General features: G+C 48.9%; 8 protein-coding genes and 1 non-coding gene across 22 annotated transcripts in view; 6 read left to right on the top strand and 3 right to left on the bottom strand.

The window, feature by feature from the left end:
• Positions 1-10,430: 10,430 nt before the first annotated feature.
• On the top strand, positions 10,431-25,404 carry Vwa5b2 (von Willebrand factor A domain containing 5B2). Of its 4 annotated transcripts, none has more exons than XM_070029710.1 (21): positions 10,431-10,590; positions 11,146-11,221; positions 12,072-12,228; positions 12,312-12,482; positions 14,873-15,092; positions 15,273-15,430; positions 15,976-16,107; positions 17,000-17,124; positions 17,471-17,626; positions 18,344-18,454; positions 18,542-18,750; positions 18,834-18,945; positions 19,428-19,613; positions 20,100-20,271; positions 20,360-20,673; positions 21,053-21,242; positions 21,338-21,685; positions 23,879-24,016; positions 24,101-24,181; positions 24,284-24,483; positions 24,571-25,404. In XM_070029710.1, the coding sequence occupies exons 1-21, from the start codon at positions 10,547-10,549 to the stop codon at positions 25,114-25,116; spliced, it is 3,846 nt and encodes a 1,281-aa protein (XP_069885811.1). In that variant the 5' UTR covers positions 10,431-10,546; the 3' UTR covers positions 25,117-25,404. The 4 variants fall into 4 exon arrangements, with proteins under 4 accessions (XP_069885811.1, XP_069885812.1, XP_069885810.1 ...); XM_070029711.1 differs by having other exon boundaries at positions 10,584-10,590; positions 11,146-11,688; XM_070029709.1 differs by lacking the exons at positions 10,431-10,590; positions 11,146-11,221 and having other exon boundaries at positions 11,856-12,228.
• Positions 25,405-25,477: 73 nt separating this feature from the next.
• Alg3 (ALG3 alpha-1,3- mannosyltransferase) lies at positions 25,478-33,181 on the bottom strand. Of its 2 annotated transcripts, none has more exons than XM_070029713.1 (9): positions 32,968-33,181; positions 28,987-29,086; positions 28,746-28,893; positions 28,453-28,613; positions 27,639-27,759; positions 27,083-27,288; positions 26,853-26,930; positions 25,885-26,028; positions 25,478-25,722 (listed from the first exon to the last, which is right to left on the bottom strand). In XM_070029713.1, the coding sequence occupies exons 1-9, from the start codon at positions 33,161-33,163 to the stop codon at positions 25,560-25,562; spliced, it is 1,317 nt and encodes a 438-aa protein (XP_069885814.1). In that variant the 5' UTR covers positions 33,164-33,181; the 3' UTR covers positions 25,478-25,559. The 2 variants fall into 2 exon arrangements, with proteins under 2 accessions (XP_069885814.1, XP_069885815.1); XM_070029714.1 differs by having other exon boundaries at positions 33,005-33,169.
• Positions 33,182-33,823: 642 nt separating this feature from the next.
• Positions 33,824-77,555, top strand: Ece2 (endothelin converting enzyme 2). Of its 4 annotated transcripts, XM_070029718.1 has the most exons (20): positions 33,824-34,050; positions 42,995-43,278; positions 59,800-59,886; positions 60,240-60,375; positions 60,562-60,777; positions 61,198-61,322; positions 61,429-61,575; positions 61,721-61,786; positions 68,605-68,793; positions 69,451-69,593; positions 69,943-70,057; positions 71,827-71,937; positions 73,970-74,068; positions 74,164-74,241; positions 74,728-74,831; positions 75,016-75,126; positions 75,259-75,326; positions 75,514-75,704; positions 75,819-75,914; positions 76,523-77,555. In XM_070029718.1, exons 1-20 carry the CDS (start codon positions 33,855-33,857, stop codon positions 76,697-76,699), a joined length of 2,739 nt encoding a protein of 912 aa, XP_069885819.1. In that variant the 5' UTR covers positions 33,824-33,854; the 3' UTR covers positions 76,700-77,555. The 4 variants fall into 4 exon arrangements, with proteins under 4 accessions (XP_069885819.1, XP_069885818.1, XP_069885817.1 ...); XM_070029716.1 differs by lacking the exons at positions 33,824-34,050; positions 42,995-43,278 and adding an exon at positions 58,862-58,875; XM_070029715.1 differs by lacking the exons at positions 33,824-34,050; positions 42,995-43,278 and adding an exon at positions 59,506-59,555.
• Positions 44,780-47,116, bottom strand: Camk2n2 (calcium/calmodulin dependent protein kinase II inhibitor 2). Its single transcript, XM_070029719.1, has 2 exons — positions 46,693-47,116; positions 44,780-45,807 (listed from the first exon to the last, which is right to left on the bottom strand). Exons 1-2 carry the CDS (start codon positions 46,859-46,861, stop codon positions 45,737-45,739), a joined length of 240 nt encoding a protein of 79 aa, XP_069885820.1. The 5' UTR covers positions 46,862-47,116; the 3' UTR covers positions 44,780-45,736.
• A 5,859-nt stretch (positions 77,556-83,414) lies between the features above and the next one.
• On the top strand, positions 83,415-95,471 carry Psmd2 (proteasome 26S subunit ubiquitin receptor, non-ATPase 2). Its single transcript, XM_070029721.1, has 21 exons — positions 83,415-83,615; positions 84,075-84,131; positions 84,435-84,599; positions 85,693-85,814; positions 85,995-86,219; positions 86,760-86,918; positions 87,078-87,222; positions 87,398-87,458; positions 89,157-89,303; positions 89,471-89,577; positions 89,781-89,908; positions 90,133-90,220; positions 91,559-91,721; positions 92,132-92,233; positions 92,417-92,562; positions 93,006-93,089; positions 93,500-93,668; positions 93,768-93,862; positions 94,291-94,417; positions 94,901-95,019; positions 95,131-95,471. Exons 1-21 carry the CDS (start codon positions 83,481-83,483, stop codon positions 95,311-95,313), a joined length of 2,727 nt encoding a protein of 908 aa, XP_069885822.1. The 5' UTR covers positions 83,415-83,480; the 3' UTR covers positions 95,314-95,471.
• Positions 95,472-100,504: 5,033 nt separating this feature from the next.
• On the top strand, positions 100,505-121,468 carry Eif4g1 (eukaryotic translation initiation factor 4 gamma 1). 5 transcript variants are annotated; one of them, XM_070029722.1, is made up of 34 exons: positions 100,518-100,627; positions 101,425-101,481; positions 101,710-101,803; positions 102,109-102,195; positions 102,697-102,717; positions 103,293-103,469; positions 103,675-103,774; positions 105,008-105,120; positions 105,949-106,041; positions 106,245-106,311; positions 106,610-107,440; positions 107,664-107,752; positions 107,843-108,029; positions 108,114-108,247; positions 108,357-108,515; positions 108,674-108,862; positions 109,059-109,256; positions 109,453-109,599; positions 110,514-110,750; positions 110,880-110,984; positions 111,065-111,224; positions 111,438-111,538; positions 111,957-112,059; positions 112,887-112,989; positions 113,182-113,408; positions 113,567-113,685; positions 113,805-113,977; positions 116,093-116,218; positions 116,353-116,434; positions 117,428-117,526; positions 117,633-117,767; positions 117,894-117,975; positions 118,112-118,252; positions 120,838-121,468. In XM_070029722.1, the coding sequence occupies exons 3-34, from the start codon at positions 101,744-101,746 to the stop codon at positions 121,020-121,022; spliced, it is 4,830 nt and encodes a 1,609-aa protein (XP_069885823.1). In that variant the 5' UTR covers positions 100,518-100,627; positions 101,425-101,481; positions 101,710-101,743; the 3' UTR covers positions 121,023-121,468. The 5 variants fall into 5 exon arrangements, with proteins under 5 accessions (XP_069885826.1, XP_069885827.1, XP_069885823.1 ...); XM_070029724.1 differs by having other exon boundaries at positions 108,677-108,862; XM_070029725.1 differs by lacking the exon at positions 102,697-102,717 and having other exon boundaries at positions 100,505-100,627.
• On the top strand, positions 111,287-111,362 carry LOC138832705 (small nucleolar RNA SNORD66). The gene has a single exon (XR_011373645.1). It is a non-coding gene; the product is annotated as a small nucleolar RNA SNORD66 (small nucleolar RNA).
• A 561-nt stretch (positions 121,469-122,029) lies between the features above and the next one.
• Positions 122,030-131,874, top strand: Fam131a (family with sequence similarity 131 member A). 2 transcript variants are annotated; one of them, XM_070029730.1, is made up of 7 exons: positions 122,030-122,159; positions 123,493-123,553; positions 124,558-124,700; positions 127,034-127,127; positions 127,586-127,768; positions 127,905-128,021; positions 130,135-131,874. In XM_070029730.1, the coding sequence occupies exons 4-7, from the start codon at positions 127,058-127,060 to the stop codon at positions 130,608-130,610; spliced, it is 846 nt and encodes a 281-aa protein (XP_069885831.1). In that variant the 5' UTR covers positions 122,030-122,159; positions 123,493-123,553; positions 124,558-124,700; positions 127,034-127,057; the 3' UTR covers positions 130,611-131,874. The 2 variants fall into 2 exon arrangements, with proteins under 2 accessions (XP_069885831.1, XP_069885830.1); XM_070029729.1 differs by lacking the exons at positions 122,030-122,159; positions 123,493-123,553 and adding an exon at positions 123,691-123,900.
• A 22-nt stretch (positions 131,875-131,896) lies between these two features.
• The window catches only part of Clcn2 (chloride voltage-gated channel 2), a 15,537-nt gene continuing 11,939 nt past the window's right edge, over positions 131,897-135,494 (bottom strand). For both annotated transcript variants that reach the window (XM_070029728.1, XM_070029727.1), the window contains 2 exons: positions 132,461-132,547; positions 131,897-132,339 (listed from right to left, as the gene is read on the bottom strand). In XM_070029728.1, coding sequence (XP_069885829.1) covers positions 132,145-132,339; positions 132,461-132,547 — 282 coding nt within the window. In that variant the 3' untranslated portion in view covers positions 131,897-132,144. The remainder of the gene's footprint in view (positions 132,340-132,460; positions 132,548-135,494) is intronic.

A 135,494-nucleotide genomic window follows, 5' to 3' on the forward strand; every position in this document is an offset into this window, starting at 1 on the left:
GACAGTGCCCAGGCCCAGAGTTCAGGCCCCAGGACTGACCAAAAAAAAAAAAAGACTCTCACAGACTTTCCTACTCACATCTCAGACTCCTGTGTAGCTAGGATTACAGGAAAGAGCCACCAGTATCCAGGTATGTTCTTAATTTTAAGGATCATTTTATATCAAAGAGGCCCACACTAAGGCCCTTATGAGGTCACATACAGCATGCTGTTCAATCATGGCTGACTGTGAGGATACAGGAATATACTTTAGAGCTCAGAAAGTCCAAGAGGGAGGTAGAAAATGGCATCCTTTAAGAACTACTCTGGGTTCCACATTCCTACCTCATCTGTAGCTCACCCCCAAAGGAAGATTCAATGGTGGTGTCACTCCCCAGTACCACTATGGCAGTTTCTGTGAAACTGAAATATTACCAGCTCTCCACTTACCTAGCTTCAGCAGGTCGACCCTGGATCCATGCACCCAACCCATAGTAAGAAAAAAAAAGAGGCCCACGCTTACTACAAACCCTTGCAGGTATGTAGTTTTCACAATTCAGAATATTTTCAATTTTAGAAAGTGCATACAATAATACTCTAATGAAATACTGGAATCTGGAACAGTACCCTCCTATAGAAACACAGTTGGCAGTGCAAGGCGACAATCTAGGAGGAGGAGGAAACAGGAGGATCTCAAGTTCAAGACCAACTTGGGCTACACATTTGACCTCCAGGTGCCAGTGGCTCACGTCTGTAATCCTAGATAATCATGAGGCTGAGATTTGAGGATCAGAGTTCGAAGCTAATTCAGGGAAGAAAGCCGCTAAAATTCTTTTTTTTTTGGGGGGGGGGTCCAGTCATGGGGCCTGAACTTTTGAGCCTGGGTGCTGTCCCTCAGCTCTTCAGCTCAAGGCTAGCGCTCTACCACTTGAGCCACAGAGCCACTTCTGGCTTTTTTCTTTTTGCTTATGTGGTGCTGAGGAATCAAACCCAGGGCCTCAGGCATGCAAGGCAAGCACTCTACCACTGAGCCACCTTCCCAGCCCCGCCCCTAAAATTCTTTTTTTTTTTTTGGGTCCAGTTGTGGGGCCTGAACTCTGGGCCTGAGCACTGTCCCTCAGCTCTTCAGCTCAAGGCTAGTGCCCTACCACTTGAGCCACAGCGCCACTTCCGGCTTTTTTCTTTTTGCTTATGTGGTGCTGAGGAATCGGACCCAGGGCCTTAGGCATGCAAGGCAAGTGCTCTACCACTGAGCCAACTTCCCAGCTCCCCTAAAATTCTTTAACTACCAAAAAAGCCAGAAGTAGAGCTGTGACTCAAGGGCTAGAGTGCTAGCCTTTAGCACAAAAGTTAAGAGACAGTTCCCTGAGTTCAAGCCCCATGATCAGCACAAAAAAATAAATACAAGCCGGGCGCTGGTGGCTCACGCCTGTAATCCTAGCTACTCAGCAGGCTGAGATCTGAGGATCGCGGTTCAAAGCCAGCCCGGGCAGGAAAGACCATGAGACTCCTATCTCCAATAAACCACCAGAAAACTGGAAGTGGCGCTGTAGCTCAAGTGGTAGAGCGCTCGCCTTGAGCTGTAAGAGCTGAGGGACAGCGCCCAGGCCCAGAGTTCAAGCCCCACCACCGACAAAAAAAAAATAAATAAAATAAATAAATAAATAAATACAAAAAATAAAACAGACAAAAGTAAATAGACAAAAAGTAACACATATAACTCAACAGCAAAATAGAAGGATATTCTGAGTAAATGGGTAACTATACTTATATAACACTCAATGAGTATTGTCCTAAAGCTTACTAATCTCTGAATTTCAGAGATTTTGTATTTTTTTGTTTTGTTTATAGTTCATTCATTAAGAAGGATTATAGATCAATAGTTGTGCCCTTTTTTTTCTTTTTTCATACTCAGTTGATGCTCTACCATCTTTTTTTTTTTTTTGTCAGTTGTGGGGCTTGAACTCTGGGCCTGTGCATTGTCCCTCAACAATTCAGCTCAAGGCTAGTGCTCTACCACTTGAGCCACAGCACCACTTCCAGTTTTCCGGACATTTATTGGAGATAAGAGTCTCAGAGACTTTCCTACCCAAGCTGGCTTTGAACCATGATCCTCAGATCTCAGCCTCCTGAGTAGCTATGATTACAGGCGTGAGCACCGGCGCCCGGCTTGTTTTGTTAATTGTTGGGAATTAAACCCAGGTCTTATACAAGCTAGGCAAGCATTTTACTGATAAAGCTATACCCCTAGCAGATCTCTTGTTTTTTTAAGGCACGTGTGTGTGCATGTGTGTATGTATATATGAGGCTTGAACTCAGGGCCTCAAGCTTGCTCAGCTGGTGTTCTACCACATAAGTCATACTGTTTTAATAGTCATTCTACTTTAAGAAATATATGTGTCAGGGGCTAATGGCTCATACCTGTAATTCTAGCTACTCGGGAGGCTGAGATTTGAGAACCGCAGGTCAAAGTCAGCTCAGGCAGGAAAGCCCATGAGACTCTTATCTCAAATTAACCACCAGAAAACCAAAAGTGGCGCTGTGGCTCAAAGTGGTAGAGCACTAGCCTTGAGTGAAATAACTCAGGGACAGCACCCAGGCCTTGACTTCAAGCCCCACAACCACCAAAAAAATAAATATATGTTTGCAGTTGTGATGGTGTACATCTGCCAGTGCTCAGAAGACAGAAGCAGGAGTTTGAGAAGAGCCTACTCTATATAGTCAATTTCAGGCCAATCTGGATTATATAACAGACCTTGTTTCCAAGAAAGAAAAAAAAGGGGGTTAGAAAGGATATGTTGCCAGTTCATTGAACCTCACACAGACTCTCACAGTATCTAGTTATTTGAGCCTAGGAGCTCATATTCCCCTGAGGGTCTTAGCTACTCTGGCTAATGGAACTATTGGTAACTCTAAAGGTTGTGTCATCTCAGCCCATGGCATTCCTGGAGAATAAAAGGAAAGTGCAAGGAAAGAGCCCTAAAGCAAAGAGCCTCATGCCCCACATGACAGGGGGGACTTTTACTTTCCATTAAATATCCAGTAAGACTTTATGTCCCTACAGGGCACTGGTGGCTCATTCCTATAATTCTAGCTACTCAGGGGGGGCTGAGATCTGAGGATCTTATCTCCAATTAACCAACAAAAAACTGGAAGTGGAGAAGTAGCTTGAGTTGTAGAGCACCAGCCCAGAGTGAAAAACCAAGCAAAAGTACAAAGCCCACCACTAAGTACCAGCAGAAGTAAAAGAAGGAGGAGGAGGAGAAGGAAGATGAGAGGAGGAGGGAGGAAGGAGGAGGAGGAGAAGGGGAAAAAGGTGGAGGAGGAGGAGACGGAGGAGGAAGAGGAGGGGGAGGAGGAGGGGGAGGAAGAAGAGGAAGAGGAAGAAGAGGAGGAGAGAAGAAGTCTTACCTCTGTGATCCTTGCTCCTCAGGAGACTGTGAACAGAAGATCATAATTCAAAGCCAGCCTGCTTCCTGATCAGGGAAGCCTTTCTTCTGGGCCTGGTGCCAGTGGCTCACACCTGTAATCCTAGCTACTCAGGAGGCTGAAATCTAAGGACCAAAGTTCAAAGCCATCCTGGGCAGATAAATCTGAGAAATTCTTATCTTCAATTAACTAACAAAAAAGCAGGAAGTAGAGGTGCAGCTCAAGTGATACAGGGCCTGCCTTGAGAGGACAAAGCCAAGCCCTAGCAGCAAGAGGCCCCGAGCTCCAGCCCTAGTGCCAGCATAAGTAAACAAACAAATAAATTGCCAGGACTGGAGGTGTGGCACAAGTAGTAGAGTGCCAGCCTTGAGCAGAAAAAGATAAGCAAGAATTCAAGGCACACACACACAGAGAACCAAATACCATGATTTTGTCATATGTGGAAGATAGACCTAAATGACATACATACATGGACACGGACATATACATGTATGTGTATGTGAATGTGTATGTATGTGTGAACACACAAACACCATTCTAACTATCAAACTATTTCAGAGGATTAAGGGCAGGAGACAGGAAAAATGAAGGAAATTGACTAATATCAAAACAAATCATAATCCTGCATGCATAAGAAACTTCAAGGAAAGCTGTTGGTCATTAGAGACTTAGGCAAACATGGGAAAGGGAAAGCAATAGAGAGGGCTATGCTGAGCAAAACATAATTATGCACATCTAAACTACCACAGTGAAACTTTGTGGTGTAATTAGTGTACTCTAAGGGAAAAAAAGAATGACAAGAAAGTAAAACAGGCTCAGATGGGGGAAGTGGGCACTAGTGGGAGAAGGAAGGGTTAATGGGGGAGGGAGGGAGTGAATGATGACAAATATGGTTGAAGCATTTTTTCTGGTCATGGGGCCTGAACTCTGGGCCTGGGCCCTGTCCCTCAGCTCAAGGCTAGTGCTACTCCCGGCTTTTTCTGTGTATGTAGTGCTGAGGAATCGAACCCAGGGCCTCATGCATGCAAGGCAAGCACTCTACCACTGAGCTACCTTCCCAGCCCGGTCGAAGTAGTTTTGATTGCATGTATGAAAACTGAATAATGAAACCTGGTGAAATTATTTTAATAATTATGAAGGGATAAGGGAGAGTAAAGGAGGGGATTGAACTGGATACATTGTATATATATATATATATATATATATATATATATATATATATATATATATATATGTGGAAATCTCACAACAAAACATTCCCTTAGCCAGTGCTAGAATTCTAGCTACTCAGGAGACTGAGATCTGAGAATTGTGGTTCAAACCCAGCCCAATCAGGGAAGTCCATGAGACTCTGTCTCCAATTAACCACTCAAAATCTGGAAGTGAAGCTATGGCTCAAAGTGGTATAGTACTAGCTTTGAGCAAGAGCTCAGAGTCCAGGTCCTGAGTTCAAGTTCCACGATTGGTGCGCGCGCACACCGCACACACACACACACACACACACACACACACACACACACACACACACACACACACACACACACACACACACACACACACACACACACACACACTGCCTTGTATAATGTATAAAAAAAGAAAACAGGGGCTGGGAATGTAGCCTAGTGGTAGAGTGCTTGCCTAGCATGCATGAAGCCCTGGGTTTGAGTCCTTAGTACTATATCAACAGAAAAAGCCAAAAGTGGTGCTGTGGCTCAAGTGGTAGAGTGCTAGTCTTGAGCAAATGAAGCTCAGGGACAGTGCCCAGGCCCTGAGTTCCAGCCCTAGGACTGGCAAAAAACAAAAAACCAAACAAACAAAAAAAACCCAGGGCTGGGAAGATGGCTCAGTGGTAGAGCGCTTGCCTTGCATGCATGAGGCCCTAGGTTCGATTCCTCAGCACCACATAAGCAAAAAAGAAAAAAGCCGGAAGTGGCGCTGTGGCTCAAGTGGTAGAGTGCTAGCTTTGAGCTGAAGAGCCGAGGGACAGCGCCCAGGCCCAGAGTTCAGGCCCCATGACCAAAAAAAAAACAAACCCAACAGGGGGTGGGTGGCGGGGGGGGGGGGGGGGGGGGGGGGGGGGGAATGGGAAGGGAAGGGATGGGAAGGGGAAACAAAGGAGGAGGCTACAATGCTTGATAAGAAATGTACTCATGCCGGGTGCTGGTGGCTCCTGAGATCTGAGGATCGCGGTTCAAAGCCAGCCTGGGCAGGAGAGACTGTGAGACTCCTATCTCCAATAAACCACCAGAAAACCGGAAGTGGCGCTGTAGCTCAAGTGGTAGAGTGCTTGCCTTGAGCTGAAGAGCTGAGGGACAGTACCCAGGCCCAGAGTTCAAGCCCCACAACTGCCCAAAAAAAAAAAAAAAAAAAAAAAAGAAATGTACTCATTATCTTGCCCATGTAATTGTAACCACTCTGTACAGTATTAAAAAATGAAAACAAAAAAATGAGGCATGGATGGCTCCAGTGGTAGTGTTGTAAGGTAAATAATCTCAGAAGCCACATTTTAAAATATAGAATATTGGAGTCTTTATTATCCAGTTAACAGGCTGCAGGCCGCCAGTTGTTGTAAGCATTATGCCCACCTTTGGTCCTCAGACCTGAGCTCCTCCCTGGCCAGGAGTTCCCACCATATAGCTGGCCCCTCCCTCTCTCCGCCCAGACCCTGCTGTTACCTATAGCAGAGGCTGCCAAGTGCTCTCTCTCCAGGGGGGAATATGGCTCCTCTAATAAACTTGTAATAATCTTTCTCCTGTGCCTGCCTGCCTCCGAGTGGTCCCCTGGCATGGGTGTGATGGATCCTTTCATGGATCCTTTCAGTTGTTACAAAGGCCTGCAGCATGCAAATACACATATCACAGCTAGGAAACATGCTGAAGAGGAAAAAAATAACAAAAACAATACCAACAATCCAATTCAGCTGCAATGGAGAGCTGAATTGGGACACCATGAGCCAAGAGATGAGCCAGGACACAGGACACAGGACAGGATCACAGAGACACATGTGATGGTGTGTGTGTGTGTGATGGTGTGTGTGTGTGTGCGTGTGTGTGTGTGTGTGTGTGTGTGTGTGTGTGTGTGTGTGTGTTGGTGGCTAGGCTGGTCCAGGCCTAAATAGGTCAGCACAGGGAGCAGATCTTCAGGAAATTCCCAGTCCCAAGCACTGGACTGACAGATTCAGTAACCTATCAGCAAGTGCCTGCCTTTGCCTCTAGGGGTCTGAGCACTCTCATTACCTGGGAGGCAGGTGATGGGGGGAGGGGGGGGGAGTCCTTCCCCCAGCATGAAGACAAGATGCTAGACCCTATAATCCACCATGTGGCCAATATGGTGCCAGCCAGACCTGACCTTCTGACTTCAGTAGAGCACATGATCCTAAATTCAAACCTCCATACACCATTCCACCATGTGTGAAGTAATACCAGAGAGGCTGAAGCAAGAGGATCATGAGTTCAAGGACAGACTAGACTACATTCAAAAAAATGAATGAGTCAAAGAGTTCTGGGACCAGACCCTCTGAATTCAACATCTTAACTCTACCACTTTAACAGTTTGTGATGAGCTATCATAGCTCTTAACTTTTTTTTGGGGGGGGGTCCAGTTGTGGGGCCTGAACTTTGGGCCTGGGCGCTGTCCCTCAGCTCTTTAGCTCAAGGCTAGCGCTCTACCACTTGAGCCACAGCGCCACTTCCAGATTTTTTTCTTTTTGCTTATGTGGTGCTGAGGAATTGAACCCAGGGCCTCATGCATGCAAGGCAAGCGCTCTACCACTGAGCCACCTTCCCAGCCCAGCTCTTACTTCTTAATGTGATGTTTTTGTTTTTATTTTTAATATTGGCACAAAGCATGCACTCTATTTTTATTTTTTATCTTTTGGTCCGGTCGTGGGCCTGAACTCTGAGCCTGAGCGCTGTCCCTCAGCTCTGCAGCTCAAGACTAGCGCCCTGCCACTTGAGCCACAGCGCCACTTCCAGCTTTTTTTTCTGCTTATGTGGTGCTAAGGAATCAAACCCAGGGCCTCAGGCATGCAAGGCAAGCGCTTTACCACTGAGCTACCCCCGCATGCACTCTATTATACCTCAGCTCCTGTTTAGATGTGTGTGTGTGTGTGTGTGTGTGTGTGTGCTGATCCTTAGGCTTGAACTCAGGCCTAGGTGCTGTGCCTGAGCTTTTGTGGTCAAGCCTAGTGCTCTACCACTTGAGCCACAGCTCTACTTTTGGGGTTTTTTTGGCAGTTAATTGAGGATAAGAGTCTGACATTCCTGCCTGGGCTGGCTTTGAACCACTATCCTTAGATCTCAGCCTCCTGAATAGCGAGGACTACAGGTGTCAGCCACCAGCACCTGGCTTCCTTATTTAGCTTATTAAGTGAGGTAATCCATACTCACTCCAGTGCTTAGCCCATCATAGGCACTCTACAAATCTTAACCAAGAGAAGAAAACACATAGTCCTGGGGCTGGGAAGTTGGCTCAGTGGTAGAGCGCTTGCCTTGCATGCATGAGGCCCTGGGTTTGATTCCTCAGCACCACATAAGCAAAAAGAAAAAAGCTGGAAGTGGCGCTGTGGCTCAAGTGGTAGAGTGCTGGCCTTGAGCTGAAGAGCTGAGGGACAGCGCCCAGGCCCAGAGTCAGGCCCCACGGCCGGACCCCCCCAAAAAAATAAAAACAAAAACAAAAAAAACACATAGTCCCAGCAGTAGTCCTAGGTATTTGGAAGGAGATCAGGGGATAAGGGTTCAAGACCAGCATGGGAAAAAAAAAAGTGAGACTCTAGTTCAAAAAATGGCTGGGGGAGGAGATGGTACAAGCTACAGAGATAAGCTTGAGGCTCAGGGTTCAATCTCTAGTATGGGGGGGGGGGTTAGAGAGAGAAGGAGAGAACGAAAGAGGTGGAGGGAGGGAGGAGAAGGAGAGAGAAACAGAGGAAAACACATTCTTACCTGTAAATGTCCTTAGTCCCCCTGGCTCTCACCTTTTTTCATTTGAACTACTTACTGCAGCAGCCTTCAGAGAGACAGGCCCTCTCACCATTTCATAACCTGATGGTCTCTGCCTGAATCTTCCCTGCCTCCCTACAACATAGGAGGTAATGTAAATACCTCCCCACCCCCATGGTGCCCTCCTGTGAGCTCCAGTTAAAAGCTTTTATAACAACCATTACGCCTTTGTAATGTAGCACTTATCTCAATCTACTATGACTGTGTTTGACTTGCCTTTTCATTATACTGGAAACAAGTCCTTTCAGCTCTCTATCCCACTACTCCTCACACTCTGGCTAGCGCTAGCACAGAATTCACCTTAAGATCTCCAAGCCACGATTGCTGTGGACGCAGCTCTCCTCTACCTCCCAGAACACCTGGCTCCTATGACCTCAGGGACTCTGTGTTTCCCTCTCTTCCAAGAGCCTTTTTGTTTGCCCTATCAAAAACAGCATCTCTCCCTGTGTGCCCCATGCCACCCCCAAAAAACAGCCCCTCTGTTTTGCTTCTCTGCCTTGTTTTTCCTACCCCAAGGCCTTCTTAGCACTTGAGTCAGATAAGGTAGCTGTCCTGCAGCCCGCTCTAGGCCTCCTGTGTAGCTTCAGCTAAGATTAGCTTTCCCACAGGATGTCAGGAGCACTCCAGCTGCTTAGCACAGTGTGGCTTCTAGAAATGTGTGTGTGTGTGTGTGTGTGTGTGTGTGTGTGTGTGTGTGTGTGTGTGTGTGTGTGTGTGTGTGTGTGTGTGTGTGTGTGTGTTGTCTCAGAGAGACTCCACCTTTCAGGGAGACTTAGATGGAAGCTCCACCCAGGAGCCATGGCAGGGCAGGGCCTTTTCTTCTCTTTCATTTGAGTGTTTGAGGCTCCCTGTGACAGCTCCTTGCAACCTAGTATTTGGCCTAGTTCATTTGCAGAAGGGCAGAACCTAGCACCTGGTGGAGGTGGCCACTGCTTTGACATCCACAGGTGAGGAGACCTCCTTGGGTCTTTGGAGCCAGCGCTAGTCCTGCCTGAGGGCTAGATTGTCTTGAGGGAACCATCAGGCCATTTCTTTCACCTCAGTGTTGAGTCTGGGTGTTAGTTCCGCCAGAAAGGAAGGGACAAGCTGATGGTCTCATGGCTCAGACAATATGGAAACAGAGTGAGGTCAGCTGAAGCTCCCTATGGACTCCATCAGTGTGATAGTGTCTATGCTGTCACAGACACAGTGTCTATGCTCTATTACTATCCTTGTGCTTTTCTACCCTGAAGTTTCCTGGGAAAAGGCCAAGCCATCTCTAGCTCTGTGGCACTAAGTGGTTGAGATTGAGGGCTCAGGTGCTCAGAGGCAGAGGATCCCCTGAGGCCAGTGTGGTGATGGTGATTGGGATCAGAAGGGACCAGTTAATGGGTAGAAGCCCATTCTGCCTTGGCTACACACACGCCCCCTACAGAATCTGAATGGAGCTTCTGTAAGAAGATTGTAGGGGTGGTCCCCAGACATGCTCACCTCTGGCTTCCCCAGGGTCCTCAGATTCAGGGGGGTCCTGGGGGAGAGGTCTTAGGACTTTCTTGATCTTTCTTAAACGTTTTTTTTTTTAATTTTTTTGGGGGGTCTCGTCATGGGGCCTGAACTCTGGGCCTGGGTGCTGTCCCTCAGCTCTTCAGCTCAAGGCTAGCGTTCTACCACTTGAGCCACAGTGCCACTTCCGGCAAATCTTTTTGCTTATGTGGTGCTGAGGAAATGAACCCAGGGCCTCATGCATGCAAGGCAAGCGCTCTGCCACTGAGCCACCTTCCCAGCCCCTTAAACGTTTTTTTGTTTTTGTTTTTTTTTTTTAATTACCTTACAGTAATTATACTGAGGGAGATTTTGTTAAGATTTTCTTTTGCAGTGGCACATTGTCAAACACATGAAAATTCTGCCAACACAAGGGATGTGTTGTGTAAGCACGGATGCTTTCTCCTGAAGAGCTGCAGGGCGGTAATGTTCCCAGCAGCGGCAGGAGCAGTCTGCAGCCCTGAGAAGGCTGGAGTCTTAGCTCTTAAGGACCACAGCAAGGAAGAAACCCGGGGCTGTGGCTGCAGGGCGCCAGCCTCCCCCTCTCCCGCCGCCCGCAGCACGGCAGTGATGGCAGGGCGGGCTCTGCCTCCGGAGTGAGAGGAAACCATTGCAGAGATGCGGAGCCTCAGCTCGCAGCAGTCACAAGACCAGAGTCTGCGGTAAGTCAGGGGCACTTTGCAAAAAGAAGGAGGCTGGCTTCTTGGGGGGAAGGGTCTACGGTGCGGAGGCGCTGGGTTTGGCGGCAGGGAGGAGGATGGGTCAGTGCAAGGATGGAAAGCCTTACTCCAGGCGGAGGGCGAGGTGGGCTGCGCACCGGGGTGGGCTGCGCACCGGGGTGGGAAGCCTGTGTTCCGGGAACTGCAGACTGAGCAGCTCTGCGGCGCTCCGCCGCGGGATGCCTCCTCGGCCGAAGCATGAGAGGGGCGGGGCCTCGGAGGCCCCCCACCGCACCGCTGGGGGTTGTGCGGCGGCAGGGACGCGGTCCCTGCACTGCGGTGTCCTGCCTGGCTCGGCGGCGGCGGAGGCTGGCGCGGAGGCGGGACCGCGCCCGAAGACGGGGAGCGGCAGCCCCGCCGCAGCGGCGGGCGTGGCCGAGGCGGGCTGGAGGGGCGGCCTCTCGGAGCAGGGGCGGGATCACCCACCGCACGGCCGGAGCCCGGGCTCCTCGGAGCTCACAGCCACCGCAGCGGGCGTCCCGATCCCGCGCCCCGCAGGTGCCCCGAGCGCCGGGACCGTACCACGCACGCCCTCGTCCAGTCTCGACGCCCCGAACTCCGCGCGGAAGCGACGGTGAGGCTGGGGCTGCCCGCAGGGAGGGAGACGAGCCTGGCTCGGCCCGCAGCATCCCGGGTGGAGACGGCGGCGGCGGCGGCCCCCACCTCCAGATCAGCTCTGCCAGGGTGGGGAGAGACGTGAGGGGCCGAGCGCCAACTCCCGGACCCCGACGCCTCTCCCGGTCTGCCCTCCCCACCCCCTCCGCCCCTCTCTTGGCTTCTCTTTCTCCTCCTTCCTACCCCAACCTCTCCAACCGGGTCTGCGTCCCTCTCAGCCACCGGGTCAGATTGGGTAGCCGAGAGCGGCTGCGCTCGGCCCAGACCCCCGCCTCCCTCCACCCTCGCGGTCCCGGCTGGGTTGGGGGCGCCTGGAAGCGTGCTGGCCTTCCCAACCTCGGCTCCCCCACCCGAGGCACGTCCCGTGGACCCACCCGCGCCACTTCCGACAGCTGGCAGCCGCGGGGAGCCCCGGGGGGCCGGCAGGTACAAGGGTGGCGGGGAGGCCCGGGCGCGGGCGATGGAACAGCTGTGGCCCCCTCCACCCCCGGGGGAGCGGGCGGCGGGGCTGCGGGGCGCCGCGGGCGCCGTTAATCATTAACCCTCCGCTTGCCGGGCCCTCGCGCGGCCGGGAGCTGCGCTCCGCCCCGGCTTCCCGGGTAACGGGCGAGGATGCCCCCCTCGCAATGCCTGCACCTCCTTTTTTAATCTCCCCCTCGCCACCTGTCGTCCTGGGGGAAGCCCCGGGCTCAGCCTGGCGGCCCGCAGCGCCCGTCCGAGTTAGGATCTGGAAAGTGGTTTTCAGGGGTACGGGGTGGGGCGCCCCGATCCGTGCTGCACTTCGGCTCACGAAGCCCCTGGCCCCGCAGGCCCGGCCTCCCGGCACCATGCCCGGCCTCTACTGCCCCTCCAGCTGGACGCCGCTGCCGCTCACCGACTCCTGGGTGCGGGCCTGCGCCAACGGACCGTGCCTCAGCCTGCGGGCCAGGCTCACCTACCGCAACCCACAGCCGCAGCCCGTGGACGGTGAGGCCGGGCGCGCTGGGCGGGAGGGCACGGCTGGGGCCGGGCGGCCTGCGACGCTGCCTTCTGCCCGCCCCTCCCCGCAGGCGTGTTCGTGTACCCGCTGGCCGAGGCCGAGGTGGTGTCGGGCTTCGAGGCCGAGGCCGCTGGACGGCGCGTCTCCTTCCAGCTGCAGAGCCGGCGCCGCTCGCAGGCCGCCTGCTGTCGCGCCCTGGGCCCCGCGCTGGGGACCCCGACGCCGCGCCGCTGCGCTCAGGGTGAGCCCCGCGCCGCGCCCCGCCCCGCAGCTCGGCCCCGCCCCTCCTGGCCCCGCCCCGCCGCCCTCCGGGCACGGATTTTTTTTTTTTTTGTTTTCTTTTCTCTTTCATTCATTGATTCCTCCCAACTGTCGTGGACTGGCATCTGGCCCGAGGTTCCCCGCCAGGGAGACAGCAGGCAGCTCATAGCTTGTCTGGCACTACTGGGCCCTTACCGCCCAAGCCACCATAGTCTCTCCTGGGTGGGGCAAAAGGGCCAACACACACACACACACACACACACACACACACACACACACACGTGCACCTAAGTCCCCTGCAGCCCCTCATCTTTTAGAATCTGCACTTTTTCAGCTAGACTCCACGTGGACTGGCTAACTTCTGGATCTAGTGTAAACTTGATGGGTTATTACCCTAGGACCTCATTCCCCAGTCACCCCCAAACAACACACACACACACACACACACACACACACACACACACACACACACACACACACAGAGCCTCACTATAGGTCTCTTTACACCTCCCTGCTCTATTTTCTCAGGGTGTAGCTAGTACTTTTTGTGGGTGGGTGGATACCGGTATTGGAGCTTGAACTCAGAACCGAGCTCTGTACTCAAGCTCTTCTTGTTCAAGGCTGGAACTGTACCACTTTAGCCACACACAGCTCCACTTTGGGCTTTTTGGTAGTTAATCCGAGATAAGAGTATCACAGATTTTTCTGTGCCCAGGCTGGCTTCAAACTGTGATCCTCATATTTCAGCCTCCTGAGTAGCAAGGATTTACAAGCCTGTTTGTTTTTGCCCTTTAAGATCCACTCAAATGACACTCCTTGGGAAACTCTCCTTTATTCCTCCACAAACACTTTCCTTGTTTTCCTAGCATTTTTGCCACCAAATTATAGCACTTATTAAGAGGAATAATTGTCATGGGTCTGCATGTCTGTCTCTCCCTCTGAAGCATTGGCTCCTAAGCTTATGACTGGATTTTGTGTCCCTGCATGTCACACAGAACCTGGCCCAGGGTCCTGGGAATACTGCAGCTTGTGCTTTGTGCTTTTATTCATCCATTATTCATTTGACTCTTGCCCAGGGGTCTTAACATCCCTAAGAGGACAGAATCTAGTAGTGTCAAAAATTGAATTAAGCCTAGCAGGTGATTGGTTAGAGGCAAAAATGAATTGTGGGCTCAGGCCTCAAGAATGTATTTTATGGAGGGGGAGCCAAAAGTTGAGTTAAAGAAAGGTAAGACTAGATGAAGTAAAAAGTAGAGGTGATGGTATGAGCAAAGGTTTGTAAGTAGGTTATACTGGCTAATGGTAATGCAATACTTCGTGTTTGTGGTGATTTGTTTTTTGCAGAGCTCAGGCACTGGTATAAGCCACATTTGAATCCAGGAGAGATAAATAATGTGTGTTGTCTATGTTCTTTTTAATAATAACAGCCACTTATATGTTGGGTGTGTTGCAGACCTTATTTATTCTCCTATGTTGAGATAGAGTTAGTATGATTCCCATTTTGTGGAGAAGGAAATGGAGGCTCCTAAGAGTATTGATGGTCTCCAAAGACACAATTAGCAATCACAGAACTGAGACAATCTACTGTATCAGGTCTTAGTTGGCTGGGGTGGAAGCCCCTTTTTTGTTTCCTTCTTTCCTTGCCCTTTACCTTACTTCCCCCCTTCATTTATTCAGCAAGTTTCTTGATAGGATAAGCAGATGATTTTGTGAGGAAATAAGGTAAGATGGGTCTGTAAAGGTGGTCTGGGGCCCCGACTCCTTAGGTAGCAGTGGTGATGGCTACTGACTCTATCAATCCTTAAATAAACCTACAATGTAAATGAAGTGTGTGCTTGTGCACAGATGTAGTTTTATGTCCTCTAGCCTACTTCCAAGAAGATTGCTACCGAGGCCTCTTGGGGTAGAAACCTCTGGAGCCACCCTAGTAGACACGGGGGAGTCGCTGGCCATTCATGAGCAGGGGATCTGTGAGCTGAGTGGATCCCAGGCCAGAGGGAGGTGTCAGCCTGTGAGGGAAGAGTCCTTTAAGATGACGGTGCTCCAAGATGGAGAGAGGGAAAGAGTCAGGGAAAGAGGGAGAACATTTGGGTCCCTTCAGATCCTTGGAAATGGATATGCTCCCTTTTCTTCAGTCTTCCCTTAGCCATGATGTCACTGTACCCTTGCCCGAAAACAACCAGAACCTGCCTCTCCCACCATCATCCGCCTCCTACCCCCATCTTGTATCACCAATGCTCTAGCCAAGGTCCTGCCAGCCATGCAAAGTCCCACTTGCCCAGGCTTTCTTCCTCAGTGCCCGCTCTCACCTCTGTCTTCCCAAGCCCCTCTGTTGCCAGCCCTTCTAACCTCTTTTCTCACTTATCACAGGTCACCTTGTCTTGGATCTGGCCCAGGCCCGGTCCACGCTGGTGCTGCCCACCGGCCTTATCGCTGCAGCTGGCACCATGACAGTGACTCTGTGCAGCAGCCAGGAGCTGCCCTCCAGGCCTGATGGGGTATTGCGTGTGGCTCTGCCCACTGTGCTCACCCCACTGGCCCCCTCAGGCCCTCCAGGGCCCCTCAGGCCTCCGGGGCTCTGTGACGACAGGTTGGGCCTATGGTGATTCTCTTCGTCCCTCCCTCGGCTTCTCTGGGTCTAGTGCGGGTGAGGGGGCTTTGGCAAGATGCCCTGGGGGATGGACAGGGTGAGAAAGGGTGGAGGCCAGTCAGCCAGAGGGGTTAGGGATTTTCATAGTGGCCTGGTGACCCTCCTCATGCTCCCTTCCAGCCCCACCAGCTGCTTCGGGGTAGGCAGCCCTCAGGAGGAAGGGCTGGCCTGGGAGGAGCCAGCTGTCCCTCCGGATGTGTTCTCAGGCCCTGCCCGCTGCCCTGCCCCATATACCTTCTCCTTTGAGATGCTGGTGACCGGCCCATGCCTGCTGGCAGGTGGGTGCATCTAGCCTGGCCTGACCTACCCCTGGTCTGACTTACCCTTCCCAGTGTAGTAGACTGGGAAAAAATTCAAGTCTCAGGGATGAGAGGAACAGAGGACAAAGGGAAGACAAGGATCTAAGTCTTAGGAACTTCAAATCTAATAGTGAGAGTATCCCCTACCCACTTCTACACCTCCCATGTCAGTATTACATAGTTTATATCTCAAATATTGGCAAGAGAGATACTTATGATGGGACCAGTCCTAGTGATGAATGGGATTATCTTTGTGCAAGAGCTTGGGGAGGATGCTGATTGGTTGATCTGTAACCCTTTTGCTAGCTGGGAACAGTGCTGGGAACAACCCATCTCAATCCTTGAAAGCAGACAGCTCCTCCCTCAGTCAGCTGACCCAACAGACCAGAATCAGAGCTGAGACGCACCATCCATGGTCCCTTTCTGTAGCCATTGACATGTGGGAAGACAGGCGGTTTATGTTCTTAGTGCTGGTTTGAAGGTCTTAGTTTGAGTGAATGACCATCCCCCTCCCTGTCCTTCAGGCCTGGAGAGCCCCTCTCACGCCCTGCGAGCAGATGCCCCTCCTCATGCCAGCTCTGCGACTACCATCTGTGTCACGCTGGCAGAGAGCCACCGATGTGACCGGACCTTGGAGATCCTGCTGTATCCCAGTGGTGAGAGACTGAGGCACACAAATGGGCCCACTCTAACTTGCTTAGAACAGTTTATTTATTTATTTATTTATTTATTTGGGTCCAGTAGTGGGGCCTGAACTCTGGGCCTGGGCGCTGTCCCTCAGCTCTTCAGCTCAAGGCTAGCACTCTACTACTTGAGCCACAGTACCACTTCCGGCTTTTTTTTTCTGCTTATGTAGTGCTGAGGAATCGAACCCAGGGCCTTATGCATACAAGGCAAGCGCTCTATCACTGAGCCACCTTCCCAGCCCCTAGAACAGTTTTCAAGTATAGATTCTGGGTCTCAGGGGAGATGGATGAGAGTGGGCCCTGTAGCACAGGGAGGCTGTAGGATCCTCTGAAGACAGGGGCTAGTTCCAAGTATGGTAGAGCACACCTGTAATCCAAGCTACTAGGATGGAAGACATTAGAGGAGCTTGGTTTGAGACAAAAATACAAAATCTAGCTGAGTGCCAGTGGCTTGTGCCTGTAATTCTAGCTACTCAGGAGGCTGATATCTGAGGATCAGGTTAGGAAGGCAGCCTGAGCAGGGAAGTCTTTATAAGAGTCTTATCTTCAATTAACCACTAAAATACTCAACATAGAATGGTGCTTGAAGCAGTAGAGTGCTAGGCTTGAGTGCAAAAGCTACAGAACAGCACCCAGGCCCTGAGTTCAAGCCCTAGTACCAGAACAAAAAAGAAAGAAAGAAAGTACAAAAGCTTATCTGAAAACCAAACTAACATTAAAAGGCTGGAGGCATGGTGTAAGTGCTAGAATCTCCTGAATTGAAACCTCAGTTCTATCAGGAAAAGAAGAGAGACAGAGGGAGTGAATAGTCAGGACCCAGAGGCTGGGATTCCCCTGATAGAGCTGTTTTCCCACTTCTCAGAGCCCCATCAGCCACATTTGATGCTGGAGGCTGGCAGCCTGAGTTCAGCAGAATATGAGGCCCGGGTGAGAGCCCGCCGGGACTTCCAGAGACTGCAGCGGAGGGACAGTGATGGAGACCGGCAGGTTGGCTATGGGCTCTCGACCTGACTGCTGGTGTCAGTGCTGATTGCTACTGTGTATGAGGAGCAGGCAGGCAGGCAGGATCCCAGGATCATGGTGGGACAATGGGGGCCTCTTCTCAATAAGGCTCAGAGGACAGATTAGTATTGGTTTCGGAAGGCCTAAGTAAGACCCTCTGGGCTACAACTGAGAATGAAGGTCAGAACGGACTACAGCCAATGCCTTTGTTCAGATCACTGCAAAAACAGCCCCTCTGATTGATCAGTTAGGAAAAGATCCAAACCATGGCCCAGCCTGGATGCAGCTGCACCAAGTCTGACCCTGGTTAACTCAGGGCTCCTGCCCTCAGGTGTGGTTCCTGCAGCGACGCTTCCACAAGGATATCCTATTGAACCCTGTGCTGGTGCTGAGCTTCTGTCCAGACCTGAGCCCCAGACCTGGCCACCTGGCCACAGCTACCCGGGAACTCCTCTTCCTGCTGGATGGCAGCAGCATAGCACACAAGGCCTGTGGGGTTCGGTGTGGGGCAGCCATGGGTGTGGGTGGGAGCAGACTGAGGGGGGGCTGCGGCAGTGGCTCCAAGCCAGAAGTCACCTTGCCGCTTAACATGTCAGCTTCTGAAGGAACCATAAGACAACTGCTCAGGTGGTTCCCACTCCCTACACTCTCTCTCTCTCTCTCTCTTTCTCTCTCTCTCTCTCTCTCTCTCCCTCCCTCCCTCCCTCTCCCTCCCTCTTGCTCTCTCTCCCTCCCCCTCTCTCTCTCTCCTTCTCTCCCTCCCCCTCTCTCTCTCTCTTACACACACACACACACACACACACACACACACACACACACACACATATGATCTCAGCCTCCCTTATACTCATGCCTCTCTAGAGTCCAAAAGGCATACTCTGGGAGTGAGGGAAGGGAAGACACTGTACAAAAGGAAATATACTCATTACCTGATTCATGTAATTGTAATCCCTCTGCATATCGTTTTTTATAATAGCAATGAAGTAAACAATAATTTCTTAAAAGTCACACTCTGCAAGCTAGTCACAGAGGCTCGGGCTTCCACACACTCGGAGGCTTCCTCATTCTCCCAAGGACAAAAACTTGCCCAGTCTTTCTCACCTGCACTGAGCCTCTCCCAATTTAATCCTGGCCTGGGGAAAGCAAGTGCTTTCTACCAGAGTCCATCTTATGTTGCCTTCCCTGGCCTCCTGGCCCTTCTCAGGATGCCCTGGTTTTGGCTGTAAAGTCCCTTCCATCTCAGACACTTGTCAACCTGGCCACGTTTGGGACATCGGTACAGCCACTCTTCCCAGAGAGCCGGCCTTGCAGTGATGTGAGTGTGGGCCAGGGCTTGGGGACCGGGGGCTCTCGGGGAGATGTTTCAGTCCAGCAAGGTGCACCTTGAGCCTTCTTCCTCCAGGACACTGTGCAGCTGGTCTGTGAGCACATTGAGACCCTGCAGGCTGTGAGTGATCCTCCAGATGTGCTTGCTGCACTGGACTGGGCTTTGGGGCAACCCCAGCACAGGGCTTACCCTCGGCAGCTGTTCCTGCTCACTGCTGCCTCATCCATGGCTGCTACCACCCAGCAAGCCCTGGAGCTCATGAGGTGGCACAAGGGAGCAGCCAGGTATGGAGTGGGGCAGGGCCAGGTGGCTAAAATTGGCTCTTCTCTCTAAGAGACTCCACAAAGTCAGTTGCTTCTCTTGTCAGGTGTTTCTCCTTTGGGCTGGGGGCCAGCTGCCACCAGCTGCTACAGGGTCTGTCTGCCCTCAGCAGGGGCCAGGCCTTCTTCCTGAGGACTGGGGAGCGGCTGCAGCCCATGGTAAGTTTGAGCCTGGGCCCTGTTCTCTACTAGAAGTTCTTCCATGTTACACATCAAATCTGAAACAGAGCCCATCAGAGGCCTTGGGAGTCTTTTCATGCCTACCAGGATTTCTCTTTACTTTTCTCCCTTAAGTTCCAACCAGGGGAAGAACTGTTGGTGCTATTTGGGGAGTAGGGGGTGGAGTTGGGGGCTGCAGAAGGCCAAAAATACAGGAGACAGTCTCTGTCCACCTCCCAAATCTTACTGTTATGTCTTGGAGCCAAGCCACATCTCCATATGGCAAAGGTAAGGCCAGGAGACAGACCAAACCTGATGATGTAGCCCTCGGTGCCATTATAGTTCCATCCCCACCACTCCTTCTCCTGCCCCCAGCCTGACCCTGATTTCCTTCCATCCAGGGCAGAGCAGAGGGCATCGGGGCAAAGGCAGCCTGCCTGCTCTGTCCATCCTTCTGTTCCTCCTCTGGCCACTCTCCACAGCTGGTGCAGGCTCTGCGGAAGGCACTGGAGCCAGCTTTGAGTGACATCTCTGTGGACTGGTTTGTACCTGATGCTGTAGAGGCACTGTTGACACCCCGCGAGATCCCAGCACTCTACCCTGGGGACCAGCTGCTCGGTTACTGCTCACTCTTGAGGGTGGACGGCTTCCGGCCCCGCCCTCCAGGGGTAGGCCTGGTCTGGGTTGCAGTAGATGGGTCTGGGTGGCTGAAGTCTCTTCTTCCCTTCCCATATCTCTGTTGGGTGCCCTTACTATCCTCGAGGGTCCCACAGAGATCACACTGGGACCCCTACAGTGACTTCCCTCATGGACTCTTCCAGTGAGCGGTATAAGTTTGAGAAATAGTTATTTATTCTTTACAAAAGCAATATCATCCTAGGAGAACTCAACATGCTTATACCTTCTTCATTATGAGAGCTATATAATACATAGCATGACTCTGCCTGGCTGCAGAAAAATAAGGGCCAAGCCTAAAGTGAACCTCCCCAGCATTTCTGTTAACCCTATGGTTAAATACTTGTTCCTTCCTTCTTAATACTGACCTTTCACTTCTGGCTTGTTTTATTACCTCTTATGTGAGTCATCTTAAAATCCTGCTTGAAGGAGGCAATGTACAGCTACGATCAATCTTTCCCCCACTGCCATTCTTCTAGGGCCAAGAGCCTGGCTGGCAAAGCTTGGGTGGCTCTGTGTTCCCATCCCCAGAGGAGGCACCATCTGTCACCAGTCCTGGCACTGATCCCACAGGCACCGCAGAGCCACTTGGAACAGGCACTGTGTCTGCAGACCTGTCTAGCCCATGGGCTGCTGGGGACTCAGAGCAGAGTGAGTGCCCTAGCATACATGTGTGGCTTGTTGGGAGAGGGCAGTGGAAAGGGTTGGGGATGGACTCTATTCTCCTGTCTCCCTGCAGATACTGATGCTCTCACGGACCCAGTCACAGACCCTGGACCCAATCCCTCCTCTGACACAGCCATATGGCGGCGCATCTTCCAGTCGTCGTACATCCGGGAGCAGTATGTGCTCACCCACTGCTCTGCCAGCCCTGAACCAGGCCCAGGCTCCACAGGCAGCAGCGAGTCCCCAGGTTCCCAAGGCCCTGGCTCTCCAGAGGGTAGTTTTCCTTTGGATCCCCCTTCTCAGCAGGGCTGCCGCAGCCTGGCCTGGGTAGAACCTGCAGGCTCTCGCTCCTGCCCCCTGCCTGCACCCCCACCGGCTCCATTCAAGGTGAGACTCATACCGTATATCCAGCACACATTTATTTACCACCCACTGGGTGGCAGACATTGTGCAATGTTTACCATTAAGTCTAGCCAAGAGATAAATGGGTAAACTATGACACAATACAGTCAGTGATAAACACAGGGATATAGTATTATGGGGGCTCAGAGTTAGAAAGGCTATGTCAGAGTGAGTCAGGAACTTAACAGCCATGTCCGGAATAATAACTAGAAGCTAGGAGAGCAAAGAAGACAAACACAGATAATCAAGCAACAACGTTGTGGTCAATAGAAGACAGACAAGGGGCATATAGCTAGTTGTGTATTTATGTGAGATGGCAGAAGCTATGCATTCCTTGACCAGTGACCCCGTATCGCACAAGCAGGCAGGAGCCTTGAGTGCTGAGGTGCTGGGTCATCGGCACAGAGCAGCCCTGCCTGGCCGAAGTCTCTCATCTCCCCCAGGCCGGGCAAATCCAGCCCCTGGACAACCTCGGCATCCTTCTCTGGGTGCAGTACCAGATGTGCCAGGCTCTGAGCCAAGCCAGCAGCTGGGCCAGGGCCTGGATGAGTCAGGTAAGAGTTAGATGGGAAACTAGATTCCTTGACACTATAGGAAGCCAAGGGAAGATAGAGCCCAGAGCACCACCTCTGCCACCTTCTCTCTCCAGGAAACCTGCTCTCCCCAGCCCCCATGGACTGGGACATGTTGATGGAACCGCCCTTCTTGTTCACAGCTGCGTCATCTGAACCAGTCCCTTCAGCAGTACCATTGCCTCCCCAGGCTCCGCGGTGCCATGTGGTGATCCGGGGCCTATGTGGGGAACAGCTTATGTGCTGGGATGTGGGTGTTGGGCTGGAGACACTTTGGGGGCCTGGGGATGGCTCACAGTCTCCAGCAAGCCCTGCAAGAGAAGCTGCGTGGGACCAAGCATTCCACCGGCTGACAGCAGCCTCTGTGGTCCGGGACAATGAGCAGCTAGCTCTCCGAGGAGGGGGTGAGACCACAGCTGATCGGGGTAAGTAGCTGGTGGGTCCAGCTGGGAATCAGGGCAGAGGATCATTCTCTATTTCAGTTTGTTCACAAACAGATTGAGACAGTTTACCACCTTGACAATAAATGTAAAGCATTAGGCAAGGCAATGGGAAAAAGTGAAAATGAAATAGTTCAAGAATGAAGTGGTATTAAAGATGCATACAATGAAGTTATATACTTCATGAGGTCCATATCTGACAACTTCCAATACATAGGGAAATGTACCTTACAAAAATTAACAATGGGGCTGGGAAGGTGGCTCAGTGGTAGAGCGCTTGCCTTGCATGCTTGAGGCCCTGGGTCCGATTTCTCAGCACCACATAAGCAGAAAAAAAAAAAAAAAAAGCTGGAAGTGGTGCTGTGGCTCAAGTGGTAGAGTGCTAACCTTGAGCTGAAGAGCTGAGGGACAGTGCCCAGGCCCAGAGTTCAGGCGCCTTGACTGGACCAAAAAACAAACAAACAAACAAAAAATTAACAGTGCTAGCAAGGCACTGGTGGCTCACGCCTGTAATCCCACCTACTAAAGAGACTGAGATCTGAGAATTGCTGTTTAAAGCCAGCCCAGGCAGGAAGGTCTATGCGACTTATCTCCAATTAACCAACATCACAAAAACAGAAGTGAAGCTGTGGCTCAACGTGGTAGCATGCTAGCCTCGTTCAAAGGAGGTCAGAGACAGCACCCAGGCAGAGTTCAGGCCCCGTGACTGACCCAAAACAAACAAACAACAAAAACCCAAAAAGGTTATTAAAATTAGTTGTGCTGGTGTGATGGTTCATGCCTGTCATGCTATCTATAGAAGAGGTGGCAATCAGGAGGATCATGATTCAAGGACAATCCAAGCAAAAAGTGAAGTCCTATCTCAAAAAGCAACCTGGGTGGGGGGAAAGTTGGCTCAGTGGTAGAGTGCTTGCCTCACATGCATGAGGCTCTGGGTTTGATTCCTCAGCACCACCTAAGCAGAAAAAGCCAGAAGTGGCACTGTAGCTCAAGTGGTAGGGCACTAGCCTTCAGCTGAAGAACTGAGGGACAGCACCCAGGCCCAGAGTTCAGGCCCCACGACCGACCAAAAATCAACAACAAAACAAAAACCCAACAACAACCTGGGTACAGTAATGTAGGTTTGTAATTCAAGCTATGAGGCAGAGGTAGGAGGACTGCATTCCAAATATGGATCTGGGCAAAAAAAAAAGCAAGACTATCTATCTATTTTGCCACAAGTTAAAGTAAAAAAATGTTTGTTTGTTTGTATGTATGTACGTATGTATGTGAGTGCCTCGAGCACTAGAACACTTAACTAGCAAAGCAAAAAGTCCTGAACTCCAAAAGCCCAATGCCACCAAAAATAAATAAAATTCAATACTTAAGTTCATGGCCAGAGGAATGGCTCAAGTGATAGAGAACCCCCCTAAGTTCAAACTGTAGTACAGCCAAAGAGAAAAGAAAAAAATTATCAGTTCAAAAAAAAAAAAAAAGAGATCAGTTCCCAAGTAGCACTAGTCATGTTACATAGTGGCTACCATATTGGATCATGCAGATATAGAACATTTCCATACCTGCAGAGTTCTACCGGACAGTGCTGAAATGAGTAGAGGAAAAGGTGGTATATTCCTGTACTTGGGAGGGGAACACAGGAGGATCAAGAGATCAAGGCATCGCTCAAGTTTGTATAGCAGTTTGATGTCCAACACTGGGAGTGAGAGAAAGCTCTGGGTGGTGTCTAGATTATTGAGTTTCTGGGTGGTCTGGGTTTTCTAGCCCTGCTATGAGGTTTTTGGTCCAATCAATCTGACCTTCTTAACAAAGTTGAATTTGAGCTAATCCTGAGCCTGAGAAGGTATTTTGCTCAGTTCAAAGGTGAACAGGATTTGGGCATCAGTGGTTCAAACCTATAATCCTGGATACGTAGGAAGCTAAGATCAGATGATCATGGTTCAAAGCCAGTTGGGGCAGAGAAGTCTGTGGAACTCCATTTCCAGTCAACCAGTAAAACACTGGAGGCATGGATCAAGTGGTAGAACACCAGTAACCATGAGTTTGAGACCCTTAGGTCCAAGCCTGGAAAAGAAGCAGCACGCACAAAGTGGGTGGGCACAAGCTGCAGGGGAGGAGGGATGCTGTTTTCCTATGCAGCCCTCTGTAAAGAATGAAGATTCAGCATGCTGGTTGGATTCACAGGCCATGCCCGGAGATCCTGGCTCCGAGCCCTGCAGACAAGCAAGGTCAGCTCTGCCCCTTCCTGCTTCACCTGTCCTGTTGCAGTGGATGCCGCCACGAGGGAGGTCCTACCTGGGATCCTGCAGGTGCAGAGCTCAGGTAGGGCTCATCTCTGTTTGACTTCTCTCCAGTGTGGCTCTCTTTACTTCCTTCTGGACAAATCTGACCCCTTTCCTCTGGCAGAACCACCTGAGCCCCCAGGCAACTGTACCTCGCAGGGCCATCCAGATGCAGCAACTCTGCCCACAGCCATCTGCTCTGAAGGTACTGCTCAAATGTGGGAGAATGGGAGGGCACAGCTGGCTGAGATCACCCGTGGGTACTGACCAGCTCCCTGTAAGACTTCATGGAGGCTCTCTCCACTAGGTGTAGGAGCATTGGACCAAAATGACACCTCCAAACCAGCTTCGGGAGAGCCCACAATTCCCACCCAGGGGCCTCGCCACCTGCCCCTCCAGCCTCCTTCTAGACCCAGTCTGGGTCACCGTGGCAGACTCAGTGGTCCCCACCAAGGCCAGGCCAGTGAGGGCAACCGAGAAGGCAGTGACCATGACTACCTACCCTTGGTGAGGACTCGGGAGGTGGAGGGTGGCGTTGCCAGGGCCAGGGTGCCATCTCAGCTCGCTTCTCCCCCCCACCTCCTCTCTCCTCAGGTGCGGCTGCAGGAGGCACCAGGCTCCTTCCGCCTGGATGCCCCCTTTTGCGCAGCTGTGTGCATCCCCCGGGAGCGCCTGTGCCGCGCCTCACCCTTTGCTGCCCACAGAGCCAGCCTCAGTCCCACCTCGGCCTCATCTCCCTGGGCACTCCTGGGTCCTGGTGTGGGCCAGGGTGACAGTGCCACAGCCTCCTGCAGCCCATCCCCTAGCTCAGGCTCTGAAGGCCCAGCCCAGGTGGATAGTGGGCGGGGCTCGGACACTGCCTCTGAGGGGGCAGAGAGGCCTGGTGACTCGGATCTGAGGGGCCGCACTTGGGCCACAGCTGTGGCTCTTGCGTGGCTGGAACACCGCTGTGCTGCTGCTTTTGGCGAGTGGGAACTGACAGCAGCTAAGGCTGACACTTGGCTGCGGGCCCAACACCTGCCAGATGGGCTCGACCTGGCAGCCCTTAAAGCGGCTGCTCGAGGGCTCTTCCTCCTGCTCCGTCACTGGGACCAGAACCTCCAGCTACACCTGTTGTGCTACAGCCCTTCCAATGTATGAGGCTGCCTGCTGCTGGGCCCCGCCCCCCACATCCATGTCACTGCCACCCAGAGCTGGCTTCTCGGTGCTGGGAAGGGATAGGCTGGTGTTAGCCCATCCCCCATTGCTTTTCATCTCCTCCCCAGAATCTTCTCATCCCCACAAAAAGTGCCTGCCTAAGCTCTCTTCCTTTTCTTTCTACTCCATGGCTCTTCCCATGCTTGCTGAGTTCTCGGCAGCATAGTGAAAGGGAAAGAGAGCCATGGTCCACAAATCCTATGCAATAAAGTGCCTATTAGGATTCCCTGACTCATCTGCCAGGTATATGCTCCTCACAGCCTGCTCCAGGCACCAGCTCACTACCTTCCACATAGGCTGCCCAGAGGACTTGGCAAGATTTATTGGGAAGAGCACAGAGTCCATCACACCCAGGTCCTCCTGGCCTTGAGGAGAAGGGTTGGACTTCAGTGGGCTTTCTTGCTGGGCTGGATGCTCTTGGGGAAAGACTGCGGGCCCAGCCAGAGCTGTAGCAGGATGACAGCATGGCATATGTGCAGGGCAGCAGAGCTGCAAGGTGTGGATGGGTACGTGTTCCAGGAAAGCTCGATGAGTCCCAGCACGAGCAACCTGAAGATGAGAAAGAGGCTCCAGGTTTCATTCAAGTTCAAGGCTTGCAACCCTTTGGCTTCTCAAGGCCTAAACATACCCCTAATTCCACCTCCCCACCTTGCCACAACCTTGGGATGAGGAGCTCCTCCCTCCATTCCCACAGGTTTTCCCAGCCAGTACCTGAGCAGATGTGTGAGCCAGCGTGCAGGCGTGGCCCATAGGAGGTAGGGCAGAGTATGGAAATACCACACGTAGAACTGGTAGTGAAGGGAACGGCTAAAGCAGATGCCAATGAAGTTGGAGGTGAAGAGGGTAGAAACAATCTGTACATGATAGTTAAGGTCAAGGGTAGAAGTTGAGGTTGGGGATTCCAAAATAGAATGGAAAAATTTTTGGGGTCAGAGAGTATCCTGGCTCTGTCTGCTTTTTCTACATATGTGCCTCAAGTAAGTTTACCTCTCTGAACCTGTTCAGCCATCTAAGAAGGAGACAATACCGAGGACCATGGGCTTAATGAGTTTAATCCCTTACTAGAAGTGAAGTTGGCAAATTAATCTCCTAAAGCCGTAGTGTGCCCTCAACAAAATTAAAGAGTACCTCCCTACCTTACTGTCTTTTTGTAAGCTTTAAATGTTAGAATGGATGAAAAGCTTAGGATAGTACCAGGCAGATAGTACAGGCAGTCCCAGTATTCATAATGCTAGCTCAATACCTAGAATTAAGAATAAGATGTACTTCAAGCTGGCGCCAGTGGCTCATACCTGTAATCCTAGCTACACAGGAGGATGAGATCTGAAGATTGCAGTTTGAAGCCAGCTGGGACAGAAAAGTCCCTGTGAGACTCTTAGCTCCAATGAACTACTCAAAAATGGGAAGTGGCGCTATGGCTAAAAGTGGTAGAATGTTAGCTTTGAGTGTAAAGAGGCTCAGAGACAGTACCCATGCCCTGAGTTTAAGCCCCACAATGGACAAAAACAAAAAAAATTACTTCAACATGTAAGGTGCTTGGTGCAGTATCTGTTGAAGAATGGAGCTCTATAAACACACTCCCCTTCTCTCTCCCGGGCCATCAATTGTCCAGGGTCAATGGCACTGAGACTCCATCTGCACCAGGGGAGAAGACTTACCTTCCAATAATTTAAAGGATATGATTGGGTGTGAGGGACTGGGGTGGGACCTTCCTTTTGGAGGGATCCTTCAGCAGCGACAGGATACTTTCCCCTGTCCTGGGGAGAAGCCATTCAGACATTCATCAAGCCCCCATTGTGAGGCCAACTCAAGACTCAGCCCTGTGAGCTTAACATCTCCCCCGAGTATCCCTTAAGGATCTTTCACTCCTTCCCCCAGATCTACCCAGGGTATTGCACCAATCTCTCACCTGTGCCATCTGTACAAGGCAAACAGCAAGAGCAGGGCAAGGTGGGCAGCCAGGAGGGCGAGGTGGAAGCCGCGATGGAGGAAGAAAGCCTCAGGTAGGAAGCGCCAGTTCACTGTCCAGCGGAAGAGAAACTGGCGGCCAAGGTCGAAGGAGCGGGACAGGTAGCCAATGGGGTTCTCCAGTAGGAAGGGCAGTCCCAGTACCACCTGGGGATGAGTGTGACATCGGCAGAGCTGTCAAGGTTTGCCCCAGACTCCATACTAATCACTGAGGGAGCAGGAGTAGGGCCAAGGCCCCAGAGGTTCCCTAATTTCCACCAGGAACAGCAGAAAAGTCATCCCCACAGCTACCCACAGGAGAGCTAGGAAGCCTTCCAGAAGTCAGCTGGCTTAATAACCTTATTTTAGAGCTATGGGAACTAAAGTACAGAGACAGACAATGGCTGCCCAGCTCAAAATCAACTCCAAAACTGCTTCTTCACTTTGAAGAAGTCTCATGGGATGGAAGGCCTGACAAGATGTAGTCTTCATCATAAGGGAAGGTGAGGGAGGGGTACCTGAAGTGCAGCACAGATGCTCAGCTTGGGGAGAGCACCACGGAAGCCAAACTGAGTGAGAAGAAGGAACAGCAACCCAGGGGCAAAGAGCAGCACATTCATCTTCACAGAGACTGCCAGGCTGGAGTGGACAAGGGAGAGGAAAGATGAAGATCAGCCCCAGGGCTGTGTACCCCTATGGAAAGATATACCCACTGTCTCCACAATAACTCCTTCAGATTGGGACCCACATTCAGAACTACTGGAGAAGGTCAAGTAGCTTAGAAAAAAGGTAGAGAACACTGGGCTCTAGTGGCTCATGCCTATAATACTAGCTACTTAGGAGGCTGAGATATGAGGGTCACAGCCTCTCATCTCCAATCAACCACCAGAAAACTGGAAGTGGCACTGTGGCTCAAAGTGGTATAGTGCTAGTCTTGAGCAAAAAACCCAGAGACAGCACCCAGGCCCCAAGTTCAAGCCCCATAACTGACAAAAAAAAAAACAAAAACAAACACACACACACAGAAACCTGGAGTGGGCAGAAACTATGTCCAGACTGAATGAACACATACTGAGCGACATGTTTAGAAAGTGCAAGGATCAACTTAACGTTAACAATGGAAATTGTGGGAGAGGTTGGGACAGGATATATGTGTGCGGAGAAGTGGGGGTCAGGAGCCAATGGGACAGGGACTTCCTAACAGACCTTAGACTTGCCTGGGGAGGCCCTGAGTGACCACAGTTATCTGGTCATTCCCCCTGCTGCAGAAAACTGGGGAAGAGATGGAAATGCTGAAAGTAAGAGAGGAGGCCAGAAGGAAGGGGTGTTGACCTGAAACAGCAGCAGCCCCAGCTCCAGCGCCGGACCAGGAAAAGGTTGATACTGAGGAAGAGCAGTGCCATGGCCACTGGGTCATTGAAGAGTCGCAGCACAAAAATGGAGTGGACACGGTACGAAGCACAACACATGAAGAAAAAGACAAAGGGAGGTACCTGAGGAGAGGCCACAAAGGGCACAGTGAGAAATAAAGTCAGTTACCTAAATTTGAGCCATCCTCACCCACCCATCCTCTCAGGTTGGGGTCCTCTGTTCTGGGTCCTCTGGTCTTGGCAGCATGGACTCACCTTACAGGTCTGGTGGTAGATTAAGAAAACAAGCAGCAAGGTAGCCAGGTAAAGCAGAGCAAAGATGTTCTGGGCCATTCGGATGTCAGTGCCCTGGCCAGTGGCATAGTATAGCCCCATAAAGATGTATACAAAGCCAGCTGGGTAGCTGGAAAGAGAGAGAATATGAGCCTCCATCAGGACAACCAGCCTGGTACCCAGCTAGCTCCACATCCTTCCTGAACCTCCTATCCCCACTCACACAAGTGGTCCAGTGTCACCCTGCAGCTGTGTATAGTCATATGTGCCGTTGATGACACCTTCCACCTGGGTCATGTAGGTCTTCCAGTCGATCTCTGTATCTGAAAGAGGACAAGATAGTCTGGTTAGTTCTTAGTACAGAACATGTCTGCCCCTGATCCCATGCTTCTGAGCACAGAGTTCTGGCTCATTCTCAAAGCTTCTTCCATCACCACCCCTGATCTGCCTATATAACATTTTCTGGGCAAATTCAGGTGCCTAGAACTCAATGCTGTATAAATCAATGCACGGATTTTCCTTCTCATTTCAAATCTGCTCTCCTTCCTGGATTCCATGAATAGCACCAGAGACCTGAATAACATCTTTAATACACCTATCTTCTAGTCCTGTCTATTCATTCTATATATCCCTGATAGCTCATACTTCTATACTATTCTCAATTTTGGGTCTAACAGAAATCTCTAGCCTCATATCAGATAGTAAGCCAACAGAAAGAAATAGATTTTTCACTTTCAATTTTAAGGCCATACTTGCTTAAAAATAAAATAAAATAACTTTGCATGCTTAAAAAAAAAATCTCTAGCCTCAACAATACAATAGCCTTCTACTTAAGTCTCTCAGAGTCTACTTTCACCTCACTACAACCTATTTTCTATGCTGCAACAGGAAGCTTTCGTAACTACAAATCATTATCACATCTCTGATTAAAACACCTTGATTATCCCTTAAGGCTCTGGAGACAAAGATCAATGTCTATTATTACTATTTTAGAACAAGGAGCCTAAAAATCAGTGAGCTAGAAAGGATGGAGTTGGGGGTCCATGTTTTTATCCATAATACTGTCTGTCTTTTTTTTTTTTTCTTTTTTTGCCAGTCCCTGAGTTCATGAACCTGATCAGGGCCTAGGCACTGTTCCTATGCTTTTTTAGCTCAAGACTTGTGCTCTTACTTGAGCTACAGCTCCACTTCTGACTTTTTTGGAAGTTCACTGGAAATAAAAGTTTAATGGTCCTTCCTGCCCGGGCTGGCTCAATTTCCTGATCTCAGCCTCCTAAGTACCTAGGATTACAAATATGAGCAACTGGTAACTGGCTAATGCTGTCTTTAAAACTTTTTTTTAAATTGATTTTTAAAATATAATTTTCTGTTCATTATTGTACAGAAGGGCTATCATTTCATAAATCAGGTAAGGAGTACATTACTTTTTTGGGAAAATGTCACTCCTTCCTTTACTTTCCCCTTCCTATTTCCTCCCACAACAATGATTTTAAACAAGGGTTTCAATTCCCTTCACCATCAGATCTCATTTTTCATTTCCTCAAAAGAAGTTTTGTATTTATTTTTTTTCCTTCTGGTGCTCATCTTGGGCACCAGCAGAACTCAGGACTTGGTGCTGTTCCTAAGGTCTTTTGCTGTACCACTTGAGCCACAATTCCACTTCTGGATTTTTGATGGTTAATTAGGGATATGTTTCATGGACTTTATTGCCTAGGCTGGCTTTGAACATCAATCCTGTCTCCTGAGTACCTAGGATTACATGTATGAGCTACTGGTGTATGAGCTGGCTGTGTTTATGTTATGTGTATGTGAATTGGGGCTTGAACTCAGGCCTGGGTACTGTCCCTTAGCTTTGTCATTCAAAGTTTGAGTAAAGGGGCTGGGAAGGTGGCTCAGTGGTAGAGCGCTTGGCTTGCATGCTCGAGGCCCTGGGTTCGATTCCTCAGCTCCACATAAGAAAAAAAAAGCCGGAAGTGGCGCTGTGGCTCAAGTGGTAGAGTGCTACCCTTGAGCTGAAGAGCTGAGGGACAGCGCCCAGGCCCAGAGTTCAGGCCCCATGACCGGACCCAAAAAAAAAGAAAGGTTTGAGTAAAAAGCTGTGACTTGAGTCACAGCTCCATTGTTTGTTTTTTTTTGGGTGTGTGTTGGTTCTGGGACTTGAACTCAGGGCCTGGGCACTATCTGAGCCTTTTTTTCTTCTCTTTTTTGGTACTAGGGATCAAACTCAGGACGATGCATTTGCTAGGTAAAGCACTATGCTACATGAGCTACATCCCAGCCGTGTCTGAGCTTTTTTTGTTCAAGGTTAGCATTCTACTACTTGGGCCACAGTGCCACTTCTGCCTTTTTTGCTGGGTGGAGGAGGAGGAGTTAATTGGGATAAGAGTTTGTTGGGGGGGGGGGGGGGCTGAGAAGGTGGCTCAGTGGTAGAGCGCTTGCCTTGCATGCCTGAGGCCCTGGGTTCGATTTCTCAGCACCACAAAAGCAGAAAAAAAAAGCCGGAAGTAGTGCTATGGCTCAACTGGTAACGTGCTAGCCTTGAGCTGAAGAGCTGAGGGACAGCGCCCATGCTCAGAGTTCAGGCCCCACCACCGGACCCCCCCCCCAAAAAAAAAAAAGAGTTTGTTGGGGTTTCCTGCCTGGGCTGGCTTTGAACTGTGATCTTCAGATCTCAGCTTCTTGAGTAGTTAAAGTTATAGGCATGAGCAACCAGTGCCTGGCTTCCACTCGGCTTTTTGATTGTTAACTGGAGAAAAGTCTCAGGGACTTCCCTGCCTGTGCTACCTTCAAACTGTGATCCCCAGATCTTAGCCTCTTGAGTAACTAGGGCTACTGAGCCATGAAGCCCAGCAGGACGGCTTTTTTGGCTGGAGGGTTTTTTTTGGTTTTTGGGTTTTTTTTGGGTCCGGTTGTGGGGCCTGAACTCTGGGCCTGGGCACTGTCCCTCAGCTCTTCAGCTCAAAGCTAATGCTCTACCACTTGAGCCACAGTGCCACTTCTGGCTTTTTTCTTTATGTGGTGCTGAGGAATCGAACCCAGGGCCTCAGGCATGCAAGGCAAGCACTCTGCCACTGAGCCACCTTCCCAGCCCACTGGCTGGAGGTTTTTCATAAAGTCTTCTTTCTCCTGAAAGTGTTCTCTCTCTCCCCTTTTCCTTGTATCCTAACCTAACTAGTTCCCATTAACTACTGAATGAAATTCCCTGAATACCTATGATGATGCTTGTTTTTTTTCCCTTTTCTTTTAGACTGGGTCTTGATATGTAACTCAGGCTGGCCTTAAACTTGAAATCATTCTGTTTTGGCCTCCAGAGTGGTGGAGTTACAATTGTACAGTACCAGAGGGGCTAGATCTGGTCCATTTATGTCCTTTATAGCATCCCAACTTCCAAACTGCCTCCTATCTGTGTTCAGATCCAGCGTCCCTCTGCTACTCAACATAATGTTAGACAAGTAAATAACACTCAATAAATACGTGTTGCATGAATCCTCTTCCACAAGAAACCTGAGAGACAAGCCCAATGTTTAAATTCAGCCCCAAGAGGGAGCAACCCAATAACATCTAATGGCCAGAAAATGCTGTAGTCTGCGGGGTGCCGGTGGCTACTCAAGAGGCTATAATCTAAGGATCACAGTTCGAAGACAGCCCAGGCAGGAAAGTCCATGAGATTCATCTCCAATTAACCACCTGAAAACCGGAAGTGGCTATAAGTGGTAAGAGTGCTAGACTTGAGTGAAAAAGCACAGAGACAGAACCCCAGGGCTTGAGTTCAAGCCCCACAACCGACCCTCTCCTTCCCCACTCCCCCAAAAAGGTACAGTTCAGGAAAGATTTTCAAGATCTAATAATTAAACAGATAAAACCAGATCTAGAAGAGGAAGTGACGTGTCCAAAGACACAGAGACCAATAGCAGCAGCTGTGTTCACTCTGGAACAGAACTGATTTCCAGTGTTGGTTTCTTAGCCTGGCCGGATTTCTGATCCCGGCAGAAGGCCAGTCTATAGAGTAGCCTCTCCATCTTGGGAGCCGGATTAAGGTCGCATTTTCTGGCGAGCAGACTTGGGGCTCGGGTGAGCACTATGAGTCTGCTGCTGCTGAATGAGTGGCTCTGGAGTCTAGTTTCCAGTTCTGGGTCTAGAACACAGGTCGGATTAAGGGCTCGGCTCTCCCGCCCTCCCCACTTGTCCCATCCGGCGCACTCACATGCCACCCTTTGAATGACCCAGAAGGTGATGCCCACCTCTGCCAGGCAGAGGCAGGAGGCCACCAGCAGCGTGTAGCGCGGTTCCTGCAGCAGCAGGCGCCGTTCTTGCCAGGCGCGGTGTAGCCATTGTCTGCAGATCCCCGCCGGCTGGGCCGCGGAACCCGCCCGGCCGCGTTTCCGCAGCCCAGCCGCCATCTTGGCTGTGCGCTGCTGTCGTGGGCCTACCTCTCCGGAAACCCAACCCACGGACACTTAGGTTCCGCTCCTGCTCGTGGCGTCGCGCTCCAAGTAAACTCGAGTCGCCAGAATCCAGCGTACTCCATTCAAGACGGATTTGCTCTGCATCTGTCTCCTCCGGCGGACGAGCAGAGACCAAGTTTTACTTTTCAGTTTATCCCTATCCCTGGGCAGAGACGGCAAACGTTTTTCCAGAAAAGTCCTACTCCTCTCCTTCTCCCTCCCCACCCAGTCCTACTCTCCCAGCCCAGCCTCAACCACGCTGGAGGGCAACGCCCCGCACCCGCACCCCTCTCCGGTTTGGAAGAAGCGAACCCTTTAGTTTTCAGGCATTTGACATACTGCTTAAAATTAAATAGGGATATGAGGGGATGTGGTTATGAGCCCGGGTGAGTCTGGTTGACACCAGGAGTGTGGGTTTGGGGGCGTGATGGGACAGCACCGCCGGAGAATCCCGGATCAGGACGACGTGGCTTTCCTGGCCGGAGGATTCTCCAAAGAACGCCGAGCAGCAGACGGAAGTTCCACGTGTTTGTGTTGAGCAACTGCAGGTGGTGGGCGGAGACGCGGGGCCCCGCCTCCCGCCGTCGCGATTGGCTCCTCAGGCTGGCACCGGTGGCGAGAGCCGGGCGGCCGGGCGGCTGGGAGCATGGCCGCCCTTCGGGCCCCCACGCCCCAGCCGGAGTTGCCCGAGCGGAACTTCGAGTACTGCGAAGTCCAATACTGGGACCAGCGATACCGGTGCGCGGCCGATTCTGCCCCCTACGAATGGTTCGGGGACTTCTCTTCCTTCCGCGCCCTTCTAGAACCGGAGCTGCGGCCGGAGGACCGTATCCTCGTGCTAGGTGGGTACCTCCGGGCGTTGTACCGCCCGAGGGGATTGGGCTGGACGGGCCCTGACTCCTTGCTCCCCTAAAAGATGCCCCCCGTCGGAAGCCAAGATTCAGTACCTTCAGAATCGTAGCGTGGGGATTGACCCAGGATCTAGTCCGGACCGCGCGCCCAGCGCTCAGAGGACCCGCCGGGACTCACCAGGAATCCGTAGGGAACTTAAGTTTCATTTCTAGAAATGGTAGGAGCAAGTTCTAGTGGGGGAAGGCACGCACAGGCACCTTGACTATTGTGCCTCGTGTGTGTGTTTTGTTTTTTCGCTTGTGGGCATTTGGAGCTATTGTCATCTAGAGGGGATCATTACCCGGAGCCCTAAACTTAGTCTTGTGCCCCAAGTGGAGTGATGGTTAAGAACAGCGCCCCCTGAGGTCGAATGGGGTTGGTGTGGTTTCCTTAAGGGAGAAGTTACACGGGATGGATGGTGGAGTTCTGACTGGTCCAGCTGCTCCCACTGTCAGCCTTGGAGGTTCTTCGTGAAGTTTGAGCGATGAACTTCTTTTCAGTATAGCTTTTGTGTGATGATGTGATGTTTGTGTGTGTTGGCGAATGTTTGTTTTTGTTTTTTTTGGGGGGGGGGTCCAGTCGTGGGCCTGAACTCTGGGCCTGGGCACTGTCCCTCAGCTCTTCAGCTCAAGGCTAGCGCTCTACCACTTGAGCCACAGCGCCACTTCCGGCTTTTTTCTTTTCTTTTTTTGCTTATGTAGTGTTGAGGAATCGAACCCGGGGCCTCATGCATGCAAGGCAAGTGCTCTACCACTGAGCCACCTTCCCAGCCCTGCGAATGTTTGCATTTGCGAGCACACGGCCAGATCTGGTGATTGAACTCTGGGCCCGGGCACTGTCCATGAGCTTTTTATGCTCAAGGCTAGCACTGTACCACCGTGAGCCACAATGCCACTTCTGTTTTTCTGGTGGTTAATTGGAGATAAGAATCTCACAGACTTTCCTGCCCAGACTGGGTTTTGAACAATGATCCTCAGATCTCAGCCTCCTGAGTAGCTAGGATTATAGGGATGAGCCACCTGTGCCTGGCCTTTATATGTAAGTGAAATATTTGATACATTTAAAAGGAGCATCTCATATACATATGGTGTATATGTACCGTATAAATAATAAACCTAATGTGTGTCTGCCGTACCCAATTTAAGAGAAGTAGAACCTTACTGGGACTAGGAAGGAAATATAGTGGTCAAGAACATGGACTTTAAAAGCAGCTAATTATGTTTAAATCTTGGCTGAGTTGTAATCTTGGCTATTTAATCTTGCACAATATACTTAAAATTTCTGTGCCTTTTCACAGCTTTTACTTCTTATTTTTATTTTTTGCCAGTTGTGGGGCCTGAACTCTGGGCCTGGGTGCTGTCCCTCAGCTCTTCAGCTCAAGGTTAGTGCCCTACCACTTGAGCCACAGCACTACTTCTGGCTTTTTTCTTCTTAAGTGGTTCTGAGGACTCGAACCCAGGGCCTCATGCATGCAAGGCAAGCATTCTACCACTGAGCCAACTTCCCAGCCCCTTTTCCCAGATTAAAAAAATTAATTATTAAAGTAAAATAAATAAATAAATTAGGGGCTGGGAAAGTGGCTCAGTGGTAGAGCGCTACCCTTGAGCTGAAGAGCTGAGAGACAGTGCCCAGGCCCAGAGTTCAGGCCCCATGATTGACAAAAAAAAAAAAAAAAAAAAAATTAGTACTGGCTAGGTGTTGGTGGCTCATGCCTATAATCCTTTTCAGGTGACTGAGAGGTAAGGATAACCATTCAAACTAGCCTGGCAGGAAAGTCCATGAGACTCTTATCTCCAGTTAAATACCAAAAAGCTGGAAGTGGAACTGTGGCTCAAGTGGTAAAGCACTAGCTTTGAGCAAAAGGCCTTGTGTTCAATCCCTATTACTGGCACCAAAAAAAAAAAAAAGAGTGCTATTTCTTTCCCTTTTGTTTTATTTGTTTTGTTTTGTTTTTGGTACTGGGGATTTTAACCCAAGGTCTTGTGCCTGTCAAGTACTCTGCCACCTGAGTCATGTCCCTCTAGTCTTTTTTTTTTTTCATATAGCCTTTTTATTTGAAACAGACTTGTATGCAGGTAAAATGGAGATTCATGTTCACATTTCTTCATTTGGAATTTTTTTTTTTTTTTTTTTTGGTCGGTCTTCGGGCTTGAACTCTGGGCCTGGGTGCCGTCTCTCAGCCCTTCAGCTCAAGGCTAGTTCTCTTTTTTTTTTTTTTTTTAATGCCAGTCCTAGGGCTTGAACTTGAAGCCTGGGTGCTGTCCTTAAGTTTCTTTCACTCAAGGCTAGCACTCTATGCTTTGATCCACAGCAGAACATCTTTTTCTGAGTACTTTACTGGACAGAACAGTCTCAGGAACTTTTATACTCAGGTTTCAGCCTCCTGAATAGCTAGGATTACAGGCATGAGCCACCAGTGCCCAGCCCCCTAGTCTTTTTTTTTTTTTTTTTGGTGGTGGTTTTGGGGCTTGAACTCAGGGCCTGGGCTCTGTCTCTCTGTGCTTCTACCACTTGATCCTTCATGCCACTTCCAGCTTTTTCTGTTTATGTGGTACTGAGGAATTGAAGCCAGGGCTTAATGCATGCTAGGCAAGCACTCTACCACTAAGCCACATTCCCAGCTACTCCCACCCAACCTGTCTTTTTTGTTGTTGTTGTTGTTGTTGTCAGTCGTCGTAGGGCTTGAACTCGGGGCCTGGGTGCTGTCCCTTATTTCTTCAACTCAAGGCTAGTGCTCTACCACTTGAGCCACAGCACCACTTCAGGTTTTCTGATGGTTAATTGGAGATGAGAGTCTCACGGACTTTCCTGCCCAGGCTGGCTTTGAATCGCAATCCTCAGATCTCAGTTTCCTGAGTAGCTAGGATTACAGGCATAAACCACTGGCTCCTGACATCCCCAGTCTTTTTACCTTTAGTTTTTCCATGGCAGATGTTGGCTCATGGTCCTCCTACCTTCATCTCTCTGTAGCTGTAGGCCATGGCACCTGGCTTTTTTTTTTTTTTTTTTTTTTTTTTGCCAGTTCTGGGACCTGAACTCAGGGCCTGGGCACTATCCCTGAGCTGCTTTTACTCAAAGCTAGCACTCTACCACTTAAGCCACAGTGACACTTCTGTCTTTTTCTGTTTATTTGGTACTGAGGAATTGAACCCAGGGCTTCATGCATGCTAGGCAAGCACTCTAGCACCACTAAGCCACATTGCCAGCTGCACCTGGCTTTTTTGAGATAAGAACTCCGTAAGTAGGCTGGGAAGTTGGCTCAGTGGTAGAGCACTTGCCTTGCATGCTCGAGGCCCTGGGTTCGATTCCTCAGCACCACATAAGAAAAAGCCGGAAGTGGCGCTGTGGCTCAAGTGGTAGAACTGAAGAGCTGAGGGACAGCGCCCAGGCCCAGAGTTCAGGCCCCACGACCGGACCCAAAAAAAAAAAAAAAAAAAGAACTCCGTAACTTTTGGCCTTGAACCTCAGTCCTCCGGTCTCCACCTTCTGAGTAGCTATGATTTTAGACATGCACCACCATGTCTGGCAAAATGGGTACTTATATATTGGATTTTTAAGGTGCATGAAAGATTTCTAGAACAATACCTAGCAGAATAAAAGACTCATGTATATTAGGGTTTTCTGTGTGCTCTCCCAAGAACCCTTTCAACCTCAAAGGGAAAGGTTCTTGAATTTTGTGATTGTGAACTATTTCATTTATTTATAGATTTACCATAGAACTGTGTGCATCAAAATCACCTGGTAAGCTTGATCCTACTCAGAGATTCTAATTCTAATTCTAAAGTAGGTTCCAGAAATCTATTTTCAACAAGCTCCACAGCTGATTCTCATGCTGGTGGTTGGCAGAATAACACTGCTGTAAAATCTGTTTGACTAGGAGGTACCCGTTTCTGGATAGAAGAGATAAAAAGTGTAAAATTCAAAAGTATAAGTTATCCAGGTACCTGTATTCCTAGCTACTCAAGAGACTGAGATCTGAGAATCCCAGTTCGAAATCAGCCTGGACAAGAAAGTTCATGACACTCTTATCTCCAAATAATCACAAAAAGCTGGAAGTGGAACTGTGGCTCAAGTGGTAAAATTCCAGCTTTTAGTGAAAAAAGCCAAGTAAGAGTGCCAGGTCAAGCCCTTGTACCTGAACACACAAAAAAGCTTTCCAGATAGCTTTGATCCCCAAGATCAAAGAATAGGACCTATCATTTGGTGAATGTTACATTCTATCTCAATAAATAAAAATTGAGAACCTACCATGTCCCAGGGTATATGCTACATAGGCCCTTTCTAACTTGCTTAATCTTTATTACTAACCCTAAAGATGAATAAATGCAAATAAAGATAAATATAAAGGGAATTATTCTAAGTTTTGGATCTGTAAACTTGTTCTGAATCTAGCCAGAATGTAAATATTTTAGGCTTTACAGTCTGTGTCACAGGTACTCAGTTCTGCTATTATACTGGACATCAGTGACAGAAAATACATAAGAGACTAGCTGTGCTTCGTTAAAACTTTTTTTTTTTTTTTTTTTTTTTTTTCAAAAAAGGGGATGACCCAGTCAGAATGTCCCACATCCACAAATCAGCCAACGACAAATGCTGGAGGGGATGTGGAGAACGAGGAACGCTATTACACTGCTGGTGGGAATGTACACTCATACAACCACTTTGGAAAGCAGTCTGGAGGGTCCTTAGAAAGCTAAAGATTGACCTCCCTTACGACCCAGTCATACCACTTCTAGGCATCTACCCTGAACAACAGGAACCAATATACAAGGACACGTGCACCTCCATGTTTATTGCAGCACTGTTCGCAATAGCTAGGATATGGAAACAACCTAGATGCCCCACCACAGATGAATGGATCCAAAAATTGTGGTATCTATACACAATGGAATATTATGCAGCCATTAGAAATGACAAAATAATGGCATTTGCAGGGAAATGGATGGAGCTAGAAGGAATCATGTTGAGCGAGGTAAGCCAAGAACGAAGAGACAAACAGTACATGGTCTCCCTGATAAGTGGATGATGAATCCAAAATGTTAGGTGATATGACAAAACTAACAGGACTTAAGAAACAAAGAACTCCCACTCATCTGGTTGAACCACTACTAAATATCCCCATGCTGCTGATCACATATATGGTATATAACATATGAGCACTGTTATATATTACAGACTGTGATAGACAATTTGCTCCAGGAAAGTTAGAATGAACTTGTGACTTTAAATGAGCATCATTATTCCACAATACTGTGAATTTCCGGAAATTAAGTAATCACTTAATCACAATCAAAAAAAAAAAAAAAAAAAAGAACCTTGGGGAAGGGAGGGAGGGAGGGGATGGTAGGGGGAAAACAATGGAGGGGGTAACAATGTTCAAGAGGAAGTGGAAGTGTACTCATTACCTCACTCATGTAACTGTAACCCTCTGTATAGTATCTTTACAATAAAAAAAATAATAATAATAAAAAAAACATAAAAAAAAAAAAAAAAAAAAAAAAGGGATGACCTGAACTTGGCAACCCCTGCAGTGGGTGGCTGGGTTCTCCAGAAGTAATTCTTGAGATGAGTATTCAAGTCTTAAGTCGTTCATCAGATAAAAGCTCTCAAGAGAAATTGGAGCCACAGGGAAAGGAAAGAAGCCAAGCAAAATTGTGATCTCAGGTAAAAATTTCCTGAGTACAATTTCAGCCTAAAAAGTCACACTAACTGTTAGAAGCAAACACAGACTAAAACCAAAGGACATACAAAAATTCCTAAGAGAAGCCAGGCACTGGTGGCTCATGCCTATAATTCTACCTATTCAGAAGGCCAAGAAGCCAATCCAGGCAGGAAAGCCCAAGAGACAGCGTTCAGGTCTCAAGTTCAAGCCCCACAACTGACAAAAAACAACAATGGTAGTGTCCAAGCACTAGTGTTCAAGCCCCATAACTGACAAAAAAAAAAAAAAATTGCTCAAAGGACTACCAAGGAGATCTGGTCTGACCACTGAGAGCATCTAGCATCATCATGCTTTCTTGGTTTTGGTGAAGTAGCCTCTTGAGTTGCATTACAGGGGTGAGCCACCAGTATCTGGTAATAAATTGTTTGTGCGCTCATGCACATGCACCAGTAGTGAGCTTGAACTCAGAGCTTCGTGCTCACTCTCCTGTGGCTTTTCTGCTCAAGGCAGTTTATCATACTCAGGACTGTGTGTCTGGTCATTATAATGTTAATATCTTGGGGGAGGGGGTGTTAATCTTTATTTCCTGTAAAGAAAACAGAGTTTTTGTTAGGTGATGTGCTGTTTTCCATAGAAAGCTAATGTGGATGGCTACATTCAGAGCTGATATAAATTTTTGCTTGACATTTATTTTTGTATGACCATTTGTGAAGTGTTATCTTTCTTTTGTGGCAGCCATTAAGGAATCTAGTGCCATCTTGAAAAAGAGTTTTCTTTTTTTTGTTGCCAGACCCAGACTCAAACTTGGTATATGACACTCTGTTCATTGGCTGGCACTCTACCAACTGGACCATGCCTCCAATCCTTAATGGCAAGAGTATTTTTTTTGTCGGTCATGTGGCTTGAACTCAGGGCCTGGGCACTGTTCCTGGGCCTTTTTGCTCAAGACTAATGCCCTACCACTTTGAGCCACAGCACCACTTCCAGATTTCTGGTGGTTAATTGGAGGTAGGCGTCTCATGGACTTTTCTGCCTGGGCTGGCTTGGAACTGCGGTCCTCAGATCTCAGCCTCCTGAATAGCTAGAATTACAGGCGTGAGCCACTGGTGCCTGGCTGCCAAGAATATTTTAATAGTCAGCAAATGCATATAGATAGCTGTCCCAGCTTTTCTGTCATCCTTTTCTGATGCTCTATATTTGATTCTATGCTTTATAGGAATCTTCTCTTCATAATCTGGCATCCAGTTTCCTATGGAAAAGAGAAAGGACTGACCAGAGGATTCAATGTTCTAGTCCTTGTGATGGCTGTTTTTCGGTTCCAAATTAGTGAATTAGCCTTCAAGCTTATATCACAGTCTCTTGATAATGGATTAGCATTCTCCTAAGCTCTGGTTCCCCATAGGGTATATTCTTAGATCAGTTATTCAGGGTGATGCCTCTCTAAGGCCCCACTTTCCCGATCCTGTCTTCACTGCGGGCTCCAAATTATTGAGGTAGAAATTAGAAATCATTACCTTGGTTTTTTTTTTTCTTTTTCTTTTTGCCAGTCCTAGGGCTTGAACTCAGGGTCTGGGCACTGCCCCTAAGTTTTTTCTCCTGAGGCTGGTGCTCTACCATTTGTACCACAACTCCCACTTACAGCTTTTAACCATCAATTAATAAAAACTTCATGGACTTGCTTACCAGCGCCTGGCTAGAAATCACTGTTCTCATGGAAGATGCCATTCAACACTAAGGGGAACAAAGGCAGGGCATCTAGATTTGTCTAGAGTAAGACAGAGCTCTGGTGGCATAAGAGGTCAGGTACTAGGTGATAAAAGCATAGTGGGCCAAAACCAGTGGGATTTCAGCCTGGGACCGAGTTAGGGTCTTATTCAGCTCTTATCTCCTATCTTGTGTATTATATCTACCAGTACTTTTTATGGCTGCAGCTGGGGAGCTATGCTTGTTTGCCTAGGGGAGCCAGTATTCTCCTGAGCCTCAGGGCCCAATGGGAACATAGTCCTGCTTGAGGACTAGCCAGCTGCTGCTGGATGCCCTGTAGGTGCCAAACCCTGCTAGATTAGGGCTATCCCAATGACTGATCCTGTGATCCTCTTAGGGAGGAAAATGAGGATTAAAAGCAGCCTAATTCCAAAAGCTGTCATCCAGCCCTATTCTGAGCCTGAGCCTGGCCATAGAAGGACTTGGAAGAAGACACTGGATCATCTAAAGTAGTTATGCCCATTGGGCTATATATTCTCCTAACCTCTCGCCCTCCTTTTATCCTAACTCTGCCCTCTCTGAGACTGTATCCTATGTAATTTAAACCAGAAAGTTGTGATTTTTTTATTTTAATTTTTGCTAAGATGCTGCTGGGTTGTCAGCTCCTTTGAAATACTTGACTGACCCACCTGAGGTCAGGGGCCCTCCTCTGTGATCCTATAGCTTGTTCTTATTTATTTTATGTTTTGTTGGTCGTGGGGCTTGGACTCTGGACTTGGGTGCTGTCCCTGAACTCTTCAGCTCAAGGCAAGAGGTCTACCATTTGAGCCACAGCACCCACAGCACCACTTCTGGTTTTCTGGTGGTTAATCAGAGATGAGTCTCACAGACTTTCCTGCTGCAGTCCTCAGATCTCAGCCTCCTGAGTAGCTAGGATACCTCCTGAGTAGTTAGGATTACAGGTGTGAGCCACTGGCGCCTGGCCTTTGACCTCTTTTTAAGTTCCAAGCTCTTTTCACCTACTTGAAGTTTAATGTCTTGTGTCCTGAGTGTAGGCTGGCTGTGGACTGTTATTGTCATTTTTCTGAATGGGAAATTTTGGTTTGGTTTTCTATGTGTGTATGTGTCTGCATGCCAGTACTGGGGTTTGAACTCAGGGCCTGGGTGCTGTCCCTTAGCCCCTTCACTCAAGGCTTGTATTCTACCACTTGAACCACACCTCCACTTTCAGCTTTTTGTTTCCAGATATGAATTACAGATTTTCTTGCCTAGGCTGGCTTTGAACCACAATCCTCAGTAGCTAGGATTACAGGTGTAAATCATTAATGCTAACAGAAACCATATGCCCTAGTCCATACCACTAGGAATAACCAGGTCTGTTGAGTCCAGAGTTCATGTTCTTTTCTATATTCTGCTGCCTCTCCCTAATAGTAGAGGGATTAGACAGAGAGAAAAAGGGGGAAAGAGTAGATGTTATGGAGAACCAAAGCTAACCTAACTCTTTTGCTACCCATCTTTTCCCATGCCAGGTTGTGGGAACAGTGCCCTGAGCTATGAGCTGTTCCGTGGAGGCTTCCCCAACGTGACCAGTGTGGATTACTCATCAGTAGTGGTGGCCGCCATGCAGGCTCGCTATGCTCACGTACCCAAGCTGCACTGGGAGACTATGGATGCACGGGCACTGAGTTTCTCCAATGGCTCTTTTGATGTAGTTCTTGAGAAGGGCACACTGGATGCCCTCCTGGCTGGGGAACGGGATCCATGGACTGTATCTTCTGAAGGTGTCCACACCGTGGACCAGGTGCTAAGTGAGGTGAGGGAGCAAAAAAAAAAAGAGGAGGGTGGACTAAGAGGTGGGGATGGGGGATGCTGAAGTTCCAGGAGACTGGACAGACTTAGAGGCCAGGCCTAATTTAAAGCTGGTAATGGATTTTAATTTTGAACACAGTTCTTAAAACAGTGAGGCTTAATCTAGGTCAGGATTAGATTGGAGAGTTTGGTTCAAATGGTAGAACATCTTCCCAGCAGGAGTGAGGTGTGAGGTTCTAAGTTCAAACCGCCTTACTACACATTTCCCCTCCCCCTAAAAAAGTTGAGGCTGGGGTGGTCAGGCTCACAAAGGCCAATGTTTGGCTAGTGAGTTGCCACAGGAATGAAGTAGCAGCGAGGTTGCAGTCAGGCAAGATGATAGGAAAACTGGTCTGTACTTCCATGCAGAATATAGCCCAATCCTTATGGAATAGCCATGGGCAGAGAAGGTGGTTTATTCTTTGTCATAGAAAGTCTTAAGTTATTGGATGTATAGTAGTACTTGAGATTTAATTGGATGGGTGGGTGGTGGTGATGGGAAAATCTGGGGCAGTACTGACCTTTGAGAACTTGGAGATGACTCATTGCTGAGGGCTTCTCTGTCTGCCTTGCAGGTGAGCCGGGTGCTGGTCCCTGGGGGCCGGTTCATCTCAATGACCTCTGCAGGCCCACACTTCCGGACCAGACACTATGCCCAAGCCCGTTATGGGTGGTCTCTGAGGCATGCAACCTATGGCAGTGGCTTCCACTTTCACCTCTACCTCATGCACAAGGGTGGGGAGCTCAGTGTGGCCCAACTGGCACAGGGAGCCCAGCTCTTCTCACCCCCTAGCCCTCCCACCTTACCTTGCTGCCTCCAGGACTCGGATTGTGAGGATTTCCTCAGTGCCATTCAGCTGTGAGGCTAGAAGCCTGGTCCCCAGCACTTCCTGCTTGTCTACCATAGACTTCTCAGGGAGCTGGATCTCTTGACTCAGGGCTGGGGATTAGTGCCAAGATGCTGGAATATCTGAGGTCTTGTGCAGAAGTGGTGGGATTAAGCCCCCTGAACCAATTCAGCCTGGGACCAACTAGGCTCCAGATCTCAGGTTTCTGCCTTCCTTCTTGGATTCCTCAGATTTTTACCAGCTTCCTATCTCCTCCTGTACTATACTGAACCACCAGGGGTTCATCCCCTGGGATAAAACTCAACACAGGCCCCTCTGTATACCAGCCAACATGGGGGGGACACCCCCCCACACACACCCCAACCTGAACCTATCTTCCGGAAGCTGCAGATAAATCTAGAATTGAATCTCGATTGCTTTATTATCATATCCCAGCTCCATCTCCAACACTGGTGACCTGTCCTGCATAGGCTGGATGCGTACTCAGGAAGCTACAGTGTAATGATGTTCCCAGATCAGACTGGCTTGCTTGTTTACCTAATAACCAACCAGCAACTTGCACCAGCCACCCTCCCATTCTGGCCTGGCTCCTGAGCAGACCAAAGCAGTGGCCACACACACAGGGAAGTCTGTGTTTATTCACACACTCCTGATACAGTGAGGATGGAGTAACATTTACAAAGGATACCCCTGGGTCGGGGACATCTCCAGGTCCACAGGTTTCATCCCGAGGTGTAGAGCAGTCCCCATTTGGGTTCCCAGGGGTACAACTAGGGTCCAAGGTAAAATCAGATCTGGGCCCTTAGAAGGTAATACCTTGAGAGGGAGAGGTCTGCCAGAGAGCCTCTGGGAGAGGCCTGGGCTGACTGGCCATGTGGTTGGATACCATGTTGTGGGCTTGTTCCACCCCAGCCTCAACACTCATCTTATCTGCCAGGCGCAGAAGAGCATGATGGATGCTGGGCTGGGGGGTAGGGAGGGGTCACGAACCATGAACGGAGCCAGTAAACAAAGAATCGGATATAAAAATACAAATGTGTTGAGGAAGTCCCTTAGAAAGAGAGGCTGGGGTCACGCCAGACAGGGGTGAGGGTGAGAATGGCCCGGAGGGCTGGGCTCGGGTGGGAAGCTCATGCAGATACGCAGCCAAACATCCCTGGCCGCGCGAAGTCCCACACCTGCAGCCGATGGGTCAACAGACCAGACTGGCCGGGGGCGGGACAGGGGAGCCGTGCGGGAGGGGGCGGGCCGGGGGCTGGGGGCCGCGGGTCTCTGTGTCCGTTCCGGTGCGCGGGGTGGGGCTGCGGCCCGAGGTTCTAAAGTGCATGAGCGCGGTGGCGGGCTCCGGGCGGGTCCGCGCCGCCGCCGCCAACGCCGCCGCCGTGGTGCTGAAGCGGACAGCTCCGGAGTGCCTGGCAGCGGCGGTGGCGATACCGACCCGGAGGCGGCGCGGCCCTGCAGCCCCCGCCCGCGGGCGCCGGGGCCGGGGCGGGGGGCGCCGGCAGCCGCATCGCCGGCCCGCGCTCCTGGCCGCTGCGGGGCTGGGCCCGGAGCCCGCCGCCTGAGCCGGCGCGTCTACACTCCGGACGGCGGCTTCTCCCCCATCCCCTTCAGCACGTCGTCTATCCGGTCATCCTCGATCACCACTGCGCAGGGAGAAAGCGCGTCAGCCGCGCGGCCTCGGGGGTCTGCAACTCAAGTGGGCCCCGGGTCCCCGCAGCTCCTGCCGGTGACCCCGCGACGCCTCTCGAGACCTCATGCCTCCAAGCCCTCCCCATCCAAACTCCCCTGCGCACCCGACTTGATGCCGAGCCTGGCTCCCACGGACCCTCCCCCCCTTCGGTGGTGGAACGCCCCTCGTCCACGGGCTGTTCTGCCTCCAGTGCGAACCCTCCCGCCGCCAGAACTGTCCTTCGTCCGAGCTGATGGGGGACCTCGCTCTCGGAAGCCCCTCGCCGCCCTCTGCTCCAACGGAACCCTCCCCTCACACTGGCCCAAACGGAATGCCCAGCCACCCCGACCCTCGTCTCCACCTAAACCTCTCGCCGTCTGGATCCCGCTTCCGATCGTGGCACTTGACAGCATACCCTTCCTTCCCCAAGCAAACAGCCCGGACAACGGCGCCCCCGTCCCCCCAACTCCCCAGTCGGACGCGGCTCTCGACCAGAAGGTTCTTAGTGACCACTGACTCCCTGATCCTAAAGAATCGACCCAAGCTTCCGTGCTCCCACTTCCAGGCAGCCCCAAACGCCCCGGCCGGCCCCTCCCCCTCGCCCAGGTGCCAGAGGTGGCGAGCATCGAATCCGGGACACTGTGTTCCCGGGAGAGGGAAAACGGAGGCCAACACTGCAGCGGGGACCCCCGCCCCCTCGGCCCTCCCCTCCCCCCAAAAAAGCCCGGGCAGAAAGGAGAGCGGCTGGCTGCACTGGTCTGCGGCAAGAACTGCGGCCACTTGGCGGGGAACGGCAGCCCGGGGACGCCCAGCAGAGGGTTTCTGGGTCAGGTGGCGACTTCGGGCCCCGGCCGCGTACCTCGCTTGGCTCGGCCGATCTGGCCCAGCTTGGGGGGTCGCTTGGCCTGGTTGCCCGCGAAGAAGGAGTTGGTGTCCTGAAGGCGGCAGCTGAAGGAGAGGTCGGAGCCCTCGGGATCTGCGCCGAAGCGGCCCATCTTGTCCTCGCTGTAGGGTAGGATCTCGGACATGGCGGGCGCGGGGTGGGCGCGGGGCGGGCGCGGGACTGCGGCGGGGCGCGGGCGGCGGGCTAGCTGCCGGACCGGCCCTAGCTCAGCAGGGGAGCCGGCGGAAGGATGAAGTCATGCAGCATCCGGGACTGCGGAGCCAAGCGGGGCCTCCTCCCCCGCGCCTCCGCCTCCCGGGCCGCTGGGCAGGCGGCGGCGACGGTGGCGGGGACCGGGCGGGGGCGGGGGTGGCGCGCGGGGGGCGGGGGTGGCGGCGGCGGCGAGAGCGGAATGACGATGAGCGCCCGACTGCGGCAGTGAACGGCGGGCGGGGCGGGGGAGGCGGGGCGGGCACCGGCCAGGGGAAGGAGGCGGGGCCGGGGGCCAGAGCGCGCCCCGCTTATCCCAAGAGGGAAGGGCGATGCCGGGGGGAGGTTCCCACAGAGCGGCTGGGAATGGCCCACACGCGGGGCAGGGGGAACCTTACCCGCCAACCCCGCTGAGAGCCAGCGGGGAGAGGCGAGCCCCGAGGGAGAGCAGGAGCGAACCTAGGAGAAAAGGGGGTGTGGACACCGAGCTAGGAGAGGTGTGAAAGTGGAACGAGGGCGGCAGGGGGGTTCCAAAGCGACCGCGAGGGCAGCGATCGGAAGAGCGGGAGGGACACACACTGCTGGGGGCCCGGAGGCCTGGGCACCGGAAAGAGCGCGGAAGGCGCGAACCCGCGGGAGCGCGGGAAGAGCTCGGGCCCTCGCAGTTGGTGCGCTGTCCTCTCCTGGTAGGTCTTAGGACCTCAGGCAGCTCAGGGTCCATTCATCCCCAGCTGCCCCTCTGTGTTTGTATCCCTCGGTTAGTCTTTGCCTTTTTCTATTTGTCCCCAGGCTCGATCCCTGGCTGTCTAGGCACCACTGCCTCCCCCGTGTCCTGACGCTCCAATTTCCGTCTCTCCTAGTAGGGAATTTAGCCACCCCGTGGGGGTGCCACGAACTAGAGCAGGTACCCCACAAACGCCAGGGCGCAATCCAGGCTCAAAGCGCCGGCCCGCCCGCCCGGCGGTCCCTGCGGCCCGGAGGCGCGGCGCGCGCGCTGGCAGAGCGGCCGCGATGAATGGCAGCGGCGCCGGGGCGCCCCGGCGGCGGGTGACGCGGGGAAGCCCGGAGCGCCTGAGGACGCGGTGCGCGCTACTTCGCGTGCGGAGGGAGTGAGGGGCAGAGAACGCCCCCTGCCCTTGTTGGGAGGGGACCACGGAAGAGTTCTAGCGCCGCCGAGAGCGGAGCACGCCCCCTTCCCGTACCTCCCGCCACCCCCATCCCTCCCCGCCGGCCGTCAGCCGCAGCGTCACCTGCTCGCCAGCGTGCGAGGGCTCTGGCGCAATCACTGGCCGGGGCGGCGCGGGGTGGGGGTGGGGGGCGCTCACATCACCGCCAGTGACGCCAGCACTGATAGGGATCAGCAGCCAGTACTCAGCCTACACCCCTGGCGAGACGCTTTTACCCTCCGATTCCGATCGAATCACACAGCTAGTGAGATCGATGTTGGGTTTTGTCCCCCCCACCCCCTCCAACTGTCTTTCAAGTGTGTTAGTCCAGAGGACTCAGAGGTAGATGCAGGTGGCTGCCTTCAGGAAACTAAATGGGAACACGTGGCATGGGAAGAGATGTCAGCCCCAAGGCCCCAGACCTTGAGGATCCGTTCCTATCCTGTTCTCTGGTCTGTTCTAGTCTCTGGGTGGAAACTGGACCTGGAGACCTAGTCGCAGTGAGAGGGACACTGACACCTGTAAGAAAAGGCAAGCAGAAGCTCAGGCCATTGAGTCCAGGAAACACACACACACACACACACACACACACACGTAGTTGTCCAGCAATGAGTTTCAATCCTGACTCTACCACTGAGTGACCTTTAGTTGAAGACCTCATAGTTATCGATTTTAAAAAATAATTCAGGGGGCTGGGAAGGTGGCCCAGTGGTAGAGCGCTTGCCTTGCATGCCTGAGGCCCTGGGTTTGATTCCTCAGCACCACATAAGCAAAAAGAAAAATACCGGAAGTGGCGCTGTGGCTCAAGTGGTAGAGCGCTAGCCTTGAGCTGAAGAGCTGAGGGATAGTGCCCAGGCCCAGAGTTCAGGCCCCACTACCAGACCAAAAAAAAAAAAAAAAAAAAAAAAAAAAAAATTCATTTGTACTTGTGTCATTTAAGGAAAATCCCATCAAACCTTAGCTAACACCCTTGTATGTTCTCCATGCATTTGTATCATATGCATCCTTCTCTGAGCCCCACAGTCTCATCAAAAAGCAAAACTTATTTTTTAAAATAGTTGTTTACTTATTTTTTAGTAATGCTGAGGTTGGAATTTACCATTTGAGCCATACCCAAAGCTAGCCACTAGTTAGTTTATGCCCTACCAGTAGAGGCATAAACAAACTCAGGGATTCTTGTTTTTTTGCTCTCTTTTTGAAGCTCTACCAAGTCCTAACGTACGTTTTATAGATGGAATTGTCCTGAGGTAAGGTGGATGCAAGGAGGTAAGGAGTAGCTCATTACTAAAGCGCTAAAATAAATGAGAGGTCCATGAGAGATTTTGCTAAGGATGAGAGCACTGTATCGGAACAACTCTTTTCTCTCCCCAGAATGAGGGAGAAAGAAATAACAATTTATTGTGGAATTCATTTGGCTAGTTTCTTTTTTAATCTTTTTTTTTTTAACTGTAGGACTTGAACTCAGGGCTTGGGTGCTGTCCTTGAGTGCTTTTGTTCAAGGCTAGTGCTCTACCACTTTGAGTCACAACCCAACTTCCACATTTCTGGTTGTTAATTGGAGATAAGTCTCACGGACTTTCTTGCACAGGCTGACTTTGAACTGAGATCCTCAGATCTCAGCCTTCTAAGTAGCTAGGATTACAGGTGTGAGCCACCAGTGTCCAGCTTCTTTGGTCTAATTCCTATGCATTCTGTGCATACTGCAATGTGGTTACATTCAATACTGAATGTAAATAAGATTTATCAATGACATAAAAATATATATGGGGGAAGTGGCGCTGTAGCTCAAGTGGTAGAGCACTTGCCTTGAGCTGAAGAGCTGAGGGACAGTGCCCAGGCCCAGAGTTCAAGCCCCACGACCAACAACAACAACAACAACAACTATATATATATATATATATATATATATATATATATATATAGGGGGGGAATGATTTTTTTTTTTTTTGGTCAGTTGCAGGTCTTGAACTCTGGGCCTGGGCGCTGTCCCTCAGCTTTTCAGCTCAAGGCTAGCGCTCTACCACTTGAGCCACAGCACCACTTCTGGTTTTCTAGTGGTTTATTGGAGATAAGAGTCTCACAGACTTTCCTGCCCAGGCTGTCTTTGAACCGAGATCCTCAGATCTCAGCCTCCTAAGTAGCTAGGATTACAGGCGTGAGCCACCAGCCCCTGGCGGGACAGTAATTCTTTAAATCTGTGCCTCTTCTTAAAATATATTGTACATACTATTCCATAAGAAGAAATTTATTTTCACAGGCTAAATGAAATGAATTTTGGAGTTGTTCCACAATACATTGAGTTTCTCAATTGGAAGTCCATTAAGCTGATGATAATGGTCCTAGCAGGTGAGAGTTAAGGTGGAAGGAACTCAATTACATGAAGTCACCCTGGGGCTACATAGTGAGACCATATCTCAAAAAAAAAAATTCTTCAAAATTTTGTGCATTTATTTTATATGCTTTAAATAAAATAATGTGTAATTTTGGCAATTGAATATTATCACTTTTATTCAGGTAAGTACAGTAGATCAATATAGTAGGCTGAATAGAGACCTTCTCCACACATCCCCAATTCATGTCCATTCTACAATATCAGAGACTGTGACATATGGAAATAGCATCTATGGAGATATAATTAATTAAGATGAGGTCATACTGGATACTGGGCTCAAAATCCAAACAGGTATCTTTCTAAGAGGAGGACATACAGAGACATACAGAGGGAAGAAGGCTACAAGAAAGTGGTTGAGCCAGGTGCTGGTAGCTCATGCCTGTAAGCCTAGCTACTTAGAAGGCTGAGATCTGAGGATCATGGTTCAAAGCCAGCCCTGGCAGAAAAGTCCATGAGATTCTTATCTCCAATTAACCACCAGAAAACCAGAAGGGGTACTGTGGCTCAAAGTGGTAGAGTGCTAGCTTTGAGTGCAAAGAGGCTCAGGGATAGTACCCAGGCCCAGAGTTCAAGCCCCACAACCTACAAGAAAGAAAGAAAGGAAGGAAGGAAGGAAGCAAGCAAGCAAGCAAGCAAGCAAGAAAGAAAGAGGTTGAGATAGGAGTGATGGGGTTGGAGGCATGGCTCAGGAAGTAGAGTTCTAGCCAATGAGAGAAAACATCAGATAGTTTGAGTCCCTTCTCAAAAAGAGAGAGATAGGAGTGATGGAGCTGAAAATCATGGACTGCTGGGAGCCACCAGAAACTCAAAGAAGCTCAGAAGGATTGTTCACTAGAGTCTACTGTATCTATCTATATATTTATAGATAGATATCTATACCTCTCTCTAGCTATCTGTCTGTCTGTCTGTGAGCTCAAGCCTAGTAGCTGGCTTTTGCTGGTTAATTGGAGATAAGAGTTTCTCTCAGATTTGTCTGCCTGGGCTGGCTCTGAACTTCCATCCTCAGATCTGTATCCTGAGTAGCTAGGATTACAGGCATGAGCATTGGTCATGCATCTGCTTATTATTGTTGTTATGATTATTATTAATTTGTTTATTTGTATTTTTAAAATTTTTACTTTATTGTTATTATAAAGGTGATGTACAGAGAGATTACACGAGTCAGGTGATGAGTAAATTTCTTTTCATACAGTGTCTTCCCAGTCCCTCCCTCCTGTCTCCACCCACCACTTGTATAATTCACTTTTATCAGTATCCAATGAACTCCACTGCTGCATTTTTTCACTCTTTTTCCCTCCAGTTCTGTTCCCTCCCTCCCACCCTCCCAAAGATAAACTCATGAATGTACCATATAAAAGAAAAGAAAACAGAACCAACAACATTTTTTTCCCAAATAGTTACTACTTTGTTAGGATATGTGATTTTGACTAATTAATATGTTACCTGACTAATGAACACAACTCTTGATTATTTCTCTTCTTTCCTTCATTCTTTCCCCCCCTTTTTTTCCCCCTGCCAGTCCTGGGTCTTGAACTCAGGGCCTGGTCACTGTCCCTGTGCTTCTTTTGCTCAAGGCTAGTGCTCTGCCACTTGAGCCACAGCACTACTTCTTTGCTTTTTCTGTTTATGTGGTATTGAGGAATTGAACCCAGGGTTTCATGCATGTTAGGCAAGCACTCTACCACTAAGCCACATTCCTAGCCCATTTTGTTTTTGTGCTAATTCTGGGTCTTGAACTCAGGGCCTGGATGCTGCCCCTGAGCTTCTTTTGTTCAAGACTAGTGCTTTACCACTTGAGCCACAGTGCTATTTCCTGTCTTTTCTTAGTAGTTTGTTGGAGATAAGAATCTGACTTTGACTGCCTAGACTGGCTTTGAACTGCAACCCTCAACTCTCAGCCTCCTGAGTAGGTAGGATTATAGCCTGCCTGCCTGCCTGCCTGCCTGCCTGCTTGCCTTCCTTCCTTTTTCCTCTCTCTCCCTTTCTCCCTTTTTCTTCCTTTCTTTCCTCTCTCCCTCCCTTCCATCTTCCCTTCCTTCTTTCCTTCCTCTCTCTTTCTCTCTCTCACACACACACAGAGCAGTCTCTCTCTAACATCTCTAACACACAGAGCAGTCTCTAACACACACATACACATACATGGCGCTCTCTCTCTCCCTCCTTCCTTCCCCCCTCTCTCTTTTTCTCCCAGAGCTAAAACTCAGGGCTTCATGCTTGCTCAGCTTGCTTGCTCTGACAGAGCCCAACCACTTAAACTATACCTCCAGCCCAGTTTCTGTGGCGTTAAGCCACCCAGTGACATACTGCACTCCTAAGAAAGAAATATAAGTAGTTACATATATTATGGGCTAATCTTTTTTTCTATCATCATTCATGACCATATTTCTCATTCTTTGAATTCTCTCTGGAGGGACTCCATTCCTACCCTGTCCACTTAAAGGAAATCTGCAATCTATATGATGAGGGCATTTCCAGACTCATTTTATTTAAAAGACACTGTAGAAAAAGTTATCAAAAAACCTACACATTGGGCTGGGAATGTGGCCAGTGGTAGAGTGCTTGCGTAGCATGCATGAAGCCCTGGGTACCATTCCTCAGTACCACATAACAAAAAGCCAGAAGTGGCACTGTGGCTCAAGTGGTAGAGTGCTAGCCTTGAGCAAAAGAAGCTCAGGGACAGTGCCCAAGCCTTATATTCAAGCCTCAGAACTGGAAAAAAAAAAAAAAAACCAAACCATATATATATATATATATATATACACACACACACACACACATATATATATATTACACACACATACATACACATATACTATATGTAGTACATAGCCTAGTACTCATGTATGTAAGTGCATATACAAGATCTGGAAGGATTCATACCAAGCTGCTAATAATTGTCTCTACAAGTGATACAGGAATCCCAGCAGAATCATTGTTCATTTATTCAGAATGAATTTAATGTTTTATGCTATATACTTCTGGAGTAGTTTGCCTTTACAATAAAAAATATCTTAATGATTTGTGTGTGTGGGGGGGGGGATGTAATGTGACTTGAATTCAGGGCCTGGCTGCTGTTCTTGAGCTCTCTGCAGGCTTGTTAGTGGTCTACCACTTGAGCCACAGCACCACTTCCAGTTTGCTGGTGGTTAATTGGAGATAATAGTCTCACAGACTTTCCTGCACATGTTAGCTTTGAACTTCAATCTTTAGAATTCATTTTCCTGAGTAGCTCGGATTACAGTTGTGAGTCACCAGTGCTAAGCTTAATGATTATTTTTTTAAAGAGACTTAAAACAACTGGCTCTGGATGTAGTTACAACCTGTCATCCTAGCTACTCAGGAGGCTTAGATCTGAGGATCATGGTTCAAAGCCAATCCAAGCAGGAAAGTCATGAGACTCTTATCATCAAACTCATCCCCCAAAACCCAGAAGTGGAACTGTGGCTCAAGCGGTAGAATGCTAGCTTTGAGCAATAGAAACTCAGAGAAGAGTGCCCAGGCCCAGGGGGCTTCTATACACATACAAAAAAAGGTTTAAAACCAATGATACACTACTGGATATGGTGACACATATGTATAATTCTAGCACACAGGACATGGATGCAGGATCTCTAGATAAGCCTGGGCTACAAAGCCAGAAACCCGGGGCTGGGAAGGTGGCTCAGTGGAGCGCTTGCCTTGCATGCATTAGGCCCTGGGTTCGATTCCTCAGCACCACATAAGCAGAAAAAGCCAGAAGTGGTGCTGTGGCTCAAATGGTAGAGTGCTAGCCTTGAGCTGAAGAGCTGAGGGACAGTGCCCAGGCCCTGAGTTCAGGCCCTATGACCAGCAAAAAAAAAAAAGAAAGAAAGAAAGAAAAGAAAAGAAAACAAAGCCAGAAACCCCAAGTGCTGAGGATACAGCTCAAGTGGTGTAGCACTTGCCTAATGGGGTCAAGGTCCAGATTCAATCCCTATGACTGCCAAAGAGTAGTTCACTTACCAAACATCATATTCTAGTCTAAGACAAATCAGTTGACTGAGAGAGTAATACAGTGATTAAGAAGATTGGGAAGGTGGCTCAATGGTAGAATGCTTGCCTTGTATGCATGAGGCCCTGGGTTCAATTCTTCAGCACCACATAAGCAGAAGGAGCCAGAAGTGGGGCTGAGGCTCAAGTGGTAGAGCGCTAGTCTACAGCTGAAGAAAAAAGAGAAGATCAGGAAGAGTCTACACTCTAAAACTGTGTCTTCAAATTTTATGTTATGTTTATTTCCCTGAGGAGAGAAAATGAGGTTTCTTATCTGTAAAATGGAAAATCATACTGGTAAAATATACCTTGAGTCATCATAAGGAGTAAATAAATTAATATTTGTAAAGTACATAGAAATGTTAGTTATTGTTATACTGAAACCCCAAAACACTTTTATTTATTTTTTGCCAGTCCTAGGGCTTGAACTCAGGGCCTGGGCTCTGTCCTTGAACTTATCTGTGCTCAAGGCTAGCACTCTACCACTTGAGCCACAGTGCCACTTACAGCTTTTTCTGTTTATGTGGCACTGAGGAATCGAACCCAGGGCTTCATGCATGCACTCTACCATTAAGCCACATTCCCAGCCCCCCAAAACTTTTTGTTTTTGGATCCGGTCATGGGGCCTGAACTCTGGGCTTGGGCACTGTCCCTCAGCTCTTCAGCTCAAGGCTAGCACTTTACCATTGAGCCACAGCGCCACTTCCGGCTTTTTTCTTTTTGCCAGGGCCTCAGGCATGCAAGACAAGAGCTCTACCACTGAGCCACCTTCCCAGCCCCCCAAAAAAACTTTTAAAAGAACATCATTATCAGTACCCTTTGTTGCACATCCTTCCAGTCTTTTTTTCAGTCTATGCATCTATCCACTATCTGTCTTTTCACAAAAATTAGATCTTGTAAACCTTTTCTTTTCCCATCTCTTCTATCGTTTTATTTATTTTTAATTTTTAAATACTTTTTCTTCTACCATTTAGTAATGTCGCATAGTATCTCATTGATAGGTATTTGATTTATTCAATAAGTATTCTACTCTTTGACATTGAGTTTTCCTGTCCTCTTTTTTTTTTTTTTTTTTGTCGGTCATGGGGCTTGAACTCTGGGCCTGGGCACTGTCCCTCAGCTCTTCAGCTCAAGGCTAGTGCTCTACCACTTGAGCCACCACTTTTGGTTTTCTGGTGCTTTATTGGAGGTAAGAGTCTCGTAGCCTTTCCTGACTGGGCTGGCTTTGAACCACCTCCTCAGATCTCAACCTCGAGTAGCTAGGAGTACAGGCGTGAGCCACTGGCACCCAGCTGAATTTTCCTGTCCTTATTTTTTTTGTTGGGTTATGAATAGTGCTATGATGAACAAATGTTTTAGAAAAAATATCCACAATATTTCATAGCTCCTTCAATCAAGAAGTTAATTGTAGCCAAGCACCAATGGCTCATGCCTGTAATCCTAGCTACTCAGGAGACTGAGTTCTGAGGATCACGGTTCAAAGCCAGCCTGGGCAGGAAAGTCCATGACACTCTTTTTTTGGGGGAGGGGAGAGGGTCTGGTCGTGGGGCCTGAACTCTGGGCCTGGGCGCTGTCCCTCAGCTCTTCAGCTTAAGGCTAGCACTTTACCACTTGAGCCACAGCGCCACTTCCGGCTTTTTGCTTTTTGCTTATGTGGTGCTGAGGAATTGAACCCAGGGCCTCAGGTATGCAAGGCAAGCACTCTACCACTGAGCCACCTTCCCAGCCCCAGTCCATGACATTTTTTTTTTTTTTCATTATTTAGAGAATACGACACTCTTATCTCCAATTACCAGAAAACCAGAAGTGGCACTGTGGCTCAAGTGGTAGAGCACTGGCCTTGAGCTGAAGAGCTCAGGGACAGCGGCCAGGCCCAGAGTTCAAGCTCTACAACTGACAAAAAAAAAAAAAAAGTTAATTTTAACCCAAGTATTGGTGGCTCATACCTGTAAATCCTACCTACTCATGAGGCTGAGATCTGAGAATTGTGGTTCAAAGCCAGCCAGGGCAAAAAAAAAAAAAAGTCCATAGATTCTTTTTTTTTTTTTTTAATTTTTTTTTTTTTTTTTTTTATCCGGTCGTGGGGCCTGAACTCTGGGCCTGGGCGCTGTCCCTCAGCTCTTCAGCTCAAGGCTAGCGCTCTACCACTTGAGCCACAGCACCACTTCCGGCTTTTTTTTTCTTTTTGCTTATGTGGTGCTGAGGAATCGAACCCAGGGCCTCAGGCATGCAAGGCAAGCGCTCTACCACTGAGCCACCTTCCCAGCCCAGTCCATAGATTCTTATTTTCAATTAATCACAAAATAAAAAGGGACACTAGCAAATGTGATAAAGTCAAAGCTTAAAAGATGTTGGTGTGTTGGGGTATGCACTCATTTTTTGTTGCTAAGAATCCTAAGACCATGAAAAAGTCATGGCTCACTTCTTAGAAGAAAAGAAACTACTTAGAGATAGGGTTCAGTCATCCTAGCTGAAGCCCAATGCAAATGAAGCCAATTTAGGTCACCCTAGACCATCCAGCTCATGCTGAGCTACCTTTGTCTGGAATAAGCACCGAGTCAACCCACAGAACATGGAAGGTGTTAAGTGTTTACAGCGGTGGCTCACTCCTGTAATCCTAGCTACTCAGGAGGCTGAAATTTGAGGATCGCAGTTCAAAGCCAGGAAAATTCTGGGAGACTTTTATCTCCACTTAACCACAAAATACCAGAAGTGGAGCTGTAACTCAAGTGGTAGAATGCCAGCCTTGAGCTCAAGAGTTCAGGGACAGTGCCCAGGCTCCAGTATAGGCACAAAGAAAGGAAAGGAAAGGAGGTAAATGTTTGTTTTTAAGCCACAAAATTTGGTAGTGCCTGTTAGGGAGCAAAAACTAACCGATACTCAACCATCCTTTAGACAATGATTATTTCCTGATACAGTTTCCTAGAAGTAGACTTTCTGGGTCAGAATGTTCACACTTTGATACCTATTGATTCCTATTGCAAAAATGCACCAATTTATAAACTACTATAAATATGAGAGTGCCTATATTCCCCATTTTTGACAATGCTGAGCACTGATGTTTTATTTTATCATCATGATAAAATAAAATGTGCTTATATATTTTCCATTGTACTTATGAATTTAAGAATGAACTGTAAGGGCTGAGAAGGTGGCTCAGTGGTAGAGCACTTGCCTTGCATGCTCCAGTCCCTGGGTTCGATTCCTCAGCACCACATAAGAAAAAAGCTGGAAGTGGTGATGTGGCTCAGGTGGTAGAGCATTAGCCTTGAGCTGAAGAGCTGAGGGACAGCGCCCAGGCCCAGAGTTCAGGCCCCATGACCGGACCCCCCGCCCCCCAAAAAAGAATGAACTGTAAGACTGGACATTAGTAGCTCGTGGATTTTTCTGCTAGGGCTGGCTTGATCTTTCAGTCTCAGCCTGCTGAGTAGTTAGGCCTGCAGGAGCGAGTGCCCAGCAGTGTTTTTTTTTAAGGGGGGATAGGGTCTCCCTAACTTTCCCTGGCTGGCCTCACATTCACGATCTTCATGCTCTGTCTCTGAGTAGCCATCAGCTTTACAATTCTAGTTTCTAGCTATGAAGTTTGAATGATAATAATAAAAATAAAATCAAAATAAACACCTTTTATGTGCCAGGCATTGTTCCGAGCAGTTTACAAATATTTGTTTTCATTTCATTCTTAGAATCACTTTTTGAAGTAGGTATTATACTTATTTTCATTTTACAGATGGTGAAACTGAGTCAGGATTCACAATTTATCATCTTAGTAGTGACACTATACTATCTTCTACTTGAGAATGTGTAATTTTAGGGTGAAAAACTGCCTAAGAAAGGCTCATCTCCATTTCTCATCCATCCTTTCTCTGCCATAAGATTATTCCATGCCGGAACCACTTGCAGCAAGATGTCAGAGGATTGGAGTGGGAGTCATGAAATGGATTATGTATTTGCCACCACTTCAAGCCTCCTGAGGCCAAATTCATATTTTCTTTGGAGGTGAGGGGGCGAGAATGAGTCATATTCTCCCTCCCTCCCCCCCCCTCTCGTTGTAAAATACATACGGCACTCTTCAGTGCAGCAGACTGCAACACCCTGCCTGATTAAGAAATGACAATATGGAAGGCAGATGGCAGATGCATGGATGCCACACTATTGCGTTTCAGTTAAATATTGCTTGGTGTTATTTTTTCCCCCTTGTAAACCTCCCAAATCAAATCGTTTGCTTTCTCCAAGTTAGAAGTGTTAGCACGTCTTTTCTTTAAATATCTGTGCATGGCTGTTTTTTTCCCTGCCAATTTGTCACCATCTGTAACCCTCCCTTTATGAGATGATCTGATGACAGCAATTATGTTGGAGAGTAGAAGTGCTGTCTTGAAGCGACATGTAAGAGTGACATCCGTATGGCCTGTGTGTGTAGTGTGTGACACCCCTGTTCTGGGTTGTGCTGGTTGCGTGTGTACCCAGGGATAGTGTACTTTGTCTCTGGTGTGTGTTGTTGTGTATACATTGTGAGTGTGAGTGTGTGCGCATTCGATGTAGAAAGCGACCAGCCTGTGTACCCGGGGTCTGCCGGGGTCGGGGGGGGTGGTGAATGTTCCTTAGGGGGTCGTGGTTTCTCCAAGGCGTCTGAAGGGGTTGGAGAGGGGCTGCAATTTGGAGAACTGGGCCAACGAATGCTGGCAGGCGTTGAACCTGGCTCAGAGGAAGGGAATGGTGGACGATCGCAGAAGACCCTCGGGAGATGGGGAGCCGACTGCACAGCGCGATGGGGGGTGCTCCAGGGTGGCTGGAAGGCCGCGATCGCCGGCCCGGGTGCGGGGAGGGCGCCGCCGGGCTCCGCCCCTCCCCCGCTCCCACCCCCGGACGCGGCGCCGCGGGGAGGGGGGACTCGGCGGGCGGGGGCCGAGCGGGGGGCTGCGGCAGCGGCTGCGATGGCGGGCGGCGGGGCCGGGCGGGTGCCGGGGGCCTCCACCCCGGCGAGGGTCAGCCACCGGGAGCTCTGAGGCACCGCCCGGCCCGACTCTGCCATGAGCGTCGCGCTGCGGGAGCTGGGCGGCGGCACCGTGAGTGGGGGGCCCCCCGGGCCCCGGGAGAGAGGGCTGTGGGGAGGGGGCGGCGCCGGGCACCGGATTCGCCGAGGTGGTGGGCTTGGGGGGGGGGTCTGAGGATCCCCAGGCCCAAGCGCCCGGCAGGTGCGAGGGGGCGGCCCCCGCTGGCGGGAGGCCCGCAGGGCGAGGGGCCGGGGGCGGCCCTGGGCGCGCAGCCCCCTCGGCCCGACCCGGACTGGCGCCTCGGACTGTCTGGCAGATGGTGGAGTACCGACGCGCCACGCTCCGGGATGAGGACGCCTCCGAGACCCCCGTGGAGGGCGGGGCCTCGCCGGACGTCATGGAGGTGGGCAATGGGGAGGGCTCCCTCCTGTCTCACCGGGCCCCAGCGCCAGCAGGATGTCTGACAAAACTAGGAGCTCTGGGCGGTTCAGGGCGTCCCCTGCCCTCCTCTGGCTCCATCGCTGGTCTCTGCGCTGAGGCCCTGGGGAGGCGATCTAAGCCGTGACGTTGCATAAACAGGCTAGGGCTCAAGTCCACCCACCTTGTTGCCCCTGGGACCAAGGTTAGCCCCATTAGCCCCTTGGCTCCTTGGCTGTGTTAACTGGCAGTGCCTTCGCTGTTTGAAAGCATTTCTGTCGTCTTGGATCCCTGTCCTGTGGCTCCACCGCTTTTGCTCTCTTTCCCGGTGTTCTCCAGGTGGGATTCCGGAAGAGGACAAGACAACTCTTTGGCCGCCACACAAGGCTGGAGCTGATCTTGGCAGGTGTTTCTCTACTGCTGGCTACGCTGCTTCTGGGCTGCCTGGTGGCCCTGGGGATTCAGTATCACAGAGGTAGGTGGGCTCACAACTGTCACGAGTCCTTATAGCTGGGGGAGGGGGTGAGGAGGCCGAGGGGCCTCTCAGATTTTCTCTGGAAGGAGCCAGCCTTCTCATTTTCCTGTCCTCATTGTCCTTCCAAAGAGATTGCCTCTCACAAGCTGACAGTCTCCTACCCCTTCATCATGCTCCCTGCCACAGACCCATCTCACAGCACCTGCCTCACAGAGGCCTGCATTCGAGTGGCTGGAAAAATCCTGGAGTCTCTGGATCGAGGGGTAAGCCCCTGTGAGGACTTTTACCAGTTCTCCTGTGGAGGCTGGATTCGAAGGAACCCCCTGCCTGATGGGCGTTCTCGCTGGAACACCTTCAACAGCCTCTGGGACCAGAACCAGGCCGTACTGAAGCACCTGCTTGGTGAGTGAGGCTGTCAAGGAGGCTTGGTATCCAGCATGGGCTCTGCACTTAGTAGGTAATCAGTAAATGTCTATGAGTGAAGAAGTGAATAGATGATTCTGTGAAAACTCTTGAAGGAGGGCATGCAGACAGCAGAGGGCTTTGAGAACTGCAGATGGATTGAGAGTTAGACCTCTGGGAATAATGGAGGCGTCCTCCTCTCTGTATGGTTGAGATGTAAGCACCAGGTTTTTACAGTAAGCACCTTGGTTTTTACAGATGAGGAAAAGCCACAATTTTCTGTGCTAGTCTTGTTGGGTCTGCAGAAATAGGACTACTTATAGAAAGGGCAAGGAGAAGGACCAAGCAAATACCAGGGTCTCCCGCTCAACTGGTAATGGTTATCTAATCGCTATGTGGATCCTGTGTTATGCCCTGTAGAGAATACCACCTTCAACTCTAGCAGTGAAGCTGAGAGGAAGACCCAGCGCTTCTACCTGTCCTGTCTACAGGTGGAACGCATTGAGGAGCTAGGAGCCCAGCCTCTTCGAGACCTCATTGACAAGGTTCTGGGTTGGGATTGTGGACAGAGGGGAGAAGGAGGGAAAGGACATGGTCCTAGAAAACTTTGGGAGACCTGTGCCAGAGGCTTCATTTACTATCTCTGCTTAGATTGGTGGTTGGAACATTACGGGGTCCTGGGAGCAGTACAACTTCATGGAGGTGCTGAAGGCAGTAGCGGGGACCTACAGAGCTACTCCGTTCTTCACTGTCTACATCAGTGCTGATTCAAAAAGTTCCAACAGCAATGTCATCCAGGTGGGAAGGGTGAGGAGGGGCTCATGGATGTTTTGCTGAACCCAGGCTCCCCTTCCCAGTGATAGGCTGGGATGGGCCTTTCATTGTGCACATGGGCCCATGTTCTAGAAGGGAGGGGAACTGTTTTATTCCTGTGCTCTTGCAGGTGGACCAATCTGGACTCTTTCTGCCATCTCGAGATTACTACTTAAATAGAACTGCCAACGAGAAAGTAAGGAGTCTCTTCAGAACCCATCCCAGCCCTTCTTCAATGGGCTGATCCTCATGTACTTTTTTCTTTGCTCAGTGAGCTGACCTTCCTTTCTCCCTTTCCTCCTCTTTCCCTTTCCTCCTCTCTCCCTCCCTTCATTCCTCTTATTTATGATACTTTTTCTGACAGTTTTGGAGCCTTAACTCATGGCCTGGGTGCTGTCCCTGAACTCTCTTTGCTCAAGGCTAGAGTTCTACCACTTTTAGCCACAGCTCTACTTCTGGACTGAATGGTTAATTGGAGATAAGAGTCTCACAGGGACTTTTCTGCCTGGCTGGCTTTGAACCACAATACTCAGATCTCAGTCTCCTGAGTAGCTAGGATTACAGGTGTGAGCCATCAGAACCCAAGCCATTCTTTCAGGAGACATTAAAAAGATAAACTTTTTGTAGTGATGGGGATTGAATCCAGGGCCTGGTGTGTACCACAAAAGTTTTCCACAACTGAGCTGCATTCCCAGCACCCCCTTTTTTTGTACCAGTCTTGGGGTATGAACACAGGGCCTGGGCACTGTCCCTGAGCTTTTCTGCTCAAGACTAGTGTTTTACCACTTCAGCCACAGCTCCACTTCTGGCTTTTTGGGTGCTTAGTTGGAGATAAGAGTTTCATGACTTTTCTGCCTGGGCTGGATTCAAATTATAATCCTCAGATTTCAGACTCCTGGGTAGCTAGGATTACAGATATGAGCTCCCAGTGCACAGCTCTCCCAGCCCCTTTGAAAATTTCTCTTGGTGGTGCTAGGGATTGGACTCAGGGCCTCATGTGTGCTGGGCCAGTACTATTCCCATTATGTTTTAACTCTCACCCCAGGAACATGTTTTATGAGCACCTATGGCATGTAAGATATGATGGAGAATTCTGAGATGCAAGTTTCAGAGCCATTGTCAGTGATGATGGGTTTGTGGACCCAGATAGCTGAGCAAAGACTCTAAAGAGAGTCTGAAGGACTCAGAGGACATTTCCTAAAGAGCTGAATTTGAGCTGGGCCTTGTAGAAGAGACAGGAGCATATTAGGGTGGGGAGAACAACTTTAACAAAAGCGTGGGGGGGGGTAGGTTTATTTGGATCATAGGAAGGGGTCCAGGTTGGCAAGCTATGACACTAGTTCAGATAGGAGGTTGGAAGGAGGGTCGGGACTATTCTGTATTCTCCAGAAATTTCTCACATGCTTCAGGGCAGGGAGGAAATGACATAGTGAGCAGGGAAGCCAGTTAGGCTGGGGTTGAGTAGAGGCAAGAGAAGAAGCCTGGAGATGAGGCAAGCATCTTTGCAGCACTTCAGCTCTGAGTTGGCGAGAGCCTAGGTGAGGAAGTGTCAGGGGAACATTAGAAAGAAGAGGCTGCAAGTCGAGCACCAGTGGCTCACGCCTGTAATCCTAGCTACTCAGGAGGCTGAGATCTGAGTATCACAGTTCAAAGCCAGCTCCCTTATTCTCTCTCTCTCTCTCTTTTTTTTTGGGGGGGGTCTGGTCATGGGGCCTGAACTCTGGGCCTGGGTACTGTCCCTTAGCTCTTCAACTCAAGGCTAGTGCTCTACCACTTGAGCCACAGCGCCACTTCTGGCTTTTTTCTTTTTCCTTATGTGGTGCTGAAGAATCAAACCCAGGGCCTCAGGCATGCAAGGCAAGCGCTCTACCACTGAGCCACCTTCCCAGCCCCTCCCTTATTCTCTCCCTTCCCTTCCCTCCCCTTCCTTCTGCTCCCTTCCCTTCCCCTCTCCTTCCCTTCCCTTCTTCCTTTTGTGCTGATCCTGGGGCTTGAATTCAGAACTTGGGTGCTCACTTTGAGCTTTTCCAGTCAAGGCTAGTGTTCTACCACAGAAGCCACAGTTTCATTTTGGCTTTGAGTAGTAAATTGGAGATAAAAGTCTCACAGACTCTTTTGCCTGGGCTGGTTTCAAACCTAGATCCTTAGATTTCAGTCTCCTGTGTAGTTTAGGATTAAAGGCATGGGTCACTGGGCATATTCCCTCCCACTTTTTTTTTTTTTTTGCCAGTTCTGGGGCTTGAATTAAGGGCCTGGGCACTATCCCTGCGCTCTTCAGCTCAAGGCAAGTACTCTACCACTTGAGCCACAGCACCATTTCTGGTTTTCTAGTGGTTTTTATTGGAGATAAAAGTCTCATGGACTTTCCTGCCCCAGCTGGCTTTGAACTGTGATCCTCAGATCTCAGCCTCCTGCATAGCTAGGATTACAGTGTGAGCCACAGGCGCCCGGCCTACTTCTGGCATTTTCTGTAGTACTGCGGAATTGAACCCAGGGCTTCATGCATGTTAGGGAAGCACTCTTATCACTAAGCCACATTCCCAGCCCCACCCTCCCACTTCTTAAACCAATTTTAATAGGTCTTATTGTTTTATTTCCATAATGCATATAGTACTTTGACCACATTCACCCTCATTCACCCTTTCTCCTCTTATCGATACTCATCAACAGACCCTGTTTCACTACATTTAAATTCATTTCTTTTGGTGTATATTAATTCTTACCAAAGAGTTTTACTGTATTTCACATGTACTTATATTTTATTTTATTTTTATTTTTTATTTTTTGGGTCCGGTCGTGGGGCCTGAACTCTGGGTCTGGGCGCTATCCCTCAGCTCTTCAGCTCAAGGCTAGCACTCTACCACTTGAGCTACAGCACCACTTCCTTTTTTTTTTGCTTATGTGGTGCTGAGGAATCGAACCCAGGGCCTCATGCATGCAAGGCAAGCGCTCTACCACTGACCCACCTTCCCAGCCCTGTACTTATATTTTAATCACAATAACCACCTCTATGGATTTCTTTTCCCATATTCCCACACTCCCACATCCTTTTTGGTGTTTTGTTTTTGTTTTATGCTGGTCCTGGGGCTTTAACTCAGGGCCTGGGCACCGTCCTTGAGCTTCTTTTTGTTCAGTGCTAATGCTGTATCACTTAGCCACAGCTTAACTTCTGGATTTTTCTGAGTAGTATATTAGAGATAAGAATCTCACAAATTTTCCTTCCCTGGCTGGCTTTGAACTATCATCCTCAGATCTCAGCCTCATGAATAGCTAGGATTACAAGTGTGATCAAGGTGCCAGGCTCCACTTTTTTTTTTTTTAACAGCTTTCAATGAGATTTACTTTTTTGGGGGGAAGGAGGGGTCAGTTGTGGGGCTTGAACTTGGGGCCCAAGTACTGAGCTTTTTTGCTCAAGGCTAGCACTCTACCACTTAGAGCTTTACCACCACTTCCGGTTTTCTGTTTGTTATTGGAGATAAGGGTCTTCTGGACTTTTCTGCCTGGACGAGCTAGGAACTGCGGTCCTCAGATTTCAGCCTCCTGAGTAGATAGAATTACAGGCATGAGTCACCAATGTCCCACTTTCAATGAGATGTCTTAATGTCGTCATACTAAGGCACATTGTGTTTTGATATTATTCATTCTCTAGTCTTTTTTTTTTTTTTTGCCAGTCCTGGGGCTTGAACTCAGGGGCCTGGGCACTGTCTCTGAACTTCTACTACTTGAGTCGTAGCACCACTTCTGGCTTTTGTGTTTATGTGGTACTGAGTAATAGAACCCAGGGCTTCATTAATGCAAGGCAAGCACTTTACCACTAAACCACATTCCCAGACTGTATTATTTTCTTTCCTTCTCTCCCAAACTCTTTGTATCTCCAAACAATCCCATAACTATCAAGTTCTGTATGTGTGTGTGTGTGTGTGTGTGTGTGTGTGTAATATATGTATGTCATTAAAACCTAGATTCCACAAATGGTAAAAAAAAAAAAATGATGAAAACTAAGTCTTTTTTGTCAGTCTTGGGGCTTGAACTTGGCCTGGGCACTCTCCCTCAGCTCTTCAGCTCAAAGCAAGTACTCTACCACTTGAGCCACAGTGCCACTTCCAGTTTTCTGAGTGGTTTATTGGAGATAAGAGTCTCATGGATTTTCCTGCCCAGGCTGGCTTTGAACTGCTATCCAAAGATCTCCTGAGTAGCTAGGATTATAGGCGTGAGATTCCGTCACCCAGCAAAAACAAAGTCTTATACTGAGAGTAAGGGCACACATAGTAGAGAGAGAGGTATAATGGGAGATTGTATGAGATTCCCCCTTAAAATTTGGGGTAATTGGGATTGATACTCAGATCTCTTCCTCTGCTACTACCAAGAAAGAGGAGCAGGGGGGCAGGGGGGGCGGGGAGGATGGGAAGGGATGAGAGGGGAAACAAAGGAGGAGGCTACAATGCTTGATAAGAAATGTATTCACTATCTTGCCCATGTAATTGTAACCCCTCTGTACAGTATTTTCACAATAAAATAAGAAGAAGAAGAAGAAGAAAAAAGAGGAGCAGTAAGGAAGAGACAGAGAAAAGGAGAAATTTTGCAGTAAAGAGAATGGATATACGGAGTGCTAAAACTTTTCAATGAAGTAGAAGAAGAAACGGCCTTTAGCAATTAAGAGAGCTCAGGATGGTGCTTCAGGTTAAGAATGGGGAGTGAGGTAGAAACCAGTGGCTTATGCCACTGAGCTACTCAGGAGGCTGAGATCTGAGGATTGCAGTTTGGAGCCAGGAAAGTCCAGAAAACAATTATCTCTAATAAACTACCCCCCTCCTCCCCCAAAAAAGCCAGAGGTGGAGCTGTGGCTTAAGTAGTAGAATGCTGCCTCAGGCCCAGTGCCAGTGGCTCACACCTATAATCCTAGCTACTCAGGAGGCTGAGATCTGAGGATCATGGTTCAAAGTCAGCCTGGGCAGGAAAGTCTGTGAGACTCTTATCTCCAATAAACCACCAGAAAACCAGAAGTGGTGCTGTGGATCAAGTGGTAGAGCACTAGCCTTGAGCTGAAGAGCTGAGGGACAGCACCCAGGCCCAGAGTTCAAGACCCACCACTGACAGAAAAAATAAGAAAAGAATGCTAGCTTAGAGTAAAAGGCTCTGGGACAGTGCCCAGGCCCTGAGTTCAAGCCCCACGACTAGTATACACACAAAGAAGAGTGAACAATAAAATCAGGCATAGTTGCACATACCTGTAATCCCTAGAACTGGCCCATATATACACACACAGAATAGGCTGCCAATTGCTAGTGGCTCATGCCTGAAATCCTAGCTACTCAGGAGGCTGAGATCTGAAAATCACAGTTCAAAGATAGCCCAGGCAGGAAAGTCTGAGACTCTTATCTCCAAAAAAAGCCGGAAATGGAGCTGTAGCTCAAGTAGTAGAACACTATTTTTGAGTAAAAACGTTCAGAGACAGTGCCCAGGCCCTGAATTCAAGCCTCAGGACTAGGACACACACACAAAGAGTAGAGAGTAAAACCAGGCATGGTTGCACATACCTATAATTCCAGCACTTAGGAAAGGCTAATGAATGATGAGATCATGTCTTAAAAAAAAAAAAAAGTGGGTGGTGATCTCTGAAAAGAGGGCTACAAGAGTTGGTGCTGAGCAGTGTTGAGGGTCTGTTTGTGCCTTTTTCTCCCTTCCATCAGCCAATATTTACTGAGAACATACTCTATGACAGACAATGTGCTGGAGCCTGAGACAACAGGGGTGAGGGCAAAGCAACCAGCGTGCTCATGTAGCTCTAGGGCCGCTGGGTACAGGCAAGATGATTGCTCTGGACCTAGTAGTGTTCAGACCTGAGCCACATTCTGAATCTGCCATGTGAGTGAAGTTTGTGAGAGAAGTCAAGTCATGTCACCTTCCAAAGCTTATTCTTCTAGGTAAAATGGAACTTAAATCTATGCAGTTGTGGTGTGTGTGTGTGTGTGTGTGTGTGTGTGTGTGTGTGTGTGTGTGTGTATATATATATATATATAAAGCAGCAAGTTTGAGGTCTGGAGGATGAAAAGTAGAAGAGAGTTGAAGCTGCCAGGGGCCAGATTACCTTAGGGGTCCAGTCAGCTGTTCAAGTGAAGGCATGTGGCCACTGATGGAGTGGGACAACCAAAGGGCCTTAAAAAATGGGAAGACAGGGGCTGGGAAGGTGGCTCAGTGGTAGAGCGCTTGCCTTGCATTACGGGAGGCCCTGGGTTTGATTCCTCAGCACCACATAAGCAAAAAGAAAAAAGCCAAGAGTGGTGCTGTGGCTCAAGTGGTAGAGTGCTAGCCTTGAGCTGAAGAGCTGAGGGACAGCGCCCAGAGTTCAGGCCCCACGACCAGACTCCCTCCCCCCAAAAAAATAAGAAGACAAAGCAGTATAGGAAATAGACCATCCATGTGGCAAAGCCAATTCTGTGTTTAGCCCTGTTGTTGGATATGGTGATGGATAGTAGCAGTAATTTGAACAACACTCTTCTGCAGGGAAGTCGATGACATGCAAATACATAGGTTAATAAGCAAGACAGATCAGACAGTGATAAGCATGGTATCAGAAATGACACAAGGTCACAGGAGGAAGGCTTCCATCAGTAACATAATGTAGAAGAGATAATGGAAGCGAGCACTGCTGGCTTATGCCTGTAACCCTAATCTCTCCGAAGGGTGAAATATGAGGATCGTGGTTCAAAGCCAGCCTAGGCAGGAAAGTCCATGAGACTTATTTCCATAAACTTCCAAAAAATCAGAAGTGGAGCTTTGCCGTAAGTGGTAGAGCACTATCTTTGAGCAAAAATGTTCAGAGCCAGTGCCCAGGCCCTGACTTCAAGCCCCTTGACAGAAAAACAAAACTAAGAGAGAGATAGGAGAGAGAGAGAGAGAGACAGACAGACAGACAGACAGACAGAAAGACAGAGACAGAGAGAATGGACCGAACAGATTCCAGCTTTGGGCAAGACTTCTTGCTGGCTCTGAGGATAACTGGGGGTTTCACAGGTGCTCACTGCCTACCTGAACTACATGGAGGAGTTGGGAATGCTGCTGGGTGGACAGCCAGCCTCCACCCGGGAACAGATGCAGCACGTGCTAGAGTTGGAGATACAACTGGCCAACATTACAGTGCCTCAGGACCAGCGGCGAGATGAGGAGAAGATCTATCACAAGATGAGCATCACAGAGCTGCAGGTGGGGCAGGAATGGTACTGGGAGGGGCTAGCCTTTGGCAAGACTACCGGCTTTCCCTTCTATTTTTCACAGTCAACTAGTCTGTCTTGATTCCCCTGCTTCCCAGGTACAGTTGTTATCTGGAAAGAAAAAAGGTCATCATTTTAAGCCACCTCTCTCAAGACCATCCTTTGGTCTTTTTTTGTTGCATAGAGAGACCCATGGAGAAATTGTGTTACATTTTAGAAACTGGGATAAGATGTCCACAAAACAACAAGAATACATGTGTCTGAATCTCCCTCAGATCCCTACCAAGTGAGCCCTTTTGGTGTTGGATTATGGAAAGGTTAGGGAAGGAGCAGTTCTGGAGAAGCCAAGCATGTGCAAGGCATTGTGGGAGTGGTATTTTATCAACTGTTATGAAAATATTGAATATCTGTGTCCCAGCTGAATATCACACATGCTGGTTTTCCTTGTATAGTATGTGGTTGGGCTCCCAGACTGAGGGGCTCTCAAGCCTGGAAAAGGGATTATTGCAGGAAAAATCGGCCAAGCAGCCAGTCACTGTTGCCATGGCAATGGGAAGAACTCCCAGGCTACAGCATCATGGCGGGAGGGGTCTGTTGGGAGAAGAAGGGACAGAGGAAGAAGTCTGAGACTTTTCTTTTTCTTTCTCAGGCTCTGGCACCCTCCATAGATTGGCTTGAGTTCCTGTCTTTCTTGCTGTCACCTTTGGAATTGGGTGACTCTGAGCCTGTGGTGGTATATGGGACAGATTACTTACGGCAGGTGTCAGATCTCATCAACTGCACGGAACCGAGGTGGAGTGGAGGGGAGTCCAAGGTGCAGAGGGTGGGGCTCAGGGCTCTGTGGAGATTGCTGTTGGGGGTCATGTGCATTCAGACAGAGTGGCATTTGATAAACCCCTGGACCTTTCCAATATCCATGAATGTCTGTAGGCTCTTCCTCTAGGCTGTGACTTCCATTCCTACATCTTGCTCCAAGTTGACTGAAGTCTGCGGGCAGGTGTGTGGTACCAGGGTTGAGACAGGGACTCTAGAATAGCTCTCACAGGTTCCTCTCAGGACTCCTGCACATTCTTGGGCACTGGTTGGAGGCAGGGAAAGGTATCCCAGATGTCCTTTCCTTATTTTCTTGTATGGATGCCAGTATCTTGAACAATTACCTGATCTGGAACTTGGTTCAGAAGACAACCTCCAGCCTGGATCGACGTTTTGAATCCGCACAAGAGAAGCTGCTGGAGAGCCTGTATGGCACCAAGAAGGTGGGCTCTCTGCTTCTGCTCCCTGCTTTATGCCAACCTAGGGTTGCTAAACACCTACAATATGTCAGGTACATTTGCCTCATGGGGTGCAGAGGCCTGGTGTGGAGCCGAGTTTGATAGGAAGCCGTCCTGAGTTCCTAACACCTCCATTTTTAACCTGCAGGACCTGGGGCATGTCACTGAGTTTCTCTGTCTTTCCATTTCCTAGGCTATAAAGCAGGAATAATTGCAGGGCAGTCATTAGGATTTACTGGATTAACATAAGTGAAGCACTTACCTTCTTCATGGTCTAGTGACTCAGCTTTGATGATGAGGATGAAGACAAATAAATGCTGTTGTTTGTTTCAGGATGCTCTTTAAATAAGGACAATACACTTCAAAACATATTACATTTGGAGTGTAATTTGATTCACAATAAATCAAACATCTTCTTTGTGCTATAGGGAAGAGTAGGGCAGCACTCTACCTGGGGAGCATTGGGGGAAGCAGTAGGAAAGCTTTCCTTCAAAAGAAGTAAGTGTCTTTTGAAGAAAGAGTTTGTGACAGTGTCATTCCAGGCTGAAGAAACAAGAGGTGCAAATTCCCAGAGGCCATAGGAATAGGACATGATGGGTTTGTACATGTTCTGGTAGGAGCTTGAGAACAGGACAACAGAGGTTGGATATACACAGGTGGGCATGGGCCATTTATGAAGGGACCTGTCTGTTCTGTTAAGAAAACTGTTGTTGCTGAGCGCCTGTGGCTCTGTGGCTTACGCCTGTAATCCTAGCTACCCAGGAGGCTGAGATCTGAGGATCGAGGTTCGAAGCCAGCCCGGGCAGTAAAGTCTGTGAGACTCTTATCACCAATAAAACACTAGAAAACTGGAAGTTACGCTGTGGCTCAAGTGGTAGAGCACTCGCCTTGAGCTGAAGAGCACAAGGACAGCCTTAAGCCCAGACTTCAAGCCCCATGACCAACACCCCCCCCCCCCCCCGCGCGCAAAAAAAGAAGAAGACTGTTGTTGAGTCCTCCATAGAGGAGAAACATGGCAGTAACCATGGAAACACAGCATTTTGGACATCCAAATAGATAATGGAGGGGAGTGCCCTGGGAAGAAGGGAGATGAGACAGACATCTGACAAGGTGTCAGGCTTCTTCAGGCAAGAAATGATAGAAGAGACATGAAGACAAGCCAGTAGAGGCTAGGTGATGGAGGATGGAGGAAGCTTGGATAATGCCCAGGTTTTTGGCATGAGAAATAGGCTGGATTTAAGCCAGAATTGTGGACCTAAATAAAGAAACTTTTTTTTTTTTTGGTTGGTCTCGGGGCTTGAACTCTCGGCCTGGGTACTGTCCCTCAGCTCTTCAGCTCAAGGCTAGTGCTCTACCACTTGAGCTACAGCACCACTTCCTGTTTTATGAGTGGTTTGTTGGAGATAAGAGTCTCATGGACTTTCCTGCGAGACTTTCCTGTCTGGGCTGGCTTTGAACTGCCATTCTCAGAGCTCAGCCTCCTGAGTAGCTAGGATTACAGGTGTGAGCTACTGGCACCTGGCTAGTAAAAGAAACTTTTGAACTCCAATGTGACCTCTCAGAAACATTAGAGGAGAGTGCTGAGAATTTAGTAGGTAGCAGTTGTGCTCCTGTTGAGGTTTTGCTGCTAGGGTTGGAGTAGTTTGAGATATTTTCCATTATTCCTCCTGAGACTTAGGGGGAAGCCCAAGCTTCTGTTGTCTAGAGCTGAGAAGGGCCTTCAGAGCAAACTCTAGGTCCTTTGTCCTTTACAGTCCTGTACACCAAGATGGCAGACCTGTATCTCCAACACAGATGATGCTCTTGGCTTTGCCTTGGGCTCCCTGTTTGTGAAGGCTACATTTGACCGACAAAGCAAGGAAATTGTGAGTCTGTAGGCTTCTTCCAGTATTGTCTTTTGCTTTGTTTAAAATTCACTGTATATGTATGTGTGTGCATATAGAAAAAATAGGAGGAAATTCATAAACAAATGAAAAGTGGTTGCTTGGATCGTGGAATTAAGAGATTTTATAGATTGGGCATTGGTGGTTCATGCCTTTAATCCTAGCTACTTAGGAAGCTGAGAGCTGAGGATCTTGGTTCAAAGCCAGCCCAGGCAAGAAAGTCTATGAGACTCTTATCTCCAATTAACCACTGGAAATAGAGCTGTTGCTCAAGTGATAGAGCACCTTGAACAAAAAAGAAGCTCAGGGACAGTACCCAGACCCTGAGTTCAAGCCCCTGGACTGGCACAAAGAGAGAGAGGAGAGAGAAGGGGAGGAAGGGAGGGAGAGGAGAGGGAGAGAGATTTTATTGTTGTTTTTAATAGTTTTCTGTATTTTTGTATCTATTTGTGCCTATTCTGGGCTTGAATTTAGGGCCTGGGTATTGTCCCTGAGCTTTTTCACCATACTTCTACTTCTGGCTTTTTTGTTAGTTAATTGGAGATAATAGTCTCATGGACTTTCTTGCCTAGGCTTGCTTTCAACTATGATCCTCAAATCTCAGCCTCCTGAGTACCTAGCATTATAAGCATGAGCCACTGGTACCTGGCTATTTTTTGAATCTTTAAATTGAGTTTATGGCTGGAAAGGTGGCTCAGTGGTAGAGTGCTTGCCTTGCATGCATGAAGCTCTGGGTTTGATTCCTCAGCACCACATAAGCAGAAAAAGCCGGAAGTGGCACTGTGGCTTAAGTGGTAGAACACTAGCCTTGAACTAAAGAGCTCAGGGACAGTGCCCAGGCCCAGAGTTCAGGCCCCACGACCAACAACAACAACAAAAAAAGAGTTTATATTACCATATAACTAGAAAATAATACTAATCTGATAGGAGATGATGATATATTTGATTAAGGTATTATCCATATGGATGTTTGTGGCAGTATTGCTTATAATTGTGGGAAATAAAACAACTTTAGTCTGGGTGCTGGGTGCTCATTCCTGTAATCTTAGTTACTTAGGAGGCTGAGATTTGAGGATAGCAATCCAAAGCCAGGCTGAGCTGACAAACCTGAGACATCCTTTCCTCCAATTAACCATCAAAAAGCCAGCATTGAAGGCATGGTTCAAGTGGTTGAGCGCCAGTCAGAAGTAAAAATGATAAAGAAGAGAGTGAAGCCTTGAGTTTGAGCTCTAGTACCAACACACACACACACACACACACACACACACACACACACACACGCACGCACACGCACACACACATGCACACACACGACACAGGAAATATAAATTGAGCTGGGTGCTGGTGGCTCATACCTGTAATCCTGCCTTCTCAGGAGGCTGAGATCTGAGGATTGTGGTTAAAGCCAGCCAGGCATAAAAGTCCCTGAAACTCTTACCTCCAATTAACCACCAAAAAGCTGGAAATAGAGCTGTGTGACTCAAGTAGAGTACTAGCCTTGAGCTAAATAGCTCTGGGATAGTGCTTAGGCCAAGTTCAAGCCCAAGGGCAATAAACTAGCTGGGCATAATGGAACACACTTGTAATCTAACAGTTAGGAGTCTAAGTCAGCAGGATTATGAGTTTGAGGACAGCCAAGGTTACACAGTGACGTGTCTCAAGATTCACTGTATTCATAAACTGACATGTTGAACTGAAACTCCTTTATACAACTAAAGATAAATTTAAAAATATATTAAATAAAAAATCAGTGTACTATATTAAACTATAATATTAATTATTTCCAGTTAAAATGTTTAAGTAGGAAAATAAAGCTATCTACAATGCTAATACCTTCAAGTATGATGTGTTCTTCTCATTCCTGGAATGTTCAGACTTTCTTCATGACATTCCATGAGCAGTGAATGGACATTCTACAGCTTAATGGAGGAGCAGGGATAGCATCCTGGGGTGGATGAACAAGCAGGGATGCATTAAGTGCACGTGGAGGCTGACTTGTGTCTTTCCCATCCAGGCAGAAGGCATGATCAGTGAAATCCGGTCTGCTTTTGAGGAGGCCCTGGGACAGCTGGTTTGGATGGATGAGAAAACCAGGGAGGCAGCCAAGGAGAAAGTGAGTGGAGTTGGAGCACCATCTTGAGGTAGGGATTGAAGATACAGTTTTGCTGGGAACTGAGTAGGGAAACCCATAACCCTGGGTCTCTTCAGGCAGATGCTATCTATGATATGATTGGTTTCCCGGACTTCATCCTAGAGCCCAAAGAGCTAGATGATGTGTACGATGGGGTGAGTACCTGTGCACATAGCACTGACTTTCAGCCCCAGAGAAGGCACTGGCCCCAGGTTTCCATAGCTGGGGCTTTAACAGTGGGAGGGAAGGAACTGCTTGTTGGTTTTTGTTAGAGGCAGATATAAACAACCAATATTGCTTCAGTGTTGAGCCTCTGTGCCTAGATGGCAGTAAAACATAGTGTTAATGAGCTAGTAGAGATTTGGAGTCAAGCCTGAGTTAAATTATATCTATCCTGATCAACTCTAACCTTGGATAAGTTTCTTCATCTGTAAAATGGAGATCCTACTAGTAATCTACCTCAGAGGTTGGAAAAAAACACACCTGTAGCATAAACATTGGCAATTATCTATGAGCTACTTGACTCCTGTTTTATAGTCGAGTAAACTGAGGCTAGGAGATGCTAATTAGTAGCCAAGTTGAGGACTATTATCTTCTCCAACATGTTCTTACTTGCTCTCTATTTCTCAACATTCTCATAGTATGAAGTTTCTGAAGACTCCTTCTTTCAAAACATGTTGAATTTATATAACTTCTCTGCTAAGGTGATGGCTGACCAGCTCCGCAAGCCTCCCAGCCGTGACCAGTGAGAATAGAAGACCACAGATTTGAGGGCACCAGGGGGAAGGATGGGGTGAAAGGGAAAGGGAGGGATGAATGTTTCCAAGGGGTGGTACAAGGCTCTTGAGAAGCAGCGTACCATTGGGCTGCTAGTTGGGGGGCATCGACAGAATCTAAGAACTCAGCCTCTCCCTCCCTCTTTCTTCCAGGTGGAGCATGACCCCCCAGACAGTGAATGCCTACTACCTTCCAACCAAGAATGAAATAGTCTTCCCTGCTGGCATCCTGCAGGCCCCTTTCTATGCCCGCCACCACCCCAAGTGTGTCTGAGGCAGGAGGGGCTGGGTGTCAGGGCCTGGGCCTGTGGGTGAGCTGGGAGCACAACTGAAAGGGGGAAGGATGATACACAAGTCCCCCTACTGTGTCCTCATTCAGCATTCCTCATCTACCAGGGCCCTGAACTTTGGTGGCATTGGCGTGGTAATGGGCCATGAGTTGACACATGCCTTTGATGACCAAGGTAGGGGCCCATGGAGTTGTCTCCTCCAGCCTAGAATTTCCAGTGGCTCCTGCAAGGCCTTGGGATATTGGGGGCAGGCCCTAGGGGCTCTAGGGGCCTGGAATCTGTGGACCAGGTCTGGTGGGAGTGCTCTTGCCCTCCAAGAGGAGAACTATATTGGTGGGGTGCAAAGGTGAGTTTTCCTCAGGGCGTGAGTATGACAAGGAAGGAAACCTGCGGCCCTGGTGGCAGAATGAGTCCCTAGCAGCCTTCCAGAACCACACTGCCTGCATGGAGGAACAGTACAACCAGTACCAGGTCAATGGGGAAAGGCTCAATGGCCGCCAGACGCTGGGGGAGAACATCGCTGACAACGGGGGGCTTAAGGCTGCTTACAATGTGAGTGGCCTGGTGGGCCTCCAGTGGCCAAGACCTGTGGGTGTGAGTGGAAGGGCGTGGGGGGAGTGGCAGACCTGGGGGAGGGACTTGCTACCCACTTTCTCCCTCCCGCAGGCTTACAAAGCATGGCTGAGGAAGCATGGGGAGGAGCAGCAGCTGCCTGCCGTGGGGCTCACCAACCACCAACTCTTCTTTGTAGGATTTGCCCAGGTACTGCCCCCTGGAAGAACTGGGGTGTACCCTTCTCCCTTCAGGGCATATCATGAAGTCAGTTACACAAGAAAGGGCTGGGAAATGGGGCTGAAGTTGGGGTGGAGAAGGCTTGTGTCCAGGGCCTGGGAAAGGAGAACACCTTGGTAGGATTTTACAGACCTCAAATGCAGGACTGCTCACTTGAGCAGGGGTGGGAGTGGCAGCCCACACGGATCCTCTCTGTCTTCCTGTGTGGGGTTGTAGAGGTAGAAACTAAAGCTGGGGGATACACAATGGCCTTGTAGGACCAACCAGGAATCAAACTAGAGGTAGAGCGAGGATTCAAACAGGTCTCCTTTGGGTACTTTACACTGCAGCAGGGGCCTTGAAGGACAGTATGTGTCTCTCAGCCATGTCCACACTGACCGTCCAGGGATGGGAGGGAGGGAATGTGCCTCTCCTTGGAGTGAGAGGCTGGCTAAGCCCCATAATTACCCCTGAGGTCTCCTGGGTGGAGGGCTGGGCCAGTGGTGGTTTGTATCCTGGAGATGGCTCTGCTGTAGCCCAAGCTATGGCCCAGCTGCATACCAGACACCATATGTCGCCATGTCTATCCTGGCCTGCAGGTGTGGTGCTCGGTCCGCACACCAGAGAGCTCTCACGAGGGGCTGGTGACCGACCCCCACAGCCCTGCCCGCTTCCGAGTGCTGGGCACTCTCTCCAACTCCCGTGACTTCCTGCGGCACTTCGGCTGCCCTGTCGGCTCCCCCATGAACCCAGGGCAGCTGTGTGAGGTGTGGTAGACTTGGGAAGAAATGGCTGGCTATCGCCAGGGCCTGGGACTTCTAGGTTAGGAAAAGCAAGTAGGAGCCGGGCTGGGTCCAGCCCTGTCATAACCCTAGGTGACAAGAGTAGTCCCCCATCAACCACCACATTGTGCCTCTGCTTTGGGAGTGACCCTGCCTCCAGCAGAGCCCCCACCATTCACTGTGACATCTTTCCATGTCACCCTGCCTAGAGGAGATGGAGATGTGGGCACCATTCCTAAAGGAAGGAGTCTGCCTCTTTTGGTCCCCAGGTTAATGAGCTTGAGGGCTGCAGGTCCTGATGGGCCCGCCCCACTCCAGGCCCGGGACTGTGCCTCCTAACTGTTCCCCAGGTTTGCTGTGCCTGGGTTGGAGTGGGCTCAGTTCCTTTCAGCCCCAACCTTGGGGCTGTTGCCCACCGTGTGCTGCTGCTCCTAGTTCTTCTGCTCCCCACTCAATAGGCAAATGGCTGTGCTTGGCTCTTAGCTCGCAGAAGGCCATGGGCTGATGCCCCATTTCATTGGGATAAAAGGGGAAGCTGGTTTCTATATTTCAGGATACAAGTCTTAAGGGTAACTGATTGTCCCTAAACCAACCAAGAAGGCAGAAGGACAGATGGAAGGACAGAGTATATTTTTACAGGGAAGAGGGTGGGAGGGTATGGTCTCAGCCCTGTAGGACTGTGTGCCAATAAATAGACACGCATCAGTCAGCCTGTCTCTTCCTTCAATCTTGCTTTCATTTATTCATTTACTCATCCCACCAGTATTTTATTGAGAAACTACATGTGTCTGGCATTCTTCCAGACACTCATTTACTCATCAGAGTCAGGGGACTGTTTGAAGCCCTGAGCAGGTAGACAAAGAGGTAGGGGATAGAGGAATGGATATTGTTCACTGTGGTTGGGCAGAGCACATTCTCAGGAATGTGCTCGATTGCTAGAAGGATTTTTAGCTCTCCTCCACTAGTGCATGTAGTTGGCCTCACACTAAATGTGAGTAAATTCTAGGTCGGATCAGCTTAGAAGATGTGTGGTTCTCACCTTCAGTGGAGGGAAGTCCTCCACTGCTACGTGAGACTCTGGGGGTTAGAGCCCCAGGCCAATGAATGAAAGCATCAGCTACTGAGTTCAAGTCTTTGCTTGCAGCTAGAACACGTGTTTCTCCAAGGCTTAAAGGATTGGAGCTTCTTAGAGTCAGTCATTACCCCTCCTCCACATACACACAGAGGACTACCACATGCCAGGCACAGAATCTGCAAATATGGCCTCCACACTACAGTGGGGGAGGGAGAAGGAATGTTTATCAAAAACCAGGCACCTCTGCTAGGTAGCCCATTTTTCTATTCATTCATCCATTTAATACTTTATACATTCATAGATTTACTTTTTAAAAACACATTAGTCACTTACAATGTGTCAGATGCTGGAGATACAATGAATAAGATAATTTCTTATGTGACTCTTCTCCTACTGTTATCTGCATGTGCTCACCTAATGCTCATGACAACCATGTTCTGTAAGGGCTCTGGCCTCTCCTTACAGATATAACTCCAACCTGCAGTCAGAGATCCAATTGAAATTAAGTGTCTGATAATTGTATATGCCTGAACCTGTTCCCTAACCTCTATACTCCTCAATTTCTTCATCAGCAATACAGTGGAAAGAGTCTAATCTCACTTCTCTCTAAAGTCCAGTGCTCCCCAAGGTGCAAGTAGAGGTGAGTTTGTCATCTTTGTAAAGGGAAGAGTGAGGGCTTATCATGAGGTCCCTGGCCCCTTGATGATATCACTAGCATGTGTCCTATGGCCAATACTCTGACCTAGTTTTTCAGGGGACCAGACTGTCCCCATAAAGTGTTGTACAGAGGGTCATGTCATATTACCTTCAACAGAAAGGTAACAAGAGGAAGAGCTGGACTCAGAAAGGCCAGGGGAACACATGGCCTGAGCCTCTTAAGGCACAACCTCAGGGTGGGTGGCAAGGTTTGCTGGAAAGAGAAGAGCTGTCCCCAGGTTCTGACTCACATCCCATAGCTATGTGACACCAGGCGTAGTTTCACCAGTTGGCAAAATTAGTAGATCTCTGAAAACTATTTTAGTTTAAATGCTTTGAAAAGTGAATTCAAGTCAGGTATGGTGGTGCATGCCTGTAATCCTAGCTTCTTGGGAGACTAAGGCTGGAGGAGTCTGAGTTTGAGGCTGGCCTGGGAAATTTACTAAGATCCTGTCTCAAAATAAAAAGAGATTAGCCGAGGAGGTTTTTTTTTTTTTTTTTTTTTTTTTTTTTGTCGGTCGTGGGGCTTGAACTCTGGGCCTGGGCGCTGTCCCTCAGCTCTTCAGCTCAAGGCGAGCGCTCTACCACTTGAGCTAAGTGCCACTTCCGGTTTTCTGGTGGTTTTATTGGAGATAGGAGTCTCACGGTCTTTCCTGCCCGGGCTGGCTTTGAACCGCGATCCTCAGATCTCAGCCTCCTGAGTAGCTAGGATTACAGGCGTGAGCCACCAGCGCCCGGCTTAGCCGAGGAGTTTAATCTGAATTGATTCCAATGGCACTTTTGTGTAGGTCAGAAGAAATCAGTTATTTAACTGGCATAATTTTATTCTCTACTTTTGACACAAGTGAGATGGAAATAAAGGGATTTAAAGAGGAAAAAAAGATGGAAAAAATATGAGATGTACTGTAGTGATAGAATTCTTGCCTAGCATGTACAAGACTCTGGATTCAAACCTCCATATTGCAATAAATAAATAAAGTAAGCAAGTCAGTAAGTCATGGGCTTAGCAAATTCCAGAACCCACACAGTACTAATGGATGCCTTTTGGAGATCAAGTACTACACAGCAGATGAGATTCAGAATAACAGAAAACATAATGACTGAGAATAGGGCTGGTGTGTGCTCAAGTGGTAGAGCACCTGTCTAGCAAGTCCAAGGTCCTGAGTTCAAATTCTAGTAACACACACACACACACACACACACACACACACACACACACACGACTGAGGGGAAAGGCTGCTCAGGAAAAAGCCTTGTCCTTCCTGACACCTGATTTCAGAGGCTAATTTGATTTAGAGTCCTGATTAGCTTGCAAGGATGATATTAAAAGTTGTGGGTTGGGAAAATACCTTAGTGGTAGAGTGCTTGCATTGCATGCATGAAGCCCTGTGTTTGATTCCTCAGCACCACATACACAGAAAAGGCCAGAAGTGGTGCTGTGGCTCTAGTGGTAGAATATTAGCCTTGAGCAAAAGCAGCTCAAGGACAGTGCCCCAGTGCTGGCTTAAAAAGGTTCCTATTTTCTCTGGGCACCAGTGTCTCACACCTGTAGTCCTAGCTTCTCAAGAGGCTGAGATCAGAGGATCACAGTTCAAAACCAACCCAGGCAGTAAAGCCTGTGAGACTCTCATCTGCAATTAACTCCAAAAAAAGTGATATGTGGAGCTGTGGCTCAAGTGGTAGAGAACTAGCCCAGGAACAGAACCCAGGCTCTGAGTTGAAGCCCCAGGACTGACACACACACACATACACACACACACACACACACACTCTTCATATTTTCAAAAAAGGTCAATGTGTTAAGTAAAAAAAGGATTATGAGCTATCATTTACTGATGCTCTATTTTGCTTAAACCCATACTAAGCCTTTTAAAAATACCTCATTAAATGTCTATGATAATTTATGTCATTGTCTCTACAAGTGGGGAAAGTGTGGGAGAAATTTTTACACTACCCACAGTGTCAGACAACAGACATTGCATTAATGTCATGGTTGGAATTCAGAGGCTCTTAATCACCACCCCTTAAGTTTTCCAAGTCATGACAGAGGTAGACTCAAATACAGCTTGTTTTCTGGGCAAATTGTCATGGTTTTGAGTGGATTATCAACACCACCAGTAGCAGTTGCATTTCCCATGCTATGCAGCTCCCCTGGATCAGGTATCTTTTATCCCAAAGCAGTTGCAGGAAACCTATGTACATATTGAGTGAACGGTAAACCAGGTAGCAACTGTTTGCTGAGCACTCTGCAGGTGCTTGGTTCCTGAAGTAAGGCAAGGTGAACCTCAGGTAACAGATGTAACCTTCACCCTCAATAAATACCCTGTAAAGCTAATGAATATGCATCTGTGATATGTTCTGGTATGTTGAGGCAGAAGGGAAAATAAAGGATTGTGCTCCTGGATACATGGCAGAATTACTGATAAACAGCTAGGCCATCTCCTATACTATCCTACTGGAAACTCTGACTGAGTCCTATCCATGAAAAAGTAACATGGTAGAACTGTGGAAATGTCAGACTGAAAGGAGTCCTTCATAAAAATAAGCACAGTATTTGTGGGTTTATCGTGATTCACAATTGGGAAATCCTGCCAATTTTCCAATTCCCATTTCTGAGCTTCAAAGTAAGCCCCCAAAAGATTATATGTGTATATTATATATATGTGTACACATATATGACCTGAAGATGAATGCAAAGTCACTTAAGTCATCTGGCATTATTTGTCAAGCCCTACTGCAAGCTAGTCATTAGGCTGGCCACTCATAGTATAAAGATGAATAAAACAGTTTCTTGCCCTCCATGATCTCACAGCATAGGAAGGGAAATGTATGTGCCAACTGTAGAGGGAGCACAGGGAAGAAATGAATAACCTGAAAGGCAGGGTACAAAAAGCATCCTTGGCAGGTAACACCGGTTGTGGGACTTGAACTCTGGGCCTGGATACTGTCCTGGAGCTCTTCAGCTCAAGGTGAGTACTCTACCACTTGAGCCACAGTGCCACTTCCAGTTTTCGGGTTGTTTACTGGAGATAAGAGTCTCATGGGCTTTCCTGCCCAGGCTGGCTTTGAACTATGATCCTCAGATCTCAGCCTCCTGAGTAGTTAGGATTACAGGTGTGAGCCACTGGTGCCCAGCCTTCTTTTTCTTTCTTCTTCTTCTTCCTCCTTCCTCCTCCTCCTCTTTCTTCTCTGTGTGTCAGTCCTGGTGCTTGAACTCAGGGCCTGGATGCTGTCCCTGAGCTTTTTTGCTCAAGGCTAGCACTCTACTACTTGAACCATGGCTATATATCTGGCTTTTTTGGGTAGTTAATTGGAGATAAGTCCCCATGCTTTCTTGGAATCTCAGTCCTCAAACTTCAACTCCTGAAAAGCTAGGATTACAGGTGTGAGCCATTGGTGCCCTTCTTTTCCCTACTTATAATTTTGAAACATTTGACATTTTCAAAATTTTTAATATTTATCCTAGGCTTGAACTCTGGGTCTGTATGCTGTTCACTTTTGCTCAAGACTAGTACTCTACCACTTGAGCCACAGCTTTACTTTCAGCTTTTTGCTGGTTAATTGGAAATGAGTCTCAAGGGCTTTCCTGACTGGGCAGGCTTTGAACCTCAATCCTCAGTTCTCAGCTTCTGGAGTAGCTAGTATTACAGGCACGAGCCACATATACCAGCATGTACCCATTTTTTTAACTTTGTGATTTATTAGCATCTATTAGTTGTATAGAGGATTTCATTTTAACAGGTCCATAAATGCATACAATGTATCCAAATCAAACTCACTAACTGTCCTGCTCTCACTTCTTAAATCAATTAAAACAGGTTTCATTGTTCTTTTTTCATTCATACACATAAAATTCTTCAACCATATTATTTTGAAACATTTTAAATCTACAACAAAGTTGAAACATAGTCCAGTAACTCTTGCCATATTATTCATCTGGAGTCATTACTAGCTATCTGGCTGTGCTCAATGTTACAAGTACCCCCATTTTCTGCAAGGTACTGGGAGGGATAACATCTAAGACAAAAATCTAAGACCCAGAGAAGGCAGTCATGGAAAAGGAGAGATACTGGGGAAGTCCCTCTACAGATAACTAAAGGATATTGTAGAGGTGAAATGACTATAACAAGTGGATTGTCTAACCTTTATCATCAGACAGTGGAGTCATTGGCAATGGAATTAGAATGCAAATACAATGCTAGATTTTTAAAAGAACACTTTCTGCATTTTTAAAAATGTGTTAGAGCCCATAAAAGACATTCGGCCAAATACTGAGTGTGTCTACAGGTGGAAAAAAGTCAAGAATTACTTCCTCTGTGCTCACCTTCTACCTGCGCACACACACTGTTGACATACAATCATTTCCCTTTTTAAGTCATCACTGGGTCAGGAAAACAGGCCGAGAGCAAATGACGTTATCTTGTCCTGCTTTTGGCTTCAGTATTTGAAGCAAAGGGCTTAATGTATCGACTTCTACTCCATCCAACAAGCAGAAAGGTTTAACGTGACAGCCACGTTCTTCCGTTAATACCGACAGTGTTCTTCCCCGGGAGGGAACAGTTCCGAGGTGACCACACTCCAGCGTCCAGGATTTAACGTTGTGGCATCACGCAGCCAACTGTAACGTTAGTGTGGGTTTCATCTACACTGCTGCAAGGGAACTTACGAGCGAGGAGAGATTTTTTTCTGCCTCCCAGTTCTCAGCCCCTTCACCTCCGACAGCGACCAGCCCAACCCAACCCGACATTGCACTTCCGGTGTAGCCGAGTCTGGGCGACGCCGGCGCGCGCAGGACGCTGGGAATCGTAGTTTCGGTCGGGCCTTCGAGGGCGGGGTGCGCCCGGCCTGGGCAGAAGGGCCAGAGTGTCAGAGCTCGCCTCAGCGTTTCCGGCCGTGGGCGGGGCCTGGAGGAGGAGGGGCGCCACTGTCGAAACGCGAAGCCGTCTGGGAAAAGGGGTGGTGCGAGCCGGGTGCGCGCGCAGCGGGCCGGCAGTAGCAGTGGAGATGGAGGAGGGTGGCCGGGACAAGGCACCTCTGCAGCCCCAGCTGCCCCCAGCGACGGCCCCCGGCGGCGCGGACGAGAAGTCAGGCGGCAAGGAGCGGCGGGATGCCGGGGACAAGGACAAAGAACAGGAACTGGTGAGGCGCATCCCTTGGGAGCCGGCTGAGGAGGCCGAGGGCTGAGTCACGGTGGCCCGGCAGGCCGCGGGCCCGACTCCCAACGGCCCCACCGCACCCGAGGGAAAGAGCCTGGGGCTGCCCGGGGCCCCGCACCCTGCCTTCCTAGCCCTCACTCTCCATTCCGCGCTGTCACACCTGCGTGGTCCCCACCAAGTCTCACCACCACGTCCTGAGGTGGACTCCGCCGGGTCATTGCCAGCCTCATTTCCTAAAACAGCGTTCAAGGGGAGCCTGGCTCAGACGCCAGTCCGCCTTTCCAACGGGGCTTCCCATTCCTACCACCTTTTCCCTTGTCCATCTGCCCCCCCCCCACCTTCCTAAAGAGGCAAGCGCTCCCTCCACCTGCTCCAAGGTGAGTGGGAGAAGGATGCGCTTGGGATTCCTAATCTTGACGAGCTTCTTCCCTCAACCTTCCAGTCCGAGGAGGACAAACAACTTCAGGATGAGTTGGAGATGCTCGTGGAACGACTCGGGGTGAGTCAGGATGCTAACATAAGCTGGCACCTATAAGGATCTTCCCACTTCTTTGCTTTATTGTTTTGAGGTAACAACTCCTATGTGAAGTAGACTGTGTTTTAGGGTCCCAGGATGTTTTGGAGGTTACAAAGGATTTTTTGAATTGGGAATATTTGTGCTAAGCAAGGTGCAGGGAATTGGGGGAATCACAAAGGAATCACATACAGTTATATTTCCCTTGGGGAGTGTTGATGAAATAACTGTGGTATAGCTTGGAGGAGTATGAGTTCTTTTTGTCTGAGCTCTAATATCTTTAATCAGGAGAAGGATACATCGCTGTACCGGCCAGCCCTGGAGGAACTGCGAAGGCAGATTCGTTCTTCTACAACTTCCATGACTTCAGTGCCCAAACCTCTCAAATTTCTACGTCCACACTATGGCAAACTGAAGGAAATCTATGAGAACATGGCTCCTGGGGAAAATAAGGTAAAATTGTTTCTAAGATTGGTTGAGGTCTAGTTGAGGAATTCTTCACCTAAACTGTGAGGCTCATGGTGAGTCCTGGAGGTCTAATGAGTTTGTCACAGTTATAATATCTCCCAAAGAACTGAAAGTTGATCAATTCCTTCCAAGATATTTCTGTCATTTCTGTTTGACCTTGGGATTTCTTTAGCATGATCTATTTATGACTTACATTTAACCTTTTTTTTAAATGTTCTTTTTCCCTATGTACATTTTGTTCTTTAATCTCTAAACTGTACTCCAGTTCAACTCCTTCTCTTCCTGTTGATAGGACATTGATCTAGAATCTTCAGTTGGCCCTGGGTTATAATAGCAGCCTCCTTCATGACCTTGCTTTTGTCCTTGACCTCTTAACATAATCCCCTACAGTAGTTACTTGGTAGTTACTACAGAGTTTTCTTGGTTATTGGTCTATTTTGATTAAAATCTTTTTGTAAGCTATTACTGAAATCAAAACTCATGTAGGGTGTGGTGTCATACCCCTAAACCCAGCTATTCAGGAGGCTGAGATTGTCAGATCTTTTGAGCCTGTGAAACAGGGCCAACCTGGGAAATGTAGTAATCCTATCTCTTAAAAATAATAAAATACAGAGTTTCCATCTTTCATTGTATTCCCCCTTGTTTATTAAAACCCTTTAGCTATATTAGTTTAAAAGGGAGATGGAGCTGGGCTCATGCCTGTAATCCTAGCTTATAAGGAAGCTGAGATCTGAGGATGGAGATTTAAAGCCAGCCCAGGGCTGGAAAGTCTGAGACTCTTATCTCTAATCACCAGAAAACCAGAAGTGGCTTGGTGGCCCAAAGTGTTAGAGTGCTAGCTTTGAGCAAAAGAGCTCAGGGATAGCACCTGAGTTTAAGCCCCATGATTAACAAAAAGGGTTGGGGGGGATAGAAGCATCATCTTTAGGGTTATTGTGAGATTCAGCATAGGAAGTGAGGAAAAAACTGGTATATAGTGAGTAGCTAATTTGGGGGACAGTAATCTTGACTCCATAATGTCACACTTTCCTTACCAAGGACTACTGGGTTTGACTTCAAAGGACTGGTTTGTTTATAGCGTTTTGCTGCTGACATCATCTCTGTTTTGGCCATGACCATGAGTGGGGAGCGTGAGTGCCTCAAGTATCGGCTAGTGGGCTCCCAAGAAGAATTAGCATCATGGGGTCATGAGTATGTCAGGTAAGAACTTTTTTCTTGGCAATCTGAAGGAGATTCTAAAGCATAAGTCTGAACTCTGTCTTGGAATACTGACTTAGAGTATCATTGTGCTGTATTTCCTAGACACAGAATTCTTTGACGTATAGGAAACTGTTCTTCTAAAGCTGTGGTCCTTTCCTTAATAGTTGTATCTATCCATAGACATCTGGCAGGAGAAGTGGCTAAAGAATGGCAGGAACTGGATGAGGCAGAAAAAGCACAACGGGAGCCACTGCTTACCTTGGTGAAGGAGATTGTCCCTTATAATATGGCCCACAATGCAGAACATGAGGCCTGTGACCTGCTCATGGAAATTGAGCAGGTGGATATGCTGGAGAAGGATATTGATGAGAATGCATATGCCAAGGTCTGCCTCTATCTTACCAGGTAAGGGAGCATGTAGAGTGGGTGGCCAGCTTGCCCTCCTTAGCTCTTCAATTTTGTTTGTATGTTCTTTATTCTCCCAGAGAATCTGCATTAAGGATTACATTAGACTATAGTTAATTGATTGATGCCCATTAATTTCTTTTGGGATGTAGAATTACTACTGAGGAAAGACTTTATTTTTCCTTAGTAGTCATAGCATTTCCAATACTTGGTATATAGTAGGCATTCAGTATTTTGGGTAGGTGAATTTAAAAAGGTAAATGCATTTCTGGGACATAGTGAATTTTTAAAATTATCTTTACAGGGGCTGGGAAGGTGGCTCAGTGGTAGAGTGCTTGCCTTGCATGCATGAGGCCCTGGGTTCGATTCCTCAGCACCACATAAGCAAAAAGAAAAAAGCTGGAAGTGGCTCTGTGGCTCAAGTGGTAGAGCGCTAGCCTTAAGCTGAAGAGCTGAGGGACAGCGCCCAGGCCCAGAGTTCAGGCCCCATGACCAGACCCCCACCCCCCCCCAAAAAAAAAATTATCTTTACATTTTTAGTTGTGTGAACTACGTGCCAGAGCCTGAGAATTCTGCCCTGCTACGATGTGCCTTGGGTGTATTTCGAAAGTTTAGTCGTTTCCCTGAAGCTCTGAGGTTGGCTCTGATGCTCAATGACATGGAATTGGTAGAAGACATCTTCACCTCCTGTAAGGATGTGTAAGTAAGGAAGAAGGTGGGAAAGGATGAGATACACTCATGCGTGGGTTATTTTCATGAATAACTAGGACCTGTGTGTATATTTTGGTTGGCGCCTAGGGGGCTCTCTTGTGTCCTTACTGGATGAGAATAAGTAAGCCTGCTGTCTTTCTCTCACAGGGTGGTCCAGAAGCAGATGGCATTTATGTTAGGGCGGCATGGAGTGTTCCTGGAGCTCAGTGAAGATGTAGAGGAGTATGAGGACCTGACAGAGATCATGTCCAATGTACAGCTTAACAGCAACTTCTTGGCCTTAGCCCGGGAGGTGAGATGCTTTGCCCTTTTCTTTCAAAGCTTTTGGTTGTAATTCTACCTGTCATTTTTCCTCCCTGATATCTCTCAATATACTTCCTAGTTAGAATTGCCATTCAGTGGGATAGCAGAAGGGATAGCTTGGGGAATACTGTGAGAACAGTTGTGACACTCTGGCTTCTCTTCAGCTGGATATCATGGAGCCCAAGGTGCCTGATGACATCTACAAAACCCACCTAGAGAATAACAGTGAGTAACCATGTATGTGGGGGTTGGAGGACTAATTGTTCCCTTGTATTAGAAATAATAGCTTTTCTAAGCAGCTTATCCTTAAGAGCTTAGAATTCCCATGAATTTTCTCCCTTTTTTTTTTTGTTGCTGTTGTGGGTCTTGAACTCTGGGCCTAGGCACTGTCCCTGAGCTCTTCAGCTCAAGGTAAGTGCTCTACCACTTGAGCCACAATGCCACTTCCAGTTTTCTGGTGATAAGTTGGAGATAAGAGTCTCACAGACATTCCTGCCTGAGTTGGCTTTGAACCTCGATCCTCAGATCTCAGTCTCCTGAGTAGCTAGGATTACAGGCATGAGTCACTAGCACCTGGCTTCTTAAATTATTTTTTGAAATTAGTAAGCATTAATTGTACAGTGAGTAAACTTTTTTTGTAGGCCACTTTTTGGGGTAGAGATAGAAGATGTTAAGGAGCCATTCAGAACCAGAGACTAGTTACTTTGTTGTGTTCCTTTTTCTTTTTTTTTCTTTTTTTTTTTTGGTCGGTTGTGGGGCTTGAACTCTGGGCCTGGGCGCTGTCCCTCAGCTCTTCAGCTCAAGGCGAGCGCTCTACCACTTGAGCAACAGCGCCACTTCCGGTTTTCTGATGGTTTATTGGAGATAGGAGTCTCACGGTCTCTCCTGCCCGGGCTGGCTTTGAACCGCGATCCTCAGATCTCAGCCTCCTGGGTAGCTAGGATTACAGGTGTGAGCCACCAGCGCCCAGCTTTTCCTTTTTCTTTTTTTTTTAAATGCCACTCTTGGAGCTTGAACTCAGGACTTGGGCACTGTCCCTGAGCTTTTTCACTCAGGGCAGGTACTCTACCACTTGAGCCACAACTTCACTTCTAGCCTTTTGGTAGTTTATTGGAGATAAGAGTTCTAGACTTGGGGCTGGGAAGGTGGCTCAGTGGTAGAGTGCTTGCCTTGCATACATGAGGTCCTGGGTTCCATTCCTCAGTACCACATAAGCAGAAAAAACTGGAAGTGGCATTGTAGCTCAAGTGGTAGGGTGCTAGCCCTGAGCTGAAGAGCCAAGGGACAGCCAGCACCCAGGCCCAGAGTTCAGGCCATGACCGACAAAAAAAGTTTTAGACTTGACTGCTCAGACTAGCTTTGAACCACTGTCCTCAGATCTCAACCTCCTGAGTAATTAGGATGACAAATGTGAGCCTCTAGCTCCTTGCTGTGTTCCTTTCTTGTTCTACTCTAAACCTTTTTTTTTTTTTTTTTTTTGCCAATCCTGGAGTTTGAACTCTGGGCCTGGGCACTGTCCCTGAGCTCCCCTTTTTTTGGGGGGGGGTCCGGTCTTGGGCTCTACCACTTGAGCCACAGCACTACTTCCTGCTTTTTTCTTTTTGCTTATGTGGTGCTGAGGAATTGAACCCAGGGCTTCAGGCATGCAAGGCAAGCGCTCTACCACTAAGCCACCTTCCCAGTCCCCCTGAGCTTCTTTTGCTTAATGCCAGTGCTCTACCACTTGAGCCACAATGCCACTTCTGGCTTTTTTGAGTAGTTTATTGGAGATTGGAGATAAGAGTCTCATGGACTTGTCTGCCTACGCTGGCTTTGAATGGTGATCCTCAGATCTCAGCCTCCTGAGTAGCTAGGATTATAGGCATGAGCTTCTGGCACCCAGCTTACTCTCAAACCTTTTTTTCCTTCTCTTTACCTGTTCAGGGTTTGGAGGAAGTGGCTCTCAGGTGGATTCTGCCCGCATGAACTTGGCCTCCTCTTTTGTCAATGGCTTTGTGAATGCAGCCTTTGGCCAGGACAAACTGCTGACTGATGATGGCAACAAATGGCTTTACAAGAACAAAGACCATGGTATAATTCTGCTACTACTTTTATGCTATCTTTGGTTCCCCTTTTTGTTGTAGAGTTTTATTATTTATAAGGGGTCACAGTACAGTTTCTTGGGGGAGCCCTTTAGATAATTTCCACAGGGTGAAGGCCCTTTTAAAGCTTAACAGATTGATTCTTCCTTGGTACAGGAATGCTGAGTGCTGCTGCATCCCTCGGCATGATTCTGCTGTGGGATGTGGATGGTGGCCTCACTCAGATCGACAAGTATCTGTACTCCTCTGAGGATTATATCAAGGTTGGTTTGGGCACAGTTTACTACCCATTGGTAACTCCCCTCTTCCTGTGTTCTGGTGACCTGTAGTACTTCTCTGTCACTGATGAGGCATATCTAGTTTTTTACTTTAGTTAAGGCAAGTGCTTTAATGAGGTTTATGTGAGTAAGTATCCTTTATGTTGAAGGCAGAGTAGTGTAAGTAAAGAGTCTACTTGGTCTTTCAGTCAGGAGCGCTCCTTGCCTGTGGTATTGTGAACTCTGGGGTCCGGAATGAGTGTGACCCTGCCCTGGCACTGCTCTCAGACTATGTTCTTCATAACAGCAACACCATGAGACTTGGTTCCATCTTTGGGTAAGATATTCTCTTCTCCTTTGGTAATGCTTAGCCCATAAGCTCTAGAGAACAGGAACTGAAGCATTTTTCACATTATTGTCAAAGACTGCCACTTGCATGCCACTGAGTATTTGGTTAATGAGAAATGTTTGCTGTAGTGATGAGTACCTAGTCCTCTTTCTGTTTTTGTTTTTTCCATTCTTGGGTATGTGTTGGGGACTGACTGTTCCTGACTTTTGCAGGCTCGGCTTAGCCTATGCTGGTTCAAATCGTGAAGATGTTCTAACACTGCTACTGCCTGTGATGGGAGATTCAAAGTCAAGCATGGAGGTGAGTAGAAGCTGTTGATGATTTACAGTGGGTAAGAAAGGTACTATGAGTCACTGTGTGACGTCTAGTGGAAAAGAAGGACGTGTGTTGGGGCAAGGGTCACCTTGCCATTTCAGGTGCAATTGAGGCTAAAGTTAACATTTTAGTATTGAGTTCTAGTCCTTGGGATCTCTGAACTGCTTAAACCAGAAGGAGGAGAAACTTAGGCAGTTTAATGCTGATGCTTATATTAGTCAGCTATCTGTCACTATAACAAAATAACTCAGATAATCAACTTAGAAAAAGTTTTGAAGCTTCCAGTTCATGGTTATGTAGACCTGTTGCTTTGGGTGATAGCACATCTGTATGTGGCTGAACAAAACCACTCACAAGTCAGGAAACAATGTAAGGAAGGGGCTGAAGTTCTAATATCCCTTTCTAGGGCAGTCCCCACTAACATAAAGATCTCCTGCTGGGTCCCATCTCTTAGTTAAACTTCCTAATAAATACCATCATTCTGGGGATCTTTTAAGACATGGCCTTTGTGGGACATTATAGATCTAAACTATAACCATGATTCTCACTGTTTTTCTTTTTTTTGGGGGGGGGGTCTGGTCGTGGGGCCTGAACTCTGGGCCTGGGCGCTGTCCCTCAGCTCTTTACCTCAAGGCTAGCGCTCTGCCACTTGAGCCACAGAGCCACTTCCGGCTTTTTTCTTTTTGCTTATGTGGTGCTGAGGAGTCGAACCCAGGGCCTCATGCATGCAAGGCATGTGCTCTACCACTGAGCCAACTTCCCAGCCCCTCTCACTAAGTTTTAACCATCGATCAACCTTAAATTTTCTTGTCATTTTAGTGGTAGATGAATAATACAGTAGCTAAAAGCAGAGGTTTTAGATTTCTGAGCTTAAATCTTGACATTTCTGCTTACAAGCAATGTGATCCTTGACAAGTAACTCAGTCTCTTTAGGCCTCCTTTTTTCATGCATCAAAGGAATAGTAGTAAGACCTATTTTGTGAAGTTGCTATAAAGCTCAAATGTTAAAGAGTTTGCAAAACAGTTACTATAGGACTGGCATATAGTAAGTACTTAGTGAATGGTTGCTCCTTTTGTTATTTTGATCTACCAAAAAGTGACTATGCTGGTGGCTCACACCTGTAATCCTAGCTACTCAGGAGGCTGGGATCTGAGGATTGCAGTTCAAAGCCAACCTGGGCAGAAAAGTCCTTGTGAGACTCTTATCTCCAATTAAAACCAGAAGTGGCACTGTGGCTATCTTACAATGGACTATGTGTAGGAATCAAGATAGAAAAAGGAATTATTTTAGTATCTTACTGTATGTAATACTGACTTTTGTAGGTGGCAGGTGTGACAGCTCTAGCCTGTGGAATGATAGCAGTGGGATCCTGCAATGGAGATGTCACTTCCACTATCCTTCAGACCATTATGGAGAAGTCTGAGACTGAACTGAAGGACACCTATGCTCGTTGGCTTCCTCTTGGCCTAGGCCTCAACCATCTGGGTGAGGGGATATCTATTGGATCAAAAAGCTAACAGTCGTTGGGTAGTTGGATACAGTAAATCCCTACTGTGTGTGGTTATGTATGTGTGTATATAAATGTATGTATGTATTTATGTATGTATGCATATACTTGTGCTGTTACTGGGGCTTGAACTCAGGGCCTCATGCTCTTGCTTAGCTTTTTTACTCAAGGCTGCTGCTCTTCCACCTGAGATATACCTCCACTTCTGGCTTTTTTGTTGGTTAATTGGAGATAAGGGTCTCACAGACATTTCTGCCTGGGCTGGCTTTGAAAGTGACTTGCGCATCTTAGCATCCTGAATAGATAGGATTACAAGCATGAGCTACCAATGCCCAGCTTGATTGGAAGGTTTTATGTGTCAAGCTGATCTCTTGAATCTGTTTTGTAGGGAAAGGTGAGGCCATTGAAGCAATCCTGGCTGCACTGGAGGTTGTATCAGAGCCATTCCGCAGTTTTGCCAACACACTTGTAGATGTGTGTGCCTATGCAGGTCTGTGTCTCTGTTAATTTCTTGGGCTTTCCCAGTGATTCTTGGTCCCTTTTTATGTTGTTTTCTCTTTCGTCTTAGATTTTGTTTTGCTTTTGATTCTTTAGCCTTCTCCTGTTTCTACAGTAAGCTTTTCCCTGGTGTCTTTTCATTTCTATTTCTCCTCACTTTACTTCTCTGCCATAGGCTCTGGGAATGTGCTGAAGGTGCAGCAGCTCCTTCACATTTGTAGTGAACACTTTGATTCCAAGGAAAAGGAAGAAGACAAAGAGAAAAAGGAAAAGAAGGACAAGGACAAGAAGGAAGCCCCTGCTGACATGGGAGCACATCAGGTTATGAGGAAACCCTATAATTTCAGGGAGGCTGTGAGAAAAGATAAACATGTCAGAGAATGGGGAACAGTGGCTTTGTCTTTGTTTTAGAGCTCCTTTGGGTGTAGTGTTACTATGTAACAAAATGTCAGGGAATGTTGCTTAGTGTTAGAGTGCTTGCCTGGCATGCATGAAGCCCTTCAGTACCACATAAACAGAAAAGGCCAGTAGTGCTGTGGCTCAAGTAGTAGAGCGCTTGCTTTGAGCACAGAGGCTCAGGGACAGAGCCCAGGCCCTGAGTTCAAGTTCCACGACTGGCAAAACAAACAGGTAGATTGAGTTGTGTCTGTGGAAGGCAAAGGTATTCCCCACAGGATAGCTTTTCTTCTTAGGATGAGCCTTCAGTCAGGGGTGACTTTTTGCTTTCTTGAATTTAATGGATTCTGTTGCCTCTTCAATTGCAGGGAGTGGCTGTTCTGGGCATTGCCCTTATTGCTATGGGGGAGGAGATTGGTGCAGAGATGGCACTTAGAACCTTTGGTCATTTGGTGAGTATCATGGAGAAGATTGTTATATGGTGTTTTGGGGTTTTTTTGCTCTGTTTTGTTTTGGTTTTTGTTGCTGATACTGGGGTTTGAACCTCAGAACCTTATCTCTACCACTTGAATCATACATCTGGTCCAGAATTTTGCTAGTCATTTTGGAAATGGAGTGATTCTCCAGGTCTCAGCCTCCTGAGTAGCTAGGATTACAGATGGGGACTGTTGGCACCAGGCTTGGAATATACTAATTTTGATGGCCTTATGATTTCTTGGAGAAGACTTTCCTTATGGGTTTTCTTTATGAAGCAGTAGTTTTTTGTTGAGCTATTGATAAACATCAAAGGCCATTTCACTTGGCCCATTCCTGTCACTGAACTTGTTACATCTTCTATATTGTTACTTTGTTTTATTACCAGTTGAGATATGGGGAGCCTACACTCCGAAGGGCTGTACCTTTAGCATTGGCCCTAATTTCTGTTTCAAATCCGCGACTCAACATCTTGGATACTCTAAGCAAATTCTCTCATGATGCTGATCCAGAAGTTTCCTATAACTCCATCTTTGCCATGGGCATGGTGGGCAGTGGTGAGTATGAAGCAGAAAAAAAGATATTAAGCAAATTAGAGGAAGATTCTGGGTCCTTTTATTCTTTTTTTAATCTTGTATAATATTTACTATTTCCAGGTACTAATAATGCCCGTCTGGCTGCAATGCTGCGTCAGTTAGCCCAATATCATGCCAAGGACCCCAATAACCTCTTCATGGTGCGCTTGGCACAGGTAAAGAGTAGAACTCAGCTGGGCACTGGTGACTCACGCCTGTAATCCTAGCTACTCAGGAGGCTGAGATCTGAGGATCACAGTGCAAAGCCAGCCTGGGCAGGAGAGTCTATGAGACCCTTATCTCCAATAAGCCACTAGAAAACCGGAAGTGGTACTGTGGCTCAAGTGGTAGAGCGCTTGCCTTGAGCTGAAGAGCTGAGGGACAGCACACAGGCCCAGAGTTCAAGCCCCACGACCGACCAAAAAAAAAAAAAAAACTCTTCTCCTTAGTGTGTGCCAAGGGAAGTATGTGTGGTGATGAAACAAGGACAGTGGAGTCTTGGTCTGGGAGGGAAGATGTGAGCAAGTGGGATTTGTTTGGCCGGATTAAATGATATCTCAGCAGCAGCTGTGACTCCCTATAACCACTTTCCCCTGTTTTTTAGGGCCTGACACATTTAGGGAAGGGTACACTTACCCTCTGCCCCTATCACAGTGATCGACAGCTTATGAGTCAAGTGGCTGTGGCTGGTCTACTCACTGTGCTTGTCTCTTTCCTGGATGTTCGAAACAGTGAGTTTCTGTGGTACCCTTCCCCCACTCTTACCAGGGTCACCCTGGTCATTTAGGATCAAGATCCCAAATTAGCTCTGTGTTATTCTTGGTTCTTTAGGCCTCATGAAACTCCTTAATCTGCCACACTTTTGATGTATCCCAGAGAGTAGAGGTTGATGAGCCCAGTGGCTCATCTTAAGTGATGGCTGAGCTCTTCCCAAAAGACAGTTAAGTTTCTTGTCCAACATGACATTGCTTGTAAACAAAAGTGGCAAAATTTGAACTCAGATTGTTTTATCTCTAAATGATTGGGAACGATGACTTTTCAAGTCAGAGGGCTATTAACAATGGGGGATGGTGGCATCTCCAATTAGTAGTAGGGTATCAGGAGGAGAGGAATATGTGTTTAGCTGATGACTGGGTTAAGGGTGAGATGGGTTCCCAAGTTTCTGGCCTGATCTGCCCTGTTGTCTAACCATTTATTCTGTGTATTTCCTTCAGTCATTCTAGGCAAGTCACACTATGTTTTGTATGGACTGGTGGCTGCCATGCAGCCCCGAATGTTGGTTACGTTTGATGAGGAGCTTCGGCCATTGCCAGTGTCTGTTCGTGTGGGCCAGGTGAGCAGTTGGATAGGGGGAGGCTACTCTGGAACTCATGTGGTCAGTGCAAGGGAGATACTGCTTCTCTCCCTTCTGGAGTCCCTTCATTTCTGTTTTCTTACTCCACAGGCAGTGGATGTGGTGGGCCAGGCTGGCAAGCCTAAGACCATCACAGGATTCCAGACACACACAACCCCAGTGTTGTTGGCCCATGGGGAACGGGCAGAATTGGCCACTGAGGAATTTCTTCCTGTTACTCCCATTCTGGAAGGTTTTGTTATTCTTCGGAAGAACCCAAACTATGACCTTTAAGTGGCCAACATGGGTTCTGGGCCACTGCTTACTTATCAGCAGGCCATATTTCTTGCTGCCAGGGGTGGACACTACTCCAGACCTTTGGGGGAATTGTTACCTCCTTTCTTTTGTTACTGAGTGAGATAACTTTGTTGAATAAAGACCTTTATCCCCAAGGTCTGTTGTCTGCTTTCTGGGGTATCATGACCTGGGGCTAGGCTGGAGTGTGGAATGGATATGAGAAGGCATTATTTGGAACAACCTAGAGCTTAGGCAAAGAGGGAGGCTGCCCTTTGCCCTTCAAGGAAGGAACCAGATCTCTTTTCCTTCTCTTCCTTAGTCATTTTCTTTTTCTTTTTTTTTTTTTGGGGGGGGGGTCGGGTGGTGGGGCTTGAACTCTGGGCCCAGGTGCTGTCCCTCAGCTCTTCAGCTCAAGGCTAGCGCTCTACCATTCGAGCCACAGCGCCACTTCCGGCTTTTTTTCTTTTTGCTTATGTGGTGCTGAGGAATTGAACCCAGGGCCTCAGGCTTACAAGGCAAGCGCTCTACCACTGAGCCACCTTCCCAGCCCTCCTTAGTCATTTTCTTAGAACCTTTTCTTAGAACCTTAGAAACTAATAAATGTAATAGGTCTTTCTAGCAGATGAATATAACAAACGAAGTTTTCCAGAGAGCTTTTGGATCCCCCCTCACACCTATCATTCCTGACTGGGAAATGCCCAACAATGGGCATCCTCAGCCTTTCTAACGTTATTTACTCTGTGTACCTTTACCTCTTATGATCCAACCTCTGTCCCATTGGGAGGCTGTTATATTTGAGTCTTGGCCTGTCCTTAACACTGGATAGAAAGCTTGACTGTGACTATTCTGTAACTGTAGTCAATGGGAAAAAAGAGTGGTCACCTTCCTGGAATGGAATCACTCTCCATCTTCAGTGTTCATTCCTGATAGGACTGTTGTCTAGGGTATGAACCTTCGTGAATGCTGTGGGAACATACGGTCCTGCCAGATAATCAAAATTAACATTTATCCAACACTTAACTGAGTTTAACCTCTGAACAGTGGCTGGCAGTAAATAGGTTTTCTAGAAATGTTGACAGAGTAACTGTTCTTCATGCTTCTGAGACTTGACAACAGCTTTCAGAGGTAGGTACGTTCCCATGTTTTGGTAAAAAATCAAGTTTAGAGGTTCAGTAAGTTGTCCAGAGTCACCTGAATAATAGAGGCCTCAATTGGCACCCCGACAATTGGGGCTTGAACTCAAGGCCTGGTACTGTCTCTTAGCTTTTTCACTCAAGGCTAGTGCTCTGCCACTTGATCCATACCCCTACTTTTGGAGTTTTGCTGGTTAATTGGAGATAAGAGTCTCAGACTTTCCTGGCCAGGCTGGCTTCAAACTGATCCTCAGATTTCCACCTCCTGACTAGGAATTACAGGCATGAGTCACTGGTGCCTGGTCTCAATGGGAATCTTAAGTCCATCTAAAGCCCATGCCCTTCCATATTCATTATATTAATGTATCTCTGTAGCCTGAGAGACTCTAGGGTCTATTATAACTCAGTGTCTCTGTTGGAGAAACAGCAAATTTGGACTGTTTCTGTTGTCTTTGTCTTCTCACAGGGCATTATGCATGAAAAGTCAAAGCTCTGGACATTAACAAGTCAATTGTATCTAATGCAACTACTGTCTCTTAATGTATAATGAGGATCTGGTAATTAATTGCCTTACCTGATTTCCAGTGGAGGTTATGTTAAGATAAATTAGGACTGGAGATGTTTCTCATGGTCAGTGTATGCTTAGCATGTTTGAGGTCCTGGATTTGTTCCTCAGTGTTCCCCTCAAAAAGAAAAAATTAGAGGGGCTGGGAAGGTGGCTCAGTGGTAGAGCACTTGCCTTGCATGCTCGAGGCCCTGGGTTTGATTCCTCAGCACCACATAAGCAAAAAAGAAAAAAGCCGGAAGTGGTGCTATGGCTCAAGTGGTAGAGCACTAGCCTTGCTTGAGCTGAAGAGCTGAGGGACAGCGCCCAGGCCCAGAGTTCAGGCCCCACGACTGGACCCCCCCCCCCAAAAAAAAGAGAAAAAATTAGGAAGTGGCATTGTAGCTCAAGTGGTAGAGTGCTCGCCTTGAGCTGAAGTGCTGAGGGACAGCACTCAGGCCCAGAGTTCAAGCCCCACGACCAACAAAAAAAAGAAAAAAAAATTATAAGCTAAAATAAAAATCTCAAGTTGATTGTGCTTTATAGTGGGAAATTTTCACAGTGATTCTTTTCACAGTCATTTTATTCAGCAACAATTGTTAATAGTTACATTGTGTCTTAGAAATTATTCTAGTTTGAAGGGAGACAGAAAATCCTGGAGACAGGAAAATCCTATTAAAACATGAAGCAGGGGGTTGGAAAGTTGGCTCAGTGGTAGAGCGCTTGCCTTGCATGCCTGAGGCCCTGGGTTCGATTCCTCAGCACCACATAAGCAAAAACAAAAAAGCCGGAAGTGGCGCTGTGGCTCAAGTGGTAGAGCACTAGCCTTGAACTGAAGAGCTGAGGGACAGCGCCCAGGACCAGAGTTCAGGCCCCACGACCGGACCCAAAAAAAAAAAAAAAAAATGAAGCAGGCTGGGTGCTGATGTTTCATGCCTGTAATCCTGGTTACTCAGGAGGCTGAGATCGGAGGATTGTGCTTCAAAGCTAGCCTGGACAGGAAATCTGTGATACTCTTATCTCCAATTAACCACCAGAAAACTAAGTGGAGCTGTGTCTCAAAGTGGTAGTGTTAGCCTTGAGCAAAAGAGCTCAGAAACAGTGCCCAGGCCCTGAGTTCAAGCCCCATGACCAACAAAAAACAAACATGAAGCAATTGAAAAGCAATCAGTTATGATATTTTGTGATCAACACTATACTAGATATGAATGCAGGGAGGCCTGTGATATTGAAATAGAGTCTTAAGAGCCTGGATGAGAGTCAATCAGGGGAGGTGAGGCTTTGGGGAAACATCTGGAGGAAGATGAGCTTATACAGAGGAAAGGAGAGTAAGGTATGGCTCAGGGAATAGAGAAGTCAGGAAGGAACAAAATATACTTGTTTCCAGAAACCATGGGTCATTTGGTTTGTTTCTGTCTAGGAGAAAGTGTGGAAGGAGATTAAGCTAGTGGTTCAACAGTTAAGGCCAAATTTACAAGAGTTTTGTTTTGTTAAAAATTTAATGAGTCTTGCCCGGTGTCGGCTCGCTCCTGTAATCCTAGCTACTCAGAAGGCTAAGACCTGAGAATCGAGGTTCAAAGCTAGCTGGGGCAGGAAAGACCGTGAGACTCTTTATCTCCAATAAAAACCACCAGAAAACCGGAAGTGGCGCTGTGACTCAAGCGGTAGAGCACTCGCCTTGAGCTGAAGAGCGCAGGGTTCAAGCCCAGAGTTCAAGCCCCACGACTCATCAAAAAAAAAAAAAAAAATTGGGGGGAGGGAGCTTTCAGTGAGGACCACTGAATGAGAGTAAGAAAGTGACATCTATCTGAGCGAAGGCTAGGTCAGGCAAGAGATGTGAATGCCCCAACTAAGGTAGCAGAAGGGAGATGAGTTTGTGATCAAATCAATAGGACTTGATTTGATCCAGTTACCAATGAGATCTGGTGCCTGATGTAGTGTGTGAATGAAAAAGAATTTAAGGTGAAGATAAATCCTTAATTTTCAGGTTGGGCACTATGTATGCATTGCAAGGGATACATCCATAGTTTATGTATAGGTTGGGAAGGTGAGGGACTCAAAATTCTTACCTGGGTATATGCAATTGGGAGATTCCTGTAGTCTGTGAGGGGATTAAGTAAAGATATATTTTAGGTAATCCTATGTTCTGACAAGTTCGAGTGGTTTCTAAGTTAATGGGTCATTGTTAGCTACTACACAGTAATGGAATTTTATTTACTATTTGTTGGGGAGGAATCCCTTGTCCTATATGCAGTTTGTTTAGGGGGAAGAGTAGAGAAATCACAGAGAAAGGAACCCTACATGACAGAGACCTCAAGTGAATAGAACAACATAAGATCAGCATTTTCATTCTCACTAGTGGTTCCTACTAAACTCTCCTTTAGAGCTGCTACCCTGCATCTCATCAGAGAGGTGATTTGAGGAGGGGATTCTTGAGCCTGTTTTATTGCCACCCTCATCTGTGTGGTGTCCTGCATGTCAGGAGGCAATCTGATTGCAGGAAAAGAGCTAGGGAGTAAAGTTGAAGAATCAATTCCAGACAGCTCTGAGCTTTGGCCCTTCATATAAAGTGGGAATAATAATGTAGCCTGCTTGTGGGAGGCTGTGAGGATTGAGATCACATACCTAAATGACCAGTACTGAGATCAGTGGAAGGGAAGGATCCTTTGCTAGCTACCTAGGCACTTCTAAGGACTTTCACATGAGATTAACACTAATTGTTACATTCTAATAGTGTGTATATAATGGGTGTAAGAAAAATCACAGTTATTTGAGCCTGCTTTCAAATTTTCCCATTTACAAATAGCAGATAACAGGCTGTTTAGCTAGCTAGATAATAAGCAGTGGAGGTTTGATTCAAACCCTCAATACAGTAGATAGTGGTTCAGGACTTCTGATCCCTGCACTCTAAAGGTGGAGATAGGGCATGCTTTCTAAGCCAATGAAACCTAGTTTCAAAAAACCAAAACAAATACCCCCGCCCCCCCCCCCAGCCCCCAGATAACTCTCCCTAGAGTTTCCATTCTCTGCTGCTGCTTTTCACAATCTCAAGATTTCATGACTGACTTGCCCCTCCCTAGGAATGGCTGATGTTTGTAAAAACACATCTCCTTAAACTTCTTTTCCAGTTACCGGTTAAACTCTTTCGAGGTAACAATTTCCTTTGTTAGTTTACCTTTCAAAGATCAAATTTATTCGAAGGCTGCCTATTGGTATTTTACCTGCCATCCTTTACTTAGGCAGGGTTGAGATTTCAGTTTTCTTAGCCCCAGGTCAACAAACCTTGTCTAGCACTTAGTATGCACTCAATAAATGCTTGAGCAAACTATGAATGAACTAAAGAACTGCCTGCGACTCAAGGGGGGGGGGTCGCTCTGGGAGTTCTAAAGTTCGGGAGGGGACACAGGGCGGGCAGTGGCTGTCATGTGATGGGGCGGAGCAAATCCCATGTGCTCTCGGGCGCCGAGAGTTCGGCGCGACTCCGCCCTCTGCGCCGGTCACGTGGGGGCGCCGGCTGCGCCTGCGGAGAAGCGGTGGCCGCCGAGCGGGATCTGTGCGGGGAGCCGGAAATGGTTGTGGACTACGTCTGTGCGGCTGCGTGGGGCTCGGCCGCGCGGACTGAAGGAGACTGAAGGTAAAGCCGCCATGTCCGGGCTCGACCCGGCCCCCCCACCCCCTCCCCCCGCATCCGCCGCCATCCGAGCCGGGACCCGCCACCCTGCGCCGCTGCCCCGGCGTCCCGGCCCCAAGGCCCGAGCCTGGGCCCCGGCCCGCCGGGCCCTGATCCCCGGCCCACGTGTGCCGGGCCTGGCCCAGCCTGGGTGGGGGTGGGGGAGCGCGGGGCCGAGCCGGGCTGGTCCCGCGGGCCGGGAGGGCGCCGGGCTCACTGGCAGCGAGATGTCACGGAGAAGGCCCGGCGGCCCGCGGCACGGACTCGGCGGCTGCCGGCCCGCCGCCCCCTCCCCCCTTCGCGGCCGGGCCGCCGGGAAGTGACACGTTGTTCTTTGGCACTGGCCGGCGCCGCGCAGGGAGGGCGTCGGGGAGGGAGGTGGCGGCGGCGAGCAGGGAGGAGCCCCCAGCCCCGCCCGCCCTCCAGGCCGACCCTCACTAGCCTGGAGCCGGCTTCTCCGCGGCCGCCGCCCGCCGGTCTCTTAGAGCCCTTAATCCCGCCCTTCCTGGCCTACTCTCTAGGGCGGCGGCAGGCCTCGCCTCTGGCCCCGCGCGAGTGCCCCCGCCGCAGGCGTGCCTTGTGTGCCCGTGGGCCAGGCCCCGAACCCGGTGTCCCCTAGTGGGGGGTGGGGACACCACGGCTGAAGCTGCCTGCTTCGTTTGTGATCTGGGAGCCTGGTGCCAGCAAGACCTGGAATTTCCGGTCTGGTTGGTCTTGGGCCCCGCGGAGCCAGGTTGATACCCCTCACCTCCCAACCCCAGGCCCTCGGATGCCCAGAACCTGTAGGCCGCACCGTGGACTTATTCTTAACCGAGGGGGTGAGTGAGGGGGCTATTTCAGCAGGCGGGAGAGGGGAGCGATTGGAGGTGATGCGGGCTTGACAATGTGTCGGTGGGGTATACAGGCTGAATCTTTTCTGCTCCTTCATTCCTTTGGCACCTCCTGGGCTCCGTGTTGGACCCAGCCCTTGCTTCAGTCCTTCCCCTAGCCCATTTGCCTTAAGCTTGGGTCCCTTCGCCTTTCCGAGTTCCACTGTTTCCCAACAGGTGCTGGGGGGACCCTGATGTGGCACCAAATGAAATGAACAAAGCTCCACAGCCCACAGGCCCCCCACCCGCCCCATCCCCTGGACTCCCACAGGTAATTAGGGAGGAATTAGGACTGGATGGGGGTGGGGGAGACCAGGCAGGCGGTCAGGAACACGTTCCAATCAATGGATTTTCCCACCCTTATCTTGTCAGGGCAAAGTGCAGCTGCACCGCTGCCAAATTGAGACAGGGACCCTGGCTATCCCTGGGGGCTGTCCTGGGGAGGGGGCATGTGGACTGATGAGGCTCTTGCTGTATGTGGATCTGCTCCCCTTGTTTCACCAGCTTGGGTTTTGGCCCCACCCTGGCTTCCCCTGTTGCTGAACTCTGGTCTCCCTCCCCCCCCTCCCCCTTCAGCCAGCGTTTCCCCCGGGGCAGACTGCACCGGTGGTGTTCAGTACGCCACAAGCGACACAAATGAACACGCCTTCTCAGCCCCGCCAGGTGAGGGGCTGTGGGGAGGGGAGTAGGGGGCCTGGGTGGGAACTGTGGAAAGCTCTGTCTTGTCAGTTTGGACCTAGGATGCAAACTATGGAGGCTGTGTTTCTGGCCCCAATTTCCTGACAGTTACTCTGTTCTTTATGCGGCTCTGCACTTTGTGCTGTTGATTACTTCTGTATGTTGCTTGGCCTCTTGGGGAGTGTGGAGTCAGTGAGGATGGCTCACCGGGGTTCTCATGCCTTGGACAGTTGAGGACCATGCTATGGGCCCTGCTGCCAACTCTTGTTTTCCTATTTCTTTCTATTACTCTGGGAGGTTGCCATTACTTCATTCCCCTTCTCTGTTTTCTCTTTGGGCTGTGGTGAGATGAGCATTCCAGCTGTTTTTTGCTTTTCTCTGTTCACTACATTCTTCCTAAGTGGGAGAATACTTGTCCTGCCTCATCCCCCATCCCTTATCACCTTGGGGATAATTCTCTTCTTTCCTGTCCCCATTTGCTCTCAGGGAGGATTCAGGTCTCTGCAGGTAATGTTCTTTTCTAATCTTGGACCATTTCCTGGTCTCACCCCTACCACCCTAATTGGGGGCTAGACAAAGGAATTGGGGGGGGTCTTCTGGGTGGGCATTTGTTTGCTGTTTAAGTCTTCAGTGTGAGGCTGTGATGCATGTTAGGGGTGAACTTTTGAAGAGTATCCAGAAATTGGGAGATAGTTGCATGTTAGCAGCTAGCTCCTCCATATTTAGGTGGGGCAGTGCATGCTGGGGAGTATATTGCCTGAAAAGGCCTTACATAGGCATGATGCATCTGGGTATTAGGATGCCTCTGCAATGGGTAGAATGGTGAAGTGACTAGTGAAAATAACAGTGAGTGCATGGCAGTGAGAGAGTAAATATACATAGAATACAAAGTGTTCTTCTGAGTTCTGAAGGCATATCTGAGTACAAGAGGCCTCTTAACCATTGTTCAGGTGGGTCTTATAAGAATTGGTCTCCATCCTCTGAAGCACACAATAGTTTCCAGGCTGTAGAGACATTGTTCAATGCTGGTTTTGCTGTCAACTTTCTTTCCTGATGCCAACTGCCTTCCTCCCTCTTGACAGCATTTCTACCCTAGCCGGGCCCAGCCCCCCAGCAGTGCAGCCTCCCGAGTGCAGAGTGCAGCCCCCGCCCGTCCTGGTCCAGCTGCCCATGTCTACCCTGCTGGATCCCAAGTAATGATGATCCCTTCCCAGATCTCCTACTCAGCCTCCCAGGGGGCCTACTATATCCCTGGACAGGTGAGGCTGAGGGGCTGTAAGTCATAATCCCTTATACCCCCATCTTCTCCCACCTGTCCCATCTCTTCTCCAGAAGTGAGGCTGGCTTCCTTCTGGTCATGGTCCACACTCAGCTTGCCCTACTTTGCCTTTGTAGACTTGTATGGTTTTCATAGCTATCCTCAACTCCTTCTCTTACCTTCTTTCTCCCCTCAACCCCCACCAGGGGCGTTCCACATATGTTGTCCCGACACAGCAGTACCCTGTGCAGCCAGGAGCCCCAGGCTTCTATCCGGGTGCAAGCCCTACTGAGTTTGGGACCTACGGTAAGCAGGGGGAGGGAGTCAGAGGTGAGAGTACAACCATGAAGCTTCTAAACTGATCTGCTTTCTAGGTGTGGCTTTGGTCTAAAAATGATAGTTGCTGGGTGCTGGCGGCTCACCTATAAATAATCCTAGCTATTCAGGAAGCTGAGATCTGAGGATCGCCATTCAAAGCCAGCCCCAAAGCCAGCCTGGGCAGGAAAGTCCATGAGACTCTTACCTCCAATAAACCACTCCTAAAACCAGAAGTGGCGCTCTGGCCCAAGTGGTAGAGCGAGCCTTGAGCTGAAGAGCTTAGAGACAGCGCCCAGGCCCAGAGTTAAAGCCCCACAACCAAAAACAAATAAAAAAATGATAGGGTTCATCGGTGGTAGGGATTGGTGCTTAATATTTAACTGGCATTGGTCGGGGAGATTTGCTCTTCTGCCAAGAGAGCTGGAATCATCTCCACACAAGAAATGTAGGATCAGGTTCCAGCTTGAGGGCCTGTTAGTGGCTTTTTCCCTGTGATATTCTTTCCATGGTTGGGGGGGTGTTATCAGGATTTGGGAGGTTTAGTCCTATCAGAAAAAAAAAATTGAGCATGAATCTAATACAGGTATGGTTTTGTGTATATGTGTGCATGATTTAAGCTGGTGCCATTTGTAGCACTTGTCTGAAACAAGTGTAAATTGTGGACAAGAATACAAATATATTCCATTTTAGGGATAATTGCTTTAGGGATTCATTTTTCTTTATCATGGGCCCAGTTCATAGTGTTACGTTTTGTTTCCTTGCCCCTTGAAAAGGGCTAGATACTGGCTAGACTTAGGTTTGAGTGTATCAGGGTTGGTGGATTTTTTTCCCATTCCCAGCCAAATAGCTGAGTATGCTTTGGGTTAAAAGTATATGTGCTTATTTCTGGGGAAGGGTGGATACATGAGTTCCTTATGGGGTCAGAGACAGATATAAGCCATCCTACTGGCTGGTGTGGTGGGGTAGGAGTGCCTGCCTACAAGGTGTGTGTGTGTGTGTGTGTCTGTCAGTGTCAGGAATTCTTGTAAACGCAGTTCAGACTGGTTCTCCAGCTTTGACAGACATCATCTAATTCCCTGGAGGAGGAGGATGGGGCAGGGCAATGGGCTGGCTGTATATGATGAGAGGTTCTAAGGTAGGAGGCGTTCAAGCAGGCATTAGTATTATGGTTGGGCCCTGACGCTGCCACCCATCTTCTGTTCTGTCTTCCCTCCCCCAAAGCTGGCGCCTACTACCCAGCCCAAGGTGTGCAGCAGTTTCCTGCTGGCGTGGCCCCTGCCCCTGTTTTGATGAACCAGCCACCCCAGATTGCTCCTAAGAGGGAGCGTAAAACAGTGAGTAGCAGCAGGGGCTCTGGGATATCTGGGAATGGAGAATTCAGATGTGGCATTAATTGGGCAGTGTGCCCTTAGGAGCAAAACTTGAAGATCTTCATAGATGAGAGTAGGCAGAGAATGAGGTCTGTGGATTATTTGGGTTATTTGCAAGATACTAAGATTTCAGTGTAGAAACAGCTCATGGGAAGACTAAAATGGTTAGCAGGGAATTTACCAAGAGAACGGGGCTCTGGGTGTTCATAAGAACTAAGCTTGGTTTTGGGTTTCTGGTAGCTTGCCTTGGAAATGGTTTGTTTTCTGTGGCCCCACCCCCTCCACCCCCCTAGTCCTGGAAGCTCAGGAGGCCTCCGCCTCTGCTCAGTCCTCAAGCCTTAGGCGTGGTGCCCAGAATAGGGTGCCAGGGCTGGGGAAGCCGCTGAGTCACCCTGGCTCCACCCACTGGATCTGGGCCCTGCCCCCAGAGATCAGACCGACTAGCCACAAGTGAGCCCACAAATGAGCCAGCTGGGTGCTAGGTGGGGGTCCTTGGTGCCTGGGTGTGCAGCCACTGACTTGGGGATGTCTGGTAGGGCAGAGGTGAGGGAGGGAGGGGGGGCATTGTGATGTACAGGTTTGCTCTGTGAGGTCAAGGGTCTCTTTAAGGGTGGGGGCTAGTCCAGTGAATACAAGAGCAGCCTGATGGGTTGACAGAACTCATGGGGTTTCTGGCACCCACCCACCTGCTTCCCAGTAGGGGGTGGGGGGTTGGCCCAGAGTCTTAGGAGTGAGGCAAGGTGGAGAGGTGGGCTCCTCCTTCCCACTCATCCCATAGTTTTCTTTCCCCAGATTCGAATTCGAGATCCAAACCAAGGAGGGAAGGATATCACAGAGGAGATCATGTCTGGGGCTCGTACTGCCTCCACACCCACCCCTCCACAGGTATTGTCTCCTCTCTGAACCATACCTTGTTTGGGATGGTTGGTTTGCCCAGGATTCCCAAGTCCCTTGATCTTTTCTTTCATCTAAGGGATTTATTTCCTTGCTTTCCTGAATTTATAGGCAGAGGTAAAAGTATAAATGACTAGTAAAGAAGGGATGTAGGACTCTCCAGTGCAAACTTGGTAACCCTTTGTGTCCTACAGACTGGAGGTGGTCTGGAGCCTCAACCTAATGGGGAGACACCCCAGGTTGCTGTCATTGTCCGGCCAGGTAAGAAAGCCAGTAAGACAGAACTTTTATGGGTAAACTTGTTTCAAAGTTCAAGAAGCTGGGGTGGTTTTGAACTGTGTGCCAGAGAAGAATGACTTAGGTTCCGGTAGATTTGAAGGTGGACTGGGTTTTGGATGAGAAGGGAAAATAGCTTTGGTGGGAGGAGATTAGGAAGGAGTGTGTCAGTGTTAAGTTTGGGTGTGCTGGAGGGGCTGGGAGGGGCGGGGGAGGGAGGAAGAAGAATAGCAGCAATGAAGGGCTTGCATTTGGGTACTCACTCTTCCTTCCTGTGGTACAGATGACCGGTCGCAGGGAACAGTCATTGGGGGCCGGCCAGGGCTGCCTGGTCCAGAGCACAGCCCTTCAGAATCCCAGCCTTCATCACCTTCTCCAACCCCATCACCACCCCCAATCTTAGAACCGGGGTCTGAGCCTAATCTCGGAGTCCTCTCTATTCCTGGGGACGCTATGACAACGGGGATGATACAGATGTCTGTAGAAGAATCAACCCCCATCTCTCGTGAAACTGGGGAGCCATATTGCCTCTCTCCAGAGCCAACTCTTGCTGAACCCATACTGGAAGTAGAAGTGACACTCAGCAAACCAATTCCAGAATCTGAGTTCTCTTCCAGTCCTCTCCAGGTTCCTACCCCTCTGGCATCTCACAAGATGGAAATTCATGAGCCTAATGGCATGGTCCCATCTGAGGATCTGGAACCAGAGGCGGAGTCAAGCCCAGAGCTTGCCCCTCCCCCTCTTCCTGCGTGCCCTTCTGAATCCCCTGTGCTTATTGCTCCTACTGCCCAACCTGAGGAACTGCTCAATGGAGCCCCCTCACCACCAGCTGTGGACTTAAGCCCAGTCAGTGAGCCCGAGGAACAGGCCAAAGAGGCTATCGCATCAGTGGCCCCCCCCACCATCCTCTCTGGCACTCCAGTTCCTCCAGCTACTTCCCCTGCCCAGGAGGAGGAAATAGAGGAAGAAGAGGAGGAGGAGGAGGAGGAGGAGGAGGAAGAAGAAGAAGGAGCTGAAGTGGAGAATGAGAAGGGAGAAGAGGAACTCCCCTCGGAAAGCACCCCTGTCTCTGCACATTTGTCCCAGAATTTGGAAGCAGCGGCCGCCATCCAAGGTGAAGTATGGCTGGATGGTGAAGATGAGTTGGGCTCCTTCTCTTCGTTGCATCTGGGTTGTGGAATCCCTTATAGTGAAACCTAAGAGCTAGAGTGAGGGCTTTTAAAGCCTGTACTATACTTTTTACTTTTGAAGTACTATATTCTGGCTGCTTTGCATCTTTCCTTTGAGGGATATTCCTTAAATTATTCCTATCTTTTTCTTTTCTTTTTCTCTTTTAGTGGCAGTATCTGTGCCAAAGAGGAGACGGAAAATTAAGGACCTAAATAAGAAGGAGGCTGTGGGAGACCTTCTAGATGCCTTCAAGGAGGTAAGGGAATAACAAATAGGTCAGAGGGCAGAGAGTTAGGGTATGGATAGTAGCAATGATGCAACCAAAACTGGTGTTATATGGTTACAGGTGAACCCAGCAGTACCAGAGGTGGAGAATCAGCCTCCTGCAGGCAATAACCCAGGCCCAGAGTCTGAGGGTAACAGTGTGCCCCCACGGCCTGAAGAAGCAGATGAGACCTGGGACTCCAAGGAAGACAAAATTCATAATGCTGAGAATATCCAGCCTGGGGAACAGAAGTATGAATATAAGTCAGGTATGCTGAAGGAATGGCACAATGGTTGGACATTATGCCCGAGACCCTGGGAGATGGGTATGACTGAAGCATCTTCTCTTTCAGATCAGTGGAAGCCTCTAAACCTTGAGGAGAAGAAGCGTTACGACCGGGAGTTCCTGCTTGGCTTCCAGTTCATCTTTGCCAGTATGCAGAAGCCAGAGGGATTGCCTCATATCACTGATGTGGTGCTGGACAAGGTTAGTGGGGAAAGGAGGTAAATTTGGACTGCAAAGGAACCCAAGGTCAAGAAAGAAGAGTCATTAGTAGATGTACCCTGCTTCTAAGATATTCATGTGTTCTTTACAGGCCAATAAAACACCATTGCGGCCACTGGATCCCTCCAGACTACCTGGCATAAACTGTGGCCCAGACTTCACTCCATCCTTTGCCAACCTTGGCCGACCAACTATTAGCAACCGGGGGCCCCCAAGGGGTGGGCCAGGTGGGGAGCTTCCCCGAGGGCCGGTGAGTGGGATTTACTGGAGGGGTAGATGGGTAAAGGAGTGGAGTCTTGAAGATGTCTTGCAGGGTGGGGACAACTATACCTCGAAGATCAAATGGGTGGTAGTGGGATTTCATAAGCTCATTGGTTGTCTCTTCACTTGTCCCCATCTTTTGCTTAGCAGGCTGGCCTGGGACCCAGGCGCTCTCAGCAGGGCCTCCGAAAAGAACCACGCAAGATCATTGCCACTGTGTTAATGACTGAAGATATAAAACTGAACAAAGCAGAGAAGGCTTGGAAACCCAGCAGCAAACGGACAGCAGCTGATAAAGACCGAGGGGAAGAAGATGCTGATGGCAGCAAAACCCAGGTACTGGCAAGTCCTGCTTTTGGTCTCTATTTCTACACCTCAAGGTCAGCAACATAAGCTCATGTTAGTTATATTCTTTTGTACCTATTGATCTTTATTAGTAATATCTCAGCCCTACTGCATTGCCCATTTCCAACAACTTCTGTTTATCAGAACTTCACTGGTTCCTCCATCTTCTGTCCCCTCATCCCTACAGGACCTGTTCCGCAGGGTACGTTCCATCCTGAATAAGCTGACACCCCAGATGTTCCAGCAGCTGATGAAGCAGGTGACACAGCTGGCCATTGATACTGAGGAACGCCTCAAAGGAGTCATAGACCTCATCTTTGAGAAGGCTATTTCAGAGCCTAACTTCTCTGTGGCCTATGCCAACATGTGCCGCTGTCTCATGGCGGTGAGTTTCCACTGTTTTTAGATTTCTTAGTTTAACTTCCCATGGCTCCAGGAGTCAAAGCAGCTTCTTGGCTTTCCCCTCCAGTCTTTGCTCCCAGTAGGGAGCAGAGCCATAGCCAGAGGTCTTCAGGTTAGTTTGTTAGACTTGGAAGGCTTTTCCTAGCTAGTCTGAGTGTGACATTTTTCTTTACCTGTAGCTGAAAGTGCCCACTACAGAAAAGCCAACAGTGACTGTCAACTTCCGAAAACTCTTGTTGAATAGATGTCAGAAAGAGTTTGAAAAAGACAAAGATGATGATGAAGTCTTTGAAAAAAAGCAAAAAGAGATGGATGAAGCTGCTACGGTGAGAAAGTCTACTGTTAATTTTCTCTCCCTACCAACTCCCTTTCTCCCAACCCAGGTGATATTCAGCTCTAGATGGGATGGAGGTAGTGATGATTTAGGAGGTTCTTGAAGGCATGATTGTTTTCTGATACTGTGATAACTTAGGGAGGATTTTTTTCTCTGCCCCCAGAACATGATTGTTTCTGCTAGGCTGGATATTCAGATAGAAAAGTGAAAGAAAGCTGGGCGCCGGTGGCTCACGCCTGTAATCCTAGCTACTCAGAAGGCTGAGATCTGAGAATCGCGGTTCAAAGCCAGCCCGGGCAGGAAAGACCGTGAGACTCCTATCTCCAATAAACCACTAGAAAACTGGAAGTGGCGCTGTAGCTCAAGTGGTAGAGCGCTCGCCTTGAGCTGAAGAGCTGAGGGACAGCGCCCAAGCCCAGAGTTCAAGCCCCATGACTGACAAAAAAAAAAAAAAAGAAAAGTGAAAGAAAGATTTTAGCCATGTGGCTGGGTGACTTTTTTTTTTTTAAGGCCTAGGGATTGAACTTTCACTGGCCATGCAGGTACTCTACCACTTGAATCGTTCTGCTAGCTCTTTTTGTGATGGTTTATTTTGCAATAATAATGTTGGTTTATGACCAGGCTGGCTTGGGCTGTGGTCCTCCTATTGGTGATTCCTTCACATCACTGGGATGGTAGATAGATCTACATCTATCTACTGTGCCCAGCCATTGTGCTTTCCCCATAGGTGGAATGATTGAGGTGTGGAGTCTTGTGAACTTTTTTTTTTGGTCTGGGCTGGCCTCAAATCTTGATCCCCTGATCGTCGCAACTTTTCATGTAGCTAGAATTACAGACTTGAGCTGCTTCTGCACCTGGTTACTAATAGGTGTCTTTTTGACATGATTCCTGCCCTATGACTGGCAGGCAGAAGAACGGGGCCGCCTGAAGGAAGAGCTGGAAGAGGCGCGGGACATAGCCCGGAGGCGTTCTTTAGGAAATATCAAGTTTATTGGGGAGTTATTCAAACTGAAGATGTTAACTGAGGCAATAATGCATGACTGCGTGGTCAAACTACTTAAGAACCATGATGAAGAGTCCCTGGAGTGCCTTTGTCGTCTGCTTACTACCATTGGCAAAGACCTGGACTTTGCAAAAGCCAAGGTAGGGGTCCTAGGATGTTAGGTAATAGCACCTGTTGCACATGAGATCCTTCTTAGACTGATGAACTAGGGCTGCTTAGCCAGGGTTGGAGAAATGCTAGAGTTTCCTGATCCCTTTGTATCTTTCTAGCCCCGAATGGATCAGTATTTCAACCAGATGGAGAAAATCATTAAAGAAAAGAAGACTTCATCTCGCATCCGTTTTATGCTTCAGGATGTGCTAGATCTGCGGCAGGTATGTGTCTTTCCTGAGTCTGCTGCCCTCAGTTCTGATACCATCAAATTCTTTGAACTACAACTGTCCTGTTCACACAGAGCAATTGGGTGCCACGCCGAGGGGATCAGGGTCCCAAGACCATTGACCAGATCCACAAGGAAGCTGAGATGGAAGAGCATCGGGAACACATCAAAGTGCAGCAGCTCATGGCCAAGGGCAGCGATAAGCGACGGGGTGGTCCTCCAGGCCCACCCATTAGTAAGTCTGAGGCTAAAACTGAGGGAGGAAGGGGGTATTGAAAGCGATTAAGAAGTTGTGATTTCCTCTGATGACTTCCTGTTAGTGCCACGTGTCTGGGCCACTGAGACCCCATGATGGAACTGAGGATCTGAGGAATGGAGCTTAGAGTGGACTGAAGAAAGGTCTGCTAGGATTTACTCATTATTTCAGTATGGCCCTTTTTTGTCTCAGGCCGAGGCCTCCCACTTGTGGATGATGGTGGCTGGAACACAGTCCCCATCAGCAAAGGCAGCCGCCCCATTGACACCTCACGACTCACCAAAATCACAAAGGTAAGAGGTGTATTTTGGAAGAGGTAATGCTTGTGAGGCATAGGGTAAAAAGATCAAGAAAGCATTAGCTAACCCTAAGGTTGGGGAGGTAACAGCTGAGTTTCTATTCTTAGACTAACTGGTTAGATTGCTTAAAGCTTGATGAGATTGTGAGAATGCTGTCAGCTATAAGTTTTGTTCACATTGGTCTGGGAAAGCTGACATACACATCAAATCTAGTGGATGGGTGTGTACATCGTATGGACCAAGAATAGTTTTTCATAGGGCTTAAGTGATTGAGAAAATTCAAAAAGTAAATTACATTTTATTATGCCTCTTCCCTGATCTGGCTACTCCCTACTTGTATGGCTGTGTGTAGTGGTGCTGAGTAAGTGCTCTAGCTGGGACGGACATGTGCTTTTATTCTTTCCTTCTACAGCCTGGCTCCATTGATTCTAACAACCAGCTTTTTGCACCTGGAGGACGATTGAGCTGGGGCAAAGGCAGTAGTGGGGGTTCAGGAGCTAAGACCTCTGATGCAGGTATGAACCGGTTTGTTTAATCTGAGCCCCATCAAGGAGGGCAGCCAAAGCAGAAGTACATGTGTGATACAAGGAACCATCCATGCTACTTTATTGTTAGTGATGGGCCAAGTGTCATAAACTAGCAAGTTAAGAGAATATAGAATATAAGAAAGAGGGTTTGTTTTTTGTTTTTTGGTGCTGGTACTGGGGCTTGAACTCAGGTCCTTGCATTTTATTTTAGCTTTTTTGTTCATAACTAGAACTTCAGTTATCTTTAGAGCCTCAGATGTTTCACTCCTCCAGGCTAGGATTTTGCTTATATGGGATTTTTGCTTATTTTTGGGCTGGTCCTGGGCCTGAACTCAGGGCCTGGCCAGACTTTCCTGCCTAGGCTGGCTTTGAACTGAGATACTGAAAACTCAGCCAGCCTCCTGATTAGCTAGGACTATAAGCATGAACCACTAGCTTCTGGATACTTATTAATTGGTAATAAATTTCAAAGGTTTCTACCCAGGCTGGTTTCTAACCTTGCTTGATTCTCCTTAGTCTTAGGTTTACAGATGTGACCCACCAACTCCTGGCTTAAGAAAAAAAATTTTCTTTTTCCTTTTTTTTTTTGTTGATCGTGGGGCCTGACCTCTGGGCCTGGGTGCTGTCCCTCAGCTCTTCAGCTCAAGGCTAGCACCCTACCACTTGAGCCACAGCGCCACTTCTGGCTTTTTCTTGTTATGTGGTGATGAGAAATGGAACCCAGGGTCTCATGCATGCAAGGCAAGCACTCTACCACTGAGCCATCTTCCTAGCCCATTAAGAAACTTTAAAAAATTGGTTGTTTGCTTTCCCAGCATCAGAAGCTGCTCGTCCAGCTACTAGTACCTTGAATCGCTTCTCAGCCCTTCAACAAGCAGTACCCACAGAAAGCACAGATAACCGACGGGTTGTACAGAGGTAAGGCTCCTAGAGGTTTTGTTTTTGCACTAAAAGTACTATTATTTGGTTGTTGCCTTGTCATGAGAATTTCTCTTACCTTAAAGTATGGGCACGTTCTTGTTGCCAAGAATGAGACCTGAGTAGTTCCCCAGGCAGTCTGATGTAGGTATGAACTGTGTACAGTTGAGAAACAATGTGTCTATCTTCCAGGAGTAGCTTGAGCAGAGAACGAGGTGAGAAAGCTGGGGACCGGGGAGACCGACTAGAGAGGAGTGAACGCGGAGGTGACCGTGGGGACCGGCTTGACCGTGCAAGAACACCTGCCACCAAGCGTAGCTTCAGCAAGGAGGTGGAGGAGCGGAGTAGAGAACGTTCCTCCCAGCCTGAGGGACTGCGCAAGGCAGCTAGCCTCACAGAGGATCGCGGACGAGATACTGGTGAGAAGCTGGGAGAGGAATGGTGGAGGAGAAGGGTATTTATTGGCTGGTTTGACTAACTGGCCTCAGGTCTCTTGGGAATTCCAGATCCTCTTTGCTAAGAGAAGATGGAACTGAAGATTATTTGGGGTCTGTTCTCTCTCCTCCCTCCCCTGCAGTGAAGCGAGAAGCTGCCCTGCCTCCAGTAAATCCCCCGAAGGCTGCACTTACTGAGGAGGAGCTGGGGAAGAAATCCAAGGCCATCATTGAGGAATACCTCCATCTCAATGACATGAAGGTCAGCAGTGCAGGGGCTGAGTGATTGTAGATTCCAGGTGGATAGGGAGGGAGCCATGTTAACAGGCATGGGCTAGGTAGGTGACAGCTTTCTCCCTTCTCTGCTCTCTACCCCATCAGGAGGCAGTACAGTGTGTGCAGGAGCTGGCTTCACCTTCCTTGCTCTTCATTTTTGTGCGGCATGGCATCGAGTCCACACTGGAGCGTAGCACCATCGCTCGAGAGCATATGGGGCGGCTGTTGCATCAGCTGCTCTGTGCTGGGCACCTCTCCACTGCCCAGTACTACCAAGGGTATGACCAACTTCATTAGGCCTCTCACATTTACATACCCTTTGTGGGAGCCCTGGAAATGTGAATTAAGAGTATACATTTCTCCTTCCTTTCCTTCTCCTTTCTTGATTTCTGATATTGATGAAGCAGCCATCTTTCCAGCTATCTCAGTAACTCTGTTCCTACTTCCTAAGTGTTTTTTCCTATTGCCCTCTCTTCATCCATGTTAGGTTTTGGGGATTGGACCTGGGGACTTTTCACATCCTATAAACTGGTGTTCTACCACTGAGCCTACACTATTAAAGCTTCCTGGGTGGTTTAAGGATAATTTCATCCCCATTTTCAATTTTTTTTTCAATTATGGGTATGATCTGATTCTGTGTATGGTGTTTATGGTCAGCACATGGGAAGATTCATATCTTAAAAAGAAATGGTTGGGAGGCTGAGTGCTGTTCAATCCCAGCCACTCAGGGGGATAGATGGGGGAGGATTTCAGTTTAGGGCTAGACTAGACAAAAAGTTATTTATCAAGACCCCCATCTCAAGTAAGCCTAGTGTTGTAGTACACATCTACAGGAGAGGCATAGGTAGGATAGCACGCTACGGCTTGCCTGGCCAGAAGTGCAGAACCCTCTAAAAAATGACCTACAGCCAAAAGGGCTAGAGGTAAGATATGGTTAAGTACTTACTTAGCAAATGCAAAGTTCCAAGTTCAGTCAGTACTGCCCAAAAAAGACATGGGGAATCATGTCTTTGTCCCTTTATAATTGGGTACTTTCCTTTTACAATATTTTAGTCTTTCAGTCTGTGGATGAGTTCAAGTTTTATCTTTTTTTTCCCCCTGTAATAATCATTTTGTACATTAAGAAATCATTCTAAGCTGGGCGCTGGTGGCTTGTGCCTGTAATCCTACTTACTCAAGATGCTGAGATCTGAGGATTGTGGTTTGAAGCTAGCCTGGATAGCAGAGTTCATGAGACTTTTCTCCAATTAATCACAGAAAAAGCCAGAATTGAGGCTGTAGCTCAAGTGGTAGAGTGCTAGCCTTGAGCAACAGGAGCTCAGGAATAGTGTCTAGGCTCTAGAGTTCAAGCCCGAGGACCAGGGGGGGGAAACCTGCAAATTGCGCTGTCTACAATTCTTGCTGCTCAGGAGGCTGAGATCTGAGGATAATGGTTCAAAGCCAGCCCAGGTAGGAAAGGTCATGAGACTCTTCTCTGATTAACTGTCAGAAGGCCCAAAATAGAAATGTGGCTCAAGTGATAGAGTGCTAGCCTTGAGCAAAAAAGCTCAAGGACAGTACTTAGGCTCTAAGTTCAAGCTACAGGACTGGCACAAAAACAAAAAGAAAAATCCTTTCCTTGTTGAGTATGGGGGCCCATATCTGTAATCTTAGGCTAAGGCAGGAAGATCACGAGTTCAAGGCCAGCCTATATTACATAATGAAAACTGACTTTTGTTTTTTTAAAGTGTGTGTGTGTTCATCTGTATTGGTCAACATAACTTTTAGGGGATGTGAAACATCCAAGGATAAGAAAAGGTGGCGGGGGGGGGGGGGTGTGGGAAGCTGGCTCAGTGGTAGAGCACTTGCATTGCATGCATGAGGCCCTGGGTTCGATTCCTTAGCACCACATAAGCAAATAGAAAAAAAAGCTGGAAGTGGCGCTGTGGCTCAAGTGGTAGAGCACTAGCCTTGAGCTGAAGAGCTGAGGGACAGCGCCCAGGCCCAGAGTTCAGGCCCCACAACCGGACCAAAAAGAAAAGAAAAGGTGGGGGGCTTGAAGGTGGCTCAGTGGTAGAATGCTTGCCTCATATACATGAAGCCCTGGGTTCGATTCCTCAACACCACATAAACAGAAAAAGCTGGAAGTGTTGCTGTGGCTCAAGTGGTAGAGTGCTAGCTAAAGAGCTCAGGGACAGTGCCCAGATCCTGAGTTCAGGCCCCACGACCTACCCCCCCCCCCAAAAAAAAAAAAAAAAAAAAGAAAAGAAAAGGTGGCCTTAGCTTGAAGATTACACCATGTCTAGAAAATGTTTCTGAAGGGTTCTACAGTTGATCCTTAGCTAAATATACCAGCAGGGTTGAGGCCTGACCCATTTTTCCTAGAATGCTCTGACTTTGAATTCCCTATGCAGGCTCTATGAAACTCTGGAATTGGCTGAGGACATGGAAATTGACATCCCCCATGTGTGGCTTTACCTGGCAGAACTGGTAACACCCATGCTACAGGAAGGTGGGGTTCCCATGGGAGAACTGTTCAGGTAAGTCCCCCCCTTGGTGGAATTGAGAGAGGAAGTGAAGGCTGGATGGTGGGAAGATTGAATGCCTGGGTTTGGAAAGGGATGGAGTAGTGTTAGATTCTGGAGGTCATCTACATTGGGACTTTATCTTTTAGAGAGATTACAAAGCCACTGATACCCATGGGCAAAGCTGCTTCCTTGTTGCTAGAGATCCTGGGTCTGCTGTGCAAAAGCATGGTGAGTGAGCTCTTCAGGACATAATGTTCATACTTTCGTGTGATTTGGCTGCTTCTGGTGGCAATAAGTGAAGGCTCCTTCTCTGCGTTGGTGTCTTGGAGTATTGGTGGTGGCAGAATTGCGTTGGCACCTGATAGAAGGAACGTTAAGAAACAGTCTGCTTCAGACAATTCCAATGTAATTGGACAATTATAAACTCTGACAATGGAAGACCCTAGACCGATGATTAATTTACTTGTTGGAGTAGTGTTTCTTTGAACATTGAATATACTGAATGTTGGGAATACAATGGTGAATAAAATATAGTCATGAAACAAGTTGGTAGAGAAAAAAGAAATGACTGAGTTCAAACCCCATTACTTCAAAATAAAAAAGAAAGTTAATTCATGTCTGATGAGTATAAAATAAATGGTGGAAAGATGGAGAAAGGCAAGTTGGGTGTGGTACATAGTGGTAATTAGAAGATGGATGTGTAGTTTCAGAAGAATTCAGTTACCTGGAACATGGAGGAATGAAACTTTGGATTGAGACTACTGTTCTGGATTCTGTTAGCATTGAGGTGGTACTGCTTCTAAGATTTTCTCAACTTAGGAAACAGGCATACTTATCACAGTCATTTTTTTTTCCCCCAATAAACATTTGTACCAAAGATAAATGAAAAACAAAGCTGTTTTAGAAAAGAACTGTAGATGAGATTGGAAGACAGGATTAAATACTTGGATTTGAGTATTGAGAGTTTTACAAAGCTAATTGACATTTTCCCTAGTGGCCTCTAAGTTATCTCCTTAACCCTTTGTCAGCACTGTTGTGTACTGGATGAGTTCTTAGTGAATGCTGTGCACTAGGCAAGGCACAGTCCCTCAGCCTGTCTGGTATCTATGTAGCATTCTTAGTTATACTGGTGGGCTTTCACTGGAAAATGTATGGTGGATGACTATTCTGAAAATGGTGGAGTTTTGGAGAAAAATATTTCTTGAATCTTGTGTTTCCCAGGGTCCCAAAAAGGTGGGGATGCTGTGGCGAGAGGCTGGGCTCAGCTGGAAGGAATTTCTACCTGAAGGCCAGGACGTTGGTGCATTCATTGCTGAACAGGTTTGAGGCTAGGATTTGTGTAATTCTAACATTTGAGGCTGGCCACTTCCCTTATCTTTCACACTATGCACTTGACCTCTCACTGGGGGGGCCCTTTTGATTGCAGAAGGTAGAGTATACCCTGGGAGAGGAGCCTGAAATTCCTGGGCAGAGGGCACTTGCTTTCGAGGAACTCAGAAGGCAGCTGGAGAAGCTGCTGAAGGAGGGCAACGGTAACCAGCGGGTGTTCGACTGGATAGAGGTACAGTTCTCCTGGAGGTTGGGAAGGGTAAAGGAAAGGTATTTCTTGGGATAAGTCAGTGTTAAAAGAGTGGAAACATACTGGACATGATTCAGAACTTACGGGCTGTTTATTTCTTTTGTACAGGCCAACCTAAATGAGCAACAGATAGCATCCAATACATTAGTTCGAGCCCTCATGACAACTGTCTGCTATTCTGCAATTATCTGTAAGAGAAGCCAGGGAGATGGGAAGGGGCAGAGTTGGGCCCAATAGAATAATGGAGGGAAAGAGGTCTTGTCTTCCTAGGACTGAACCAAGCTAAGTTTGAGTTACTCCATTTACTCCTGTCTTCTTTCCTACAGTTGAGACTCCTCTCCGAGTGGATGTTGCAGTGCTGAAAGCGCGAGCAAGACTGCTACAGAAATACCTGTGTGATGAACAGAAGGAGCTGCAAGCGCTCTATGCCCTCCAGGCCCTTGTAGTGACCTTAGAACAGCCTGCCAGTAAGAGCCAGGCTACAGGGATGGAGGTGGGGTTGAGGGGATGCCAGATAGCAGAGGGGCAGTCATGGAAGGTGCTCAGTGCAAAAATGGGTAGTCATTGGAAAACAGAATCCCTTGGTTGATTCCTTCATCTTGTTTCTTTGCCTATACGTGGAAGGAGTTAGTCACAACCTTAAAGGCAGATTTACTGCCTGCTTTGTGCCTAGCCATCTGTTAGGTGCCCAAAGTACAGAGATGATTAAGTATAGCATCTTTCCATATCATGTGCCTCTCTGCCTGGCACAAGGCTGAAATGATCTGCTCACCTTGCCTCTCGTTTCTTTTACAGAGGTTGTTTAGGATAGATGGTATTATTCTCATTTTTTCCACAATGAGGCTTAGGTGAGCAGTTAGGTATGTATCCAGATGTTGAGTTAAAGCAAGGAAGTGTAGCAGTTTCTGTGCTGTGCTGCAGTCAGAGACTTTGAGTGATCAGTGCTGGGATGTGGGTCTGGTGGGTGATGGGTAGGAATTAGCTAAGTGAGAGGGGAAGGGGAGCTCTGAAAATGAGGGCACTGTCCTGAGTTGTAAGAAATACAATGCTGGAAAAGAGCTATTGAGGGAAGGCCATTGTGAGGAAAGCAGTGACCAGTTGTGATTGAGGTCATAGGCTGGAAGGAGACTGGGCTGGGTTGTTCAGGTCCATATCAGGAGTTCTGAACTTTGACCTTAGGGGTAGGATAAGGACTTAGGGGTTGGAATGAAGGAATTGATTGGCTACAGTAGGGGTAGGGGATGACTGAATTCAGTGAGATCTAGAAGTTTGGCCTTCCTGGTGACAGTGGAGAGAGATGGGGGAGAAGAGCAGATTTAAGAGATATTTAGGAAATGAAGCTGGACAGCGTTTAGTCACACAGACTTGAAGAGGGAGTCCCATGGGAGAAGGCCAGAAAAAATGGTTGACTGCTACAGAATGGTAGAAGCAGATGTGAAAATTGGCTTTTGAAATAGAAAATGTCAAGGCTAGGACAGGCACCAGTTTTTCATACCTGCAACCTTAGCTGTAGCTACAGAGGAGGTTGAGATGAGAGGATTGCAGTGATCAAGGTTTGAAGCCAGTGAGGGCAGGAAAGTCCATGAGACTCTTAAACTCCAGTTAATCACCTCTCCCCCCTAAAAAAAAAAAATGCTGGAAATGGAGCTGTGACTCCCTGCTAGCCTTGAGCAAAAAGAGCTCAGGGACAGCACCCAGGCCTTGATTTACGGTCCTGGTATTGGACCAATTAAATAAAGTCAAGGCCAATCTGGATTGGAAAGGACTGGAATACTTGACTGAGACAAGAAGGGGATTTAAAACAACCACCACCCCAAAAAAAAAAAAAAACGAGAAAAAATTGTGTAGATGGAAAACGTTGGGCTTGCATATGTAGGGCAAGTGGATAATTGAGTGTATAGGGTTCTCTGGATGGGTACACCTAATGTCTAAGCACCAGTATGGGAAAAGAATATGCTTGCCATTGCTGTGTGAGGCAGCCACAAGCAGTGTTTGTGGACTTAAGGTGGAATGCCCTGAGAAATGTCCTGGCTTGCAGCTTATGATTTAGGATTTTCACCTGATAAGGACTTGAGATCCAGTAGTTTATTTGTTTCATTTATTCTGCCTCTTTTTTTTTTGGCAGGGGGAGGGGAGGGGGGAGCGGTCGTCCATTGTGGGGCTTGAACCCTGGACTTGGGAGTTGTCCCTGAACTCTTCAGCTCAAGGTGAATGCTCTACCACTAGAGCCACAGGGCCACTTCCGGTTTTCTGGTAGTTAATTGGAAATGAGTCTCACAGACTTTCCTGCCTGTGCTAGATTTGAACCAAGATCCTCAGCTCTCAGCCTCCTGAGTGACTAGGATTACAGGTGTGAGCCACTGGTGGCCTCTCTTTTTAGGAGCATGAAGTTAGGTTTGGAAGGATTAGTAGTGCAGTGTGAAGAATGAGAGAGAGTTTGGGGAATTATAAAACAAAGCCTCGAAACCTAGTCCCTTAGTGACCAGTGGTGAAGAAAAAAGAGTAAGGGGATGCTTTAAGTTCATGGCAAAGGATGTAGCACCTTTAGAAGTATGCAGGCCAGAGAGGGGACCTGTTCAGGGGCCAGTGGACTTTCCAGCTACATTTGTGAGTAATATAACTGGGACGTCTGAGTTTCCCAAATTCAGGAATACCCTATCTATATAATTTCCTACCATTAAGTATAATACAAGTGGAGAAATTTGAAGCCACTAAAAGTGATGAAGGGTAAGCTTGCGAGGTTGTAGCCGAAGCAGCATGCAGACTCCCCATCTGCCTCGGTCTCCTGAGTACAGAGATTACAGGTGTGAACCACTAAGCCTGGTTTGTTTTTTATGGCCAACTGACTCATTTCTATGCACAGTCTCTTAGATCATATGATTGGCATCCTGTCAGAGGCCTGCCTAGTCACTCTGGAATGGCCAGGCACAGATTTCAAGATGGTAGGTCAGGGTCTTGTTTTTTAACAGTGAAGCTTGAAAAGGGATCCCTAGGGACAGTCTGGCAAGAGCTATGTCCAGTCACCTCTAATTTTTGTTCTGATAACTTGCAGACCTGCTTCGGACGTTCTTTGATGCTCTATATGACGAGGACGTGGTGAAGGAGGATGCTTTCTACAGCTGGGAGAGCAGCAAGGACCCTGCTGAGCAGCAGGGCAAGGGCGTGGCCCTTAAGTCTGTCACAGCCTTCTTCAATTGGCTTCGTGAGGCAGAGGAGGAAGAGTCTGACCACAACTGAGGGCGGGTGGGGTTGGGGACTTGGAGCCCCATGGACACAAGGATGGCCCGGCCAGCCGTCTGGACTGCAGGGGGGTAGCAGCGGCGGCGGCAGTGGCGGTGGGTGCCTGTAGTGCGATGTGTCTGAGCTAATAAAGTGGCTGATGAGGCAGGATGGCTTAGGGCTGCCTGGGGCCCCCCCCTCCAGGATGCTGTCAGGTGTCCCCTTCCTCCCCCTGGGGCACAGAGATATATTATATATAAAGTCTTGAAAATTTGGTGTGTCTTGGGGGGGGGGCACCACCACCTGCCCCTGGGGGTCCTTTTTTATTTTCTGAAAATCACTCTTGGGACTGCCGTCCTCGCTGCTGGGGGCAAATGCCCCAGCCCCTGCACCACCCCTGCTGCTGCCTGGGCAGGGGGAAGGGGGGCACGGTGCCTGTAATTATTAAACATGAATTCAATTAAGCTCATTGCCTCTGCTTTATGACCTGCTCCCTCAGGAGAAATGGATGGGTACTTGGGCATCTTCCTTTTCAGAGTTGGCACTGTAGCACGATTCCGGCTACCTGCCACTCCTTGCCTCTCTCCCTGTTGGTGATTTTGGTGGGTCTGAGCCGCCACTTCTGGATAGCGGTGGGTGACGGGGGTGCTGTCTTGATAAGAAGACACTTAGCCAGTCTGGCTCTCCTGTGTAGCCAGGGAAGCTCTTTCTGGCTTCAAGATACCCTCTAAAATGAGGGGGCTGGATGCAGCCGCCTTGTAATCCTCTTTAGGGATGGACCACTGCGAGGGCCAGCGAGTTTCTACTTCCCTCCCTGCCTTCCTCGTGGCTCCGCAGGGGCCTGGGAAGACCAACAGCGGTTTCCAGCTCGGCCTCAGGCCGGCCCGGCCTGCCCATGACGTGGGCCTGTGCCGCCCGCTCGGGGTGGAGACGCGGGCGGCCACGCCCCCGCGCTTACGTCACCGGCCCGGCTCCCTCTCCCGGGAGCGGCGGCGGATGCGCGGCTTCGCCCACCCCCCTCGCGGGCAGTCCCCTCCCCGGTGGTGGCCGCGGCCCGACCCTCTGCAAGGCGATGGCCCTGCCTCCGAGCGCGGGCTAGCGTGTTTGGGTGTCCCGCCATGGGCTGTATTGGCTCCCGGAGCCCGACGGGTGAGGGTAAGGAGCCGAGGCCCGGCACGGCTGGGGACTGGGCTGCGGCGCCCGGTTTGCGGGCTGTGGGTGGGTGGGGGCCTTGAGGAGGGGGCCGGTGTCGGGAGAGGGAGGAGCCTGCACGGGAAGGCGGGCCAGGCCAGGGGAGGGAAGAGGAGGGGGCTAACCGACTGGGTTTGCTCCGTGGCCTGCCTCCTGAGCATTGCAGAGCAGACGCGTGGTCTCGCCGCCATCCTCCTGTGTGCCCACTGCTGGGGGTGGACCGACCGAGAGGCACGGTCTTGGGCGAGGCTGGCAACCTGAGGCCCCTACCTGTCTGGCCACTGGCAGTTGGCCTTGCACACCCACACACTCCCTTCTGCCTATACCTCTCCTCAGTGTCTCGGGAGTGGCTCTGCTGGGAACCTTCCTCTCAGCTGGGCTGCTGTCCTCTTAGGAGTCAGCCCGCAAACCTGGCCTAGCATCCTGGCCAGAGTTTGTGCCTAACATTTGCCCCCCCCTTCTGAGTCAGCTGGTTGATAAAGAGGACTGAGGCCCCATGTGGGGCACCTGTGAGCATACAACTGTCTCAGTTTCCTCCCCCCTCCCCACCAAAGAGAAAACAAATCATTTTAACTTTGGGAAGAAAAAAGGGAGCCAAGAAAGACAGGAGAGCTTCCTTCCCCAAGCTTCTGGGCCCTGTATGGATCTTGATTTTCACGAATTGTGATACATGCAGAGGCGTATGTTTTGTGGGTCTTCTAGCCTACTTGATTTCAGTGTTAAAGATTTCTCCAAAGCCAGGCAGGGACTAGTGACATCGAAGACTGGGTTTGGAATGGGTCCTTGGGCCTTTAGGGAAAGTGGTTGGTTAACACAGATCTGATCTTAGTGTGATTGGTTCTTGAGGTTCTTTAGAGTTTATAAACTCTTACTGAGATTTGCACTTTCCTTGAGGAATTCTAGCTTGTGTGTGTGTATGTTTGCGTGCTTGCATGTGTTTGTGTGCCAGTCTTGGGGCTTGAACTCAGCGCCTAGGCACTGTGCCTGAGTTTTTTTATGCTCAAGGCTGTGGCTCTACCACTTGAGCCACAACTCCATTTCTGGCTTTTTGGTTCTTAATTGGAGTCTCATGGACTTACCTGTCCCAGCCTCTTGAGTAGTTAGGATTACAGGCATGAGGAATTCTGGCTACTTGGATCCCTCTGGCCTGATCCCTCTGGCCTGCTTGGAGTTCAGGAAGTCATCCCTTCCTGTAGTGGGGAGTGTGGCTGACCTCAGGACTGGTCTAAAGAGTCCTAATTTGGTATTGGCTGTGGACCAGGGACAGCCTATAACCTGTCTTCCTTCTGGTTGGTAGCATTTCTGGGGACCACCAGCTGGCTGAGGCTCAGGGACAGAGACTGCTGCTCCAGCTAAAGGTCAGTTGTGATGTCTATGGCCTCTTGGCACTGTCTAGGGGATGGGCCTCAGCTCCCCAATCCCAGAGAGCTTGGCTAGGGCCCTGGTACTCCCACCTTCTCAGAGCCACGAGGCAGGAGTGTTCTCCTTATGTGACTAGGCACAAGTTCCAAGTGGGGAGGGGACTGGCTCAGCATCCGGAGCCAGAACAGGAATAGAACTGGGAGCTGAGCCTGGAGCAGTTCTGGGCTTTTGGTTCTCCGCATCAACACAGCCAGCATGCCTATGATTTCTGTGCTGGGGAAAATGTTTGTGTGGCAGCGAGAAGGGCCTGGAGGAAGATGGACTTGTCAGACAAGTCGCAGAGGTGAGACCAGAGACCGTTGATGTGATCTGGGAGGTGATGGGGAGCTGAGAAGTAATGTGCTCAGATGGCAAGAGGAAAATTACTCTGGCTTAGGTATTAGGAGCAGAAACAAGGAGAGCCCGCCTGGGGCCAGAGGGGGCATCCAGAGAAAGCTTTCTGGATGGCTGGGAGAGTGGGGGGGGATTCATGGATTTTTCAAAAAAGATTGAAGAGCTTTGGACCAGCTGAGGCTAGTGAGAAAAGCCAAGGCAGCAGGAGAAAAGGAAGGGCAGCAAGCCTGCAAAGGGTCCCAGACTGGTAGTGGGGTGGGGGGGTGAGGGGAAGGGAGAAACGGCAGTGGTGGGAGAGTTCAATGTGCCTTCCAAGAGGGGTAAGGAGGCTGAGAAACTGGGAGTTTTAGATTTGCGCTACCTTTGGGTTTCACTCTAGAGTTTTGATGGCAAAATTTTAGTAGAAGAGGCCCCATGGGTTGCGACAAAATGGCCCCAGTCAGAGCTGTAGGACCAGGGGCTTTCAGAGTTGTGGCTGGCACCAGGTGGTCCACTGGTGTTCTGGGAGATGGGGGAGGGGACGACAAGAAACGATAGCACAGCGCCAGATGAAAGGGAGGATACTGGCCGAAGTGGAAACCAGCTGAACAGTCTTTCCCCTACTCAGTGGCCTCGGACCCCGCCTGGGCTGTGGAGTGGATCGAACTTCCTCGTGGCCTCTCGCTGTCCTCCTTGGGATCTTCTCAGACCCTCCGAGGCTGGAGCCGGTCCTCCCGTCCTTCCTCTGTGGACAGCCAGGACTTGCCGGAGGTGCTGGGCTCCTTATGATGGTGGGAGGAGAAGGACGGCATCCACATTTAGGAGATCTGTATTCCCCGCCCCCGCCTTGCCATCCTGCTCCAGGCTCCCTTTTCCTGCAAGCGGAGGCGCTATCCGGCCGGCAGACCGAAAGGCCGCCTCCGCGCCGGTCTGCTCCGCCTGGCTTGGTGCCAGCAGTGGGTGGGCCTGCTTAGGCCTTAGGCGCTGACGTCAGCGCATCCCTGGCCGTATCCCAGGAGACCCTGTTGCATGGTGATGGGTTGCCAGGGAGACACACACCTATTCTCTGGGTCTGGGCTGCATCTGCGCAGAATGCCAGGCATCGATGATGCTGGGTGTGTTAGGGGAGGAAGGGAGAACAAACCAAAGAAGAACCCCTAAGGTGTGTGGGGGGGTGCTTCTGTGCCAGGTCTGGCCAGAGGCTACAGACCCCACCCTGTGGTCCTATTAGCCAGATTCTCAAGAGGAGGGAAAGAAGGTGGGCTTGAGGTCAAAGGGGCAGGAGGAGGTAACTTCTTGAGAGGGATGGGGATGTGCCTCCACTCTTTCCATGGAAGGAAAGGTTAACTTGTCAAGGGCTTGTCAAGGATCACCAAACTGGGATGGAGTTAGGAACCAGGTGGATTAGACCCAGCCCTGTCATCCACCCACTGCTGCCTCAAGCCATGTAAGGGCAGTGCTGGAGGAGGCTGTCAGAGAGGAGAGTCAGTGTGTGAACTGCAAGCATTATTAGGAAGTGGCTCTAGGCAGGTCTTCAGTGGTAGAGAACATTTGGTCAGGTGATGATGGCTTTCTTTTCTTTTTCTTTTTTTCTTTTTTTTTTTTTTGGGTCCAGTCGTGCGGCCTGAACTCTGGGCCTGGGCGCTGTCCCTCAGCTCTTCAGCTCAAGGCTAGCACTCTACCACTTGAGCCACAGCGCCACTTCCAGCTTTTTTTCTTTTTGCTTATGTGGTACTGAGGAATCGAACCCAGGGCTGGGATGGCTTTCTTATCAAAAGTTTACTTTTTCCTGGAGGCGAGCAGACTGCCTACTGACAGGAAAGGTGGAGGAGCGGGGTTATTTTGGACAGAGATCAGTGCTGGGTTCTAAGGAGGTCAAGGAAAAAGCAGGGAGGGACCTCACATAGTGGGGTTCTTTTTTAGTGCCTAGGTAGGAAGGCTGCAGCAATGTCACCCAACAGTGGAGAGCCCAGTGAAGATTTCAAGAAGAAACAATGCTATGACCAGCCACACATGTTTACATTTATACTTTGCCTTATTCATTCAGCTTATGCATTTTGAGAGATTACTCTGTATTGAGCAGTGTGCTAAATACTGGGGTGCAACAGTTAACCACAACAGCGAGGGAGACCAACAAGAAATAAATGAAACAGGCTATAATCACACACTGCGATTAAGGGCCACAAATAAGATACATCAATAAAGGATAGTGATTTGTTGGAGACTACAGAGTGAGGGTAGACCACTGGCAGGGTGGCCAGGAAAACGCCTCTGAGAGAGTGTTTCAGCCAAACCTGGAAGAATGAGAAAGCTAGCCAGCCATGGAAAGAGGAAGGGAGGGAATGCTTACATACACAGTGTTCTAGGCTGGGGAAGTTTTAGTGGGGAGCAGAGGTTGGGGGACTGTGACTGTGCTAACGCAGGCAGGGGCCCCGAGGACTTGGGGAAAGACAGTGGCAATGGGGATAGAAAGGACGAGGGTAGTATCAAGGGGTATCTTAGAGTTGGAATCCCCAGGTCTTCGTAACAGATATGGACAGGCAAAGCTTTAAGGGAGAATTGATGGTAATGCTAAGTTGAGAACCATATTGGGTGGGAGGACAGTAGAGTGACTGCAAAGTAAGGAAGTTGGGAAGCAAGGCTAGATGTGGGGAGGAAGGTTTCCATTTGGCTTTGGTTGTACTGAGAGTATGGCTGTGGTAGGAAATCTAGGAATAGTTACAACATGAATCTGAAGGCTGGGAGGAGAGGGGAGGGGAAGGAACCGTAAGGAAGTTCCCAATACCATAACATTCTCTGTTTCTCCCTTCCCTCTCCTTAGAGGTCCCACTCCATGATTCTTCACTTCCTGACCTGCCTGCTTCCTGTCTGGGAGCTGGAAAGATGGAGGCTTAGCTACAGTTCTATTCCCTTGAGCCTGCTTTATCGCCTATTGATTCCTGGGAGGAGAGTTTGCTAGTCCTAGCTTCTACCCCAGCAGCCACTAGGGCATCTGTGCTGCCTTGGTATTCTTACCAGCACCCAGCCCCTCTGATCCCTTGGATGGGATATTGGGGAAGGTCACTGCTGTCAGAAGGCACTGACTTTTTGATGTATCACTCAAGGTGAATGTTGGAGACACAGTCGCGATGCTGCCCAAGTCCCGGAGAGCCCTAACCATCCAGGAGATTGCTGCTCTGGCCAGATCTTCCCTGCATGGTATGCACCCTCTCTCATGTGCTGCCTGCTTTGTCCTTTCTCTTCCCATTTGTCTCTATCTTTTTGGGACTATTTCTTTTCTTTTTTTGGGGGGGGAGGGTCCGGTTGTGGGGCCTAAACTCTGGGCCTGGGTGCTGTCCCTCAGCTCTTCAGCTCAAGGCTAGCGCTCTACCACTTGAGCCACAGGGCCACTTCTGGCTTTTTTCTTTTTGCTTATGTGGTGCTGAGGAATCGAACCCAGGGCCTCAGTTATGCAAGGCAAGCGCTCTACCACTGAGCCACCTTCCCAGCCCCTGGGACTATTTCTTTTGAACATTGCTGGGCTATCTCTTTTCTAATAGAGCCCTAGTACTTCACCCAAAGGCACACAGGGATCCTAATTACCACCACCTTCCACTTTCCTGCCAGGTGTTGCCAGGCATGTGCCCTTACTAGAGTCCACCCTTTTCCCTATCCAGGTATTTCTCAGGTGGTGAAAGACCATGTGACTAAGCCTACAGCCATGGCTCAGGGCCGAGTGGCTCACCTCATTGAATGGAAGGGCTGGAGCAAGCCCAGTGACTCTCCTGCTGCCCTGGAATCAGCCTTTTCTTCCTATTCGGACCTCAGTGAGGGTGAACAAGAGGCCCGCTTTGCAGCAGGTGGGTGGCCCAAAGGGAGTCAGTTCCACACTTGTCATAGGGCCCCTGGCATGGGGGTTGGAGACTTCCATAACTGTCTCTCTGCCTTCCCCATTTGTTCCTATGCTGATCACTTCCCTGTCTCCCCGCCTGATAGGAGTAGCTGAGCAGTTTGCTATTGCAGAAGCCAAACTCCGGGCCTGGTCTTCGATGGACGGTGATGATTCCACCGATGATTCCTATGATGAGGACTTTGCTGGGGGAACTGACACAGGTGAGGGGTGGGCTGTGCAAGTGCTGCAATCTGAGGTGGGCCTGCCTGATAGACCTTGTCATTCTCTCGGAGTCACACCCAGAGCACCCTCAGCTTTTCCAGAGAGAGGAGGGTAGGCTCTATACAGACAGCTCAGAGGCAGGAGGGCTGGCCACTGTCATATGTAGGAAATTAGCAGGTGGAAATGGAGTAGCTATTTTTCTTCCGTGTGTGCAGTTGTGCCTTGTGCAGTCCTCAGAATGATAGATAGATAGAGAGATAGAGAGATAGATAGATAGATAGATAGATCAGAGACCTGCTGGGTACTGGTGGATCATGCCTGTAACCCTAGTTAGTCAGGAGGCTGAGATCTGAGGATCATGGTTCTGAGCCACCCAGGGCAGAAAAATTTGAAACTCTTAGTTCCAATAAACTACTCAGAAAAAGCTGGAAGTGGCACTGTGGCTCAAGTCGTAGAGCACTAGCCTTGAGCAAAAGAAGCTCAGGGACAGCCTCCAAGCCCTGAGTTTAAACTCCAAAACTAGTGCACGCACACACACACACACTCACACACACACACACACACACACAAACACACACGCACGCATGCACACACACACACACACACACACACACACACACACAGAGTTAGAGACCTTAGTGATGCCTTTGTAGCCCTGTGTCCAGGAGAGTCTGGGGTCTTTATCCTTTATTGAGGCAGCCTCTGTGGCAGGACACATGAGCCTCAGTGCAGTGCCTAGCACCTCACTGGGCAGCTGCTCCTAGGCAAACAGGAAGACATGCTGGGCTTGGACTCCACATGGCTCTGGCTCTAACTCAGCATCCTTGCATTCCAGCCTGTGGGCTGTGCTCTGGGCCAGCCCTTGCAGAGGGGACCCTGGGGGCTGTGCAGCTGCGCACAGCTTTCCTTTCATCTTTCTTTCCCTAGACTGACTTTCTGTGCAATTTCTGGGCTTGGGCCTCACAGAATCTTCATCCCTACTCCTTCTTCTTTGCCATTGAAGATGGCTTCTATCAATCTCCAACTCTCTACCTAATTAACAAGTTCTCCAAGATGACATACTCTACCTTAAACAAGGCTAGAGGCTGCTGTTGTGGATGCCTAGGCCCAAATGGAACCCTCACCCACAAATATTTTCACTTGATTCACGGCTTTGGATCCTGGGATAATTTGATCTAGGGTTGCTACCAGCCTATGTGGAAACTTTGAACAAGTTTTTTTGTTATTTTTTTCTTCATCTTTTTTCTTCCCCTGGTGGTATTATTATTTAAACTCAGGGTTTTGTGCTTGCAGGTGCTCTATTACTTGAGCTATGCTTCCAGTTCAGCATTTTGCTAGTTAATTGGGGATGGAGTCTTACAGACTCCAGATTGGCTTTGGACCGAAATCCTCCAGGTCTTAATCTCCTGAATATCCGGATTATAGACATGAGTCACTAGTGTTCAACTTCAGCGCGGTTTTTTGTTTGCTTTTTGGTGCAGGTACTGGGGATTGAACTCAGGGCCTGGGTACTATCTCTGAACAACATTTGCTCACGTCTAGCATTCTACCACTTGAGCCATAGCTTCACTTCCAGCTTTTTTTGGTAGTTAATTGGAGATAAATCTCATGGGCTTTCTTGCTTGGGCTGGCTTTGAACTTTGATGCTCAGATCTCAGCCTCCTGAGTAGCTAGGATTATAGGTGTGAGCCACTGGCTGGCAGCCTAGCACTTCAGCAAGTTTTTAAAAGGCATCCCCTTTCTGGTGGACATATCCCCGTGCCAGGACATGCAGCTTGGTGATCAGAGTGTGACTTACATTTGAACCCTTACTCACTGCCTGTGCAGTGGACAACCTGGAAGACCTTATGTGGTGTCCCCGTATTTATTGTTTCCTATGTGCCAGATTTGTTCTCAACCTTATAAGGTAGGTATGAGTAGATCCCTAATTCACCATGGAAGGAACTAAGGCTTCAAAAACTGACTTGTCTGCGGTTATCCAGCTCCTATCCGTGTCCTCCCCCCAGCTAAGACAGAAATGGCTGGGGCTCAGGGAAGTGACTTTGTGGCTTCTAGGTTAGCCAGCATTTCAGTTGAAATGAGCTGTTGTCTTCTTTTCTCTCTCCCTCACAGACATGTCTGGGCAGCTGTCTCTGGGGTCCCACATCCAGGACCTCTTCACTGGGCGCCGATTCTCTCGGCCTGTACGCCAGGGCTCGGTGGAGCCTGAGAGCGACTGCTCCCAAACCGTGTCCCCAGACACCCTGTGCTCTAGTCTGTGTAGCCTGGAGGATGGGTTGCTGGGCTCCCCGGCCCGGCTGACCTCTCAGCTGCTGGGTGATGAGCTGCTTCTTGCCAAACTGCCCCCCAGCCGGGAAAGTGCCTTCCGCAACCTGGGTCCATTAGAGGCCCAGGACTCACTCTACAACTCGCCCCTCACAGAATCCTGCCTTTCCCCTGCTGAGGAGGAGCCTGACCCTTGCAAGGACTGCCAGCCACTCTGTCTACCACCAGTGGGAAGCTGGGAACGGCAGCGGCAAGCTTCTGATGTGGCCTCTTCTGGGGTGGTGTCCTTAGATGAGGATGAGGTGGAGCACGAAGAACAGTGACCCAAATCATGCCTGGTGGTGGCATGCGTCCCCTGGCAGCTGCTGGGGGCAGAGCCTCTGTGTCCACAAGGCTCAAGGCTCTCAGTGAGCTCCGAAGCCTAGAGGGCTCCTGGGAGCACTCACTTCTCCGTTGTGTGTTTTGCATGAAAGTGTTTGGAGAGGAGGCAGGGGCCGAGCTGGGGGCGCATGTCCTGCCCCCACTCCTGGGGTTTGCCGGGGGTTGCCCGGGGCCCCTGGGGCATGGCTACAGCTGTGGCAGGCAGTGATGTTCATGTTCTTAAATCTAAAATGCCACATTTCCTCCTGGATGATGTGAACTCTTGGGGGGGGGGCTTCATTGTGACTGGCTGGGGGGAGGTGGAGTGGGAGGGAGCTGGGCCACCTCCTCTTCCCCCCAGCCCTTCAGCCCCTGTCCTCTGCTTCTCTCCTCACCTTCAAGTCCATGTACAGTGCTTAATAGAACCACCTCCACCTTGGGGGGGAGGGGGCTGGCTCCTGCCCTTGAGGAGCCTCTGGATTGAGTCACCCCCTAAGGGCCCCTAGCCCAGCTGGGCTTGTGCTGTGCTTCACTTCTCCATCATCTCTAAATCTTCTTCTTTTTGTTTTGTAAAGACAGAGAGTTTCTGGTCCGTTTTTTCAGTCAGACATTCTCTAGGAGGCATTGGAATGAGGAAAGAGAGTACCCTCCACCTTTCTCCTGATCCCCCACCTGAGGCCTGGGGCCCCTCCCCAGCCCTCCAAGGATGTGTGGGTGCATGCAGAGTTCTCTTGAGTGTGCATGCAGCTGGATTGCTTAGAGCTGTGGCTTTGGTGTTCTTCTAGAGAAGGCCACAAGGGGGCCTCAGAAATGGCCAGGAAGCTGTAACTGATGTCTGTGTCTGGCCAGAATTGTGCCAATGAGTGATATAGTCAGAGGAGGGTGTGCCTGTCCCTAGGGAGAGAAGGTAGTGCCTTTCTTGACTTAATGGAAAGCCACAGCCGCAATACTAGGGCCCCTGCACCAGCTAGGGTGTTAATGGCCAGGCAGTGGAGCCCCGTGGGACATTTACATTCCAAGGATACTGGACTCTAGATTTTTATGTCTGTGGGGAGGGTATGTGGCTGCAGAAATAGAAGCCTTATAGGCTTTGGCAGGTAAGAGGACCCAAGGTTAAGAACAAGAGCCAATGGGCACAAGCATTCTATATATAAGTGGCTCATTAGGTGTTTATTTTGTTCTATTTAAGAATTTGTTTTATTAAATTAATATAAAAATCTTTGTAAATCTCTATATACATCTGGTCATTGTAGGTTCCAGTATAAACCCATCTTAGTTCTGCCCCTTTCCCCATCAAAAGGGAAACAAGGGTCACATGACACCAACCCACCCTTCCGGGCCAGTACTGAGCTTCCTGCTGCAGTGGGTGCTGAGTCAGATTGTAGGTAGGATGGCATGGGAGCAGTTGGCAGCTGGGCTTCCAGGCTCTGGCTGCCGCTGCCTCCTACAAGGCAGAAGGAATACGGCCACTATTTTGCTAGCTACTCATCAAGGGGCTCACTGGCACTTGTCATCGCTGTCCGAAGGGCTGCCTTCTCGGGGAAGGCCGTGGCGAGAGCGGGGTCCCCAGAGTGCATGCACCTCAGTGGTCTCTGTGTCACTGCTGCTGGTGGCACTGTCTCGGAAGCTGGCAAGAGGCGGCCGGACTTTCACACCCTGGGCCGTGACAGAACCCTCAATAGCCTTCCGGAGCTGGAAAAGTGAGAGGGAGATGCTTGGACTCGGAGCTCCCTGCTCAGACTGCTCCCCAGGAGAGCCATGCAGAAGATTCCATGCCCTTTTGGAAGTAGCTCTGGTGGTCTTGTCACCTCACCTCCTTTAGGGTGACGATTCCAATGAGTCTGCCAATGCTGGTGACATAAGCGTGGTCCACACCCAGCAGTGAGAAGATGGTATGAGTCTGCGGGTGGAGAGAAAATGCACTGGGCTTGGAAGTTCCGGAAGGAGGGGTGGGGTGTCTCAGAATCACAGGCCAGGGCTGGGAAGGTGGCTCAGTGGTAGAGCGCTTGCCTTGCATGCCTGAGGCTCTGGGTTCGATTCCTCAGCACCACATAAGCAAAAAGAAAAAAGCCAGAAGTGGCGCTGTGGCTCAAGTGGTAGAGCGCTAGCCTTGAGCTGAAGAGCTGAGGGACAGCACCCAGGCCCAGAGTTCAGGCCCCACAACCGGACCAAAAAAAAAAGAATCACAGGCCAAAAGGGCTCAATGAGGTGTGGTGGAGGGGTTCTACAGATGTGGTGAGGGGACAGGATAGCCGAAGGGAAATTTAGTGTGGGAACGCTACTGTGTCCCTAGGCTTCAGAAACCTGTATGCCAAAATCCTTCTGCTGCTGTAGTGGGGCCTTCCCACTCCCCTATTTTCCTTTCCCTGGGCCCCTCTCAAATAATCAAATGTGACCACTAAAGGTCTAGACATGGTCAGGCCCCCTGGTGAGGAGTGGCTTTTCCTGGGCCAGATGGCTTCAAAATGTGTCTCCTGACTCAGCAGTTCCTGGAATTTTGGCCTATCATTTATCTCAGCATTCCGAGTGCTTGTAAGCAGCCTCCTCATGTAAAGGATGAATCAGCTAGCTGTGGGGAGGGTCCGAGGCTGCAGAATTAGAAGCCTGTAGGCTTTGGCAGATAAGAGGACCTAAGGTAAGAACAAGAGCCATTGGGCACAAGCATTCTATATGTAAACAGCTCAGGTCTTTGGCTCTTGAACTCATTTAAATTGTCTTAGAACTTGAAACTTTTTCTTATACTCTGAAATTAAATAGGAAGGGAATTCCAGAATGTTCTAACTTTCTCCATCTAAGGCATGACTGCACTTATGAAGAGTCAAAACGTAGAGGGGAGGGGGTGTTACTGCAGTTTGAACTCAGGGGCCTTGTGTTTGCTAGATAGGCACTCTATCACTGAACCGTATCTATAGTCCTTTGTTGCACTGGTGGTTTTTTGAGATGGGGTCTCCCTGTCTGGGCCATGATTTATGTCTCATAGTTAGGATAACAGACATGGACCACTGAACCCGGATCTCAGCTAAGAATGAGTCTTACAGAAAACTGGAAGTGGCGTTGTGGCTCAAGTGGCTCAAGACCTGATAAGCTCAGTGACAGCGCACAGGCCCAGAGTTCAAGATCCACCACCACAACAACAAAAAAAGAATGAGTATGGCAAACTTTTTGTTGTTGTTGTTGTGGTGGTGGGGGTTGAACTCTGGGCCAGGGTGCTGTCCTTCAGCTCTTCAACTCAAGGCAAACACTCTACCACTGGAGCCACAGTGCCACTTCCAGTTTTCTGGTGGTTAATTGGAGATCAGAGTCTCACAAAGGGGGCTGGGAAGGTGGCTCAGTGGTAGAGCGCTTGCCTTGCATGCCTGAGGCCCTGGGTTTGATTCCTCAGCACCACATAAGCAAAAAGAAAAAAGCCGGAAGTGGTGCTGTGGCACAAGTGGTAGAGCGTTAGCCTTGAGCTGAAGAGCTGAGGGACAGCGCCCAGGCCCAGAGTTCAGGCCCCACAACCGGACCCCCCCAAAAAAAAAAAATAAAAAAAAGAGTCTCACAAACTTTCCTGCCCAGGCTGGCTTTGAATTGTGATCCTCAGATCTCATCCTCCTGAGTAGCTAGGATTACAAGTGTGAGCTAGGATTACAAGTGGGCTGGCCTAAAACCACAGTCATCCCAATTTCTCAGTCTCTCAAGTAGTTAGGATTACAGGTATGATCCACCAGTACCCAAACAAGAAGTTATGTTTTGAACTTAGGTTCTTCTGTGTTCCTTTAATTCCCATAGTTATCCATTAGTTAGAATCATATCTACATACTATAGTTAGCCTTCATTTCCTTGTCTGTTCTAGAAGGAAATCTTTATTGTAAGGGTTGTAAAAACATGATTTATTACTCCCCCCCCCTTTTTTTGGTACTCCTGGGGCTTGAACTCAGGGCCTGAACACTGTCCCTGAGCTGCTTTTGCTCAAGGCTAGTGCTCTACCACTTAAGCCTCAATGCCACTTCCAGCGTTTTCTGTTTATGTGGTACTGAGGAATCAAACCCAGTGCTTCATGTATTCTAGGCAAGCACTCTACCACTAAGCCACATTCCCAGCCCTAGCCATGTCTTTTTATAGTCAAATTATTCCTCTCATCTTCTCTCAAAAAGCCTATTAAAAAATAATTTCCTTGGACTTTTTTCCTCTACAATCTTTTTTTTTGGGGGGTGCTAGTCCTAGGTCTCAGGGGCTGGGTGCTGTCCTTGAGCCCTTGTGCTCAAGGCTAGTGCTGCTCTACTACTTGAGCCATAGCTCCACTTCTGGTTTTTTGGTGTCTAATTGGAGATAAGAGCCTCATGGACTTTCCTGTCCCAGATGGCTTCACACCATGATCCTTAGATTTTAGCCTCCTGAGAAGCTGGGATTACAGGCCATCGGTGCCCAGCCTTTTCTCTCCAATCTTAATCAGTGAACTCTGGCAGGTACATTGTAGGTTTCCTCCCCACTTGTCGGTGGCAGTTTGCCAGTTTACCAATCCACTAGTTGCGTTTCTAGGCATTGTCCCCGACAGCTTCCCCTAATGTGTTCCCCAGGACTGGACTACAATGTCAAAAAAAAAAAAATCAACAATGGTTCTCCTACTTTCTGCTCCCTTCTCTCCAGGTAGACTGCCATCCTGTGGACTTCCTCAAACTTGAGGAACACCTAGGCTCCTTAGGATAGCCCCTGAAATCTTCCCAAAGCCAACCCCAGGCTGGCTTTCCAGTCTTAGATTCTGCCCTGAACCACAGCTTCCAGTCTTACATAATTTCTCATTTTTTCCTTAAAATACCTATCTTTTCCCACACTTCCATCCTTCCCTGGTTATACGCCCTCCACTG

The sequence above is a fragment of the Dipodomys merriami genome, unplaced genomic scaffold (assembly GCF_024711535.1).
Source record: "Dipodomys merriami isolate MVZ:Mamm:240054 unplaced genomic scaffold, mDipMer1.0.p SCAF_2, whole genome shotgun sequence".
Lineage (NCBI taxonomy): Eukaryota > Metazoa > Chordata > Mammalia > Rodentia > Heteromyidae > Dipodomys > Dipodomys merriami.

Excerpts from the sequence above, each read along its gene's own strand:
- Camk2n2 (XM_070029719.1), bottom strand. The coding sequence starts at position 46,861 with ATGTCCGAGATCCTACCCTACAGCGAGGACAAGATGGGCCGCTTCGGC. Across the intron at positions 45,808-46,692 it reads GATCGGCCGAGCCAAGCGAG|TGGTGATCGAGGATGACCGG; the intron begins GTACGCGGCCGG and ends CTCCCTGCGCAG.
- Ece2 (XM_070029718.1), top strand. The coding sequence starts at position 33,855 with ATGGCCGCCCTTCGGGCCCCCACGCCCCAGCCGGAGTTGCCCGAGCGG. Across the intron at positions 68,794-69,450 it reads TGAGCATCACAGAGCTGCAG|GCTCTGGCACCCTCCATAGA; the intron begins GTGGGGCAGGAA and ends TTTCTTTCTCAG. Across the intron at positions 70,058-71,826 it reads GCCTGTATGGCACCAAGAAG|TCCTGTACACCAAGATGGCA; the intron begins GTGGGCTCTCTG and ends TGTCCTTTACAG.
- Eif4g1 (XM_070029722.1), top strand. The coding sequence starts at position 101,744 with ATGAACAAAGCTCCACAGCCCACAGGCCCCCCACCCGCCCCATCCCCT. Across the intron at positions 108,248-108,356 it reads CTGATGTGGTGCTGGACAAG|GCCAATAAAACACCATTGCG; the intron begins GTTAGTGGGGAA and ends TGTTCTTTACAG. Across the intron at positions 112,990-113,181 it reads AACCGACGGGTTGTACAGAG|GAGTAGCTTGAGCAGAGAAC; the intron begins GTAAGGCTCCTA and ends TCTATCTTCCAG.
- Fam131a (XM_070029729.1), top strand. The coding sequence starts at position 123,813 with ATGCCTATGATTTCTGTGCTGGGGAAAATGTTTGTGTGGCAGCGAGAA. Across the intron at positions 123,901-124,557 it reads TTGTCAGACAAGTCGCAGAG|TGGCCTCGGACCCCGCCTGG; the intron begins GTGAGACCAGAG and ends TCCCCTACTCAG. Across the intron at positions 127,769-127,904 it reads AGAGGCCCGCTTTGCAGCAG|GAGTAGCTGAGCAGTTTGCT; the intron begins GTGGGTGGCCCA and ends CCCGCCTGATAG.
- Vwa5b2 (XM_070029709.1), top strand. The coding sequence starts at position 11,889 with ATGCCTGCACCTCCTTTTTTAATCTCCCCCTCGCCACCTGTCGTCCTG. Across the intron at positions 21,686-23,878 it reads TGAGACCACAGCTGATCGGG|GCCATGCCCGGAGATCCTGG; the intron begins GTAAGTAGCTGG and ends TTGGATTCACAG. Across the intron at positions 24,484-24,570 it reads ACCATGACTACCTACCCTTG|GTGCGGCTGCAGGAGGCACC; the intron begins GTGAGGACTCGG and ends CTCTCTCCTCAG.
- Alg3 (XM_070029713.1), bottom strand. The coding sequence starts at position 33,163 with ATGGCGGCTGGGCTGCGGAAACGCGGCCGGGCGGGTTCCGCGGCCCAG. Across the intron at positions 29,087-32,967 it reads GGTCATTCAAAGGGTGGCAT|ATACAGAGATCGACTGGAAG; the intron begins GTGAGTGCGCCG and ends GTCCTCTTTCAG. Across the intron at positions 28,894-28,986 it reads GGTGACACTGGACCACTTGT|CTACCCAGCTGGCTTTGTAT; the intron begins GTGAGTGGGGAT and ends CTCTCTTTCCAG.
- Psmd2 (XM_070029721.1), top strand. The coding sequence starts at position 83,481 with ATGGAGGAGGGTGGCCGGGACAAGGCACCTCTGCAGCCCCAGCTGCCC. Across the intron at positions 83,616-84,074 it reads AGGACAAAGAACAGGAACTG|TCCGAGGAGGACAAACAACT; the intron begins GTGAGGCGCATC and ends TCAACCTTCCAG. Across the intron at positions 92,234-92,416 it reads AGATGTGTGTGCCTATGCAG|GCTCTGGGAATGTGCTGAAG; the intron begins GTCTGTGTCTCT and ends TCTCTGCCATAG.